Source organism: Euphorbia lathyris, chromosome 2 (genome assembly GCF_963576675.1).
Source record: "Euphorbia lathyris chromosome 2, ddEupLath1.1, whole genome shotgun sequence".
NCBI lineage: Eukaryota > Viridiplantae > Streptophyta > Magnoliopsida > Malpighiales > Euphorbiaceae > Euphorbia > Euphorbia lathyris.
The window spans coordinates 44,641,811-44,767,418 of NC_088911.1; the positions used below are offsets into that span (position 1 = coordinate 44,641,811).

At 37.2% G+C, this 125,608-nt stretch overlaps 2 protein-coding genes and 2 long non-coding RNA genes across 6 annotated transcripts; 2 read left to right on the forward strand and 2 right to left on the reverse strand.

The window, feature by feature from the left end:
- Positions 1-24,101: 24,101 nt before the first annotated feature.
- On the reverse strand, positions 24,102-25,449 carry LOC136220835 (uncharacterized). The gene is made up of 2 exons (XR_010684743.1): positions 24,967-25,449; positions 24,102-24,549 (listed from the first exon to the last, which is right to left on the reverse strand). It is a non-coding gene; the product is annotated as an uncharacterized lncRNA (long non-coding RNA).
- A 7,214-nt stretch (positions 25,450-32,663) lies between these two features.
- LOC136217992 (3-hydroxyisobutyryl-CoA hydrolase 1-like) lies at positions 32,664-73,508 on the forward strand. Of its 2 annotated transcripts, none has more exons than XM_066004711.1 (14): positions 32,664-32,818; positions 32,960-33,040; positions 37,354-37,422; positions 50,792-50,855; positions 62,193-62,272; positions 62,389-62,472; positions 63,130-63,214; positions 63,328-63,413; positions 64,603-64,724; positions 69,554-69,614; positions 72,220-72,318; positions 72,739-72,840; positions 72,937-72,978; positions 73,233-73,508. In XM_066004711.1, the coding sequence occupies exons 1-14, from the start codon at positions 32,780-32,782 to the stop codon at positions 73,374-73,376; spliced, it is 1,158 nt and encodes a 385-aa protein (XP_065860783.1). In that variant the 5' UTR covers positions 32,664-32,779; the 3' UTR covers positions 73,377-73,508. The 2 variants fall into 2 exon arrangements, with proteins under 2 accessions (XP_065860783.1, XP_065860782.1); XM_066004710.1 differs by having other exon boundaries at positions 32,674-32,818; positions 32,954-33,040.
- Positions 73,509-74,128: 620 nt separating this feature from the next.
- On the reverse strand, positions 74,129-77,444 carry LOC136217993 (uncharacterized). Its single transcript, XM_066004712.1, has 2 exons — positions 77,134-77,444; positions 74,129-75,301 (listed from the first exon to the last, which is right to left on the reverse strand). The coding sequence occupies exons 1-2, from the start codon at positions 77,296-77,298 to the stop codon at positions 74,738-74,740; spliced, it is 729 nt and encodes a 242-aa protein (XP_065860784.1). The 5' UTR covers positions 77,299-77,444; the 3' UTR covers positions 74,129-74,737.
- A 3,169-nt stretch (positions 77,445-80,613) lies between these two features.
- Positions 80,614-83,949, forward strand: LOC136217994 (uncharacterized). 2 transcript variants are annotated; one of them, XR_010683613.1, is made up of 2 exons: positions 80,614-83,318; positions 83,392-83,949. It is a non-coding gene; the product is annotated as an uncharacterized lncRNA (long non-coding RNA). The 2 variants fall into 2 exon arrangements; XR_010683614.1 differs by having other exon boundaries at positions 83,922-83,949.
- Positions 83,950-125,608: the final 41,659 nt, after the last annotated feature.

The window sequence follows — 125,608 nt, forward strand, 5'->3', positions numbered from 1 at the left end:
CCGGAGGGGGGTTGTAATGTGGGAGGCTTTTTGGTGGTTAGTTTTTGAGAAACTCAAGTTCCAAAAAAAAAACGACTTATGATCTCACCGTGTTTTGCTTCGGCCTTAGCTAATTTTTACAAGATGTACTTCAAAATTGCTCGGGTGGAGCTTGAGAATGCCTTTTTTACTTTTATCGTATCCTTTGTTTTGATAGAGGCACAAAAACAAAATTTTGAAAGCTTATGGTACTCATTTGCTAAGGTCGTGACTTATTTCGGATAATTCGGGTGCAAATTGATTTTGTCGGTATTTGGACAAGAGGAAAAAGGGTTGGATGTTGAAAGGGTATTAACAAAAAATGGGTTATTAGGCTCGAAGGGGTTTTCTAATGTTTAATGAAAACGAGAAAAATAAATTAAGAAAAATTAGCCTAAGTGGGTTCGGTTTTATCATCTATTGCCTTTTTACCAAAAAAATAAGTGTACTTAACCCGGTATTGGATGCACATTCTATGAGTCGAGTGAAGTCAAAGCTCTCGAAAAATTGTGAAAGAATTAGAGTTCTCGTACGAACTCTTTTAGGCTCAAACATACCTCACAAAGATTCGGGTTTAAATTGTGTACTATCGAGTTTTCGCTAAATTCTCAACTATCCCATTTTTATTGCCTTTTAAACTTTATTATGGAGATGACCCGTGGGTTAGGACTCAAATGCTTTTGATTAGTACAAACCTAGATTTTGCATAAATACCCTAACTTCGGAACTGAGGGCGAGCCTTGGCGCAACGGTAAAACGTTGTTGCCGTGTGACCAGAGGTCACGGGTTCGAGTCTTAGGAGTGGCCTCTTGCCAATTAAATTGGCAAGGGAAGGCTTGCCCCCAATACACCCTTGTGGTGGGACCCCTCCCCGGACCCTCGCTCAGCGGGGACGCGTAATGCGACCGGGCCGCCCTTTTTTTTTTACCCTAACTTCGGAACTAAGACCAAAATTCCTTAACGAAACCGATCCTTTGTTTCGATGTTTTTACTTTTAAAGCCAAATAACGGAACTTTAATTGATTTCCGAGGGAGGTGGTGTGTCGGAATTATTTATGAGCTAATAAATTTGTTTAATTATTTTGATGTTATTTGATTTTTGTTTTTGTTTAGTGTAAAACAAACTGAAAGTGCGGGGTTGCACGACCCTCCGCGTGTTTAAAGGTGACGTTAATTCCAAAAACGTCGCAAAAGAAAAGAAAGAAAACAAAAGCAAAAATGAAGATAAAGCTAAAAAGGAAGGGGGCCCAGATTGCTGGTCCCCACGCAGGGCGTGCCAGAAGAGGCGTCCTGCGCAAAAGGTGTTTTTTAAACACGTTGGGACCAGAGGTGGAAACACGCGGGGCGTACCGAATGGGACGCCCTACGTGTTTCTGCTCTTGGTCCGATTATTACGTAATTAACTGGGGCACGCGGGGCGTAGTTTGGTGGGCGCCCTGCGTGCCGGCTATTCCAAAACACATAAAAGCGGAAATAACAAAGCATACAATACGATTAACAAAATTAAAAGTACATAGGGGATAACGAAAGTAATGAAACACAAACGAAAACAAGAAAAAATAAAGAAAACACAAAGACTAAGGGACTAAGAAGAAGGCGGAGTTGGGTCGCGGATGTTGAAGTGGGCGAAGAAGGTGTTGGTAAAAGCGTCAAAGTTGGCCCGATCCTCTCTTCATTGCGCCTCAAGCGCGTCAAAACGGGTGGTGAAAGTTGAGTGATCCATGAGGCGGTGAGCTTCAAGGGTGTCGAAGCGAGGAATCGAAATGGGCCTCCACCGCACCCAACCGGGAATAAATGTCATTGAAGTCATGGTTGGGTGGTGGGCTGAAGTTAAGCCCCATGTCCAAGTCCGAACCACTATCCCCCTGATATTGGTTCTCCTCCGCATGGCGGGCCGCCCCCGAACTCTCCCCCGGACCGGAAGTAGGCTGCCCAAGGGATTTGAAAGCGTTCTTACTTAGCGGCCATGGTTCGTGGCTTGGGAGGCGATCCAAGGCAGTTGCGCCGAGGGCGGAGGTGGCAAAGATAGTGATGAGGTGGCCCAAACCGAGTTGAGCCCGCTTCCATCGTGGCATTGTGTGGAGGTGGACCGCCACGAGATAGGACCAGTCGTAAGCAAGCTCATTTTCGGCACAATAGAGGGCAAGTAGTTCGTGAATGTTCACCTTGACAGCCTCTGATTTCTCCGAGAAATAATAATTGATGAACCGGTGGAGAAATTGGAGGCCGGGGTCTCGGATGCATGATGGCCGGAGGTTGGAGACGTCAAATTTGTTGGACCCGATGATGGAGGTCCATAATTCCTTAGCGGAGACGCCATCCGGCCATGCAGCGATGCCCTCTTCAGTTTGTTTGGTGAAGTGAGTGCGGATCCATTGAGTGTCAATGGAGAAGGGGTTGTTGTGTAGACGGAAGGTGAAAAGGGCCGCACCCGGGACATTGTTGGAAGCCATGGTGGTGAAAAATTCCAATACCAAGGATGGATAAACATGATGACGAGCCCGGAAGTGGTCCTCCAAACCAAGAGTGCGGAGGCGTTCTACGAAAGCATCACGGATGTTGTCATGCTCGAGAGTGTCCAATGTGAAGTACGGGAGGACCAAGGGCTGATTGGTGGAGAGGGTGTGATAAGCCTCGGTCTCGGCCTCGGAGAGAAGGTGGAAGGGTGCCCGGTATTGTCGGGTGAGTGGTGGGGTTTCTTCCCGGTCGGGAGATGGTGGATTTTGGGTGGAACGAGCGGAGCGAGCACGAGTGGCACGTGGGGGGCGGTCACTCGCGGGTCGCTTGCTTCGGGTCATGGTTGTATGAGGGGGAAGCAAGAATGAAGAGATAGTGGGGAAGGTTGGAGTGATTTGTGAGGAAGAAAGGGGAAATGGAGGGTAAGTTTAAATAGAAAAAGAAGGGGGAATCCAAGAGTGTTCGGATTCCCAGGCGGGACACGCGGGGCGTGAAGGGGCCACGTCCTGCGTATCCCGCCTCCTGACTTTATTTTGGTAGGACACGCGGGGAGTACCGTATGATACGCCCTGCGTGTCAAGTCTCCTAGTTAGATTTTTTCTGGGTGAAGGCGGAGACGCGGGGCGTACACAGGGGTACGTCCCGCGTGCATGCACGTTTTTTTTTTGAATTTTGAAGAGGGTCTTTTCAAATTTTTATGGGTTTTAGTAGTGTGTTTAATGTTTTTATTATTCTTAATGAGTAATTAAGAAAGTGATTATGATGAATTTATTATGGATTTGAAAAGGTTGTGATGTGATTGGAGAGAAAGGGAGGTGGAGTGGAGAAGTGGGAAAGATTTTTGGGGAAGAGGTGATTGATAGGGGAGGAAAGAGGAAAGGTTGCCATGGGGAATCTACATTTCGCAGCTCCCCAGGATACGCGGGGCGTGCTTGAAGGGACGCCCTGCGTGCCCCTGACACGTGGCTTTTTATTCTTTGTAGAAAAGGGAACCACACAGGGCGTGGAGTAGGGACGCCCCGCGTCCTCTGTAATTTTTGCTATGAAAAAGAGCAGAGCCCAGAACACGCGAGGCGTATGGGTGTATACGCCCCGCGTATATTTGGATTTCTAAAGGGATTTGTTTTTCTTTTAATTTTTGAGAAAAGATAAAAATAAAAATAAAAATAAAAATAGTACCAATATAACAAGACACAGGAAAAATGTCATATGTAAAAATAAAGAAAGCGTGCAAATAAATAAAAAAAATGGTTTAGATATATGTAAACAAGTGGTTTGAGAAATTCAAACCGATGCTACGTTTAGAGTCGGAGTAGCCTGACTTCTTCCCATCCTAGGTGAATGCCTCTAATCGCGTAAGATATCCAAATTCTTGAATAAACAACCCGTGCCTACAAAACGGATTGTTAGCTCCAAAAGAATTTAACAAAAACCAAAAACTATATTTACAGAAATTATCGAAGAGTTTAGTTTGCTCCCTTTTTGACTCTTTTGGTAGTTCAAAAAGAGCGAAATGTTCCGACGTAGAAGGAACCTCCGACTCTTCTAACTTTGGATTTATTTCCATGGGTCCGCGCACAACCGACTCATCGATGTCCGTTTTCTCACAACTGAAACGACTTTTATTCCTTAGGGGATCCTTTTGAGAAAACTCAATTAACTCGAGCTTCCTATTTTGGCGAACCGAATTGGAATCTCGAATTGATTCGTCCGTGGCGGAATCAAGAGGAGACTTCAATCTGGCCCATAGATTTCCTATTTCCCTGAAATATGTCTCAGTGTTAGATAAACTTTCATGAATATCTTTAAGCAAAGAATTTATCACATCGAATTGCGAGGTTGAGTGTGGGCGTTCGTCATCCATGCGGTCGTCCCACCGATGACGACTATGAAGCATCATACCATGAAACAAATCATTAGTAACAACACGAAACAAAATAACTTATTCGCACAAAAAGAAAGTAATATTTACGAGTGCTTAAACTAACAATAAAACGTTTTTGTCTAATATTGCAAGAAATTATAAATCCCCGGCAACGGCGCCAAAAACTTGATGCTGCGTTTCGTCTAGCGGTGTATGTTTACGGATGTAGTGTGATATGGGACTATGGATGTGGTCTTTCTAATTGCTCTAAATTCACTAGACGTCACTACTTAGGGGCAAGTGTACCCCGTCGTATCAAGTAATAATCCGGTTAAGACCGGGTATCGAATCCACGGGATTTATAACTACAAGTATTAAACGACTCGGTTTTATACGTTATTTAAGCGGTGAATACTTTAAAGGGTTTTGGTGACAACCACCAACTATTCCTAAACTATTGGTAAGACAGATTTTATATAACAAATACTCTATGAAGTGCAACGGCGATGATAAGTTATAAATATGACAAACAAAGACTCCGAGTATATACGATTAATAATCGACTCTTGCAAAGACGACTACGTGTAGTTCGACCGACCCGTGAAGTACTTAGACTACGTGATTCCTAGTCAAGGCGTGTCTAATGCTGGGGATCAGAAACTAGGGCCCGTAAGTTCCGTGGCGTGTCAAGTCCTACGGTTTCTGGAGCGTCACTTTCGGTAAGGCAACACCTATATGAATCCCTAAAGATAGCCCGGATGGCATCGGAAATCGCGTTCCCCTACACAATAGTCAATTATGAGCATCAAAACAAGTAATAAACATCAGCACGTATATAGAAACGGAAATTGCAAACCATATATTATAAATGTGGAAAGCATAAATGATGAATACAACCAAGCCTAGTACATAGGAAGAGTGCAAGCTAATTGGCAAGCGAAGAGGGAAGAATTGGCCCGTGGAACTAGCCAACCGAACTCAAGGCCGTCGCTTAGGACTTGGAGGTGGAACTTTCGAGCTTGGTGAACGGAGAAGGAACGGAACTTTGACGGAATGCCGGGATCAACGAACAAGCCCGAAAGGGGATAAAATAAAGCTATACAAAATCTGAATGTCTAAACTCTATAGCCAAGTCTAGGTTACTAAACTCTATGGCTCAGTCTAGATTACTAAAATGAGTGCTAGTCACTCTTATTTATACATCAAGCTAGGGGTGGAGTGGTAATTTCACAAAGTACAATCATAGAGGTACATTATTGGGTGCAGAATTCTCAGGACACGCCCTGCGTATGGGAGGAGACGCCCTGCGTGTCTTGCTATACGCCCTGCGTGTTTGAGCTCCTGGCATTTTATTGCTCGAATTACCCCATGTACGCCCTGCGTATCCCAAAACACGCCCTGCGTATTGATAGTTGACTTAGGGGACAATGCAGTCTGACTTTCAGGATTGGGTTAATCATTTTCTGACAGATGTCATACGCCATGCGTCGTGGTTGACACGCCCTGCGTGTGCTGAGTAGATTCCATGTGGTGGTTCAGGATTGATCAATTATTTCTGACTCACTTGTCTGCACGCCCCGCGTGGATGGGAATACGCCCTGCATGTATTGTATTTTTGTACCTGCGAAATACACTTCTCACGAGCCGAGTTAGCTTGACATTTTATTCTCTAAATGCAACTAAAAATAAAGGAAATTAACCGAAAGCTCGGATTTTACTTTTATTTCATTATTTTATTAAAACGTATTATTTTTGTAATTAAACTTATTTATTTAGCTCGAAAATAAACCGTAAACCACGCTAAGAGATAGGGACGAAATGCCCCTATCAGAGTCCTGAGAGATGTTGGTGGTGTTTGGGTGTCCGGGTTCGCTCAGAACCTTGGGATGGGTTCCTCCTTTTCTGCTGAACTTTGGGGGATCTTCTCTGGCCTTAGACTTGCTAAGAGTCTGGGCTTGAAGAAGCTTCTGGTGGAATCTGATAACCTCGAAGCTATCAAAATGATATCAGAAGATAATGCCATTTGTTTGAATAACCAGAATTTGATAGAAGGCATCAAAAGGATTTGTTCTTCCTTTGAGACCATCAATTTCAGCCATATTTTCAGAGAACAGAACCGGGTGGCATCGGTTAGTTGCCGAGGGCCATGGGAAGATGTTGGGGGTTACTACTTCCTCCTCTCCTCCTGGTTTCCTTTCTCATATCCTTTTGGATGACGTGGTAGGGGTTAGCTTCCCTAGGCTAATTCCGGGTTATGCCTCTTTTTGGTTTTTGTTTTTTCCTTTCTTTTCCTACCAAAAAAAATAATTAAAATATGATTTAGTATTATTTTTTTATTTAGATAAATATCATTAAAAAATTATTTTATTTTCTTAATATTAACAAAGTTTATGAGCCCCTTCCTTTTCGTGATTGCAATGGAGAGGCTTGCCCACTTGATTCAGGATGCTATCGATGATGGGAGTTTCCACCCGGTGGCTATCAATAGATTCTGCCCCCAGGTGACCCACTTATTCTTTGCCGACGATGTCCTTATCTTTCTGGAGGGTAATGAGGAGAAGTTGAGCATTATTATGAATATTCTTGACTGTTTCTGCTCAGCCTCTGGGCAGAAACTTAACATCCAGAAGTCTAAGATGATGTGCTCTAAGAATATGAACCCTAGAGTCTGTAAAAGATTAAGCGATCTTTCGGGTATCCCTCTAACGGATTCTCTTGGGAAGTATCTGGGTATTCCCCTCCACAGTGAGAGAGTGTCTAAAGCTTCTTTTAAAGATACTTTGGATAAAGCGAATTTGAAGTGTGCTACGTGGAAAGCCAAGACTCTTTCTCTCGCTGGTCATCTCACGTTAGTTCAATCCGTTAATTGTGCTACTCCCAACCACATTATGCAGGCTTGTCAACTTCCGGATCCTGTGCTTAAGGATCTTGATAAGATTAACCGTAGGTTCCTGTGGGGGGAATCTGAGGAGGGTAGAAAGATCCATCTGGTACCCTAGAATGAGGTTTGTCTGCCTAAGGCTTCTGGAGGTCTTGGCATTAGGAAAGCGAAAGATAATAATAGAGTCTTATTAATGAAACTCCTCTGGCATATGTGGCAGTTTCCTTCTGCTCTGTGGGTCAGGCTCATTTGTGGGAAGTATCGAAAGGATAAGGTGTTTGGGGGGCCTAAGGAGAGGGTGAGTAATTGCTCCTTTCTTTGGAAAGGCATCAGTGCTGTGTTTGCTGAGTTTTGTACTGGGGTTGGGTGGAATGTGGGTAATGGCAAATCCATCAGTTTCTGGAAGGATAGGTGGGTTGGTAAGAGACCTTTACTAGAAGTGTGTACTTCCTTGCCTCCGTTAGATGTTCATGACTGGAAGATTGCTGATGTTGTGAATTCTGAAGGTGAGTGGATCTGGGATAAATTTGAATCTTACCTCAGCCTGGAGTCGCTCCTTTCTATTAGAAGTGTCCACATAAGTAATCAATTAGAGGATAAGGATAGTTTATGTTGGGCTCTAACAAATAATGGGGCTTATTCTTGTAAGTCCGCTTTTCAGGAGTTCCATCGGAACTTGGAGTCTGCTTCTCCAGGGGTTTGGAAGACAATTTGGGGTTTAAAAGTGCCTTACCGTATTAGGAGCTTCCTTTGGCTTGGAGCCAAGAATAGGTTGCTGACTAATTCAGATAGGAAAAGGAGGCACCTGGTGGATTCTGGAGCTTGCAGCAGATGCAGAGGGTTTGAGGAGACATTATGTCATGCCCTTAGAGACTGTGAGAAAAGTCTTGAGGTTTGGAGGAGAATCCTTCCTAGGGATGTGCTACCTTCTTTCTTATCTCACTCTGAAGATGATTGGTTTGTGGATGGGATTAAGGGGAATCTTCTGCCTGGGGATCAAGGTGTTCTCCTTTTTGTGGTTGTGTGCCATCAGATTTGGAAGTGGCAGAATGAGGAGATCTTTGGAGATGGAGTGGTTTATTTACCAAATATCCTTGAGTTCTTTTCTAAAAAGATCAGGGCCTTGGTTGATAGCTTTGGTGAAGATCCCTCGGCTAAGGTGGTGCAGAGGAAGGAGGTCATTCTTCTAGGCTGGTGTAGACCTAGTGAAGGGGTGATTAAGCTTAATACTGATGGTTCTTGTTTGAGGGACGGAAGGATCGCCGCAGGAGGGGTTCTTAGAGATGCTGGTGGCAGATGGGTGTCTGGCTTCTCTCAGAATTTGGGATCGGGCTCTTCCTTTTCTGCCGAGCTTTGGGGTATTCTTTCGGGCCTGAAGATGGCTAAGGATCTTGGTGTGAAGAAGCTTCTGGTTGAGTCTGATAACCAAGAAGCAGTTAAGATGATCTCTGAGGGCAAGTCTGTTTGTCGGAATAGCCTGAATATTATTAAAGGCATTAAGAGGATTTTTTTATATAAAGGTTGGGACTCGAAGGAGGCAGGACATCCCAACTAGGTTGGCACCCCCAGCACAACCAACATCCCGAATATTATTAAAAAAAATAAAAGACTACAGACGGGGAAGAGAAGAAAAAATAAGAAAGAAAAAAACGAAAATTACAGAAAACGAATATGGGCTACATTGCAAATGTCGTAAAACACAAAGGCCTGACAGAAGTGAGGAGCCGAGTGCCACCAGCAAATAGAAGAAGCCGATTGTCCGTGGCTTGCTAGTCTGTCTGCCGTTTGGTTTCCTTCCCTGAAAATATGTGTGGCTCTCCAACTCATAGACTCGAGGATGTTTAAGCATGCTTGCCATTTCCTTTTGATTCTCCAAGGGACTTCTCTGTTATTGCCGTTTAACAGATTTACCGCGTAGAGGGAGTCTGATTCAATCCAAAGATTTTACCAATTTCTTTCCCATGCAGCTTTAATTGCATAGGCGATCGCTTCTAGTTCTGCTATGTGAGCCGGGCTGTTTTGTATAGGAAAGGCGAAGCAACCAGTTACAAAACCACTGTTGTTGCGAAACACTCCTCCTGCCCCTGCATTGCCGGAACTACTAGAGGCTCCATCTGTATTAACTTTTACCCAATTAGCTGGCGGAGCAATCCAGCGAACCACCATGTAATTAGGATCAGGGGGTTGTCTGATACCAGCAGCGGATAAAGCACATCACTCATAGATAAGTAACAGCAGTTTGTATTTAAGATTTTGGATTGAAGGAAGCTCTCCGTCAAAGATTGCCCGATTACGAGTTCGCCAAATGAACCAAATACAAGTTGTGGCAGTGAATTTCCATTTCCTATTTCTGCTGCCTTTGAATCTTACATTATAGATCATAGATAGAAAGTCATCAAAATCATACCTGTAGTTGTAGGAGAGATTGAAAACTCTGAAAATAAGATCCCAAAGCTGCATCGCTGTATCGCAACTCATGAATAGATGCGCTGCATCCTCGTTGTTGGCTTTACATAGTTCACATCGTTGAGCCATTGAGATCCCGAGGGATTGTAGAAGTGATTGAAGGGCGAGCTTTCCATGAATAAGTTTCCAGCAGGTGGCAGCCCGGCACGGTGGAACAATAGTGTTCCAAATGAACTTACTCCATCCAACTGTATCCCCCTGAGTAAAATGTAAGTAAGTCGATCGTGCAGTGAGGCGACCAGAGTCTGACGGCCTCCAGATGCAGACGTCATTTCCATCCACTTGATCAACTTGTCTAATGCTTGCTAAAATATGGATAGGTATGTCCTGCAAATTTATCCAATCCCCGTTTGATCTGAAGGCATTAATTGGCTCATACGTCTTAGCCTGTACCTTTTTAGGAATTTCAAGTTGATCTGCTACAGTTGGCATGATCCACCTGTCCGTCCAGAAGTTCAGATTTGATCCCTCTCCAAACCACCAAACTGTGTCTTCCTTAATTGAATCAAAGTTTGCCCGTATCGAGGACCAAATTGAGGAAGTTGAGATGTATTTTTTGGGTATTCCGGAATCCTCAAGAAATCGGGTTCGCAGTAAATTGATGATGAATCCACTTCCCTGGATAAGTTCCCAACTGAGCTTAGCCAGGAGCGCAGAATTAAAAATTCTGAAGTCTTTGATTCCTAATCCCCCATTTTCAATTTGCTGACAGCAAATTTTCCAAGGAACAACAATGAGTTTTCTTTTATCCCTATCTCCAGTCCAAAGAAAATTTCGGATTGCCTTGTTTACCTTTGATATTAGAGAAACAGGCCAGCGATACATAAGGAAAGAGTGTACCAGAGCACCAGTTAGCGATGATTTGATCAGGGTTAGCCTGCCAGCAAAAGAAAGAGTCTGTCCCTTCCAAAGACTGAATTTGCTGAGGAATTTATCTATCAAAGGGTTCAGAAATCGGGCCTTAGGAGCTCCTTGGAACAAAGGAATTCCCAGATAGTTAATCGGAAGGTTTACTTGCATGATGCCCAGAATACCTGAAAGACTGTTTCTGCGTGCAGTGGTGACGAACTTGCCAAAAAGAGCCTGTGATTTGTTCCAATTGACAGCCTGACCAGAAAGATCTTCATACCTTCTAAAAATGTCTCTTATGCATTTCATATTTTTTGAGGTAGCTCTGGCAAAGACCATCATATCATCAGCATAAAAGAGATGAGAGGGGAAAGCAGCTGCATTGGTGTAACTTATAGGATCAATCTTGCCCTCCTCAATCATTTTTGATATCCACCTGCCAAGAAAATCTTCCGCAATCCCAAATAGAATAGAGGAGAGTGGATCCCCTTGTCTGACCCCGCAAGAGAATCCAAAATACCCTTTGATCCCTCCTCCAATGGCAATTGAAATTCTGGCAGACTTTAGAATTTCCGAAATCCAGTTTCTGAAATTTGAGGAGAACCCAAAAGAATCCATCACAGCCAACAGAAACTTCCAATCCAGTGTGTCAAAAGCCTTTCTGATATCAATCTTGAGGGCCATGTTTCCCCCAAAGCACTTCTTTTTAAGGAGATTTATCCCCTCAGAAGCTGCAACGATGCAATGGTGGATGCTTCTCCCTGCTATAAAACCAAACTGGTTGTCAGATATGATCATGGAGGCTATTGGGGCTAACCTGTCAGCTATAATTTTAGAAATTATTTTGTAACTGAAATTTCCCATTGCTATAGGACGGAATTGCTGAATTTCTTGAGCTCCCTCCACTTTGGGAATAAGAGCAATGATACTAGAGTTAAGCCCGAGCAGTATGTAGCCGGAATCAAAGAAGCTGAAAACCATCTGACAAACATCATAGCTAATAATATCCCAGTAATGCTGATAGAACAATCCTCCAAATCCATCGGGGCCAGGAGAACTATCTTTGCTCATACTAAACACGGCTTTGCGAATTTCATCGGCTGAAGGTCTCCCTGTAAGAATTTCATTATCCAGAGGGGTGACACTATGGGGGATAACCGAACTAATGACTTCTAGATTCACTTGTCTTGTCCTGCCAGTGAAAAGAGATTCATAGTAACTGATTGCATGCTGAGCAACAACAGATACATCATTAACCAGAACATTGTCAATCAGAAGGCTGTCAAGAGTGGACTGCACCTTTTTGATTTTAGCAGCACGGTGGAAGAAGGATGAATTTCTGTCCCCAGCAGCAAGCCATTTCTCCCTGCTTTTGTCCCTGAGGAAGAGCTCTTGCCTGTGAAGCTGCAGGTCAAGGTTCCTCTGTGCTGCCAGTTCTTGCTCAAAATTAGCTTGTGTGAGACCATCTCGAGAGATAATTCCTTGGATTTCCTCAAGTTTTAACAATGCATCGGAAATATTTCTGTCAACATAACCGAAAACTTCTTTATTCCACACTCTAATCTTCTGTCTGAGAGATTTTAGCTTATGACTGAGTAATTGAGCCGGTGGGAGAGAGAGATTGCAGGAGACCCAGTGGTCTGCTATAAGCTTTCTTAGAGAATCATGCGTGGTCCACATTGAAAGAAAGCGAAATCTGCTTCTCTTAATAATTCCATTGGCACAGGAAAGTAAGATGGGACAGTGATCATATTTGTTTCTGGGGAGAATGGAGCAATTAACTTTGTCCCAGCTGTCAATACAATTCTCAGAGATAAGGGCCCTGTCCAGTTTGCATTCAACGTGGTCAGTGCCCCTTCTTCCGTTCGACCAAGTGTAATAGAGCCCAGTGCTTTCGACCTCTGTCAACTCTCCGTTCCTGATAAAATCTCTAAAGTCCCGGCAACTACTCTCAAGAGGACATCTTCCTGTTTTCTCATGGGCTCCCGTCATTGCATTGAAGTCCCCCAGAACCAATTTCTTGTCACAGACCTGATCATTGAGGATTGAGCTCCAGAGAAGCTTTCTTCTGCTGGCATTGTTATCACCATATACAAAAGAGATATGATAATCAGTAAGGTTTATACTGTACCTGATAGTGATTTGTTGTTCATGAATGATCACCGTGGAGCATCTGCTAGCTAAACCATTTCTGCAAAAAACCCAGATAGAGTTGTTTTGATTGTATTCAATTCTCTGCATTCCAATCAAATTCCAGAAGCTGCTGCGAATTCTGTCAAAGTTCACCATTGGCTCAGCCAGACAAAAAAGATCAAGATGATTCGATTTGCAAAGCAATTTAAGAGCACACTGAGTGCCTTCATTCAGAATTCCTCTACAGTTCCAATATAGAATGTTCATATGGAATTTGTAGGAGGATGGATTTGCCCTGTCATTCGAGATTTGCTTCTTGATTTCTTGCGGGTTGTTATCCATTCACTTCCCTCTGCAGCAAACTCCTTCACCACGCATAATTCTCTGTTATTCGATCTTATCATATGTTGTGTCCACTCCTCAGATTCCGCTAGGTAGTTTATCTCTTTAGGCAACCCCTCAGGGAAATGAAACTCAGCACCATCTGTATATCTCTTATCCTCATCACTGTTATCCCCCCAGGCATCTGAGTTTTTTCCTCCTGCTTTGTAACTATGCTGTGATTTCTCAGGATTATGCACTACCAATTGCAGAGAGTTTTCTTTGTGAGTTTCGCAGATATCCTCCTTTTCAGTACTTTCCGGTTCTGTTTCTGTTGTTTTTTTACCCTCTATCTGAGTTCGACGCCAGACAGTGCTGATAGGCTTCTTGCTCGGCATGCTGTTCTTAGCTTGTGGAATATCATTTCTTCTACAGACATTAGATGAATGTCCTAGTGATGAGCAAGTGCCACAAATAGTCGGAAGGTTTTCATATTCTAAGAACACCCAAGTCTTATGACTATCAGTATCTATTCGAAGCCTATCCTGAATATCCGTTGATAGTTCAACATCTACCAGAACCCTAGCATAGTGTCCGAATTCGCCATTGACTGTGTTTTTATCAAATCGAATGGGAACCCCTACAGCTCTAGCAATGCTAGCAATAATTCTAGTGTCCCAGAATTCCCATGGTAAGTTGTAGAATCTTACCCAAACTTGCGCAGAGGTGGATTTGTGTGATTCTGGGTTGAAACCTGGACTCCAGGGCGAAAATCTGATAATTCCTGGCCTCAATGCAATTGCTCCTTGTCCCCATACATCCTGAATAGCCCTTTCATCCGGCATGACAATTTGGTAAAAACCCTTTCCCAGCGATATTAGCTTCCAGTCCATGCTGCGTTTCCACACTTTGTTTAGCTTCTGCTTGAGCTCTGCGTGTTTCCATGGTTTGTCCCCCTTGCTAAGAGTGATTCGACCAATAACTGAGTGTTGTACTGCCTTGATTCTTTCTTCATAAATCTGTTGGGGGATTTTGATAGCTTTGAAACCCCCCTCCTCGGTGACCAACGGCAGAGAGAGATTGGGAGAGATTTGCGGTTTCGAGGGAATGGCCGTGGCTGGGGATGAGTTTTTTACCACTTCTGCAAATGAAGCAGCATGAAATTTCTTTTCAGCGGTAGCTTTCGTGAAGGAAGAGTAAGCTTTTCTGTCGAAAAGATGTGCAATGGCAACTGATTCAGAGTCTCCAGCGATCGTCATCGAGGAAGAGGTCGGGGAGCTAGGTCATCGAGCCATCTTTATTTCTCAAAGGCATTAAGAGGATTGGTTCCTCCTTCGAGTCTATTATGTTCTCTCATATTTACAGGGAGCAGAACCGCGTCGCGGACCGTCTTGCGCTGGAAGGACACTCGAGTTTATTGGGCCTTTCTACCTTCTCCTCTCCCCCAGGCTTCATTTCGTCCTTGATTTTTGAGAATCTGGTGGGGGTCAGTTTTCCTAGGCTGATCCCAGGTTGAGCTGTTTGTTGTGTTTTTTCCTTTCCTCTTCTACCAAAAAAAAAAAACAAAGTTTAATTAATAATTTTTTTTGAAGAAGTTTAATTAGTATTAAATTTTAAATATATACAAATAAATTTTAAAAAGCTAATAAATTAAGATTGAAGTTGAGTTATAAAATACATATCATATTAGCATATTTACATGTTAGTTATTAATAAAAATAATCACTATTAATTTTAAAAGTATATTTTTTTAATTTTTATATTTATTTGTTATGATATTAAATAAATATTATTAGTATAACTTTTATGAATATAGTTAATATTATACTATGTTATAAGATTAAATACGAATAGAATTATAATTTTCATATGATTTTTGAATACCGGTTAAACCTCGATTGGACCCCGGTTAAACCTCAAACCCTTAACTCTTTATCTTTTTCGGTTCTTTGACCGGTCCGGTTTTGACAACCATACTAAAATCAATTGAGAGCAGATTGCATCAACAGAGAGATGTTTAGCATTTAATCTTTACTTTTTGCTAAGAAATAGTGTTTTTTTTTTTTTTTTGAGATGCCAAGAAATAGTGTTGAATGTTGAAACTAACGAGTTAGCAAAGTATTTGTCAAGTTATAATGCAACAAGATATTATTAAAGAAGAACTCAGTTTAATGTGTCGGAAGGATGGATTCCCCAAATTTCTTACTATCTCCCTGTGTAATAGACCTGTTCATAGACCCGCTAGCCCGTCCAACCCGTCCAAACTCGTCCATCATGGGTTGGGTTTGGACATATATATGCATCATTTGACCCGGTCCGGCCCGAACCCGTACAAGTCCGCACATAACATGGGGTGGGCTTGGGATTTATTTTAAAAACCCAAATTGGCCCAGCCCGGCCCGCTCCACCATTTTATATATATATATATATATATATATATATATATATTTGATTTTCTGTAAAGCATTATCAAACAATTGATAAAAATAAATCATCAATTACAATTGTGAAGTATATATATATATATATATATATATATATATATATATATATATATATATATATATATATGTTTAATACTTTACAACAACGTATATCACTGCTTGTTTGTTTTTAAGAAATTGTTTGTTAATTTTTTATAACAAAATTAAAAGTTACAAATATAAATATAAATTTACATTTTACCAGTACACATTATAATTTTATTTTTTAGAATTATAATTAATATTTGTTTTTAATTTTTTTAATATATATATTAGTTGGACGGGCCGGGCTGGGCTTGGGAATTCATTTTTTTTAACTCAACCCAGCCCGGCCCGAGCCCGATGTGAAAATAATACGGGCTGGACTGGGCTTGGACATATAAATATGTGGTAAACCCGACTAGGCCCAGTCCAAGTCCGACCCGGCCCAACCCATGAACAGGTCTACTGTGTAATAAGGATTCGCCAACCTTTACCCCTCATTTGGAAACTTTTACTTAAATATATTTGAAGAAAATTCCATGGTTTTTAAACCTGCACTATGAAAGAATTGAATTTTTTTTGAAGGGTTCAAGGGTTAGATTTGTTATTTCCGTTCAAATAAGTTTACTCTGCTATTATTTCGTGCTTTATTCCATGCCTAGACTAGATGTTGTCACTGTGAGATTTTTATGAGCCACAATCTAGTATTCTATTTTTAACAACGTGCTTTGCTTATTCAGATCCAACTCACTAACTTGAAGCTGCTAACCCTAATACTAACTTCTTTTATGTTTTATCGTGTCATGGTATCAATCGTTGTGTTTGGTCTCAAATAAAATTTTCAAGATTTGAGTATTATAATTATATTTAAGATTGTGTATATGGTAAAGTGTTTCCGATTCTTTATCTATTTGTCTATTTGTTGTAAGTTAATTCATTTTCTTCTATATTCAATTGATTTAGAGAGAGAAAAATTAAAAGAGAAGAGAGAGAAAGAAAATAAATAAGAAATTAAAGAGATGATGAAGACGGTATAATTGATTTTTATTTTTTATTTTGAGGTTTGTTTGTGATAATTAGATAATAAGGAGGTTAATTTTAAATAAATAAATATAAAGACAAAATTAACTCTTTTTCCTTTGACTTTTAACACCGTTAGTCAATTTGGTATTTGTTTGCTAACGGAATGAACCTCAATGTACCATTTTGCAAACTTTTAAACCACAAGGGTGCCGATCGAAAACAGGTGTAACCACAATGTTTATTTTTGTACTTTTTCCTAAATTTTAATTGGTATTTAAACTTTAAATATATAGAAATAGAATTTAAAAATCTTATAACTTTATAATTTAAGTTGAATTATAAATATATAACTTATTATTTTATTATATTTATATGATAAAATATTAATAAAATAATAACTATTTAGTTTAAAAAGTGATGGCTATTCTTTAACCTCTAAAGAACGGATAATGAACTTGGATCTATCAATTATATATATAACGAATATAGGCTAGCGCAGATCCATTGATTTCAGTAGAAGAAACAAACTGTGGCTCCGTATCACTAATCGAGATGAAGGAGGCTGCACTAAATGAGCAAGCATTATAGGTTCACGAACTAATAATGCACACTGAGACTTAAGAGGGATGGTAGTTTGTGAGATGGAGAGGAGAGAATTCATTGCGTTGCTTGATTGAAGAGTCTATGTTTTCAGTATACCTTTTGTTTAGATTCCTTTAGGTATCTATTTATAACTAGGCAAAACGCTAATCTCTAACCCATAAAGTTACGAACAGGCTTAATGGATCATATTTGGGCCAAGGCCCATTCAGTCTATTAATTCATACAACTCTCATTCACACGTAATGGAAATATACTCCATTACTCTGTGTCATTCATACTTGCAAATATTTCGTGCGACCGACATACTATCGAGAAATCAAATGATATATACTCATTGCAGATATAAACCCTGTCACATTACATGTGTAAATAAGAAAAGTGTATGCTTTATCCTAGACTTCATATCACATCCACTGTAACGATTATCATCGGAACATCTATCTATTTTCACAACTCTTAACAAATGCACAACTATCCGGATTCGCGAAACACAGAACCTCAAAACGAAGGCCTCCTGGACCGCCTAGGTGCTGAAAATTGAAAATTCATCTCGATTTTTTCCGATTAGTCTCTCTAGGCATTTTTGTAGTTCTCATGCGATTTTTAGCCACTTAGGTTGCCTCAATGCCGCCTAAGCAACGATCAACAAAAGTATTTTTTTTATCATGAATTTATTTTTGTCTTTATTATAATTTATTTTTGAGTTGTTTCAATGATATTGTTGTCGAAATGTTGATGTTTACTAATTTTTAAAGATATATTATAAATATAAGTGTTTTTCTATATTAAATAATTTTATGTTATTATTGTTAGATAGTATAATACATATTTCAATTGAATTTATATAAATTAATAAATAAAAAATAGAAAAATACAAATCTGATTAATCCCCGACTAATCCTCGAGGGTCCTGTCAGCTCGACTAGCGCCTATTTTTTACAACCTTGATCTTTATCCAACCTTATGCTAAATAATGATTATTTCTCAAAGCAACATTCACTAAGCATGTAATATTAATGGCCGATTAACACATAATTAATGCACAAGCTAAGAATACTATAAAGATAAATACCCAATTGAACATAAACCTTACCCAACTCTACCTTTGATGCATATTCCATATAGATGGACCTACTCACTCTTCATGATAATTAAACAATTAAGAACGAGCAGATCGCACAAGCTCATATGAGTAGAGTCATAAAGGGCTTAAAAGCTCCAATAAAGACGATAAAGGGCTTAAAAGCTCCAATAAAAACGATAATGGCGGAAAATAGAAAATATTATAAAAGGTAACTTAATCGTTCTGGATGGAGGTGGAGTAAAAACTAATGTGCCGTAAAGAATCTAAAATGGTTCTTTAAATTGCCAGCACCTTAAAATGAAAATACATTTGCTTTTAAGCAAAGGGAAAAATTGTACCAAAATATAACCAACATCATCGTGAATGTTTACTACTAAAATAGAATTTGTTAAATAGGTGGCAACCCTACAAGATGCCACCTCGCCTATTACACATTCATTATGCTCCCTTGTCTCCTTCTTTGTATAACTACCTTCGTATACCTTTCGTCCTCTCTAAAAGCATCTCCTTTTGTTCGACGTGCTTTTAATCGTCATTGGGCTTGTGCAAATAGAGTTAACACAATAAGCCCATTTATCTTGGCTCGATAGTTATGGATTATAAGATTGCACATCATATTTGAACATTATTTTTAACACATATTAACTCAGATTAAAATACCTCATACTTGAACAATGCTTACCCTCAAGTATTGAAGTTACTGTATCAAAATTATCCAAGGGGAAACATAATCATTAATTCACACAATGTTTTATATGCAATCTTTAAATAGTTAGAAATTTATGCCATGTTATTAAAATAAAGATTTTAATTTTTAGAAACTAGCAAGGATTATTAAAATGTCAAAGATTTCTTACTTCATTCCAGAGCTTTCGTATAAAATTGATTTATTGAAACAATCTCTCAAACAACCTACTCGCACATGTGTTCGTTCATTCACTCGAATGATTCAATTAGTGTTTTTGAGGTTAGTGTTTCATTACTCATCAACCATAACTAACCTGTCTATGTTATAAGCTTGCACAAGTGTCTAAAGTACACTGCTCATCCAAGTTTTCCAATTAATCAAAAAGGCCTTTCTTTATGGTTAAAACGAGGTTAGGTATAAGTATGGGATGGAGGATGTTTAGGGTTTATAAGCACTGCTGGAAGAATATTATTAATCTATTTAATAGACACTTTACACAATATAGCTATAGTAAAATTTGAAGGTGATGGGCATATGCTTTAGTGCATAATAACATTAATCAATAGACTTGGTTTCTCAGCACAGTGTATAGTCAGATAAGAGCAAAATTATTCTTGTGCTGAGGTAACACGACTTAAACTGGTGATTATTTTTTTCTAATTTTATATTGATATTTTTTTCTCTTTTCTTTAATAAACACTTTGGATTTGAAGACCCAATTAGGTATAACTGTGCTCGGATTCGAAGCACAGACTAGTTTACTTAATTAAAATAGAACTTTATACACAACAATGTTTATGGGGTGGTTTTTGGAAGTTCAAAGTGAACATTGGCTAAAGGTAGAACAATTTAATAACTATCTAGCTCGGCTGCAAAATGGCTCACTAAAGATAACTAAAAATTCTAATGGGTGGCTCATTTAAGCTCTGTGTTTACACCAAATGCCTTAATTATATTGATCATGAAACTTGCAAATAAAGTCTCAAGAAGGCACAGCCGCAAGTTCTAGACACACGGGGTTATCTCGGTCCTCCCAAAAACAATTTTCACAATCATTAGGCTCAAGACTCACTTATAGCGTTGTGTTTAGACTAACTAGGAGCTTGGGATAACAATCTCACAAAATAAGGAATCTAATCAATCAAAATACTCACCTTGCCAATTATTCATATTCATTAAGCATGTCTTATTTGTATCGCATGACCTAGAAGTTGACTATTCGTAAAGATTGTTTATTAACAAAGTGAAAGATTTAAGATTTGCACATCGTAAGATTCAACCAATTTAGTTCAACAAACTCATAGGCATGTAATTTCTAAAATAGCACCCAAGATTACACATCACAAACAACGTTCATCGTTTTAATCATGCTAAAAAATTAAAAAACAGGGTGTTGTTTTAGCTATTCATCCTATACTTAATTCATGCATTTCCCTCAATGGATTACTTAGAACATTAAAGTAAAACAAATAAGCAAAGAAACATTATAGCACAAGGCACTTACTGAACTCCAAGTATGGAGACAGTTGCATTAATCATCTCACTCGTAAGTAAGACTCGTGCGTCTCATATGATTCCAAATCAAGTTGAGTCGAGTACTCCATTTGCATGAGGTCTCAAAATATGTTTCTCATTTATGTGTCCTAGATGACATTATCATGCCAGAAATAGACCGTCCTAGTTTTCAACCTTGCATATAACCTATGCAATTGGAAACATATGATTACTTTCGTCACTTCTACAACACATAAAAACTTATCCTTTGCAAATTCCCTTTCAAAAAAACACCCATATCAACCAAGGATTAGTTTGCACCTAGCTTTCCACCCTTTCTTAAAAGCATCGAAGCAAGAAAAAAAATCTATAGAATGTGTGCATCTCCTAATTTTGCCAACATAGTTATTTAACCTAACATATTGTTTTGGGTAATCTTTAACTAGTTATCTTAGAATTCTTCTTTTTGCATTCGACATGTAGAGTGGGACATATGTAGTTTCAGTTTAGTGGTTACTAATCATTAGACACAATATATGAAACACTATAGGATGACCATTATACCTTTTAGAGAATGGGTGTGTGGACAATCATCTACTTAATCTAACTTAAAACATCTTAAACTTTAGTTTGATTGGTTTCTTTCATAATTCCTAAAATTCAATAACAATCTTAGATATATTTCTACAATGCTAACACAATTTACTATCTATAAAATGATAAGTAAATACAGAATTATGAACAAAATTTACAGCCCTTCAAACACAGTGGAGAATGATACATTTGGAACTAAATGGGGGAATTAACATGATGTTTCTATGTACAAACATGTCCTAATAGGTAAATTATAAGATCATAACATACATCTACTAAACCCCTAAAACAATAATAATTAGGGCTCCGGGAACATTGGGCTCGACTTTCATTGAGAGAAGATAAGATGCATGCTGGACCCATAATGTATATATGTGGATAACGAGTATTTTGTTGGTATAGTATAACTATATAAATACTTGAAGGGGTAGATAAAATTTATTGCTATTTTTTAAAATTCTATTATTTTTTCTTCAATTAAAAATATCTTGCCCAATTAATGAATTGCTTTACTTGAAAATATGTGGATAAGTGTGTTAAGCAAAAACTTATTTTTTATTGATTTACTTGGTTGTGAGTTTAAATTTCATGCAAATGTAAAAATATTAACGCGATAGAAAATAATTTACATAATATAAAATGCTGAAAGTAAATGAGTTAAGGGATAAGAAAAAATAGATTCAGATCTTTATTGAGAATCGATGACTTGTCCTATGTCCTCTCCTAAAATAACTTCTATTGAGATTTTTTTTTGCCCAATTTTTTTCTCAAACAAAAATCAAGCTAGTGTAGTTCGTACACCTTAAAAACTCTCGTGAATATTTTTTCAATACTCATTGCACTCATAGTTTGTAAGTACTTGTGAAACTTTCCACCCTGAATTTTTTACAAGATCAATTTGAAAAATCTTAAACAAGTAAATTTTTTTTTCATAAAAATAATCGACATATGATCCAATGTGGATGTCATGTGTCGTTTCGGTTAGAGATTTGAGTTGACTCAATATTGACGTGTCAGTCATAATATCATTTTTTTAATCACTAAAATCGCCGGAGTGACATAATTTAGATAAAACCTAAAGTTCATTGATTTTATTGAAACAAATTGAGTTACAATTTTGAGACAACCATGTAGATTCAGTGACTAATAATGTATTTAACCCCAACACAATGCCCCGAAATTGTTGCTTGAAAATGTATCTGTTGAAATAATACATGTACTTTACTTTATTTTCTTTAGTTTACATGTTAGATACAATGAAGAGTTTTTTTTATAAAATTCTATCTTATTTCTTTAGCTTTGCTTCAAAGCTATTCAAATATGAATTGTATTTGTTCTTTTGTAATCATGATATTTATAGATTAGCTGAAACGTGTTTGTTTACTTTATTTTTTATTCATATTTGTTTTTTCATTTTTATACGAAAATTTTAAATGTTTGATTGAGTAACTACTATTTATCTATATATAAAAGTTAATTTTTTCTAACAACGGTAAATCTCAGTTTTTCAACAACAGGTAAATCAAATAGCTTAAGTTAACTAAGATTTATGCATTACTTTTTGGGATAATTACTAATTTGACCCAATCAAGGACCCCAATTTACATATCTAACCCACCTTGCCTCAAAGTTACCAAATTAGACACTTTCACCCATTTTGGACAAAACTAACCTTACTTCTATTCGATGAATCAATCGTTCTTCTTCTTCTTCTTCTTCTTCTTCTTCTTCTTCCTCCTCCTCCTCATCCGCTTCATCTGCTTCATCTTCTTGTTCTTCTTCTTCTCCGTTTCAACTTCTTCTTCGGTTCATCTTCTTCAATTTCAGATACCAATCGTTTGAGATTTTTGACATATTATGTTCAATTTTCCGTACAAATGGTATATTTTTTGCTTATACGCTTACTTTTCTCGTTGGTTTTGCCTCTTTCATCATCTGTAATGGTATCGTTTCAATTTCCTCTATTTTCCATAATTTTTTTCCATTTTCCTCCATTGTTGTCGCATTTGTGATGAAATTGTCGCATTTCGTCACAAATGCGACAAGAACTGTCGCATTTCGTCGCAAATGCGACAAGAACTGTCGCATTTCGTCGCAAATGCGACAAGAGTTGTCGCATTGACAAATGAGACAGTTCTTGTCGCATTTCGTCGCAAATGCGACAAGAGTTGTCGCATTGACAAATGAGACAGTTCTTGTCGCATTTGCGACGAAATGCGAAAGTTCTTGTCGCATTTGTGACGAAATGCGATAATTTTGTCACAAATGCGACAATAATGGAGGAAAATGGAAAAAAATTATGGAAAATAGAGGAAATTGAATCGATACCATTAAAGATGAAGAAAGAGGCAAAACCAACGAGAAAAGCAAGCGTATAAGCAAAAAATATACCATTTGTACGGGAAATTGAACATAATATGTCAAAAATCTCAAAAATCGCTAACGATTAGTATAAGAAATTGAAGAAGATGAACCGAAGAAGAAGTTGAAACGGAGAAGAAGAACAAGAAGAAGAAGAAGAAGAATAAGCGGATGAAGAAGAAGAAGAAGAAGAAGATCGATCGATTCATCCAGAAGAAGAAGAAGAAGAAGAAGATCGATCGATTCATCCAATAGAACTAAGGTTAGTTTTGTCCAAAAAGGGTGAAAGTGTCTAATTTGGTAACTTTGAGGTAAGGTGGGTTAGATATGTAAATTGGGGTCCTTGATTGGGTCAGATTAGTAATTATCCCTTACTTTTTTTATTTAAGTAAACCAAATATTTATCTTAAGTTGCTAAATATATATGGGAAAATTATAAAACTGGGTCAAATGGGAGACCCATTTACATATTAAACCCATTTACTAATTCTACTACATATCTAGATTGATTTTGTGTGACTTTCCAAAAATACCCTCAATATTTACGCGGAGCTCGCCCCATCCCGTCTGACTTCGCATATTCACCCATATGCGAAGCCTGCGAAGTTAATGTTTTAATTTACTTAATGAATTTAGTTCGCATATGCGAAGCCTGCGAAGCTGAAGTTTGTTTTGCTTGATGAATTTAGTTCGCATATGCAAATGCTGGATATGATTTGAAGCTAATACGCGAAGTGGTATATAACAAAAATTGGCAAACAACAACAGATTCGAACATTAAAATCATAACATTATCAAAATTTACAACAAGATTGCTACAATAACAACATTCAAATCATAGCATTATCAAAATTCACAACAAGATTGCCACAATGAACTCTACTAACTAATTATTTCAAAGTGAAACTAACTAATCCGGTACCAATTTTGAAACGAATGAGTAATCTTGGTGTGCACCATGTGACACATCCATCCCAAAAGGTCTGGACGTGTCGCACGGTGCACACCAAGATTACGCATCCGCTTCAAAATTGGCACCGGATTAAGTTAGGTCCACTTTGAAGATTGGCACCATAGGATGGACGTGTCCCATGGTGCACCCCGAGATTGACACAACCTCTCCTAACGAATCATTTCAGGAGTGATGTGTCAATCTTGGGGAAGTTCATCCCTATACAGGAAGGAAAATCATCTCCCCTGCAGCCGAGTACGCCGCCTTCCAGAAAGGGATGTTACGTATTCAACCATCTACAGAAAAAATTAACCGTGTTAGTTAGGAAAAAAGACGATTTTGGCTTCGCGAAATGAAAATTAGCGAAGCATGCGAATGTAAATGTGCAGGGGAAGAGGTGATTTTACTTCGCATATCAATTTTTTCGCGAAGTCTGCGAGGTCTGAAATGTGACTATCTACGTCGCATCTCGCTCCTTTCGCGAAGTCTGCGAGGTCTGAAACGTGAGGATCTATTCGCAGACTTCGCGAACTAATCGATTCGCGAGGTAGATCCATACGTTTCAGACTCTTTCTCTTCGCAGAACTTCGCGAAATCATCAATTCACGAAGTAGATCATCTTTCCAGGCTCGTTCTCTTCGCAAAGCTTAGCGAAACCATCGATTGCGAAGTGAATTCATGAAAAAACGCAGAAAAAACAAACAGATACTTACATTTTTCGCCCCTTTCACCCCTAAAAGCGACAATAACAATATGATAACATGGGAAGAACGAAGGAAATAACGTAGAAAAACCATTTCTTTGATGGTAACAAGAAGAAAGAAACCAAGGAACGAACAGGAAGATGAAAAACCATTTACTCGTTTTCTAGGGTTGGGAAGTTGCAGAATCAAGAGATGAAGAGATGAAAAAGAGAAATTCATTATGATTTTGACTAAATGGTGCAGATTTCGTGCAATTTAAAGGAAGAAAGGAAGATCAAAAGTCTTGAAATCATTAATGCTGGAGCAACTTTTCGCATAACCAATGAGATAGATGGAGCGGCAATTCGCAAGTGGTGGAAGTGGGAAGGTCAGGGGTATTTTTGGAAAGTCACACAAAATCAGTCTAGATATGTAGTAGAATTAGTAAATGGGTTTAATATGTAAAATGGGCCTCCCATTTGACCCAGTTTTATAATTTTCCCAATATATATTTCATTTCTCCATTTAAACTATGCTTCTCTTATTTAGCATTTCATTTTCTTCCATACATAAGATGATCTGTTCCAAAATGGGACTTGCTTAGTTGGTTTGAACACTTTAAAAAAACATCAATGATTTTTCATCATTTCAAATCTTAGAAGCTTCGCATGGATTTCTTTTTTGATTTGCATGCTATATACATAGATATCAAATCTTAGTAATTGAACCTTTTATCTTTATATGATTTCTTTTTAGATAAGATAATACATTTACTTTAAATAAAAGATATAACATCCTTTTCAATTTATCAATCTACCTTAATTACATTATTATATATTATTGGGGGCTAATTTAATTTTTATATTTTTAGCATAGGTTATAATTTTACTCTATAGTTTTTTTATTTAATTAAATTCATTTTGCAACAAAATAAAAATATAATAAAAAATAGAAAATAATATCAAAAGATGATTATAAAAAAGAAAAGAAAAAGAAATAATAAAAATCAGGGGCAAATTTGCACCATTTTTTCAGTAACCCGTCCAACAAATTCGATGATGAAAACAGACCCCGAAACAGCAAGATATCAGACAGCTATTATTTTTTCAGAAAGCTCGGGATGATAGCTTTCTGGAATGTTAAAAAGGGAGCAAAACGGAGCTAAAACGAAGCCGGTAGAACTTTTCAAAAGAGAAGCAGTGCTGAAAAACGGGTTTGAATATGTCTACCTATTTGAGGAATGTATTTCACGGCATTACCTCCATTTTTCCAACTCCCAACTCAGTCATTTTCTTTCTTTAACTTATGGGAAGTAATGGGGTCATGTATGAGAAATTTAAGGGCCACTAACATGAGATTTGTTGTTCAAAATCCTATAAATAGAGCTCGACTCTTTCATTCCAAACTCCACTCAAAATCAATCAAATGCATAACAACTCAATTTGTCTCTCAAATCTCTTGTCAAAATCGGCCATTTTATCAATCCTTAGGTTCGTAGAAATCGTTCTTTAGCATCTAATTAGTTTAAACAAACTCTCAATTTCCAGAATTCGTTCTTCAATCTCTAGTTCCTCAGAAAAGCTTCCAATTTTCAGAAACTTCAAATCTGAAATTCTTTTAGTTTAATCAATCAATTCTCAAATCGTTTTTTGCAATCTCTTAGTTAAGTCAGTAAGATCATTACCCAATTCTCGATTTAAGCTCTCGTAGTCTAGAACAAATTTCACCATTGTCATATTTTTCAAAGCTTCAAACATTTTTCGTGAAATCGAGATCACCGAAACCCCGTTTTCGAGTCATTCTCAGTTTACACACCTATTCTAAATCATGTTTAGAAACTTTTTATTGATCTCAATCAATTAAAAAGACCCAGAAACAAGCTTTTTAGTTTTTCATTATTGAAAAATTCATCAAACAACTTTTCTGGTGAACGGTTTTCCAAATTTTATTTCGAGTTTGTTAGCTGGTCATTTTATCCCAAATTAATTTTAATCTCTTTATCGACATCAATTCTCAAATTCTCAATTTTTATTTCGTAAAAAACGATCCTTTATAGCCTTCTTAATCGTCCTTAAAACACCCTCCATGAAACAGAATTAAGTTTTTGGTTTTTCAACCATCAAACAATTATTCTGTCACCCCATTTTCAATGATTTATTCCGACTCATTTACTCGACCTTTTCCCGAAATTCCAGTTCTAAATCCTTCCCTTGCACACTAACTTTAAATACTAGCATTCTTTTTCTATAATCCGACCTCTACGGCTCCCGAAATTGAGCCAGAAAGTCCCAAGAAATCACTATTTTTGTTTCACAAAGTGCTGTTGATTTATTAGCTTGGTGGTAAATTTCCGCTTAAGTCCCTGAACTCTCCGAACTGCTTCAAAATTACCCGGACAACGCAACAGCCCCCGAACCGATTTTCCAGAGTTCCAATCCTCAATTTCACGCATCCCAACGACATCAAAGAGATTGGTTTAATTTTATTTCATCCCGTACATATTTGTTTTTATGGTTTATTTACATTTCTAGCTTTAAAGTTATTATTTCCTTTTAAGTTGTAATTTGCATGCTTTATTATTATTTGTAATACAAAAAACATTGAAAAATATTTACAAAATCAATAAAAATATAAAAGAAAATTAAAAATTTTATATCTTTGTGTTGTTTTATTGCCTTTATTTTTTGTACTTATCTTAAAAAATTGTTTTTCCGACCGACCTGCCAAGTAACGTCGGGGCCCAAGACCATTGTTTTTATTTTCAGTCCTTGTAACGGTCGTCAATCGCTTTTCGTTTAGAATTCAAGTAATTTAGGCGCATTTTATTTATTTACTTTATTCAATTACGAATTTACCCTTTGAGAACTAGCTTCTCTGGTACGCCCACGTTATTTTTACCATTTTTAATCTCCGCACTCGCGTATCAAGGTTGAAAATTGGGATATTTCGAAAATATCGCCAATATATATATATATATATATATATATATATATATATATATATATATATTTCTTTTTTTTATTTTAATTATGTACTCATAAAACCGATTTTAAATTATCAAAATAATTTTCATCATGTTGGACTCAGCTCGTAGTTAATATAACACGTAAATAAAAGAATGTCATATATCATTCTATTAAATTAAAAAATATAAATACAGCACGAAAATTGAGAGGAATAAAACCTCTCATCCATACAGGTTACAACCAGTACAAGATCCACAAAGGAAATAAAAAAGACTACAAAGAGCAATAAAAACAAAACACAACAAACATAAAAATCATATCCTTCTCGTAAGTCGAATCCCGTTGAAAACAGTTGTAGTCCATTCTTCATCATTTATGCCTTCAAACATCTGAATTTGAATCTTTTATTTTTTGCAACCACGCAAATCTATAGAGCTATGGACAAGATGAATATTTTCTGCTCTTGCTACAAAAAAAAAATGGAAGAAGAATAGCTAATAGGTGTAGATCTGACGGAAAACAAAGTTTGATAAAGTTTATAGCCTTCAAATCAACAAAAAAAAAAAATTTAAAGATAAAAACTAAATTTGAAATACAACAGGGGTGAGGGAAAAAGAAGACAAGTTTCCTTCTCAAAGTAAACCTAATTAGAAGACTAACTTCATTCTTCCCTCTCAAAATAAACCTGGTTAGAAAACTAGAGTAGAAAAAATAATGAAAAAGATGAAAAAAGAGTAGCAACGTGCGGCAGGAGCAGCAACAAAAAGCTGAGAAAAAAGCTCAGATGAAAAAAGTCGACTCTCCATATGGTCGATTATTAGTGGCTGTTGGAACATCTACAAATTACAAATTAGAAAATTTATCAACTTGACAATAAATCAAATCTAAGTATTAATAAATACACTAAAACAAATAAATGCAATAAAAAAATAAATTATCAAATCATAACAAAAAAAATAAATAAATAAAAGAATGAAATAAACATAAACCTTTTACAAATTGATTGTATATATATTAATTAAACTAATAGATAAATCTTTTAAAAAAAACTAATAGATAAATACATATAATATGTAATATAACAAAATAAGTATTTTTAGAAGGGTAGAAAATCAGATCAGGTGAATTACGGATTCAGGTTTTATCTAATTGAGTTATTAGATAATTAAAAATCTTTTTTTTGTTACAATGGAGGGACTAACCCCAAGAAAACACCAAAAACAGACCAACCCTTAAAGACAGATCATTCTAGGAAGCCTAGACCCACAAAAATCAGAAAAAAGAATGTCCTGGATGCCTGCAGGAGGCGCATCACACTCGTGAACACCTAAACTCAAACTCCTTGCGTAGTTTCCCATCCAATCAGCTGCCATGTTCCCTTCCCGTAGGATATGAACGAGCCGCACCTCCCAATCTCTGTCATATAGATCACGACACGCTATAATAAGCCAAGAAAAACAATGCCATTAAGCCACCCCATGACTAACAAGCTGAATTACTACCAAAGAGTCCATTTAGAATACTACCTTGCAGTAATGCCTAGCCCATGTGTACTTGAGGCCAAAATACAAACCTCATAGTTCTGTTAGTACTGCAGTGCAAAAACCAAGATTCACCGCCACACCTCCTAACCACTGACCGTGCTCATCACGTAGGATCCCTCCAGTCGAAGCGAGCCCCGGGTTCCCCTTGCTTGCATCATCACTATTAAATTTAACTCATCCTGCATCAGGGGGAACCCACCTAACCAACACCTCTCTAATAGGCCGATCACAGTACCTCTGTTCTATACGAAACACTTTGGTAATTTCTCTCGCCTTGGCCAAAATAAAATCCAGCCTATTGGGGATTATCGGAATGCTAGGCTTAAAGATCAATGAATAGCGCCAACACCAAATCTACCAAACTGTGGCAGCAAAAAGGACCGACCACTCAGTCCCGAGCCAAGTCCCCCCTCCTACTCAAACCATCACGAATCTAATCCACAAACTCCAAGCTATTAAAAACCAACCAATCTGTTGTTGGAATTAAATTTCGCCAAATATCAGTAGCTTTATTGCAGTCACGAAGAATATGGATAGCAGATTCCGGGTAGCCACAAACCATACAAGAGGCATTGTCGTTCAAGTGACGCACCACCCTTTTAACATTAGACAAAATACCATCATGGAATAACAACCAGATAAAATACTGAATACGTTCAGGAATATGTAAGCTCCAACCCGCCTTCCAAACTGTAGGAGGAAGAGTGCTAGTCGCCTCAACATGGGTAAGAGCATATGCAGTAGCAACACTAAAATTTCCTAAATTCGTCAGCCGCCAACGCCAAGAATCAGTATCATGTGCGAGTGGGAACATAGACGCAAGCTGGAGGATAGCCGAGTGCGGGAGAATACCACTCAATTCGTCACATTTCTATCCACCATTCAACAACCAGTATGAGCCCACCGTTCGAAGCCTGGCCGCAATCGGAATACTACCCACACTCAACTCCGCCAGCGGCGTCACCCCGACCCAACAATCCGATAAAAAAAGAGTAGACTCACCATCGCAAACGTGGCATTCCAAACCCTTGACTAATAAATCTTTACTTTTAATGATACACTTCCAGACGTGACTCTGATTATTCTTAGGACAAATCCGAGCAAGTTCTGAAGTCCTTACCATATATTTCTGATGCAGAACACGCCCCCAAAGAGTTGAATCCTCCAACAAAATCCCCCAACCCAACTTTGCAGCCATTGATATATTAAAATCCCGAGTTCTCCTAATTCCCAAAACACCAATAAGGCGTGGCCTGCAAACCAAATCCTACCTAACAAGGGATAAACGCTTTTTCCCAGGTGAGCCTCCCTAAAGAAACTGTATGTTCAGTGCATCGAGTTTCCAACATATGTTCATCGGGAACAATGATGTCTGCATATTGTACGAGGGGATAGCTGAAGTTACAGCCCGAATTAAGGTTGTTCGCCCTGCAAGAGACAAGCATTGTGCCTTCCATCCACTCAGTCTTGATTGGACTCGATCCACCATATGCTGGAATGAATGCTTAGAGACCTGTTGGTGGTGTAATTGAACCCTAAGGTATTTTCCCAAATTTGAGGTGGAGGCAATATTTAACTCATGGCCACTTTGATTTTTCAAGCACTCTGAGACATTAGAAGAGAAAAAAATATGAGATTTAGGGAGACTAACCCATTGACCAGACGATTGATAGAATGTATCAAGAACCTTCTTAATTATACAAGCCTGCTCAACGGACGCCTCAGCCATAAGAACGATATCATCTGTAAACATTATGTGTGATAGAGCCGGTCCCCGCCTTGAGATAGTGATAGGCTTCCAAGTCTTGTTACTAACAGCATCAGATATAAGGTGGCTGAACCGCTCAATGCATAAGACAAAAAGATAAGGCAAGAGCGGGTCACCTTGGCGAAGACCCCGGGATGGAGTAAACTTAGGTGAGGCCTCACCATTCCAAAGTATATAACTTAACAGCTAAGTCAGATTATAATGGTTCCTATAGAGGTTCATATGCAAGTAGCAGTTCATGTCTACATGTACTAAAAGTACTTCACGTTTGGATTATTTTATCCTAAAGATAATGATTTTCAATTGACTAGTTTTTGTGATTCTCACGGAGACATTGTAAAGTGATAAGAAAATCAATGACATGGTATTGCATTCTATTGGAGAAATCTTTAATTTCCTAGAAATCAATAAAGAAGCACACAATCGTGAGTTGTTCATCTACTGAATCTGGGTACCGGGCTATGGCGCCAACAAAATCTGTGAACCCAAATGGTTGAGTTACCTATTGAAGAAATCCCAAAGTTCCAGTGCCATTGCCTATAGAGACCATCAGTCAGCCATATACATAGTTGTCATTCTAGTTTTTCAGGAGCAAACTGAACATATTGACATTGATTATGTGGTTAGAGAGTAATATGTTTCTGGGTTCACAGATACACCTTATATTAGTACCAAGTTACAACTAGAAGATTTTCTCACTAAAACTCAACCTAGTTCAAATGTGACTTTTGTTACATCTTCTCAAGCTTAGGGGATGAGTGTTAGACATTATATTCAGAATATTAAGTTTCCAATATTGTAAGCTTAAGGGCTTTTTGAAGGCTATACTTATATCAGTTAGTTAAACAAACTATAAATACCTATATTGTAACCGTTTTAAGTAAGAAGATATTTTTGGATTTCTTCATTTCATGTTTCTTTTATTATACAAGAGATATTTTGTTTGCCGTTTAGACACACATTCCTTTCTTGTTAGAGTATTTTAGTCATGCAATCGTGATAATCTCCTAAATACATGAAGTTCTGCATCTTTTAGGATCAGTTTGTTATTATTCATAATATGACTCTTCAATTCTATATAAAGGATCTATTAAAATTGGAACTAACTTGAGCATTGAAGAGTTTTTTTGTCGGGATCCAATTAATCTGTCTTGAACGTTGAAATATGTTGCAGTGGATCTTCCAAAAAGACTACCAACTAATTGTGAAAGGATCCACCTAAAAGGTACAGACGAGTTTCGACAGAAAAATCCGTTACATATATTGAGCTTGATCCGGGGTCCATATAAAAGTTAAAATAATTAGTCATATGGTGGTGATTGATCATGTGGAATATGTACTTTATTTATTAATAATTTATTTTACTATCATTTTTTGTCATTGAATAACATGTGAAACGTTTGCTCAATTATTTAACCCATTACAAGTTTATATCAATAATATGACATTGATACTGTTCTATAAAACCGTGAATCAAACGATATTTTTAGTTTCATAATAAGCACAGTATATTTAAAACTGAAAACCATACAAAGCAAAACAACTTCTAGCTTATATATATCAGTATGGATTCTCATTGCAATTTCAATAAGCAGTTTAATCAGGTATATCTATATGAATATTATTTTTATTAATTTGTTTTGATATTTATAAAATATTTTGGAATTTTACATACATTGTTTTGATATTTATAAAATATTTTGGAATTTTACATACATTGTTTTGATATGGAATGGAAGCTGCAGGTTATAGTTGAAGGAGATTCATTTTACAAAAAGGTCATATTGAATAGACCCGACAAGTTAAATAGTCTCAGCTATGGGATGGTAAGATATGTTTTTAATTGTCCATTGTGAATTATAGATTTGGTTTTAAAGTATGAAATTGTCCAAATTTAATTCTAACGTTTCGAATTAAGGTTTATTTTAGCACTATATTACTAAAAATTTGAAAAGACTATTTTAGCTGTTAATTAACTATTACATCTGGTTTTCCAAATATTAGTTACGTTTAAGATATTTAATGTGTCGCTAACACTTTATCAAAAAAAAAAGTGTCGCTAACACAGTTACAAAATTTTTTTTGTTAAAATACTAACAACTAAATCTGTCACATACAAGTTAATTAAAAAAATTTTTGTCAATGTGTCTAAAATGTTTATTGTGTTACAAATAACCAACCAAAAATGTATGAAACTGTTTCAGTTTATCGATAAATTTGTTTGTAAGATTTGATGTGATAGTTAATTAACAGTCAAACCATTTTTTAAAAAAAAAAATTATAACGTATGACTAAAATTGATCTTGACTAAAAACGTTAAGGTTAAATTTACATAATATATACGTTAGGGATAAATATGTAATTTTTTTTAACATTAGGGTCAATTATATTTAATTCTCATTTTAATCTAAAATATAAATAGTTATTATTTATGATAAATTTAGAAGGGTCTTCATCATAAATAATACTAGTCGAAAACCCGTGCGATGTACGGGGTATGAAACTTTTATATAATTTAGATAAATAAATAAACTGACATATTTACTTTTAAATAATTTTATATCATGCTATGAAAAAAATTTATATTATGTATATTTGAAATTAATATATATTTTTAATGATAATTCAAATTAAATTAATTTTAAAAATAATTGACTACTTTTTTATAGAATTTTAACTAAAGATGAATGATTTATTTATTTTTACAAAATTCAATGATTTGTACTTTTTAGGAATTTTAATACATTTTCATATTTCAAATATTCTGTGAAACAATAATAATAAAATAGCAGATTAATTAAGAAATATATTAGAATATAATAAAAAAACTAAAAATTGAATTAAACTATAATTAAAATTAAATATTATATTTACGATACAAAAGAATTACAATATAGGTTAAACAAAAATTGAATTAAACTACAATTAAAATTAAATATTATATCTACGATACAAAAGAATTACAATCTATGTTAAAATGGAAGCAACATCAATATATTATTCTATAAACTATTATAATCAATACTTTTCTGCATATGAAGAAACTTTATCAATTCAATATGTTACATATAAAAAAATAAAATTCGTAAGAATTAGTCACAAATTCATCTTGATGATAATTATTTTGGTTGATGGAATTTCATGATCACCAAGTATTCGAATTCAATTATTCATTCTGCTACAATAACCCAATATATCTAATTGAATCAGTTTAAGATGATGATTTCTCCTATTTTCATCTCGTAATATCTCATCAAGACATTCGATTAATTTGTTCTTCATTCTTTCACTGTATAGAATATCAGTCATACTCGCATATATCACTTATTTGACTTCATTAATATTTTCTAATAATTATATATTCTTGAATTTTGTAAGTAAGAAAAACAAACAAAAGAATTGAAAAAAAATGAAGGGACGAAAAAAATAATTAGGAGAGAACCATCTTCCTCTCGGGGGTTTTTTTTTTTTTTGAAAATAAGAGAGAATGTCGAGACATAAGCGTATAAAGAGGAGAGTGAAAATATTTTTTGCCCATTAATTAAACATTTTATTTTTTCTTAATGAAGTATTAAGTCCATAAATTAATTTTAGTTAAATAGAATTAAATCGCAATTGTAACCACTCAGTACAAAAAAAAACGTTTTATAATTAATATGTGAAATTAATTATATTAATTAGAATCATTATGCTCAACATTTGAGAATTTGAAGAGATTCAAATAATAATATTTTCTTAATTAATATTTTTCAATAATTTGATTTTGAGCATCAAAATTTATTTTTATTTACCTTGATTTTGAATTCGTATCTAACATAATCCACATTCTTCAAGAATAAACATCTTATCAAGCGTATTAGACGCTTACAATCTCCTTGTCTAGAAAATTGGAAAAAAAATAACTTTTTGATAATAATAATAATAATAATAATAATAATAATAATAATAATAACAATATAACATAATTTATATTGAAATAAACTTCATTGTAAGTATAATATTCCAATATCTCTTTAATATTTTATTTAGGATAAATAACTATAAGGTCCCTGTGTTTTTACTTAATACACTACTTAGTCCTTGTGTTTTTAGAAATAATTATATAGTCCCTCAGTTTTTGTTTTTGTCAACTCCTTAGTCCTTATGCTATGGTCAATGGTCAAACTATACTAAATAAATTTTGAAATACCAAAATTACCCTTTACTTTATGTTTTAATAATAAAATATCTATTTTCCCACTTTATATTTTTTTCTTTTTTTTTCCTACATAATCACAATTTCTCCAATATAAACTACAATATAAAGTAATTGATTTATTAATTTTTATACAATTATAGAACTTTAATTTAATAACGTAAAATTTATTAACTAAAAAAATGAATGAAAAATATTTCAAAAATTATTAAAACAGGAGTAAGACTATTATTGTAAAAAGTTTTTACAGTTCTAATAAATTTTATGAATGAAGAAAAGAAAATATATGATTTTTAAAAAATTATAAAAAAAATTATAATAATATTTAATGTTAGTTTAAAGATATTATATTAAGAAATAAAGAAAAAAATAATTACAATTTAAGAAAATTAATAACATATTTTTTCAAATATATTAATTTCGGTGGATATGTAGTTCAAAAACTTCATTAAAACTAAATTAAATTAAATTTGAAACTAAAAAATAATTTTTTTAATTGTATAACTAGGGGCAATTTTGGACTTTCATTTACAAAAACAAATGGAATGACTAAAGAATTGATTAAGATAAAACTAAAAGACCTTATAATAATATGATGGACTTACTAGCATGTTAAGCAAAAACATAAGGACCTTATAATTATTTACCCTTTTATTTAATATGTCTCAAACTTCAATTGAACAACTATCGTGTGAAACTTTATATCTATTTGTACCAAAATGCATAAAAATAAAAAATACAATCCATATCAATTGGCTAAACTCAAACTAAAAAAATGAGTGGATTTCAACATGTTCCGAATTAGAAAAATTAATCTAACTTCAATTAAAACTAAAAATTGAGTTCATAAATTGAGTTCATATAAAGCCGAAAATCTAAATTTTAGTTAAGAGTTAGCAATCAAAACGATAACACCTAGGAACATATACTAAAAAAGAATGCAAATTTGCAAAATCTTTATTTTAGTCATTTAAAAAAAAAGACAAATAAAAAAGAAAACATGGATAAGGTAGCGAGAGGTATGGAACCTGGGTAACGACAGAAATAGAATTTCATATCTGAAAAATGAAACTATAACAACTATTGTTTAATAAAAAGAAAACAACAACACAATTGAGAACAAAAATAACTACAACATATGAAAAAAAATCGAATAATTACCTTGAGAAACATAAGAATTTCTTGTGATTTTTGACACTTTTGTGTTTTCCGGTTTTAGTTATTCATGCATCTTCTATTTCTGTCGGATTTCTTCAATTAAAGCTATCAGTTTGAAAAAAAAAGACAAATAAAAAAGAAAACATGGATAAGATAGCGAGAGGTATAGAACCTGGGTAACAACAGAAATGAATCTGAAAGATAAAACTATAACAACTATTGTTTAATAAAAATAAAACAATAACATAATTGAGAACAAAATAACTACAACATATGAAAAAAATCGAATATTTACCTTCAGAAATATAATACTATCTATCGTGACCAATGAATATAATGGTGGAATACTATCTATAATGCTTTATATAGAAGTTTATTTGTGACTTTTGGATTTCATCTGCTTTGTGTTTTTTCATCTTCCCGTAACGCTTGCTTTCTTTTATTATTTTAATTAATAGGCTAGTAATTATTTAATATATTATAAATATAAATTTGTTATTTTTAATTAATTAAATATTTATTTTTAATTAATTAAATATTTTTAATCTGATTTTTTACTACATTGACAACTCATCAAAAAGACCTCTAAAACACTTCTTCTCATTTCTTTCTTCTGTTATTTTTAATTAATTAAATATTTTTAATCTGATTTTTTACTACGTTGACAACTCATCAAAAAGACCTCTAAAACACTTCTTCTCATTTCTTTCTGCTTCCGTAATTATATATAGTATAGATTCCTTCACTCGTTTTCGTTTACTTATCTAGTATTTGTTTTGCATGCAGATTTCCGAATTATCGAAACATTTTAGAGCTATTGAGATGGATCCTACAGTTAAAATTGTCATTCTTAAGGTAAAAAATTTTGTTAAATTTTACCTTTACTACTATCATTATAATTTCTGAGAGCTTGTTGAGATTTTAGATAAATTACTATGCAGTTGCAAAATTACTTTCAATTTAACAATGAATAACTAATTGTTTAGTCTATTAATTATTGTAAAATAGCTTAACTTTTTTTTTCTAAAAAAAAAAAGCTTAACTTATTGTTCAAAATACATGATGATGACATCTTTAATTTAAATTTTATTTTCATCAACTGTATAATATCTCCGTTTATTTTTTGAGGTTATTTTATCAATAAGTGAAAAGAAAATTACCTTGATACTCTTTATTTATCCCTTATTTTAACTAACGGTCTAAATTTTTTTTTTTAAAAAGAAAAGACCATGAATCAAATAAAATCATAATACAAGATTTGAGGATGACTAGTATGCCACTTCATCAGTCTGTCATAAAATAGGATGCCCTTACAAGTTCATGAGCAACACTATTCGCAGAACGGCTAGCAAAAATAATACTATCATTATTAAACGAATGAATCAACCTATTACAATCATCAAGAACAATATTGTAATTAGACCTGAAGGTAGGTTGATTGAGATCTAAAACCACCACCTCTGCATCGGTTTCAACAAAACAGTCGTTCATACAGCACCAAGGGAGGTCAAAAGATGAAGACAACCTCCTTAGAAGATTTCAAGAATCAACCCGCTTTGATCACATATCACTTATATCACTCATATCACCTTCTTCCAAGTTTGTTTAGGCATTCCCCTACCCCTCACCATTACATCCCTTTGTCACTCTTTAATCCTTATAACTGGTGCATCAAGCGCTCCTTGTCTTACATGGTCAAACCACCATAATCGGTTTTTCCTCATTTTATTCTCAATTGATGTAACCCCTACTTTTATCCTAATTGTTTTATTACTTACCCGATCCTTTCTCGTATAACCACACATCCATCACAACATACGCATCTCCGCCGCTGACATCTTATGAATGTGACAGTGTTTCACTGCCCAACACTCTGTACCATATAACAATGTAGTTCTAATTGTCGTGCGGTAGAATTTTCCCTTCAACCTATTAAGCATGTCGAGGTTGCAAAAGAAACCAATAGCACTCTTCCACTTCGACCAACCAGATCTAATCTTATGAGCAACATCTCATCCACTTCTCCATTTGTTTGAATAATAGACCCTAAATAATGGAAGCAATCTGAGCCCTAGACAACCCTCCCATCCAGGGTGATTGTCCCTACCTCCCTACTTATGTTGTTGCTAAACTTACACTCCAAATATTATGTCTTACTTCGGATCAACTTAAAGCCTCTAGATTCCAATGTTTGTCTCTATACTTCCAACTTCCTCTCCGCGCCTTCTTTCATCTCATCAACCAACTCAATATCATCTGCAAACAACATGCACCATGGTATACCGACTTGAAGTGAACTCGTTAATTTATCTATAACGACGACAAAAAGAAATGAGCTAAGTGCGGAACCTTGATGCACTCCAATCGTAATAGAGAACTCTTCAGTCTGTCCAACACTGGTACGTACACTCGTTTACGCTTCCTCATACATGTCCTTTATGATGTCAATATATTTTCGCGAAATGTCTTTCCTTATTAAGGCCCACCAAAGTACTTCCCTTAGTACCTTATCATATACATTCTCCATGTCATGAAAACCATATACAAATTTTTCTTCTTATTTCGATAGTGCTCCTTTAATTGTCTCATTAGATAAATGACCTCCATAGTTGATCTTCCTGGCATAAAGCCAAATTGGTTTTCCAAGTTCTTCACGCTCCTCCTTAACTTTTGTTCGATCACTCCCTCCCAAAGTTTTATAGTGTGACTCATTAGTTTGATTCCTCGATAGTTTACACAATCTTAGGCATCGCCTTTGTTCTTATACAAATGAATTAGGATACTTTTCCTCCATTCCGATGGCATCGTATTGCTTCTCCAATTCTTGTTAAAGAAAAAAAAAGTCAGATTTAATATATGAGGTATTTATACTTGCTCTAAATAACTCATTTTAAGTAAATAATCATAACAACAATTTTTATCTTTTTAAAAAGAAAAATCATAACAACAATTTTTTACTTGCAAACAACAAAAACTATAGATCTGCATTTGCAAACTTATCTTCTTATTTAGAAAAAAGTAACTACATTTATAGAAAAAAAATACATCTCACATAAAGTAATTAAAAATTTATAATCCAAAATTCATATGTATGAGTTAATAGAGATGAGATCAGGTGTGACACATTTCTTATGGTGTGACAAGCCTTCTTGTGTGACAAATACCAATTTTGTAATTAACCAAAAGGAGGTTGCAGATTTGTAAATAAAAGGAAATAGAAAATTGTTTTATTTTTTTTCTTTAAAATGCATTTTCCCAACTTTTCCAACCTTGTTTTTCAAAAAATTTTATACCGTTAGACTCGTCTTAATTAGACGGTCATTTTAAGATCCCAGAAGCTCGGGTAAAAAACATTTCCGGTGAATAGAATCTGGCGATCTGTTTTTCTGTGAGAAACAAATGTCCAGAAAATTCTCAAAAAATTCCAAAAAATGTAAAACATTATTATGAGAAACTTTAATTCTTGACTCAAAATGAGATTCCTTATGGTTTAGTCCCAAATCAACAGAATCCGGCGGTTAAATGGGCGTTTTCCGATAAAAAAAAACCCGAAAGTACCCAGAAAATTCTCAAACAATTCCAGAAAATGTAAAACATTATATGGAGAAACTTTAATTCTTGAGTCGAAGTAGAATTTCTTACGGTTTAGTCCCAATAAAACATTTTCCTTAATTTTATCCATTTTACATCCTTCAATAATTTATTGGGTCAAAACCGTAAGAAATCCCACTTCGGCCCAAGAATTAAAGTTTTTTAGAATAATGTTTTACATTTTCTGGAATATTTTGAGAATTTTCTGGACACTTATTGTTTCGCCGGAAAACGCCCACCAGGATTCCGTTCACCGGATTTTTTTTACTTGAGCTTCAGAGATCTTAAAATGACCGTCTAATTTAGACGAGTCTAATAGTATAAAAATTTTCAAAAAACGAGGTTAGAAATATCGGGAAAATGTATTTTAAAGAAAAGAAATAAAACATTTTTCTGTTGGAACAATATAAGTATTATGTTGGAACAAATGGTACACTGATTTGGAACAAATGGTACAATGATTTGGAACAATGTAAGTAGGACAAAAAACGTACCCAGAAAATTATCAAAAAATTGCAAAACATGTAAAACATAATTTTAAGAAACTTTAATTCTTGGTTCAAAGCGAGATTCCTTATAGTTTTGACCCAATCAATTGTTGAAGCATGTAAAATGGATAAAATTAAGGAACAAGTTTTATTGGGATTAAACCGTAAGAAATCTCGCTTCGACCCAAGAATTAAACTTTCTTAGAATAATGTTTTACATTTTCTGGAATTGTTTGAGAATTTTCTGGGCACTTTTTTTCTTGCCAGAAAACGCCCACCCGGATTCCGTTCACCGGAATATTTTTTACTTAAACTTCAGGGATCTTAAAATGACCGTCTAATTTAGACGAGTCTAATAGTATAAAAATTTTCGAAAAACGAGGTTAGAAATGTCGGGAAAATGTATTTTAAAGAAAAGAAATAAAACATTTTTCTGTTGGAACAATATAACTATTCTGTTGGAACAAATGATACACTGATTTGGAACAAATGGTACACTGATTTGGAACAATGTAAGTAGGATAAAAAACGTGTCCAGAAAATTATCAAAAAATTCCAAAACATGTAAAACATAATTTTAAGAAACTTTAATTCTTGGCTCAAAGCGAGATTCCTTATAGTTTTGACCCAATAAATTGTTGAAGCATGTAAAATGGATAAAATTAAGGAACAAGTTTTATTGGGATTAAACCGTAAGAAATCTCGCTTCGACCAAGAATTAAAATTTCTTAGAATAATGTTTTACATTTTCTGGAATTTTTTGAGAATTTTCTAGGCACTTTATTTCTTGCCAGAAAACGCACACCCGGATTCCGTTCTCCGGAATTTTTTTTACTTAAACTTCAGGGATCTTAAAATGACCGTCTAATTTAGACGAGTCTAATAGTATAAAAATTTTCGAAAAACGAGGTTAGAAATGTCGGGAAAATGTATTTTAAAGAAAAGAAATAAAACATTTTTCTGTTGGAACAATATAAGTATTATGTTGGAAAAATGGTACACTGATTTGGAACAATGTAAGTAGGATAAAAAATTTGCCCAGAAAATTATGAAAAAATTCCAAAACATGTAAAACATAATTTTAAGAAACTTTAATTCTTGGCTCAAAGTGAGATTCCTTATAGTTTTGACCCAATCAATTGTTGAAGCATGTAAAATGGATAAAATTAAGGAACAAGTTTTATTGGGATTAAACCGTAAGAAATCTCGCTTCGACCCAAGAATTAAAATTTTTTAGAATAATGTTTTACATTTTCTGGAATGTTTTGAGAATTTTCTGGGCACTTTTTTCTCGCCAGAAAACGTCCACCCGGATTCCGTTGCCGGAATTTTGTTAACTTGAACTTCAGGGATCTTAAAATGACCGTCTAATTTAGACGAGTCTAATAGTATATAATTTTTCAAAAAACGAGGTTAGAAATGTCGGGAAAATGTATTTTAAAGAAAAGAAATAAAACATTTTTCTGTTGGAACAATATAACTATTCTGTTGGAACAAATGGTACACTGATTTGGAACAATGTAAGTAGGATAAAAAACGTGTCCAGAAAATTATCAAAAAATTCTAAAACATGTAAAACATAATTTTAAGAAACTTTAATTCTTGGCTCAAAGCGAGATTCCTTATAGTTTTGACCCAATAAATTGTTGTAGCATGTAAAATGGATAAAATTAAGGAACAAGTTTTATTGGGATTAAATTGTTGAAGCATGTAAAATGAATCTATCCATTTTATGAAAAGACAGAATAGGAGAAGTGTTGGGAATGTTGCCCTAAAAATTGACATCAGTAAGGCCTATGATAGGGTGGATTGGAACTTTTTGAAGGCGGTAATGGAACGCCTAGGATTTAATGAGACTTGGATTAGGTGGATAATGCTATGTGTCACTACTGTGAGTTATAAGGTGGTTGTGAATGGGGACCTGACAGAGTAGATTTTACCTAGTAGGGGGGTTAAGGCAAAGGGATCCGTTATCACTGTACCTATTTATTATGTGTGCATAAATGTTATCTAAGTTAATAAAGAGGGCAAAATATCAGAATCTCATATCTGGTTGGAGAATCAGCAAAAGGGCACCGACCGTTACACACCTTTTCTTTGCAGATGATAGTTTCCTCTTCTTTGGAGCTTCGGTAAGGAAGACTCGGGAAATTATCAAAATCCTGACCGAATATGAACTCACCTCGGGACAAACGGTGAGTTTGAACAAGTCAGGCTTATTCTTTAGCTCGAATGTCATGGCGGAATTGAAGGATGAGATAAAATGGATTCTGAGGGTTAACACGCCTTTAGATAATGGGCGGTACCTTGGGCTACAGTCTCTGATTAGTCGGTCTAAACAATGTAATTTTTTGTTTCTTATTAACAGATTTTGTAGGAAATTCCGTAACTGGGGCTTTCAATTCCTATCTCAAGCAGGCAAGAAAATTCTTCTAAAAGCAGTCGTTCAGGCTCTCCCTACATTTTGTATGAGTACGTTTATTTTTACCATGTTCTGTCTATGATGAGTTATAAAAATTAATGAATTCCTTTTGGTGGGGCTTGAAACCGAAAGGGAAAAGCGGCATCCATTGGTTTGATTGGTCCAATTTATGCCGAGCAAAAGACCTTGGGGGTATGGGGTTCAAAGACCTACATGTATTTAATCTGGCGTTATTGGGTAAACAGGGGCGGAAGCTGATTAGTTCTCCAAATACTTTAGTGGGTAAAATCTTGAAAGTGATATATTTTCCAAATGAGGACTTACTTTTCTCCAAAATAGGCAATAATCCTAGTATGGTTTGGAGAAGTATTTGGAGTAGCCTGGATATACTTCAGCTGAGAGTTAGATGGAAGGTGGGTGATGGTAAGTCGATTAGGGTATGGGAAGACCCGCGGTTGCCTACCTTAGAAGGTTTTTGCATAAATTCTTTTTTAGTCCCTGGGATGGGTAATTTAGAGGTTCCTGATTTGTTGCTTGAAGACAGGAGGGGTTGGGACATGGACAAGCTCCATGGTAGTTTTAGTGAATCAGAAGTATCAGCAATTTATGACATTATCTTGTCGTTTAGATCCTGTGCTAATATCACATGGGAATGGGATTCGGGGCAGCCAAATTGGGTAACGATGGTTGGAGGAAACTATGGAGTTTGGTGATTCCACCTAAATTGAAGTTATTCATTTGGCGAGTTTGCTCGGGGTGCTTACCTACTCGTTCTCGACTGGTTTATAGGAGGGTTCTTATTACTCTTGATTGCCTAGTGTGCGTGGATGGGGATGAAACAGAGTCACATTTATTCATTGACTGTTGTTTTGTAGATGATCTTTGGCGTGAGGTGGGGATAGCCATCTCGTAACCTAGAGCGCTGCCATTCGGTCAATGGACGCTGCAAGAATTGGCGTATGTAGATCTGGAGAGGATAATTCGACGTTGTTGTAGCTTGCATATGATTTGGGAGCACCGAAACCGTGTCTTGTGGCAAGCATAATGGTGGCCGATGGAGCTGAGTTGACGGAAGGTGTTTGACGAGTATCACGATTGGCGAGCCTTTCAACGGCCTCTGGCCATAGCTCTTATGACGCGAGCATCGGCTCTTCAATGGATTCTGCCTCGACAAGGCGCCATTAAATGTAACTCGGATGCAGGCATCTTCACGGACGAGGGACAATGCGGGCTAGGGGCGGTGGTTCGAGACGAAATGGGATTCTTTTTATTCTGTAGTAGCAGCTTGATTCCTAGGATTAAGGAGCCAAAAGTCCTTGAAGTCTTAGCGGTACATACTTGTATACTTTGGTTAGCAAGTCATATGGAATTTGAGACGAATGCTAGGGTAGTTATACAGGATTGTGGGGGTAATTCTTAGCTCTAATCCTCATTTTAAAGTTTCATTTATCTCTCGTTTATGGAATGGGGCTACTCATTTAGTTGCAAGGCATGCCCATTTCAATAATAACAATTTTGTTTCTTTAGATCTGCGAAGTTGGCTCATGAGTGTTCTTTTTTAGGATGCAAATTCTATTGATTAATAGTATGTTGGATTTGAATTAAAAAAGAAATAGTACCTACAATTTTTTATTTGAAAAATGATTTATAATTAAGTTGGTGGTGATACAATATAGTAATTATTATTATTATTTACAATACTTTTATAATTATTTATTTTTTTGGTAACAGAGGAAGGGAATTAAACCCCAGAAACACAAAAAACAAAACAGAAACACAAGAAACAAACTTAGTCTATGTTATCTCCATAAGAGCTAAACCATTCTAGTCTTCTAGGATGATGTCACGGAGGCCTGCAGGCTGCCTATCACACTCGTGATGACCTAAAGGGAGAGTTCCTGCGAAATTCGTCATCCAATCCGCGGCTCTGTTACCTTCTCGGAAGGTATGAACCACTTTGACGTCCCAGCTCTGATTCAGAAGGGTTTTGCACTTCTCTATCAGCCAATAGTACCTATGATTAGAGCCTTCACTACTTTGTACCAATTTCACCACATTTAGCGAGTCCAGTTCAAAAATGACCCGCCGATACCCTTTGCTCCAGGCCAGCTCCATGCCATAGTATAAACCCCAGAATTCTGCAAGTTCCGCCGTACAGATTCCAAGGTTGCAATTAAAACCTCCTTTCCAATCTCCATTCTCGTTTCTAATTAAACCGCCTGCAGCTGCTGGCCCCGGGTCTCCTTTACTCGCCCCATTGCAGTTTACTTTTACCCAATTCCCACACGGCGGATGCCAAACTGCTTCTCTCCTGTTCGTCCTTGCCCTTCTCAGCTCATTCACCATTCTACTGTCCGAGTAAGCCTTGGCCTGGCTTACAATAACCTCGTGTTTTCACCGAGGATCCAACTTGTTGGAGTTGAATACTACTTCGTTTCTCCACTGCCAAATCCACCAACACGCAAACGAGAAAACCGACATCCACTCAATACCATTCCAGCGAGTACTGATCCTTAAGTTCCTGTCCATCCATTCATGGAGATTACCCGTGCTAAATTGCTGAAACCAGCTCGCAGGAACGAACATCCTCCAAATCACCTTCGCTTTAGGGAAATCACGCAGCAGGTGGATGATCGTTTCATCCTCCGGACAGCTCGGGCATCTCGCATCTGAAGTCAGTTGCCGCCGGACTCTGTTGGAGTTCGTTAGGATCGACTGCCTCTGAACCAACCAAATAAAACACCGAATTCGCTCGGTAACTTCCAGACTCCAAATTGCTTTCCAATTCTGGGTTTCTACCCTATCAGTACGGCTAGGCAGTTCCTTATGGATCGTCTGATACATGGTTCTGACAGAGAAACTCCCGGAATTCATTTTACGCCAAAACCAGCCATCACTTTCAGCACAGTCCTCGAACAGAACGTAAGACGCCAGTTGCATTAGAATACCAATAGGTAATAAGAATTCCAGTCGAGACCAGTTCCACCCTCCTGTATCCACCCAATAATCCCTCACTGTGCAGTTAGCCTCATCTTCTGGGATCGGGGCTATTACTACTTCCCTCAGAGCCAACTCCCCCATCCAAATATCTGTCCAGAACCGGATCTCCTTTCCTGTTCGAAGAAGTCTTCCCAACCCTCGAGGGAAAACCTTAGCACTCTCCACTAAACCCTTCCAAACACGGCTACTACCTCTAATTCTTCTGAACATATCCAGCCCCCTCCTTCTTTTAGCATACTTCTCTTTGATAACACGAGCCCAAAAGGTTGTAGGTTCCGTAAGCATTTTCCAATTCAATTTCGCTAACAGGGCTATATTGTATTTTCTTGTTTGACGAATTCCTAATCCCCCATTGTCCCGCTTCTGACAGACTCGATCCCAGTTTACCAGGCTAATTTTCTTACTTCCGTCTTTGCTGCCCCACAAGAATTTCTTGTTGATTGCATCCAAGGTATTACAAGTTTTAACCAGGAGGAGGTTTGTTTGCATCGTGTAAGTCAGTATAGCATTTAGGACTGATTTGACAAGGGTTATTCTACCCGCTAGCGAGAGGGTTTTTTCTCTCCATCCCGACAATCTCTCTTTAACTCTCTCTACCACATATTTAAAGCTATCTGCATTTACCTTTTCATGGATAACCGACACTCCAAGGTACTTGCCCAGAGAACTTGTCTTCTTGATTCCCAATTCCTCAACAACATCCAACTGATCCTGCTCTCTGGTGTTCTCAGAGAAGTAAACACTCGATTTACTCAAGCTAACCCTTTGCCCCGAGCAGTCACAAAAATAGCTCAAAATTGATTTCACCACTTGGGATTGTTCTCGGCTTGCTTCTGCCATCAGGACTATGTCATCGGCAAAAAAGCAATGGGAAATTGGAAGGCCATCCTTAGATAAAGCTATTGGCTTCCAATTCTTATCAGCTACTGCATCGAGGATTAGATGGCTCAGACACTCAAGACAAAGCACGAAGAAATAGGGTGATAACGGATCGCCTTGTCTGATGCCCCTTGAGGGTTTAAATCCCTCACCCGGCTCACCATGCCACATAACATTCATACTGGTAGAAGACACACATTTCATGATGATTTCAACCATATCTGTCGGTAAGCACAGGCTTCTCAGAGTTTCTTCAATAAAGCCCCAACTAAGCCGGTCATACGCTTTCTCTAGATCCAATTTGATGACCATCGCCCCCTCCTTCCCTTCTTATGTTTCAGGGAGTGAACCGTCTCCTGAATAAGGATGATGTTATCCGAGATTTGTCTGCCAGGAATGAAGCTGCTTTGCATCCGACTTACCACGCTGGATAACATCGGTTTCAATCTGTTAACAATACACTTAGTGATTAGTTTGTATGAGACGTTACATAAGCTGATAGGTCTGAACTGAGAGAAATCCTCAGGGGCACTTATCTTCGGGATCAGCGTGATATTAGTATGGTTGGACTTTTCCTCTAGCACCCTTTCATTAAGCGCTTTGAGAATGTGATTGCTCGTGTCCATACCAACGATTCTCCAGAACTTCTGATAGAAACCGGCTTGGAGCCCGTCCAGTCCAGGGGCCTTCTAAGGGGCCATGGCACTTAGCGCCTCGTAGACCTCCTCCCTGCTGAAGGGCTTGGTGAGATAAGCTTGATCCTGGTCAGAAATCGGAGGAAACACATGTCTAGTGCTAAGGAGAGCTCTTGCCGGACAGTCTTCCGTATACAGCTTGCAAAAAAACTCCCTTGCCATATTTTTCAGAATCTCGCTATCCCAAACCCAGTTTCCTTCAGAATTTCGAAGACCGCTGATCTTGTTCCGTCTTCTCCGAATAATGGTTGTTGTATGGAAGAAAGAGGTATTTCTGTCCCCTTCCCGAAGCCAAAGGATCCTAGATTTCTGAGCCCAATAACATTCCTCAAGTCTTAGGATCTCATTTAGTTCATCCAGCAACCTCCTTTCAAGTCTGATCAAACCCTGAGTACACCTTCCGGACAGAGCTCTCTGAACCCCTGCGAGCCTAACATACACCTGGTTTCTCCGTCTGAAGATATTGCCAAAAGAGTGGTTGTTCCAATTGCTGATCTTATCCGTCAGATTCTGAATTTGGTTACTGAAATTTTCCTCCCGCTTCCACCAACTGGTTATTTGATCATTGAATCCCGACGCTTCCAGCCAGGCGTTCAGGAAACGAAACGGGGCCTGAGGTCTCTTGCTAGTCTAGCTCAGCTCTATGAGTATAGGAACATGGTCAGACTGGTTCCTTTGGAGATGCCTGACGGTGGCTTCCGGGAATCTGTGTCTCCAATCAATAGAGCATAGGCCCCTATCGAGGCAGCACGCAATGCGAGTTCTAGGGGTAACTCCTCGGAACCATGTAAAGGGAGGGCCTACAAAACCAAGATCCACAAGCCCTAGATCCGCAAACCAGTTCATAAACGGAACACTTCTGTCAATAACCCCAGCTGACCCACCTTGCTTCTCCAACTAAGAGCTAATGCAGTTAAAATCACTGCACAATAGCCACGGATGATCAACCGTCCACTTCATATCTCTCATACTATCAAAGAAAAGTTTTTTGTATCTCATCTGTGGGCGCACATAGATGGCGGTGAGTAGAAAATGATAGTTCTGAAATAAGCCTTGTTTCATGGTAACTAGGCAGTGAATGAATTGTATGTCTTTGCACTTAACCTCAATCTCCAGCTCACTCTCGTCCCAGAATAACCAAATTCCCCCACTGAAGCCGTCTGCGTCTACAATCGTGTAGTTAGGAAGGTGCACTTGTCTACTGATGTCTTTGGCACGAGCACTGGGAACTTTGGTTTCAACTAAACACAAAATGGATGGCTTATGGATTTTCACAAGGTGACAGAGGGCTCTTTGAAAGGCGGTGCCGCCAGCACCAAAGCAATTCTAAGATAACAACTTCATAATAGAGGGAGAAGAAATAACACCAGTACCTCACAGAAACCCAAGCTTAGGAAGGCTTCTGGGCACTTCCTCCACCCATATCCCCTCCTTTTTGTCTAGCACGGTCACGCAACAATTGACTTAACTTGTCATCTCTCCCCTGCCCCATGTCGAACCTTGGTTTGTTCATATCAATTGGTTGGAGAGCAAGTCGTGTTTCTGGCTCAATTCTAACACGTTTACCTCGATTACTGCTCAGGCTGATATCCTCCTGCCGGTTCTGCTCAATTCCAGGCTCATCCTCCATGATCATCACTTGGTTCCCTGTATCCAAGTTGGCAAACAGATTGGGATCACAGATTTCCCTCCGACCCGGGATCATGCTTGTGGAACCACCTGACTTTTCAATACTTTTCCCAGCAGTTTTCCTTGGTTTTGCAGTTCTGTTACTGGTTCCCTGTTCGTTCTGACAGCTGAACCCCTCAAAGTTATTGGTCGAAAGGGGCAATGTCTTACCTGACGACACAAACGGATTCGGGGTTTGTTGATTATCCATCCTCTCCACTCCCCTGTTGCTTCCTCTGTTATCCTGTCCCCTTGGCGTAAATTTCCGCCTTGGAACTATCATCCAGGGCCCATAATTGCAGACACTGCCTCCTTCAGGGTTCTTCAGCGCTTCTTGATTAGTATTAGTATTCCCATCTGTTCCGGCATTATCCTCCTGTTCAACAACCATATCATTCGTCCCTGACTGTTCCTTCGGTGGTATCGCACTCGGCCAACTACAACCCGTCTTCAGGTGTCCATATCTTCCGCAATTAGTGCAGGCTATGTGCAGACCCTCATATTCCACCCTCTGAACATCCCCTTCCAATTCAAACTGCGCAACAAGAGGTTGTTGCAAGTTTACTTCAACACAGACACGAGCAAATCTTCCCCTGGTCTTTTGAGCTGTGTTTTCGTCAACCCTGATAGGCTTCCCAATGACATCTGCTAATCCAAGAAGGACATCAACATCATAATAGAGGAGAGGAAGTTGGGGAAACCTTACCCATACTAGAGATTTTTCCACACAGGCTGCAGCTGGATTGAAATCAGCATCCCAAGTTCTGACGGTTAGATAATGTCCCTGAATAAGCCAAGGCCCGTCGTTGATTACATGGTCCCGATCCATGTCGTTATCGAATTGGACGATGTGAAAACCCTCCCCTAGGTCCATCATACTAAAATCCGCAATCGGGTTCCAAAGTTCTGATGTCCTTTTCTGGAGTGCTACATACCCCAAATTCCTTCCCAGTATTTTGATCACTAGCGCCTTCTCCCAGGGAACACTTAGTCTCTTCTTCAGCTCAGGGTCAATAGTAACTCGTGGGCAGAGCGGATTGTATTTCGGGGTATCGATGGTGAGGAGTCCAGCTGAGCGGAGATTCGTGCGAGTTCGAGTGGGAGCAGTGGCGTTTTTTGCTTCCGCAATATCTTTCCAAGATCGGCGCGGGGCGTCAGCCTCACCAGAAGCACGGTTGCCACTTAAATCCGGCGGAACAGGAAACGGCGGCCTGAGGGGGTTGGGGAAGGGCGTCGCCATCAGAGCCCTAGCGAGAGAGAAAAAATCCGAATTTTTCTATATATAATTATTTATAATTGTAAATTATTATTATTTACAAATTTTTTTTGCTAACAATATAGTTATTATATAGTAAATAAATAAAATTATGTAAATATAAATCTCATCTAATTATAAATTTGAATATGTAAATTTTGGTATTCATGTATTTCATATATATACATAAATAACTGACAAGTGATTCACTAATTTTGAATTATAGGGGAATGGAAAAGCCTTTTGTGCCGGCGGTGATGTTGTTTCAGTTGTTGGTTCTATGTTCTCAGGTCAGCTTTATTCTACCTTTTACTCCATTTGTTAATTAGTTTCGATTAATTATAGATAAAAATAATAATATTAGTTAAATAATATTATTAAATAGGGATAAAGTAATAAAATAGGTCTAAGGTTTGTAGAGAAGTATCAATTTAGGCTCCACGTATAAAATAGTACCAATATAGATTTAACGTTTAAAAAATTTAGGTCTCGGTAAGGAAAACGTCAGACATCATTCATATTACTCTAATAAGTTATGTTAATTGTACGTAGAGAGAGAAATCAGAACTTAACGGAGTAATGTAAATTATGTGTCACATTTTATTATCGAGGCCTAAATTGATACTTTTTTTTAAACGTTAAGCCTACATTGGTATTATTTTATACGTGGAGCTTAAATTGATATTTCTCCAAAAACCTTAAGCATATTTTGATACCTTATCCCCTAAATAACATCATCTACTTCAATTTTACTATACATAAAATCCATCTTAAGGTCTATCAAAAAAAAAAAAAGAGTTGGTAGAACTCACAACCCTAAAAATCAAATTTGACCCTAACGTTTTGAAAAGGTGTAAATTTAATCTTAACATATGAAATTGTACAAATTTAACTCTAATGGTTGCTATTAAAATCAATTTTAGCCCTATATTACCGAAAATTTTAAAAAAATTGGTTTTAATTTTTGTTATTTCCTTATATCATCTATGAACCTCAATCGACTTTTGTTTTGGGTCAGTCTTTGATTGATACCGCTCAAATAGCATTTGAGTCCATCCATTACATGAAAAGGAAGAATCGAGATGTTCAATGAGAGATAGCCCTAAAGCTTGATATATATTAATAAGGCGTGTGATCGTGTTGATTGGAGTTTTTTATGAGCTGTTTTGATCCGGATTGATTTTCATGATAGATGGATTGATTGGATTATGTTGTATGTTACGACTATTTCCTATACGGTTTTTAGTAGCAACATGTTCATTGGTCCCTTTTCTCAACATACAAGCCTTCACTAAGGCAATCCACTATCACCGTACTTATTCATTCTCTCTTTGGAAGTTCTCTCGAGATTGATTTTGAAGGTTGAGAAGGATTTTTTACATGGGTGTCGCATCAGTCGGGGAGCCCTAGTGTTTCTTATTTATTTTTGCTGATGGCAGTTTCATCTTTTTTAAAGCTGGCATAGAGGTCAGTCAGGTAATTGTTGATATTCTTTCTGAGTATAAGGTTACTTCGGACCAGTCCATCAATCATGCCAAGTCTGGCATTTTCTTTAGCTCGAATGTGAAGCAGGTTACCAAAAGTGTTGTTTGCTCTCTTTTACGCGTGCATTCTCCTCTAGAAACAAGTCACTATTCGGTCATTTCCTCTGTTATTAAAAGATCTAAAATCCATCTTTGGTTTTCCTAAGGAAAAATTATGTTGAAGGTTTGGTTCTTGGATTTTTTGCTTTCTCTTTATGGCATGTAAAGATATGTTGCTTAGTCGATAGCTCAAGCTATTCCTACTTTATGCATGAGCACTTTTCTTATCCTTTTATGTATTTGTGATGAGCTCCAAAAGATGATGATCTTCTTATGGCGAGGTACGAAAGACAACGGTAAACAGAATACACACTAGCTTAACTAGAAGAAGCTCTATGATAGGATGGATAAGGGTGACCTTGAGTATAGAGATTTGCTTGATTATAATCTCTCTGTAATTGGGAAGTAAGGTTGGAAGCTTATTAGAGCATCCCTAGTGGGAGCTTTTTAGTTGTAACCTTGGAGCAATTGGTGGTAACTAACCACTATTTCACTTGTTATCTATTTTAGTAAGTAACCAAAGTTGATAACAAACAAACTTGCCACTATATATGTGATTGTCAGATTTTATTATATTTAATAGTCTTTTTTTTTATCTTTTCCCACTATTTTTTATCCGTTGTGTAGGTGCAGTGTATAGTAAAAGAAATCAGTTTTATATTTGACAATATTTCAAACGGTATTATTACCGTTTGATACAAAAATATTTTTAAAAAAACTCCAGTAATTTTTTAAATTTTACAATGAACAGCTCAACTTTTAAATTTATCAAATTATTCTATAAAAGCCACTTAATTCTTCATTTATCCTTACAAAAAATTTCTATTCTCCCTAATATTTCATTCTTTTATCTTAGTTTCCAATGGAAAACAATCAAGATTATTTTAGCCAGTATTATTCTCAGGTTCCAAACACCCAAAATCCCGATTCGCAAAATTCTCAATCACCGAATCCAAATACGTCAACCGAAAGGTCTCCTATTAGACCAACTCCACGACCATTTTATGATCCGTACATGCATTATCTCCTGAACCCCCAAAACTTATTCAGTCCTGAATTCCCTCATCCGTATATGAATATACTGGGAAATTATCAAGGGAGGCCGATGTATTACCCTCGTGGGCCTTTTGCTAATGATCCGTATACAGGTCAAGATTATACAGTCGGTAAAAATTATGATTCTCGTAAAAATTATGTTATTTTATCGTATGTAACCCGTATATTAATTAATTAAAATAAGATTTATTCCAAGAGTGTTTTTTTATTTAATAAATAATTAGTCACACAATAGTTCTAATTTATTTCATAATAATTAATTAATTAATTTTATTAAAATAATAATGTATATTGATTTAATTATTATCTTAGATTAATATTTTTTGTATTAATAATTAGTATTGAATTAATTATTTATTGGGTAAAAATTAGGGTAAATTCCAAAAAAAAACCCTGTGGTTTCACCGATTTCCAAATAAACCCTTGTGGTTTGTTTTTACTAAAAAAAAGGAACGTGGTTTACGCCGTTATCCGAAAAACGGAAAATGGGTTAACAGTGTTAAAAATGAGGGGTAAAATTAGAAATTCCGAATTTTTTTAATTTTTTTAATTTTCTCTTTTTTCTTTTCTTCTTCCCTTCTTCTTTTTCTTCTTCTTCTTTCTTTCTTTTCTTCTTCTTCCTTCCTTCCTTCCTTCCTTTCTTCTTCTTCTTCTTCTTCTTCTTCTTCTTCTTTTTTTGAATCGGAAATCTGAAATTTCTAGATTTCTTCCAGGAATCTTGAAATTTCCAGATTTCCGATTTTGGAAATCTGAAATCGAAACAAAAAAATAAAAAAAAAAAGAAGAAGGGAAGAGAGAGAGGAAGAAAAAGAGAAGAGTGAGAGAGAGTGGAAGAAGAAGAAGAAGAAGAAGAAGAAGAAGAAGAAGAAGAAGAAGAAGAAGAAGAAGAAGAAGAAGAAGAAGAAGAAGGAAAAAAGAAAAAAGAAAAAGAAAAAAATAAAAAAAATCGTTTTTCCAACTTTACCCTTTGCCACGTCAGCATTTTTAACACTGTTAACCCATTTTCCGTTTTTCGGGTAACGACGTAAACCACGCTCCTTTTTTTTGGTAAAAACAAACCACATGGGTTTATTTGGAAATCGGTGAAACCACAGGGGTCTTTTTTGGAATTTACCCTAAAAATTATTAATTGTATGTTAATTGAGTAAATATAAAGTGGTTTATGACAAATGGGGTCTACTAATATTTGAAGTAATAAGGTGTTTTAGTGGTATGTAATTTTAGGGTGTTGTTTTTTATAAGGTGGAGGTCCAAAGTAACAAAGTTTGTTACTTTGAACTAAGGATGCTCTTAGTAACCCACATAGTTTGGTTAGCGAGATATTCAAAGCTATATATTTTTTTAATGGTGCTTTCCTTTCCTTCGAATCAGACTCAACCATGGTTATATTTGTAGGAGTTTGTGGTGTGCTAGGAATCTTTTATCCTCGGGCTTGAATTTGCTTATTGGTAATGGTGAGATGGTTGAGGTGTGGAAGGATCCTTGGCTAATTAGAGGAGACAGTTTTAGGGTGAAATCGGTTTATAGCCTCGCTTTGGAAGATACAAAGGCGACAGGCTTATTCGTCTCAAGTTTTGGAGTTTAGGATAGAGGAAATCTTAACTTGTTGTTTAATCCTCTCGAGGCTGCTTTGATTAGTAATATGGTTTTCCCCCTTAGAAATTGTGATGCCAAACTAATATGAACTACATTAAGGATGAGTTCTACTCGTCTAAATCTGGTTATAAGCTTTTTGTTAGTTCTTTCACCTCAAATGTCATAACTAATGGCTGGGAGTCTAGCTTTTCCTCCTAAGGTCAAATTTGTTCTACGGAAGTTTTGCCTACAAGGATGAGGTTGAGTGGAAGATATATTTCTATCCCGATTGCGTGCATGATGTGCCCTACTAATGTCAAACATAATAATATTTGTTTCCTAGGTTGTTCTCACACTAAGGATTGCTGGAACACAGTGGGTCATATGGTTTTAAACTACGACTTTGAGGAAGTTGGGAACTAGTCCTTACATTATTTTGAGACAGAGAGTGCATAACTGATTGAAGGTTTTGTGATAGTGTTATGGTGCATTTAGTAGTAGAGGAATTCATTTCTCTGGGACAGGCATGATAGTTAGTTATCTATTAAAAGGCATTTTTATCTTTTATCAGATAACTAATAAGATAGAAGAAACCATTAGTTTATATTCGTAGTATAAAGTGTTCATATAAGATGAAGTGAGACTTTTGATGGATTTTCTCAAGTGTTTTAAAAGCGGAAAACTAAATTAAAACATATAAATATCTGATTCCAACAGAACACACATCTAGAATAGGGTTAAAAAATTAATCACCTTACACCGTGGAATGAGAGATGTTCTTGTTGCTTGAGCTTCCTCTTGACTCGAGATTAGGAGTTGAAAAGCGAACTCTCTCCACGTTCACACTTCTAGAACATGAACAAGGGCCGATGTTAATTTTCTATCGGATTCAGCGTGAAGTGCATTGCACTAATTGTATATGGCTAGTTGCGGTAAGAACATGATGGGTCACACACTAAGAATTGAGAACAATAGGAAAATTGGTAATTTTGGAACGGTTCCAATTGGAGAGAGAGAGTACCGAATATTATAGATAGATTTTATTGATTAATTGATTTCAAAGTAATTGTAATTTAATTATAATTATCAACAAACTGATTAAACAAACTAAATGTAATTGTAACTTTATTATAATTTGATTTTAGAGTAATCGTAATTTGATTATAACTATTTATATTAATTATATATATATATATATATATATATATATATATATATATATATATATATATATATATATAGAATCCTATTTTGATTCCTATTTAGTTTGACTTTTTGTAATGAGATTAGTAGAATGACTTAGCAAATAAAAACAAAAGCCTATATATACCTTATATAACCTAATTTTCGACCAACGCATAGGAAAACCCCAGCCTCTCTCTTTCTCATGTTGAATGTATAGTTTGATATACAGGAATAATATGGAGATAGAGAGAGATAAGTAATAGGCACAATAATGTTTTGAATCACCTTAATGATTATGGCTCTGAGGCTTTGTATTTATAGTGAGACAATTGTAGTTTGTATAGGAATATAATATATAAGTATAAGAGTATTGAAACTCTACCTAGTTACTGATATAGACAAATTGAGACTCTAACTAGATAGGAATCTATTTACAGGATAATATGAACATTATCTCTAACACCCCCCCCCCCCCCCCAAGCCGATGGCGGGCACGAACAAAAAGTCGAGAGTGGAGCATCGTGAAGCGAGCAGGAGCTAGCAGCTTGGTGAGTATGTCTGCAACTTGATCATCAGTTGGAATGAATCGGACGCTGAGAAATCCATTTTATACTTATTCTCGAACAAAATGATAATCAAGCTCAATGTGCTTCATACGAGCATGGAATACTGGATTTGAAGTGAGATAAATTGCTCCAACATTTTCACACCATAATTGAACCGGGGTGGGTAAAGGGAAGCCTAGATCCGAGAGAAGTGATTTGAACCATAGGAGCTCTACCGTGGCATTTGCCACTGCCTTGTATCCACTCTCAGTGGAGGAGCTGGCTATTGTTGGTTGCTTGCGAGTCTGCCATGATACAATGTTAGATCCAATATAGACACAGAAAGCACCCGTAGATCTTCTATCATCGGGACACCCTCCCCAATCGCTATTTGAGTAACAATGAATGTGGTCTAGTGGTTTGATAGACATGACTATCCCAAATTCGGATGTGCCTTAAATGTTGCGAAGGACCCTTTTGACTCCTTTCCAGTGTTCATCAGTTGGACAGTGCAGGAACTGGCATAGGTTGTTAACTGCAAATGCAATGTCAGGACGAGTGAATGTTAAATATTGAAGTGCTCCCACAATGCTTCAGTATTCATCTCTAGAGGGTAAACTGATGTCGAGCTCTTTGGAAAGCGTTGGTGTGGTGGCCATGGGAGTCAATGTAGGTTTGGATTCAATCATCTTCACTCTGTCTAGGATGTCAGCCACATACTTGGCCTGACACAAGTGAATGTCATCTTTCTCATATCTTATCTTAATTCCCAGAAAGTATTCTTCCTTGCCAAGGTTACGAATGGGAAACTCGTGTTCAATGGCTGCAATTGTGTTAGTGATGTGTGCAGGGTGGTTACCTGTTATGAGGATATCATTAATATAGCACAAAATGTAGGTCTTTTCAGTGTCGGTGCATCTGATGAACAGAGAGTTGTCAGCCTATGACATTTTGTACCAAAGTGAGAGGAGGAATGTTTGAAGCCATGTGAACCATTCTCGCGGTGCTTGCTTTAACCCATAAAGACTCTTTTTGAGAAGACAGACATGATCCGTTCGGTCACTGTCCCGGAACCCCTGTGGTTGTTCCATATAGATTGTCTCAGATAAGTTTCCATTCAGAAACGCATTAGAGACATCCAGTAGATTGCTGAACCAGTTGTTTGCTGCTGCAATGGCAAAGACAGATCGAATGGTTGTAGCCTTGATTACTGGGCTGAATGTATCTTTGTTGTCAATCCCAGCTTTCTGAGTGAATCCCCGTGCTACTAGACGAGCTTTGTATCGATCAATGGTTCCATCTGACTTCTTCTTTGTGCGAAAGAGCCACCTAGAGGTGATGACGTGCTGATCATGTGGTCTTGGCATAAGTTGTCAGGTGCCATTGTCAAGAAGGGCTTGAATCTCGTCAGACATTATCGTGCGCCATTTGGGTTATTTGTTGGCTTTGCTGAAGCACGTGGGGTCCACTGTGCCATTTGGATACGTAGCTAGAAGTCCCTCAAAACGTCCCCTCGAGTGAAGAGACGACTGTCGAAGTTGCATATAATGTTGACGTGGACCAATCATGGGTGCAGTGCGAGATCGGGGTCTTGCAGTAGGAACAGGAGCAGGTGGTGCAGCTTCATGAGGAGGAGACTGTGTTTGTGGCATGGTGTGCTCTTTATGAGGTACTGCATTTGGCATGTCAGGTGTGTCGATGTCCACAGAGTCAACAGGTGTAGTGGAATTGTTCTGAGGAACTGGTGTTGATGCAGCTGTGATGACTGGTGACAAACATTGGCGTGGAGCTAGTGGAGCAGTGTCTGTTGCTTCAGATTCAGGGGGAGTAATTGGGGTACCAGGATTGGGCCTAGAGTGGATAGGTGTGGTTGGTTGGGAACAAGGAACCAGATGTGAATGAGATAATATAGGATTGGGATTAGAGAAATTACCTGGATACGGGCCGAGTAGAGATGGTAGTTGGCATGATGTGCTTACCCCCAAGTTGTTAGATGAAGGTGGTGATGCAGTGGCTGTTGAGGCAGGAAACACATCTTCATTGTGCTACACAAATTTACAGATGTATATACGTCTGGTGGCATACTCAAGCCATATATCTCCAGAATGATTTTCCGATGGACCAATGTAGACACATAACTTAGAACGAAAATCAAATTTGTGCTGGTTGTAAGGACGAATGAGAGGATAGATACCACTTCCAAAAACGCACAATGCCTTATAGGCGGGCTGTTTTTTGTAAAACAGGAAATAGGGTGATTTGTTATTCAGAATTTTGGTGGGTAGGTAGTTGATTAACCTAATGTTGTGGATCATGGCATAGTTCTAGAATTTGAGGGCCAGAGATGCATTGGCTAACAGAGTAAGGCAAGTGTCAACAACATGTCTAATTTTTCTCTCAGCCATACCATTATGTGCATGAGTGTGGGGGCACGCAATTTTGTGTATAATGCCATGTCGTTTGAAAAAAGGTTGTTGTTTTTTAAATTCTCCCCCAATATATGAATAAATATTCTTAACCCTTGCACTATACTGATTAGAGATCATGGCATAAAAGTCACAAAAGGTTGAAAAGACATCACTTTTTTTCTTTAAACAAAAAACTCATCCAAATCTAATGAATTCATCAATGATAATTAAAAAATAGCGGTGACCAAGACAAGAAACAACTGGAGCTGGTCCTCAAACATCCAGATGTAAGTTTTCAAAAATAAATGTGCTAGAGCGACTAATAGAGGGTAAAGAGCTTCTAGCAAGTTTGCCTAATGGACAAAAAGAACAATTTCTGACTGACTTTGAAGAGGATAGATTGTTTCCTTTGAGAATTGTACTGATTGTCTGATTCTGACAATGTCCAAGCCGTGCATGCCACCTTTCAAAAGACACTTTCTCTCCTATAAGCGCCTCATTCAGGATGGGTGTAAGCACATATAGCCCATCTTTACTCGGGCCTCGTAATAGGATTTCCCTAGTTGTTTGGTCCTTCACAAGAAAATGGTTAGGCCAAAATTCAAAGAAACATGAATTGTCACGGGAAAATTTTTGAACAAATAGTAAGGATTTAGTGAGCTTAGGAACAAGTAAGGCATCATTAATTTTCAGATTATTTATATTTGAGTTTCCAAAGCAAGAAATTTGCAGACCTTGACCATCGCCAGTGTCATATCCTGGATATGGCTGCATCTGTTGAAGTTGAGCTGGATTTGCTGTCATGTGATTTGTTGCTCCAGTGTCAGGATGCCACGGCTGATGAGGACCCATGAATGGATTTGGTGGTTGTTGCCACGCCATGTGTGCTTGTGGTCCAGAATTATAGTTTGAATGTGAAGTGTTCTTCGGTCTTTTGCACTTATCAGCCTAGTGACTCGGATCGCCACAGTTGTAGCACTTGCCACTTCTTCTCTTCTTTGGATTCTGCTTCTTTGATTGTGTTGGTTCCATGCTGGAGACATTGGCTTCTCGGTGTGTAGGTATACCATCAGAGTGAAGCAGAGTTGTCTTTCTTGTTGATTGAATCATGCCTTCAACGGTCTTTAAACTGTTTAGAAGGTCCTGATAATTGATGGTTGTGCCGTGTTGAGTGAGAAGATTCTGAACTGTGGAGCAATACTCTTCTCCCAAACCCTTGTAGAGCACTGACGGTAGTAGATGTCGAGGATAAAGGTTCCCTGAAGCAGCCAGATCATGAAGGATAGACTTCACTTTTTGCATGTAAGCAGTAACTGACATCCCCCCTTGTTCAAGCTCATGTAGTTCAACACCTAGTTGAACATGTTTGGTTCCTGTGATAAGCCCATAGGCATCTTCCAAAGCTAGCCAAATGTCATGTGAATATTTGAGATATGCTATATCAGGAAAAACTTCTTCAGTGATGAAATTTAGGAGCAAAGTCCTAACCATATTCTCTAGATCATCCCATTGGGAAAAAGATGGATTTATGATTAAATCCGCAGCAGATGTCATAAAACCTGTTCTAGAAATAAATTGAGGTGGAGGAGGTGTTGAACTGATAATATGAGAAAAAAGATAATAGATTTTGAGGGTAGATTCCATAGACATTCTCCAGGCTTTGTAGTTGTGAGGGGTTAATTTGATGTTAATGGTGATATTTGTGGGAGGTTGTCTTGGTTGGGTGACAGAGGCAGGAACAGGTTCTGTATAGACATGTTTGGTTGAAGGAGGAGGATTTGAGGGAGCAATAAAATTAGGTCGAAAATTATTTGAAGGTGCATCTAAAGTATTGTGAAAAGAATTTGAGAAAAAAAGATGGAGAGGGATCACGGGCTGATTGAGAATTGTAAACAAACGATGAAGTATTGGATTCAGAAATAACCTGATGTTTATTACTGGCTTCAGCTGCTTGATAGACGGCTAGGGCAGCAAGAACGGATGGAGAAAATAGGGTTTGAGTGGCTGTGGTGACATATGGTTGTTGAGATTGAATTAATGGCTGCTGAACCGGGATCTGTTGATGGTGCAGTTGCGGTAGCGCTGTTGCCTGATACGCTGCAAGAGCAACTAACACCGCAACATCGGCGGTTGAATTATTTGGAGTCGGCGGAACTGTTTGCGGGTTGCGCTGAGCGGCGGTAGCGGACGGCGCCGTGTTCTGGTGCGATGGGGCATGTTGAGGCGGAACTTGGAGGCTGGCCGCCTGGTACGCGGCTAGGGCGTCGCGGACCGCCTGTGGGAGGGAGTCGGCCACCGTCGGCTGGGGATGCAGAATGGCCGCAGTATTTGGCGCTGTCGTCGTAGCGAGGAACGAAGAATCGCCGGTGACGAAAGGCGAGGTGAAACGCCAGCCGGAGGTTGCGATTGAAGTGCCGGAGGCGTCCTGCATATTCTGATCAAACGCGGCAGACGGTGCTGCGACAGTGACGGCGGTGGCGGCGGCGACTTGGTATGCGGTGTAGGAGGTGGATTGCGGATTATCAAAGGATTCGGAAGAGGCGAAAGTTGAGACTACTGATACCATGTTGAATGTATAGTTTGATATATAGGAATAATATGGAGATAGAGATAGATAAGTAATAGGCACAATAATGTTTTGAATCACCTTAATGATTATGGCTCTGATGCCTTGTATTTATAGTGAGACAATTGTAGTTTGTATAGGAATACAATATATAAGTATATGAGTATTGAAACTCTACCTAGCTAGTGATATAGACAAATTGAAACTCTAACTAGATAGGAATCTATTTACAGGATAATAGGAACATTATTTCTAACATCTCATACCTAGGCTGAATCATTATGTGGTGTTTTCGGGTTGCTCTTCGGTTCGAAATTCATGTGGATCACTCTTAGAGACGCTATATATTGGATTGCTTACGAGTTGATAATATATGATAGATTGTTAACCTTCTATTAAAAATTTAAACAAAACTAATTCATATCATTAACTTCTTTTTTATGGGTTTTTTTTTTTTTTTTTTTTTTTTTGCAAGAAGATAGATTCGAACTCATAACTTCCTAATTTTAGGAGTGTACCAACTCAACTATGTTATTAACTTTTATTACATGTATAAATAAGAATAGTATGTATTTGGCAAAACTAGAGCATTGAGATAAATGAAACTAATAATCGTTTAGTATATACTACAGTTCATGTGATGGATGACAATTGACAAATAACTTATTAAATTTAGTTATTTCAAGATTTTGTTAATTCATTTATTCAGGACACTGGAGTTTTGGAGCAAGCTTTTATAAAAAGCAGCTTCAGTTGGATTATTTACTTGCCACGTATAAAAAACCTCTGGTAATTTCAATATTTATTTTGAATTATATATATTTTTTAAAGATTTTGAATTAAATATTAGTATAAACGAAACCTTGGCTTTTCTTATTTATTTATAATTAATTATAACAATGAAGCTTTCATTTATTGACGGCATGGTGATGGGTGGTGGTGCTGGCCTATCTTTGCATGGAAGGTTTAAAATAGTCACTGAAAATACTGTAAGTTACAGTTATTTTTATTTATTTTAATATATAAAGAAATATATACAAGTGTAAAATATTAAATAAAATTATAATATCGATCAAGGTTTTGGTCAAAGGTTCCAAATCATTTAAATTAGATCTTGAATTCGAGTTATAATATAACCAGAAAGCTTTAATTGAGAGCATCCACTTAAAGATACCTAAGAGAAATTATAATAATTTTATATTCAAATTAAAAAAAATACAAAAATAATGTTTATGATTTGTCCAATTTGTAAATAGATGTATGTGGTTTAAAAGTTTGCAACTAAAAATCTATAGTATGATTTAATTTACAAAACAAATTATTTCAGATTACACTGTTAAATTCTGTTTACAACCAATATCATTTTTATCTTGAAAAAAATTTTATGGTAGAAATTTTACGTTTTTTACTAATTTCACAGTTTATGAACTAAAATTGTTATTGAATTTCAGTTAACATAACTGCAGTTTAATTTATAGCTATGTGTTTTATCAATATATAAATATAATTTAAAAAATAAAATAAAAATGCTCTTTAATTACATCGGAACATAACAATTTAATTTGAAATGCTTTGATTTGTAAAGTAAACTTTTTTACTTTGTCCTAAAAAATATATTATAATAATTTTACAAATGTAAACAACAGGTATTTGCGTCGCCAGAAGTGGCTATCGGACTATTCCCGGATTGCGGGGCTTCATATTTTCTTTCTAGGCTCCCTGGATATTTTGGTATTTTTATTCTCTCTATTTAATTAATTCTAATTTTATTTGATTTTTTTTAGAAGAAAGTAATTCAATGATCTCTCTGTTAACATATTTCATATTAAATTACCGTATTATAGGAGAATTTTTGGGACTCACTGGAGCTCGACTAGATGGAGCGGAAATGCTTAATTGCGGCTTGGCTACCCATTTTGTTTTCTCAAAAGTAATTATCTTATCTTAAATTAATATAATTTCTCATAATTCATTTATGGCTAAAGGCTATGGTTACTTTGTTTTTAACAAAGTAACTCTTACTTTGTGTGTTTTCACCATTAGATTAATTTTATATCGCATCATCTAATGGTGAAAACACATCAAGTAATGGTATTTTGTTAAAAACAAAGTAACCATAAAAGTCACCTTCATTTATGTGATACAGTATAATATTAAAAGACATGTATTTCTTCAAAAATATATATACATACATATATATTAAAGACATTTAATTTTTTAAGGAGAAAATCATATTATAAATTATAAGCAAAAAAAACATCATTACAAATAATAATATATATTTAGTCCAAATCCAACACCTTTGCCTTATGTATTTAAAACTTGTCTACATGTATTGATAATAAGTCTCAGATATTCTCTCTCCATTTCCGATGTGGGATTTAGTTCATTATTCTTTCCCATTTAGTTCATTATTCTTTCCCCATCACCATCATTTAAGGCCGCTCATTGCTCAAGCCTTCTATCGGCGCCACCGACTCCGGACTGGGTCGTTATATGCCTATCAGCTTCTGCCTAGTTCTTCCTTGAACCAGACATCGTACGTGATGAGTTGGTTCCAATACCAATTGTAATAACCTATCCAAATACCATGTACATATTGTCCGATCTGTATCAAATCCAACACTTGGGGTCTCGCAGCTTTAAAACACGTCTACATGTATTGTATTATTTGTCCGCTCTAAAGCAAATCCAACACCTTAGGTCTCACGGCTTTAAAACGCGTCTATATCTACTGAATACACATTTTACTAATGAGTTTTAGTCACACTTTCTTCGTTTTTTATATGGGATTCAATTCATTCGTGTTCCCATCATTTTTCTTCATTCAAATCTCTATCAAGAAAAACAAGACCGACAAATCTTTTCTCCTAATATTTTTAACGGTTCAGAACATTCACGGGGTTATCCATCTCTTAGACGCTCCAACTTTTGTGTTTTCATTGGATATGGTGGGCGATCATCAGTCTCCACCCTTGATCAATGAACATAATCAGCTTCTTCCTACTCCATATCTATTAATTTTTTAAGGACATATATAATATTATTTAAAAATTTAATTATAGTAACTTTTTAATGTAATGTGTATACAATGGTTTTTTTTTTTTTTGGTACATTAGGATTTGGCTTTGCTTGAGAAGGCATTGGAAACCCAAACGTCACCAGATATGACATCAATTAATCAAATTCTTAGCAATTTTGCACAAAAGCCTATCATAAAAGAAAGCAGCACTTTTAAAAGGTAACTTATTTCACTTATTTTTCAATTTATTGTCATTTTTTTAATTTATTAATTAGATATTTATTTTATTTCTCTTTTTCTATTAAACATCTCAGTTAGAGCATCCAATCCAAGAGTCTTTTAATCTCATCTCTAAGAATAATATGACTCTTTGCCACATTTTTTTTTAAAAGAATGAAAGAATCTTATAAATCAGAAATAAGAGCCGTACAGATACAGGGGGGCGGTTCTGTTAACCAGACCATCCTATCAGTGCCAAATGTAACTGCACGAGCTAAAGAATGAGCAGCCGAATTAGCTCTTTTACGAATAAAAGACAAGGACACATTTTCGATATCCTTTGATAGGAATTTGCAGTCCTCGATAATCAGATCAATAGCCGAATTACCGCTAGTTTCTCGCTGAATAGCATACACTAGCAATTGGGAATCGGATTCTATCAGCACATTCCGTCTACTTGAGTCTTTTAACCAACTCAGCGCCTCGCGACAAGACATTGCTTCCACTAGAAAAGGGTCAAGCCAACAGTACAGGGTGCTGTTTCCGGCAGCTATAAACTCACCCGCGCTCTCCCTTAAAACGAACCCATAGCCTGCACAGCCCCTGTCAGCAAATACCGCACCATCAACGTTCATCTTTAACTTCCCGTGCGGAGGTCTGTGCCATTTCTGCTGAGCCGACGTCTTTCTACCTTCAGAACCGAGTCGATGTTGTTGAATAGCTCGCCACCCCGAGAGGTACTGAACCGCAGATGAGAGAAGAACAGTAGGAGTCGAGTGTTTTAGAGACCATACCTGATTATTGCGATTAATCCATAAAAACCAGCAAATCATCGCAGTTGTGTCCGCTTCTCCCGACTGAAATAACATAATATTTATCCAAAAATCCGAGAAGGAAGAACAGCCATCAATCAGACCAGAAAATCCCGTCAGACACCATACAAGTCGAGCATCTCGGCATTTAATTAGCGCGTGAAGATCATCTTCCTCCTCTAAATAACACATCGGGCAAAGGCTACTAACCTGAACCCTGCGAGTACGTAACGCTTTTAACGACGGGAGGCAACCAGATAAAGTTCTCCATAACAAATTCTTCACCTTAGGAGGAACCTTTAAAGACCATATAGAGTCCCATTTTGCTTCATCAGCTGCTGAACTCGGTTGTACCTCATTCTGGACTTTCCAAAGTTGTCGATATGCACTTTTTACCGAGAACTTCCCTCTTGCATCCTAATACCATTCCCACGAATCACTGGTAGCCCGCAAACTAAGAGGGATTCTCCGAATGAGTTCAATATCTCTTTCGACAAATATTTCCCTTATAAGTTGTAGGTCCCAGCCACCTGTTTCAGTTCGAAGGCTCTCAACTATATCACTACCCAACCCGGATAAAGGGCTACTTTCCACAAAAGGGTTTAAAGGATTTGGAAGCCACGGATCATCCCAAATTTTTATTGTCTCCCCTGACCCAACGACTCTCCTTGCTCCAGATACTACTAGTGATTGAGCTGTATGAATCCTTCTCTAGATAAAGTTGGGCTTGTTACCTAACTCAGCTTTCAGAAAAGAAGAAGAGGGGTAATACCTTGCCTTGTACACTCGAGCCAGCAGAGAATCCGGGTTTGTAAGTAGACGCCACCCTTGTTTTGCCAAGAGAGCTACATTAAAGAGGTGTAATTTGTGGAAACCCATACCTCCTTCACATTTTGGAACACACAGCTTCTCCCACGACTTCCAATGGATACCTCTCCCTTTCGAGTCAGACGAGCCCCACCAGAAGGAATTCATCATCCCCTCCAAATCCGGACAGAGTAATTGAGGCAATAAGAATAAGCTCATGGCATACGAGGGAAGAGCCAAAATGATGGATTTGAGCAAAACTTCTTTACCGGCTCGAGATAAGAGTTTAGATTTCCAGCTTGTCACTCTAGCCCTGACCCTGTCAGCAATGTATTGAAAGACATGAGATTTATATCTCCTAACCAGCGCCGGCAGACCCAAATACGTAGCAGTAACCGTCCCAAGTGGAATCCCAAAAATAGAGCTCAAACCAGATCGTAATTTTGCGCTGCAATTCTTGCTGAATGAAATATAAGATTTGGAGAAATTCACTTTTTGCCCCGAAGCAGCTTCATACTGATGTAAGCAATTATGAACCTCTATACACTCCTCTCTAGTTGCTTTAAAAAAACAGATAGTTGTCATCAGCAAAAAAAAGAGATGGGATATAGATGGGGCTCACCTGGCAATACGACACCCGTGAGTCGAGCCTTGTGCTTCAAGCGCCTGTAGAGAAACTGACAATCCATCAGCACAGATCAAAAAGAGGTACGGAGAGATGGGATCCCCTTATTTGAGCCCTCGTTGTGGCAATATATGACCAATGGTCTGATTGTTGTGGATTATATTATATTTGACCTTAGTAACACATTGCATGACCAAAGAGATCCACCTGTCATCGAACCCAAGCTTCTGCATCATTTGTCTTAGGAATTTCCATTCAACTCGGTCATAAGCTTTGGCCATATCAAGTTTGAGAGATACAAATCCTTGTCGCCCCTTGGTTTTATGCTCTAGAAAATGATTTACTTCAAAAGTCAGCATAACATTGTCCGTGATAAGACGCCCTGGGATAAACACACTCTGAGTTGGTGAAATGAGAATATTCAGAACCCTCTCCAGCCTGTTTGCAATCACCTTTGCCAATATTTTATAAATTACATTACACAATGCAATTGGTCTGAGATCAAAGACTCTTTCAGGAACCGACTTCTTCGGTATCAGAACAATGTTGGTTTCGTGAATGCATTCAGGAAAAACCCCTTTATTCAACCACTGTATACAAGATTGCACAACATCAGGTCCAACCAAACCCCAATAGTGCTGATAAAAGCACAGATTAAACCCATCAGGACCAGGGCTTTTATCCGGGTGCATGGAGAAGACCGCCTTTTTAACTTCATCCTCAGTATATGGTTGTAGAAGATCAGCATTTAGCTCAACAGAGATTCTAGTATGAACATTATTTAACACAGGGGCAGCCACACAACCAGAAGAAGAAAAAATATCATTGAAATAATTTGAGATAAGGGAGGACAAACACGAATTCCAATCAACCCATGTGCCTAATTCGTCTTTCAATTTTCTGATCTCGTTCTTCTTGCGTCTGACACTGGCTGCTGAATGAAAGAATTTGGAGTTGAGATCCCCAGACTTAAGCCAAAGAGCCTTGCTTCTCTGTTTCCAGTACGTCTCTTGTTGAAGAAGTAGTTCATCAAGGCGATTTCGGGCTTGTACGAAGGACTCTTTGCCACTTAATAGCACATCCAACGTCCTTTTAATTTGACTCTTAAGTTAAAATTTAAGGAGGAATAGTTAAAAATCAGCTCCAACATCCTCTTAGTGGCTCCTCAAATCACTAAGAGCATCTACATCCTTTCTGTTAGAGCATCTCTAATAGAAAATGCCTAAAAGTGGGTCAAAACTTAACACATAATCCCAAAATATTATATTTTATTGTCTCTTTCATCCACATCACTTTTGGCAACTTTTACTTAAAAAATGCTCCAATAGGGGTTGTTTGAAAAGTTGCCATTATAATCCTATAAATTATTATTTTATTATAAATATCAAAAATAAAACGCTCCAAATTTTATTATTTCTAAGAGAGGGACCACAAATTTTATAATAAAAAAATAATTAAACAAGGTTGCCAAAAATTAACAACTTTCCTTGGCACCCACAATCACTCCAATAATTGGCCCTTTTAAAAGTTGTCAAACCTGATGACACATCAGCTGACACTCTTTTGGGCACCCTCTATTGGAGATGCTCTTAATAGAGAACATATCTCCACCTCTTAGTGACTCCTTAATTCATTTTTTATTAATAATTTACTATTGAGCACTCACTCTCTCTCTCTCTCTCTTTCACTATTGGTAGATAGAACAATAACTAATGATTTTAATGATAAAATAATAAATAAGAAGTGAATATAGGAATATTGGTGGAGATGATATGTATTAGTCACTCTTAAATCACTAAGAGTCAATTATTTATATTATTTTTAGAGAATGCACTAAGAGTCTCTTGGAGATACTCTAATAAAACATTAAAATACTTGTAGTCTCTAATATATTTTTCATACTTAGTTTTTATTTATTTTTTATTACTAAAATTATTATATATTATTATATTTATTAATACAAGGAGAAGAGAGATTCCATAATAATAAATTATTAATAAAATAAAATAAAATACGAAGAAAAGAGAGACTACTTAATAACATGAGAGAAATAGAAACTCTTCATATTTGCTTCTCGTTTTATTTTTTATTATTTATTCTATATTATTGTATTTCTCACTATGTCAATAGTGAGAAGAGAAAGACTTTTCAATGATAAATTATTGATAAAAAAAAATGAAATAAGAAGTGAATAAAGATTTCTAAATAATGAGAATGAAATTAAGACTCCGAGCAACTAAAAAGCTCTTTGAATTAAAATTTAACTTAACATGCTCTATCAGATAAATCTTTGAAGATGCTTTTAGGAGGCTATATCACTTTTTTTATATACAGAAAAATATCTATAAATTAATAATGTTGGGACCATGAAATTTTATTAATTTATAGAGGTTATTAATTTATCGAATATAAAATTAGTGATCTGACCCAAGTCGGGATCAGAAAAAATTATTATTTTAAAGAAATTATTAATTTATCGAGTATTAATTTATAAAGGTTTTACTGTATTGTTTAGTTACAATTTGGAATGAGTTGGGTTTTATTTACATTTTCCAATAAATAAGAACTTTTTTTTTCTTAATTAGATCGGAGATAATAAACAAATGTTTCTCCAAAGATACTGTTGAAGAAATCTTACTAGCGCTTGTAAGTATGCAAAATAACTCTTATTTTACTCAACTATTTGTGTACATCTATTTTTTTAGTTGTTTCTAATTATTTTATTCGTTCTTTTTTATTTGTTACTTTAATGTTTCCCTAAGTATTAAAAAACAATTAATTAGCTTTAAGTTTCAGGTATGGGTCATATAAGATATATAAAAACAAATACACGTCAAAAAAAAATAAACATGTAATAAAATAAATATATTTATAACAGTAAAACACTCATATTTTAATTTATAACACATATCATGTTTATTCATATAAACGAATAACTATAAATAGATTTTTTTTTATAAAGTCAATTTGCTTGAATTAACGGTATATCAACTGAGCAAGAATGCAGTGGATGCAGTTGCAGTCCTGTAAAACCCACTATCAAATGAACAACAATTATGATTTTTATTGGGAGAAATATCAAATCCGTGAATAAAAAAAAAAAAAATTTTCTTTTTTTTCAAAAATTTGCGCACAATGCGCTTACATTAAAGAAGAAAGAAAAATCTCCACCAGACCCGGATATGATTCGAACCCATGACCTCCCAAGGCATATGTAAGCTCTCAACCACTAGGCTAAGAGCTTCACCACGTGAATAAAAAAATTAAAACGAATGATTATAATTTGATTTTAGAAATAGTATGAGACTGCATATGGTATATCTATGTATCACACACATAGCAATATCAACCTACATAAAAGTTATATCAAGAGACAATAAATGAAAGGATATGACGATCCAATTAAATAATTTTCATTTGAAATAAATAAAAATTACAATTAATAAATTTTAAGAATTGAAAATATAAGTGAATATATGAAGATGTTAAAATTTAATTTATATTACTCACTTCATTCATTATATAAGTCATTCTAGGATATTTCACGCAAATTAAGAAATATATTGGTTAACTAAAAAAAATCTCTCTCATGTAACTATTGGGAAATAAACATTGGAATATTAAAAAAACACATTTACGTACCAATTCAAAAAAAAAATATTTGAACCAAAAAAAACTAAATTAAAAGTTCTTGGAATCCTAGAATGACTTATATTTAGGGAAAAAACTAATTTGCTAGAATGACCTATATAATGAAATGGAGGGAGTATCATTTATGATATATATATATAAACAATTATAAAAACATAATTATTAAACCACTAATTTACTAACGTAGGAAAGTCTTTTTGTTCTCCTTCAAAAAATATCAACTTGGTACATTGGTTCATCAAAGAAATTTTTTTATATAAAGATGACTAATAAAAGCTCTTGAAATACTAACAATTTTGTACAAACTAAAATATAATGATTAATAACTAAAAAATCATTGTTACAAAAACAATTGTCTCAATATCTCATAATTAATGTACAATTTAAGATTTTGAGCATGAAAAATTATTCTTATTTACCTTAATTTTGAGTTCATATCTAGCATAATACAAATTACTTCAAAAATAAACATTTTATCAAGTGTATTGAACGCTTACAATCTCTCTGTCTAAAGAATTGAGCAAAAAAAAACTTAACTTCTTGATGATGATGATAATAATAATAATAATAATGTAGAATCCATGACTAAAAATGAGAAGGAAACTTTTAATGATAATCATGACAAAACATGATTTATAATTGAAATAAATTTCATTGTAAGTATAATGTTTCAATATCTCTTTAATTATTTTTGGGTTAAGGTGCAAAAATACCTCTAACGTTTTTTGTTAGGAGCAATTTTACCCCTATCGTTAGAAGCCAATAGCAATTTTACCCCTAACGTTGATAAATTGGGTCAATTTCAAAAATAATTTATCAAACTATCTTCTCGGTAATGAATTTTGGCATCTACACTTCACACGTGCGTCATTTTATCAGTAACAAATCACAAACATATGTTGGAATATGAAAAAATAAAAAAATAAAAAAAATATACTGTGTCTTTGTACGAATTAGACAAAAAAAAATTCAAAAAATTCACCGAATTTATAAATATTAATCTCCAATTCTATTTTTAAATTATAAAAAACATGAAATCATTTTTTTAGAATAAATTATTATGCAATTGGTGCCGAATAAGGAATAAAAATATATGTGTTTTATAATAGTGTCTGAAATTGATCCAATTTATCAACGCTAGGGGTAAAATTGCTATTGGCTTCCAACGTTAGGGGTAAAATTGCACCATTTTAGACGTTAGGGGTAAAATTGCTCTTGATCCAAAACGTTAAGGGTATTTTTGTACCTTAACCCATTATTATTTCAACATGTATCCAACTTCAATGAATAACTATTATGTAAAACTTTAATTTTCAATGAGTTTTAAAATTTTCAATGAATTTTAAAAATTTACTCCTCCCGTTTTTTTCATATGTCAATTTTTAGTTTAAAACCTCAATTACATTTATCTGTCGGCTTTTTACATTTTCAATGAATTTTTTTCTTTTAAGTTCACTCTTGAATTGGGATTTAGAAAAGTACCAATTAAGTAAATTTTTACAATTTCTTAGCATTCCCATTCCCTTTTTCTTTTTCAAATAAAATAAGTTTCTTCAATATTTTTAGGAATATTATGTGTATATCTCTTCAATTATTACAGGAGCAAGAGGCAAGAATTAAATCAGAAACTTGGATTATTATGGCTATCAAATCCATCAAATCAGGAAGCCCAATAAGTCTCAAAATTACTCTTAGATCGGTAACTGCTTTAACATTGCTCAATTAAGGCCCTGCTTTTTCTTTTCTTAAAAGGATCAAACCTTAGATTATTTATTTTCATTTTTACAGTCAACACTTGATCATTCAGCTCGTTATTGATTTTAATACTTTTGTCTGTGCACTTACTGGCGATTTGGTAGGATGATCTGGATTTTTTTATCCACATAGATAAAAAAGAATTCATGTCATCGTACCAAATCGTCATTAACAACTTTTATGCTAAATACTAAATGGATGTATTACAAAACGATCAAATGACAAATTTAATGATAAAATATTTAATATGAAAAAATAAATGATTAGAGATCTGATCATTAAAACAGAAAAAAAATCAGTAACTTAATTATGAGTTTTGTATGTATTCATAATAATAAATTATGGGATTTGTATTAATTTATAGATTAGAGAAGGACGAACACAAAATTTGAGTGAATGTCTCATTCGTGAATATACAATTTGTTGTAACATCGCACGAGCAACTGCTAGTACCGATCTTTATGAGGTAACTTATTAATTATACAGAATTTTTAACATCTAATAATAATACCTTACTAATTTATTGTAAGAGTTTTGCTATTAAATACTGGAAATTTTCCAGGGTAGAAGAGCAATACTAGTTGATAAAGATAAAAAACCAAAGGTATGATACACAAGTCTACTCTAAATGCATATCCATTTCCACTATTCTAACTAAAGCATGGTAAATTCTACTGTGGATCGGAACTAGTACTGGTCCTTCTATTCTAATAATGGCACATCATTCACATCATCTGAGTGGATGGAACCAGTTCTAGTCCCGGTCCATTGTCACATAATGCATATGACAAGCTATTAGAGAATAATTACATATAGTATATTGTTGTGGATTGATTTTAATTTGTTAATTGTATTCAGTGGGAACCTTCAAAATTGGAATTAGTGAGCTTTGATATGGTGCAAAGTTGTTTCTCTGGTATTGATGAAGATGATTGGAAATATCTACAGCTTCCTGTTAGAAACCATACAATGCATAATGCATTTTCCAGCTCCAACCTTTGATTTCTAATATTTCATTAAATGATTTCAATTATGTATGACGTTTGTTAATTAAAGATTTGTTTGATACATCGTAATGTAATTTAATCAATATTGTAACATATGTGTAATGGAATGGAATAATGATTATTACCATGTTTGATTGGTAAATTTTAATAAAATAGATAAAACTAAATTATTATTACAATAAATACATTTATATTCTTAATGTTGCCATTAGATATTCTGTCAAGCTATGAGTGCATTATGGTCCTTTCCCCCATACTAGAAATAATAGGGAAAAATAGGTGCAATTACATCTCATTACTCAAGAAGCAGTTGAGTCCAATGAAGAATTGCCAACTGTCTTTGTAACTGTATTTCCTCAGCCTCAGCTGACATCAATCAATGAAGAATATTATCTATTTCTTTCTATCTCTTCTCTAATTTCTGACTCAATCCTTTCTAGAAATTTTCCTCTAATTCTCTTCTAGAATTTCTGACACAATCCTTTTTAGAAATTTTCCACTATAATGTTAATTCAAACTTACATCTGACACTATACAACAACAACAACTAACAGAAAAATTAACATTCTACTTGTTAATTCTTTCTATTAATGATTCTCTAAAATTTGATTAATGCATTAGTTGATTGTATTCGATCAAACAGCAAGTCATAATTTGTGAAGTAATTATTTAAAATGGGTTGATCAAATAACTAATGGTATTATTTGATGAATTTGTTAAATCAAAATCCACATGATGGATGTCTATTCCTGATGATGTTAACAACAAGGTAAAACCAAACCCTTCTTATACAAATATAAATTATTTTGATTTTGAAGATCTAGAGAAGAGGCCAAAAGCAGGATTAATGCTAGATTATGGCCACTCAAATACTTGGATTCATCACTTGCTAAATAGATTGCAGCTTCAGCCATATTTTCTTGTGTTATTTTCACCCCTTGAAGATTTGAATATCAGCTATAATCACTTTAGCACCATTTGCACAAGCTTCTTGCTATGCACTCAGCTAGCTCCTATTTTAGGACTGCATCAAAATATTTGACACAACCTTGCCGCATTTGTCACTCTCCATTATATTATTGGTCAAATATGCACTTCTCCGAACACATTTGGGTCATATTTGTCCTTTATCCCAGAAAAATGCCTACTCTTAGGCGATTAAGTGTAACCACAAACCTTTGCAGTATTTAGATGAAATCTCTCAAAAGATAATGCATTGTAAGGATTATATATGTAAAATTTAACATAAATTTTTCTAACATTGGATTCTAATAAAAAGGATCTCACTAATACACAAAAATCATAAGCTTGTTTGTTTGATTTGAGCATTTACAATGTACATTCTAATGGCATTTACTATGCTTGAGGTGAATCCACCACATCATTCACAGACGGCATTTGGTCTCTGAATGAGTGAGCATGAAGCTGCTGCATAAAACTAGTAGTTGTGTCCAAGAAATACAGAACAAATGACATAATGCAGCAGCACACAAACATCGGTATTGGCCCAAAGATCCACAGAAACAATGGGAACGAAACATAGAAAGCTCGCAATCCAAGCGACCAAAAAATACTTCCTCTATTCAAGTTTCTGGTAACATACTCAATGCAATCCTTTTTCCCTTTTGATGTTGGGACAGTAACTAAGAAACTCACATGGGCATAGTATCTAATTGATTGCACATTGCAAAGAAAGGCAACAAGGAAGCATAACAAGATAGTAAAATACTTAACTGAAGACAGGAGAGGGCTCTTGTTTCCATATACCAGTTTTGAAGCTATGTTGCCAGAGTTGGATGTGCTGCTCACAAATACACTGATCAATGAACTTAGAGTTATAGCTGTGGTTGCTAAAAGTGTAGACGCCATTATGTTGTTGCGTATTGTTTGAACTGCCAATACACCATTCGATAGGGGATTCTGCAAATTCTCGACTCATTGTCAAAATCAATTTTGAATTTTCTGAAATTAATGCACTATTCTATTCACACAGCCAAGTATCAAACTTTTTGGAAGAATTACTAACTCCCAAGTTTTTCTCAGTCAGATTCGAAGGCAGCGGATAAGGGGCCATTGACAGGCCAACTATCCCACCGCCCAGTTAGTAGGAAGAAAAAGAAAAGGACTTTTTACAAAGATGTATATAAATACTCGCTCTTGTAATCATATCCATTAGAGAAATATAGCATACTACTTCTATCTTTACCAATTCTATCACAGTTCTAACATACTCACCAACTATTAAACAGCGAATCTTAATGGATTGTACACTACTGTAGCAAGATGCAAGCAGCTGCTCATGATCAAAAGAAAAAGGAAACAGAGCTTCATCAATCGAACCAACACTCCAAGAGAAAGAAAATGAGATTTATACTTCTAATGTTATAACCATAGTTGTTAAACATGTAAGGCGCACTAAGGCACCAAGAAGTGAGGACGCCTAGGCTTAAGGCGCGCCTTAGGAACACGAGGCACAGAAAATAAAAATAAAATATACTTTTTTACTAGTTAAAGCATAAACCAAAAAAAACACACTTATGATCATACAAACAAAACAAAATCACATAACACTAAATTATAAATGTCAAAAACACAAGTTAAGTTCATACTTCATAGAGATATTAACATATACTTAACATGTACCTAACTAATGCTACTAAATTAATAATTATTCATTGTCACTTGATATTCTTTTGTGTGTCTGTCGTAGTTTCTGTATGAGTTGAGTGGAGGAGACTCTTCTTTACGTAACTGCTCTTAATCCCTCTCTAGTCTTTAGTTTTGTGTCTTAATTATTCTTATTTAGATCAAGGGTTAAGATTAATCTTGTTTAAATTAGATTAGTGGTTGAGATCGGTCAAACATCTATTTTACACAAAACAGTAAAAAAAAAAACCCTAATGAAAATACAGAGGCGCAGGCACAGGCGAGAGCCTTTTAAACATGGCCTCCCGTTTTTGCAATCAAGGATCACTACCTTGACCCTTGAGTGAGGCAGACCTTTAATAAATTATGGTTTTAACTTTTAAATTTAAGCCTCAGTCATGATACCTGTAGTTTAGACCAAAAAAAAAGTTTTAAGTTTAACCAAACCTGACACTGAAAATCGGCTATCGGCTATGGCCTAAGGTGCAAGGAAAAAAAATGAAATCCCAAAATTCATTATCATAATAGGTTAAAGGCCAATTTTACTGACACTAATTTTATCACTTACAATGTTTTAGTAAGTAGCATAACAAGAATCCAAAAACTATTCAGCCTAGTTAGAAAATGAATACAGGAATTTTAGTAAAATTTCAAGGAAACTTAAACCAGGGTACAAATCCTACAATCTGCTATGAATGATGATCATGCATAGCCTGGAAAACTAAAGGACATCAAGTCTCCAAAAGAGGCTTATTCTTATCCCCCCACCCCACCAACAGAACTTACCTATTTGATCTTCAATAATTAAAACCCAATTACTTGAGAACATCTGCAAGACTTATAAATTAAAGTTGGTTATCAAATACTAAAACAACCAACAAGACTTTATCATTTCTACATATTGAAGATCTGAGAAACACCAGAACCATTTCAATTATAAAAATTACCAAATTAAGAATGATAATAGAAACTGGTAAATGAAATGAATCAGCTTCTGCTAAGTCTATATTATACAAGCATGCGTAGAAAGGAATGGCATACGGAGGAGGGTTTTAAGTGGGATTTCATAAAATTATAAGAATCTAGTGAGAAAGGGGGGAACTTACAGCCATGATAGCTTGGACCCATTGACGGCGGGACTCAGCATTGATACCAATTACAGTACGGCGTGGATGTCGGCGTATGGTGAAAAGAAGCCAGGAATGGTATAAACTCATCACCAACAACCCCATCGGAACCAACACATAATCCAAAATTTCCTCTTCCTCCATCTTATTTTTCTTCTTCTTCGTGTTTTCCTATCCTTTATCCGTGTGTTTCAGTGATGAACAGCTACAATACAAACTGACCAATTAGAATTCGCCAATTTGGTGTTTTGTGGAGTGTCATCAACGCAAAGGTTCAGGCTTTCAAAATTTTGACCAATAACGTACAACTATTTACATCTATTTAAAAAGGAAGAGATCAAACAGTAAAATTCGCAACTTTTGCCAAAAATTTCCAATCAAACCCTTTCTTTCTCTTATTTCTTTTCGATTCCTATTGTCCTATAATGTCTTTTCACCATGCTTTTGAGGGTCATTGACGTAATTCACTATTCTCTTTGAATCCACTGAAGTTGCTTACACCTAGCCCCAAAACGGTGTCGCATTAGTAAGGACATTTTAGAAATTTTGTTTGGATTCTATTCGCCCATTACTCTCTTCATTACTCATTCGATAGATTCCTACCATCTCTCTCTCCTTGCTCTTCTTCGTCATCGCCTCCCTCAAATTTCTCTCATTTTCTTTCCTATTTCTACATCATACCACGCTTCTCCACCTCTTTTTTTCCGTTTCTTCTTTGTGAATCATGATTAACAACAAAGTTCCCCTTAAAAATCAAAAGGAGATGAAGCACTTAAGGTTTTCTGTTTATATAAAAATCGGTAGCTGCTATATTGGTGGATCCACAGTTCGCATGTCCGTAAAAAAACTGGTATTTTTCTGATTTCTGCTTTTTACCCCTTATTATATCCTTATTTAGCTTTCGATTCTTTTTCCCTAATTTTGCAGATTTTTTTCCGTGAATCCGTCTTCCGATCGGCCATTGGTATACTCACTCGAGTTTTAGATCCCTTTTTTATTGGGTTTTTTATGTTGTTTACACAGATCTGTTTTTTTTTACCTGTGCTGCAGTATACCTTTAATCCGGTATGATTCCAATCTGTGATTTTTTTTTTTTATCAGTAAATCAAATTTGTATATCAGCAAACAGCAACAAACTTTACAGACCACCATGTCTAAACAAATCAGACAACATCCCACAACAACTAAAAAAAAAAGAATAACACCCACAACCCCTCAATTAATCCCAAATAGCCCAATCAAAATTACAAGGAGGATGAATACTCCCTAATTTGAGTTTCACAAAGAAGCAAATAGACCGGATGATAGCCTCTCCATCAAAAACCATCCCCTGAAAGCAGAGTCTATTTCTTGCAATCCAGATTTGATAAATCGTAATAGCAAAGGCAATTCTACGAGAACAAGCAAGGAAAGACTTCCCTTGAGCTCTCCTACACAACCAACTAATAATACGCCTCCAACCCATATTTACCGTTGCCATCATGCATCGGGTAGCAATGGATCGCCAAATACTAGAAGTGACAGGACACTGGAAGAAAAGATGTTCAATGCTCTCATTACTGTTATTACACATCAAACAAATTGCAGTAGGAATGATACCCATTTTAGCTAACCGCACCTTGACACCAAGCCTCCTATGCAGAGCAAGCCAAAGTATAAAACTACAACGAGGGATAGACCCCCTACCCCAAACTAGTTTGTACCAGGAAACAACCTCCTTCTTAACTCTAAGCAAATTCCAGGCAGATGCAATAGAATAACACCCAGATTTAGTATGAGGCCAAGTAACCTTATCATGAACATCAGTAAGAATCGGAATGCTGCAAATTTTAGCCCAAGCTCTTTCAGTAGAACTATTTGCTGGATCCTGTAAATGCCATATCCCATTCCTACATACATCAGAAACTTTGCAATTCTTAGGAATATCAGTATTAATAAAAGTCAAATCAGGGAAAGTGTCAATAACCGATTTCCCATCAAGCCAGGGATCAAACCAAAAAGAGAATAACTGCCCATTCCCTAGCTTATACTGGAACATCTCCTTATAAACTTCTTTTAGTTGAATAAGTTTCCTCCAACTCCAACTTGCATCAGCAGGTTTTGACACACCCCAAAAACTTGAATTCCTTAATTTATTACGCTTGATCCATTGTGCCCAAAGGGACTGTTTGTTAGACACAATATTCCAGATGGATTTACCAACAGCAGCTACATTCCACGACTCCAAATCAATAATACCCAGGCCTCCTTCTTTTTTTGGTAAACAAACCTGTTTCCAAGCAACCATAGCACTTTTACCAGAACTACTGCCCTTCCAGAGGTAGCATCTGCACCTTTGATCCACCGCTTTGATAACAGTTTTCGGTAATATGAACATTGAAGCCCAATAGACATGCATACTGCGGAGAACAGAGACAATTAGCTGTAACCGCCCAGCATAAGATAAATGTTTCGCCCCCCATGACTCAATCCGCTTAGTGATTCTATCCACCAGACAGAAACAATCCGCTTTAGTCAATTTAGTGGAAATCAATGGAACACCCAAATAGCGTATAGGAAATGCTCCTTCCTGGAATCCAGAAATATTCAAAATAGCAGTTCTACTGTCCCTAGAGACACTTTTACTGAGAAACACATTGCTTTTATTACAATTAACTTGCAAACCAGAAACACAAGCAAAATGGCGCAGACCATTCATCAGTTCCTGAACAGAATCAGGTTCCCCTTTGCAAAATAAGAATAAATCATCAGCAAAACAAAAGGTGGTTGAGTCTCATACTTTTGCACCCTTTATGATACTGAAAAGATGGTGACAAATTAAAAATCAACACCCGAGACAAATACTCCATACACAATACGAAAAGAATAGGAGACATGGGGTCTCCTTGTCTAAGGCCTCTAGCTCCAGGAAAGAAACCCTCCAAGCTGCCATTGATAACCAAGGAAAAGGAATGACTCCTAATGCAAATCATGACCCAATGAATAAATTGCAAGGGAAAATTCAGGCCAATGAGAACTTCTTCTATAAAATCCCAATCAATTGAGTCATATGCCTTCCTTAGTGTTGGGGTTTAGTGTCCTATAGACAATTATTCTAGGATACAAACTTAATGTAAATGAATTGTTCTTTATATCATTTGTTTAATGAGATATATGGTTTATAACTATATAAAGGCAATCCCTTTTAAGCACTAAATAAAGTCTAATAAAAGGAAATCCGTAAGTTTATTTAAAGTGATTATAAAGTGTTCATACAAGCATGAAGTGAGACAAAACTTTATAGTAAACTGATAAACTTAAAACCACCCCAAGTCAAGTGATATGTTTGGGATTGACATATCACTGTTGAGACTTGTATGTAACAATGTCTTCTGTCCGATAGAAAGCTGATCTCACAAGCTTCATATATACAGATATCTGGACAGTTACATAGATCCGATGAAACGTTGTTCATTAGGATTGGGGATCCGATTTGAGATAACAGGATGGGTAGATTCATCCTTGTCACCTGTTCATCTCATTGGTATTAATAGGTATAACTAATCCTCAGACTCAAAGGAATATTAATTGGTATTCTGGATTACGGAATGTGATGCTTTGACTCTGGTGTAACACGATCCTTAACAGAGATGACTCTAGGGTGTGAACAGTAGACGTTGGGTATCACAGGAAGTAATTGCGGAGTCGTTATATATTGGATTGAGCATTTATCACTCCCGATAAATGGGAGATACATCCATATGCTAAAGCAAATCAAGACTAAGTTAGATTATGAGACCTAAAATAAAATCCCTCATTAAAAAGTTAAGTAAATAAACAAGTTATTAAAATCGGTTGCCCCTCCCTAATATTATAATTCAGCCGGCAGTGCTGAGGGCCTTTGGGTTATTGAGTAAACTCAAGCTCGGGGTCCTTTCGGTAACACCTGAATTATCGAAAATCATTTTTTCATGAATATGGGGTAATACTTAAATTAGATTATGATAATTGGATGAGTAAACTCATGTTGTCATAAACTAATGGGCAAGACGCACTAGTACAAAAATGGCCTATAGCTACGCCTTATTAGCCACGGTTATTTAAAAAACCATGGCTAAAGATTTTTAGAGTCGGTCGTTCGAAAGAACCGTCCCTAAAAATACCTTATTAGCCACGGTTTATAATAAAAACCGACTTTAAATATCCTAATTTAAAAATGCGCATGTTTCTAAGGGTTTTTAGCATCGGTTTTTCAAAAAACCGATGCCAGTAACCCATTTATTAGCGTCGGTTACGCTTGTAACCGACGTTAGTGACCCCTTTAGAGTCGGTTTTTTCAATAACCGACTCTAAAGACCTGATATTTATTGACGTCGGTTACGCTTGTAACCGACTCGGTTATTTTCCACTCTTGATCTCGTCTTTCTTATCTCTGATTCTGCGAAGAACCCTAAAGACCTTAGATAAAAAATGATCTTCTTGTCTTTCTTTTCTGTTTGCGCAAAGAATCGATTTCCCTAATCTTTTTTTTCTTTCTTCTTGCTTTTCTGCGAACCCTAAACCATTTCTTCCTTCTGCGATTAAACCCATTTCATTGCGCGAAGAACCCCAGACCTATTTCCTTCGAGTTTTAGTTTGCTTGAGTTCCTCCGCCTGCTTAAGTTCGTTCGAGTTCGAGTTGGCTTGAGTTCCTCTGTCGGCTTGAGTTCGTTAGAGTTCGAGTTGGCTTGAGCTCCTCCGTCTACTTGAGTTCGTTCGAGTTGGTTTGAGTTCCTCCGTCCGCTTGAGTTCATTCAATATGGAGTTGGACAGATGTTTATCTTTGAAATCATACAGGGCAATCGTACCCATGGTTTGGAGCTGTGTTCAGGTTTCACAATTTTTACTTGTTAATTTGTACATATAGTTTTCCTTTGTTCTATAATTGTGTTTGTTTGGTTGTTCATCTGACCTTACCTCAATAAAGCTTTAGGTAATCTTTAGGTGATCTTTTCATTTTGTTTATATAAATAACAGTTTGATCCATCTGTTTCTATGCTTCTTGTGGTTGTTTGGATTCGGCACGCTATGTGTTTGATAAAATGCCTGAGAGAAGTGTTGTTTCCTGGAATGCTATTATTGACGCTCTTGTCCAATTTGCTGAGTTTGAATCTGCATTGAAATTGTTTGTTCAATTACAGGAATTGTTTGAGCCTGATGGGTAGAGCATTTTAAATGCTTGTGCTGGTTTATGTGCTTTGTCTTTGGGGATGTGGGCTCATGCTTATTTGTTGAGAAAGTTTAATGTTGAAGTAGCTATGGATATTTTGGTGTGTGTATTATTTAGTGGATATTTATTGTAAATGTGGATCATGAAATATTTGAACTAAGCATGCCTATGAAACCTGATGTTGTTATTTGGAGGAGTCTTCTTGATTCTTACTGTAAGAAAAATGTAAGTGTTGACCTTATAAAGTTTGGATTTCCAATGGCTTTTACTACAACAATGTTGTCTTGGGAAATTCTTGAATATAGAGAACAAATGGAAGCAGTGAAGCAATTAGAATATGCTCAAACATCCCTCAGATGGATTGCTGATTATCTAGTTAATGCTCATTCAACATCTTCTCCAAATAGGTTATATATTCAGGTGGGTGATCCTGAATTGGATCATAAATGTTGGTTAAGACCAGAAGTAATGACAGAGAAAAGACCAGTTTTGCAAGTGAATACATCTCCCAGGGACAGACATTGCAGCAAAAACTGCAGCTGCAATGGCATCATCATCTCTTGTTTTTAGGAAATTAATTCCTCTTATTCAGATTTGCTCCTCATCAATGTTCAGCAACTCTTTACTTTTGCTGATACATATAGAGGTTGTTGTAATGTAAGCATTCCACAAGTGCATGAATACTATAATTCCACAGGATATGGAGATGAACTTTTGTGGGCAGCAGTCTGACTTTACCATGCAACTTCAGATGAATCATACCTTAATTATGCTACTGAGATCAATGGGGCCGAATTTTCTAATTGGGGAAATCCAACTTGGTTTACATGGGATGACAAGCATGCTGGTGCTCAGGTTTTGCTTTCCAGGATAAACATGTTGGGTGCATCCAAAGGCAATTCAATGAAGGAGAATTTTGAGCTTCAAATGTATGCTTCTTCCAGATTCACCCACAGCCTCATCTAGCAGAACACAAGTATGTAATTAATTTTCTCTTTCTAATGCAAATCAAAATTAAAATCTGATACGTTTCAATTCAATTCATATAGGTGGTCTGATATGGGTTACAATCATGTGTCTTAAATAAGCTTATGGTTCTTAATCAATGTGACATGTAAGTAATATTAGATTTTAGTGGAATACAAAATTGAAAAATCCACTCGGCTGCAATTGGTGAAAACTCAGAGAGAGTAAAAAAGGAAAATAAAAAAGCTAAGAAAAATAAAAGAGGAAAGCATCCACTCGGCTGGTGCAGGTCTCTCTTCTTTGCTTCATTTTCTTATCTTCACTGATCGTCACCTCCTTTTTTAACCTCTTCCCAATTGCTCTGATTCCCCATTTTTTGACCTATCTTCTTAGCTGCAATTGCAAATGATTTCAACTCAACTCAATCCAATTTCTTATCCTATGATTTCCTTGCAGTTCTCTGTACCTCAATTCATTTAATTTTCTGTTTTTCAGTTGGGTGTGCTAATATGTATTTGCCAAATGAATTATATGTATCCTTTATTATGGGCCATAATGTTTGTGGCTTTGATGATTGGAATTCGTTTAACTTTGTGTCATGATGTTCTTAAAGGTTTGACTGGTTCAATTATTTTGAGAAATGGACGGTTGTCTGAACTCGTTGCTCAGGTTTTATTCTTCTTTCTTTGCCTTTCTCTTCTTCTTGAATTTGGTAGTCGCATTGATTGAATTTTCCTTTATGATGAGAAACAGAAGATTACTTATTCAATTAAAATAGTTTCCTTCCTGAGGAAATTGGAATGCAAAGGGAATTCTATCTCTTTTTTGTACATTAGGAGAAACTTTGTTGACATACAACCTAATCTATGCTTCATTGTCACGTTTAGAGTTTTTAATTTAACATATGAAAGCTGGTATATTGCTATTTTTTACTGACAAAGTTTTAATATAATACTAGGGATCTTGTATGTTTCACAGCTAATTGCTTATGATGATAAACTTAGCATGGGCAGTAGTGGCATCATAAAATTTGAAGAATGAGTAGTTAGACTTTTTATTTTTGATTGAAAATGTTGAACAGTGAAGTTCATTGGAAATATGACAGCCATGAATATTATTATAAAAATTTGTTGGAAGATAATACTTGAAGTGTTGGTGCTTTATTTTTTAATGGATTTTAAAATTTGAAATTTTTACTTCTAAATGAAGAGACCATTTTATTGTAAATGTCATCCATCAAAATTAAGTTCCATCTTGTATTGTAAAAAAAAAACTTCCATCTTATATGTATAATTATTTCTTAATTATTATATTGTATTACATATATATGTATATGGCCCAATAAAAGGAAATCAACTTTTAGTCTGGAAAACAATCTAGTACGAGTGCCTGTTGTGTGTGAAATTCTCTTTTTCTTGTGAGATTTTCTGACATTGATATAACAGGCAATCCAAAATCTTCCATCTTGTAATAATATTCATGCTTGGTTATATTTCAAGATTAGAGCTCCATTCAATCCAAAATATTTTATTTTATTTTTTTAATTAAAAACATATCATTGGCCACGGTTGTTAGAACAACCGACTCTAATGATCAGAGCATTAGACACGGTTGTTACAAACAACCGTGGCTAAAGACCCTTTTAACCACGGTTGTTTGCAACAATCGTGGCAAAAACGTAAGGCATTAGAGTCGGTTATTTGTAAAAATCGACTCTAATGCCCTTTTGGCCACGGTTGAACAACCGTGGCTAAAGACGCCAAGCATTTGCCACGCCTCTTTTGGCCACGGTCGTATAACCGTGGCTAATGATGGTAAACGACCGTGGCCATAGGCCATTTCTGTACTAGTGACGGTTGGGATTAATATGAATAGCATATTAGTTACTAATGTGGTTAGTAACCCAATAACCTAGGAATCACATTAAAGATGTGATTGATTACATGAATCTACCTAATGAATGAGACTAGCTTGTTGAGTAAACTCAAGGTGAAATCTCAGGAGTTAGGATCCTAGCTCACTAAAGGATTTGTGAAATTCTTCGAATTAATATGGAGGGCTATTAATTTGGCAAAATAGTGGGAGCAATCTAAAATAAACTAAAAGGCCTATAATTTTAGATTGATATACTTTAAGCAAATGAATAACATACGTTTATTCTTTCTCACATCTCAAGTTTTAAAGTAAAACACTCTTAAAATCATGACTAACACCAATTTGCAAAACATTCTTACCAATAACAAATTGAATGGTTCAAACTTCACCGACTGGTTTCGTAACCTCAAAATCGTTTTGAAGTTCGATAAAATAGGGTATGTACTTGATACATGGATACCCCCTGTCCCTGCTGATGATGCTCCCATTGAGGAAATTGATGCTTACCAGAAGCACAAGGCTGATGATGATCATGCCGAATGCATCATACTTGCATCGATGACACCGGAATTACAAAGGCAACATGAGGAAATGGATGCCTATTCCATCATCATGCACCTAAAGGAATTGTTTGGGAAACAAACCAGGTGCGAACGCTACGAGATATCCAAGTTGCTATATCGTTGCAGGATGCAAGTGGGAACATCTGTCATGACACATTGTGTCAAGATGATTGGCTACATTACCAAACTTTCTAGTATTGGATTTGTGATGGATAATGAATTAAGCGTAGACTTAATTCTTCAATCCCTCCCAGAGAGTTATTCACAGTTCATTATGAACTATCAGATGAATGACTTGCAAACCTCTCTTGAAGAGCTTGCAAATATGCTCAAGTCAGTTGAGCCCAATATGAGAAAGGACAAGGCAATACCAGCTCTTGTCATTGAGGGATCAAAGAAGAGGAAAGGGAATTATCCCAATCCTAAATATCCCAAGAAAGGTAAGAAAGCCGTGCCCAACAAAGCTAAGGGAAAGGAAGTGAAGAAGCCCAAAGGAGAGTGCCACTTCTGTGGTGAAGACGGGCATTAGAAAAGAAACTGTTGGTGTACCTAGCCTTCCTCAAAAGGGGAAGAAGCTGGGACTTCAACATCTGGTATGTTTTATATTGAAATTTCACAGTCTGAATCTTTTGGTACTTGATACCGGATGCAGCCTGAGGATATTCCAGGAATATCTAGAAATATTATTTCTATTAGCCGCCTTGTTGACGACGGCTTTTCATATTTCAATAAAAGACAAGAGTTGCAATTTTTATAAAGATTCGATCTTTTATTTTTCAGGAATTTCACAAAATGGGATTTATGTGTTAGATAACAAAATTCCTGCTTTTGCAATTGATACCAAAAGACATAAGCTAGATAATTCAACTTACTTGTGACATTGTCGTTTAGGCCATATAAACAAGAGACGCATGCTAAAGCTACATTTAGATGGGCTTATAGATCCAATCGATCCCGAATCATTGGAAACATGTGAATCATGTTTAAAAGGTAAAATGACAAAGACACCCTTTAGCAATAAAGGTGAGCGTGTATCAGACACTCTAGGACTCATTCATTCAGATGTATGTGGTCCTATGTCAGTCCAAGCAAGAGGAGGATTCAGATTCTTCATAAGCTTCATAGATGACCATACCCGATATGGTTACATCTACTTGATGAAGCACAAGTCAAAAGCTTTTGAGAAATTCAAATGCTTCAAGAATGAAGTAGAAAATCAATTAGGAAAGAAAATAAAGACGCTTCGATCTGATCGAGGTGGCGAATATCTTTCAGATGATTTTCTGAATTATCTAACTGAATGTGGGATATGCTCACAATGGACACCTCCCTATACACCACAACACAATGGTGTGTCCGAGAGGAGAAACCGTACCCTATTAGATATGGTATGATCCATGATGAGCATGGCCTTACTTCCAAAGACGTTCTGGGGCTATGCCTTAGAAACTGCCCTCTTCACCCTAAATCGAGTACCAACTAAATCCGCTAGTTCCACACCATATGAATTGTTCGTTGGTAGGAAACCCGTATTTTCATTTATGAGAATATGGGGTTGTTCAGCCTTTGTCAAACGCATTGCGTCCGACAAACTAGATTCGAAATCTGATAAATGTTTCTTCATTGGATACCCTAAGGAAACTATGGGATATTACTTCTATCATCCAGATGATCAGAAAGTAATCGTATCCAAGCACGCAACCTTCTTAGAGAAAGAGTTTCTCGAAGAAACACAAAAGGGAAGCATGATTGAACTTGACGAAGTTCAAGAAGAAGAAACACTGACTGAAACAACAGAGGCGGTTGAGGTACCCGAAGGAGTCCCATTAGATGAGACTCCAGTGCCACCTATTCGTAGATCACAAAGAGTTCGTGAACTCCCAGTTAGATATGGTTTTCTAGTGGGAGATGATAATGAGGTTCCCGTGTTAGACGACGAACCCGAAAACTACGAAGAGGCTCTTACTAGTCCAGATTCTAAAGCATGGCTTGAGGCCATGGATTCTGAAATGGATTCCATGTATACTAACCAAGTGTGGACTTTGGTTGATCCACCCGAAGGGATAATACCCATTGGGTGTAGGTGGATCTTCAAAAAGAAGACAGACATGGATGGAAAGGTTAACACCTACAAAGCTAGGTTAGTAGCGAAAGGATATCGTTAGATGCAAGGAATTGATTATGACGAAACTTTCTCTCCTGTGGCTATGTCCAAATCAATCAGAATCATGCTTGCAATTGCCGCTCACTACGATTATGAGATTTGGCAAATGGATGTGAAAACAGCTTTCCTAAACGGAAACCTGCTTGAGGATGTATATATGATGCAGCGTGAAGGTTTCATATCGAAGGATGCAAATAAAGTTTGCAAACTTCAGAGATCCATTTATGGACTCAAGCAAGCATCTAGAAGCTGGAATAAGCGTTTTGACGAAACCATAAAACAATTTGGTTTTGAACAAAATTGCGAAGAAGCTTGCATTTACAAGAAAGCAAGTGGGAGTTCTATAGCATTTCTCATACTATATGTGGACGATATATTATTAATGGGAAATGACGTTGCTCTCTTACAGTCAGTGAAAGTATGGTTATCTGGTAACTTCTCAATGAAAGACCTTGGTGAAGCAGCTTATATACTTGGTATAAAGATCTATAGAGATAGATCGAGAAGACTGCTTGGTCTTTCACAGGCTACATACATTGAAAAGGTGTTAAATCGGTTTAGCATGCTTGAATCGAAACGAGGTAACTTACCCATGTTACATGGAGTAAAGTTAAACAATCATCAATGTCCTAAAACCGATGATGATAAACGACGCATGGCTGTGGTCCCGTACGCCAGCACAATCGGTTCGATTATGTATGCTATGCTATGCACTAGACCTGACGTAGCGTTCGCGTTATCTGTAACGAGTCGTTACCAAGGGAATCCGGGAGACGAGCATTGGATTGCCGTCAAGAACATTCTTAAGTACTTGAGAAGAACTAAAGATATGTTCCAAGTGTACGGAGAAGGTGATCTGAAAATAGAAGGATTTTCAGACGCAAGTCATCTCACAGATGAGAATGATTATAAATCCCAATCAGGATACCTGTTTATCTTGAATGGGGGCGCGGTCAGTTGGAAGAGTTCCAAGCAGGGAAGCGTAGCTTTCTCTACGACCGAGTCAGAGTATATCACAGCTGCGGAAGCAGCAAAGGAAGCGGTTTGGATTAGAAAGTTCATTACAGAACTAGGTGTGGTGCCTGACATTGTCAATCCCATTACACTGTACTGTGATAACAATGGAGCCATTGCGCAAGCAAAGGAACCACGGTCTCATAATGCATCCAAGCATTACCTTAAGCGATACCACATCATTAGAGAGATTGTGGCTAGAGGAGATGTGAGAATAGAAAGAGTACCTACAGAGGACAACGTTGCAGATCCGTTGACAAAGCCTTTAACCCAGAGAATACATGATCGTCATTTAACTTCTACTGGGATAATTTTTAGAAACAATTGGCTTTAGTCCAAGTGGGAGTATGTTGGGGTTTAGTGTCCTATAGACAATTGTTCTAGGATACAAACTTAATGTAAATGAATTGTTCTTTATATCATTTGTTTAATGAGATATATGTTTTATAACTATATAAAGGCAATCCCTTTTAAGCACTAAATAAAGTCTAATAAAAGGAAATCCGTAAGTTTATTTAAAGTGATTATAAAGTGTTCATACAAGCATGAAGTGAGACAAAACTTTATAGTAAACTGATAAACTTAAAACCACCCCAAGTCAAGTGATATGTTTGGGATTGACATATCACTGTTGAGACTTGTATGTAACAATGTCTTCTGTCCGACAGAAAGCTGATCTCACAAGCTTCATATATACAGATATCTGGACAGTTACATAGATCCGATGAAACGTTGTTCATTAGGATTGGGGATCCGATTTGAGATAACAGGATGGGTAGATTCATCCTTGTCACCTGTTCATCTCATTGGTATTAATAGGTATAACTAATCCTCAGACTCAAAGGAATATTAATTGGTATTCTGGATTACGGAATGTGATGCTTTGACTCTGGTGTAACACGATCCTTAACAGAGATGACTCTGGGGTGTGAACAGTAGACGTTGGGTATCACAGGAAGTAATTGCGGAGTCGTTATATATTGGATTGAGCATTTATCACTCCCGATAAATGGGAGATACATCCATGGATCGCTTGTGGAAGACTCGACTCTAAATCCTTGCAAGGTGATAGCTTAAGAGTAAGAAATACAGATTTCACGTAACCTATCTTTTTGAGTTGACTCGGCCTGTACAAGTAAAATGAACGTCTCGCTATATGTGACTTGACATCACCCATAGTCATAAGATTCAGTTCAAGGATGTAGTTGATAAAGGATCGAATTATACTGTAACTAATACGGAAAGGTTAACGACAGAATCAACATGTCTTCTTATAGCTCTGGGGGAATGATTACGGACTTGCTAATCACATACTCTGTACATCATTCCGTTATGCAAAGATTAAATATAATTCTTTGAAAATTAATTTAATAACGTTGCATACGGCTAGAAGCAATAAGAACCTAATGAGTCACACATAAGACTTGGAACCTAAAAGAGAGATAGATGTTAATTAATTGATGGAAGCCCAAATGAGCCCAATAAGGCCCATGGACCAAGGGGGGTCGAAATTCATGTAATAGAATACATGAATAATTAATTTGATTTTGTTATTCCTAATTAGATTAGGATTATGAATTAAATTAATTAAGAGATAAATAAGTTAGGAGTTTTAATTAGATTAAAATACTCATATTATTATCCAATAAGGTTATTATTATTATCCTTAATATATTAGATATATAATGAGATAATAATTAGGAATTCTATTCCGAATTGAATTCCTATTCAGTAACCTAATTCTATCTAACTAGGGATTAGATACAAAAGATTATAAATACCCCCCTAGGATTTTCGAAATCCCCTAAGTGCAAACCCTAGAGAGATTTTCGAAATCCCTATAGTGAGAGAGAGAGAAAATTCGACACCCCTAGTTCGAGGACGAGATTTCTCTACGGCTTCCTTCCGATCAATTGATTTCATCTATTTCTTTTATCCTTGATCTTGTGTTGATTAATTAGAGGCAATCTACTTTGGTTGCTATTCAACGATTGATTCTAAATTAATCTTCCCGTGTTTTATTTCGTGTTTGGGAACTCGAAGAAGAAAAACAAACAAAATGGAGAAATTCGTTTTACTACTCCTACATCAGGTCAGTTCACGATTTCGCGTATTCCCGGAGATTGAACCGTCGGATCGTCGCGATTTTTGGACAGGAGGTTCTAGACATATTCTTCCACGTTTCCACCGAAGGGGTTGTCGTTCGGAGGTCTGGAAGGTCTGTTTCGGATAGGGGCAGATTGGTAGACAGTTTCTATCACTTTTGAAGTTGTGGGCACTTCGTTTGCAACGGTAGATAGAACTTCTAAAAGGTATTTCTTCTTATCCTTCTTTATATGAAATAACGGTTAACGGATCTTGTGGTTTATGGAAATAGGTTAAAATTTTTATATTTCCGCTGCTATACCTTAGCCTAATTTCCAACACTTAGATCAATCTTCATGGCACAATTCAAACTTTTGTTGTCCCTGTGATAATTCCTGACAAGTTCATAAGCCAATAAAACATTATCGGCAATCCTACGGCCAGGCACAAATGCTGACTGATGAGGGCTAATTAGTTTGTCGATGACCAGATTAAAACGCTAGGATAAGATCTTAGTTATGACTTTATAAATCACAGAACAACAAGCGATGGGCCTGAAATCACCAAGCCCTTGAGGATTACTGATTTTAGGGATTACAACTAAGGCGGTAGCATTAATCTGTTTCAATAATTTCCCACTGATGAAAAACTCCTTAACCGCTTGACAGAACTTGGGGCCAACAATAGACCAGCAATTCCTGTAAAAAAAACTATTATATCCATCTACACCAGGAGCCTTTGAAGTATTGATGCTCCATAAGGCAGCTTTAACCTCACAATCAGTAACGGGACTGCACAGAATGGATGCATCAGAGTCTTGTAGAATAATTCCCTTCACCAACACACTCGAGTCAATGTGATCTCTAGTATCTCTAGCAGTACCAATAAGATCAATGTAAAATTGAACCATAGCTTTAGTTATATCCGCTTGACTATTAATCACAGAACCATTAGCTAGAGTTAATTGGGAAATCTTATTAAATGCCCTCCTAGCTTTAAATTGCTTATGGAAATATGACGTATTACTGTCCCCAAGACAGATCCAGGTGATTCGAGACTTCTGCTTATAAAAGCTTTCCTCCATACGCAATAAGTGAAACAAATGATTACTCATGGCTCTCTCCTCCTCCTGTAAGAATTCATTAGAATGATCAAGTTGAAGATTAATTTGCAATTGTTCAACCATCTCCCTTTGTAATTGGACCTTGTCTGATATATCACAGAATTCCACTCTATTAAGGTGCTTAAGTTCAAACTTAAGCAATTGCAACTTCTTCCAAACTCTGTACATACAGCAGCCATTAACAGGTATCTTCCAGACCTTTTGCACCAACTCATTAAACTGAGGATGAGAAACCCACATGTTAAAGAAGCGAAACATAGATTTTCCTCTACCAGCATCAAACATCAAATTAACAATTATAGGAGAATGATCAGAGACTCCACAAGGAAGGATAGAAGTAGTACAATGAAGAAAAGTATCCAACCATTCCTCATTAACAAAAACCCTATCCAATTTACTCCAAATTCTATCCACCCCCAACTGGTTATTAGTCCATGTATATGGACCACCAATACAATTAACCTGAACCAGATTCGTAGCCTCAACCATAGCAGCAAAATCTGAAAAGGTCAAATCAAAAGGAGCACCTCCAATCTTATCCTCTTGACATAGTAGGTCATTAAAGTCCCCTTGAACAATCCAGGGCTTAGAAATATGCAAACTCTCCAAAGTAGCCCACAAAAATTTTCTTTCATCTCTACTATTCTTTCCATAAACAATCGACCACTCCCAAGAATACCGTTCAGAAATGACTTCACAGTGAACCACTTGATCAGTTTCAAATAACACTCTCACAGTAACAACATCAGGGTTATACAAAACCCAAATCCTGCTAGTAGGATCACAAGAGTTACAAAACCAGTTCCAATTAGGTAACCTAAATCCTGCCCAAACCTTAGCCTTATTGCAATCCCAAACCCTAGCTTCGAGAATACCCAACGCACACAACTTATGTTTGGCAACAAGAAGAGAAGCTTCATGTTGCTTAAGAGGGTCATTAAGACCCCTTACATTCCAACAACCAAACATTTATCAGGGGGGTCAACTCGTTGTTTCCCAACACTAGACTCCCCAATTAACCCAAAGCTACCTGGAGAAATCTGATAAATCTGCTCCAACTTCTTATCCTTCCTTCCAGAAGCCATCTTCATCCCTTGTTGTACAGTAATCCACTCATTAAGCTTCTCCTTCCCAACAAATTCCTTCTTACTAACAGGCTCGGTAATGACAGGAACATGTTCACTAGCAATTTGGATGGAATCCGTTTTAGGTTTTTTCTTCACTATTTTTTACTAAATCCGATTTTGGTTATTTTTCACTAATTTTCCAGCCTTTTTCAGTGAATCCGACCTCGGATTGTCGGATGGGTTTCGATTCTCTACTTTACGCTTGGTTCTCAGCGTTATCTTTTCATTCTTCTCGGTTTCGATTCTCTTCTATACTCAGTTGTGGATCCATTTTTTTGGGTTTTATGCTATTTACACATATCTTTTTTTCACCTGTGCTGCGGTATAAGTTTAATCCGGTATGATTCTAATCTGTGTTTCTTTTTCTTCTTTTATATCATTTTTTACATCATTATTTAGTTTTTCTCCACTATTTTTTACTAAATCTGATTTCCGTTCTTTTTCACTAATTTTCCACTCTTTTTCAGTGAATCCAACCTCGGATTGCCTATTGGGTTTCAATTCTCTGCTTTACTCAGATCCATTTTCAGTTTGGGTTTTATGCTGGATCCATTTTGTTTTTTTATCTGGTATACCTTTAATTTGGTTTTTACATATTCTTTTCATTAATTTTTTTCTGTTTTTTATTTATCTAAAAAAATGTTAGTGCAGGTGCCCCCGAGCTACACATGGTTCACGAGAGTAAATATGGGAAGTATGTTGCTGTCCGGATTATGTATCAAATTGGAAAATTACTTCCTTATTATTTGTAAGCGTTATGTTCCTTCATATGATATTTAATTGTTCAAAATTTAAATTAATGATCATCAACTCACAGAGAAATTAGATGGTATAGTTAATCCAAATAATATTAAGATTTCACGATTTTGATTTTTAAATGTTTTGTGTTGGCAGCTTTGTTCGGATACAAACAAACAAGGACTTTTCGAAGTGTGAAAGCAGTTTAAATGATGTGTTCCTTACCATGGCTGGTTTGTGAAGCAGTTTAAAATTCAAGAGGAAGATTGAAGGATTGATCTTTGAGTAGCATTGATCTCCCCTGGGCTTCGGTTAGTGTATATCTCTCATTCTCGCTGACTCCACCTCTTATGTTTCCTTTTTCCAATTCTGCCAGCTATTTTCTTCATCTGTTTATATGTTAATTAATTTCTGCAGTGCTTCTTTTGTAAGAAGATTATGATCAGGTGGGATGATTTGTTAAGTTGGTTTGTTTGTGAAGTTGGTTTTTCTTCTTCCTCGACTATGTTTCTGTTATGACAGGTATTGTTTAATTTTTTTTATTTCCCCCTATTTTCAATTGAAAGATTGTTGTTGAGATATGGTGTGTTGTTAATTAGTCATTAGTAGGAACGAATTTTGGTTAGAAACAAAAAGTTTTTGGCCTAATCGTTTTTTACCATATATATTTGTTCATTTTAGATTATCTTTTGCTTTTTTCCTTTTCAATTCAAAGATTGGTATTGAGTTATGCTATGTTAATTGTTGTTTGATCGGAAGTATTAGTAAGGTATTGTTTCCCTTCTATTTAGTTTCCTGTTCTTTTGAGAACGCTTGAGCTATATTTATTGTTAATTTTTAGGAACTTTTTGGTAAGTGAGCTGTTTTTAAATTTTTGTTTGTGAATAACTAACAAAAATGATCTCTGGATTGCTTTGTTTCTCCATTTTTTTAATTGCGATATGAGTTGAGAAGTTATTTTGGCCTTTTGAACTCTTATTAACGAACTGCAAGCTATTAATTATTTTCTGATCTTTTCACGATTGAACCAGCATCTTATGGATGGTTGAACTTTGATATTTTTTGTTATTTTGGGATAGTTTCTGATATTTTTACCTTTCGAACTCTTAATAACGAACTATCCGATCATTTTTTTATGCTATTTGATTTGTCTTCCTGGAATGCTTTTGTTTTTAGATAAGTCCTGAATAATTATGTTTTTACAAAAATGGCGTTCTGATGTTATTCGGACTTTATTTGTTAGTCTTATGCTTTGTTTTAATTATCATAATTTACATGATCGTGATCCCCAAACGAACCCTGTGCCGAAATTGGGATTGCAAGCTGATGGGAGAAAAATAGAAACAAAGTAAACCCGCAATCTATAAGAAGTAACCTTAGATTTGGAGAAGGGAGAGGTAAAAAATGAGAAAACAGAGAAAGAGACTCAATTAAGTCTTAAAAGAACATTACAAGAGGAATAGAAGTTCAGTTTTAAAGAGTAGCAGAGTTCGGAAGCAGGTACTATAGATGCTTTATGTTGAAAATTTTGATAGTTTGGAAAAAAATCTCTCAATGGTGGTGTATTTTCTCTATTTTTTTTATATTCTTATCTTTCATGGCTTAATCCTCTGTTTCTTTATTTTAGTTCTAACAGAATGGTCTTCATTCATGATTTGTAGGTATATTTGAAGGTCGTCCAAGTAATTATTGGTTTATTTTTTATGATGCGAGATAAAAAAAAATGGAGTTGTTATCCTAAGAAACAGAGATGAATGGTACAGTGTCTTCATTTTGATGAAGAAGTGAGTGGTGTTGTAGTTAACATATATGGTGTTTATATGTATCAATGAAAATAATTGTCATGCTTGACAAATCGGGATCGTAATATTCTTCAAGAGGCAACTTCTAATGATCTTCATCCGCGATCTTCATGATTAACGGTATTTTTCTATGTTTTTCTTTTGATCTAAGGAGAGTATTATAATTTTTGTTCCTCGTCTCTCTTACTTTGCTCTTTGTGATTTTTCTTTTATTTTCTATATTTAATTGATTTTTTTCTTTCATTCTTCCTGTGGGCTCTTGCGAGTTTAGATCTGCTATTTTTATCATTTCGATTTCAAGCCATGTTACCGTTTTTTAGTAATTATTTAAAAAAAATGGTGCTTGCTCTTTTGTTGAGGGTGTTTTGCATCTACTTTGGTTTTGTTTTTCCGTTCTTAATTTGTGGTTCACTATTTTATGCTATGGAAGAGTCTCTTTCGGTTCACTTAATTGAAGAATAGTTATGCTTTACAACTTTTTTCCTTCTTGAATGCAATTTGTTTTCTATTTATTAGAGACAGAAAAGTGTGATACAAATGGAATAAAAGGAAAATAGGAGGAAAATAATTCAAAGAGACGAAACAAATGAAAAAGGACTAAAGAAGAATAGTAAAACATATTGAGTTTTGGATTTGGTTTGTATTCCAATTTTGAAATAGTTTTTTCTTTGGTTTTAGTTGCTATGATTTACATGTTTTTATTATTATCATCGATTGCTCATTAACCTTTTTAAAAACCTCTACATCAGTACTCTTTCTGATTCTTCATTTATTTTTCCAGAATCGATAAACCCTCCTGTTTAGGCAGTTGCTATGATTTACATGTATTTATTATTGTCTTCGATTGCTCATTAACCTTTTAAAAAACCTCTAGACCAGTATTCTTTCTGATTATTCATTTATTTTTCAAGGATTTTAATAAGAACAAGGTGTAGAAATTCTACATTCAGGTGCCCTCGAGCTACACAGGGTTCATGAGAGTAAAGATGGGAAGTATGTCGTGGTTGGGACTATGTATCTATTTGGAAAACCGAACTCTTCCTTATCATCTGTAAGTATTTTGTTCCGTTATATGATATTTAATTATTCAAATTTTAAATTAATCATCATCAGTTGACAGAGAAATTATAATTGGTGGTTGGTGCAAAAGATAAAGAGACAGTCGTTAGTGTAGTTAATCCAAAGAACATTAAGATTCACAATTTTCATTTGTAAATATTTGCTGCTGGCAGTTTTGTTTGGATATTTTGGTGAATTTAATTCTTATTTTGAGTAGTTTTCTTTGTAAATTCTCATTGATTTATTTCAATTTTTTTGGTTTACATTTGTTTTGCTTTGAAAAACTTATCTTAAATAGAATCTAGCTTCCACTAATTACTCATCTCATTAGTTTCTTTATTAAACAAAATTCGGCTTTGTCTAAAATAACTTTCAGCAAACAAAATTTGCTCCTGCTAACAATAAATGAAATTTTGAATTGCATTTTAATGAAATAGGCTATATCTTAAGATGGATTTATGTCTTAAGCTATCTAATTATTATAAGAGTTAATTTTGTTTTGTGAAACAAGCCTTTTTTCTTGCTATTTAAGAATTGTGAGCTTTGCATTCATATACTTGAATATTTTTTTGCCTAAAAGTCAAGTCTATTCATATAAAGTATGTTTGCATGTTTCAGTACAATAAACTTCATTATAATTTTATTTCTTAAATTTAATTGTGAATATTCAAATTTTTTGAATCCTTATACATAGATCGATACCCTTTATTTTCTTTTAATCTGCTTTTTAATGAACCAATTGTTTTTTTTTAAATAATTCTACCGTTTTTCCTAGCGGTCCGGTTCACATCTCATAAGTTCAGAATCAAAACCATGGACATGTTGAAGAATGATAAATTGTAGCATCAAGTAAGTTCTATTTTGTGCCAATTTTGATTCCTAATTTTGTTCTAATCCTAATTTTAATTCCTTGATATTATTGACAAATATGTCTTATTTGTAACTATTTTTGTTCTGCTATAACTATTATAATTTGTACCATTTGTTTTTCCGTGCAGATCTGTCTTTGCATATCATATTCTGTTCCCACTCGATCTAGGTGTTGAAAATAGGTCATCTCCAGTTTCTGTATTTCTAGATGGATTGATAATTTCTTCCATGTGAAGAACTCAATTGTAGATGATGGTATGAATGGTTAGAATTTTGTCTTCTTCCTAAAAGCTGCAACATATTTGTAATTAATTTATGTTCTTCCGTGTTTTGTAGGCCACGAATTGGGAATTCTATCACAGTGATGATGATCTTCATTGTTTTCTTTTGTTTGGGAGTTTGATGTCGCCATTTGTGACTTTTGTCCAATAGTTTCAAGAAGAGGCATGAAATACCTAATAGTTTTTCAAGAAGAGGCATACCTCAAAGCTATGACAGATTTATTATTAATTTTATTTATGAATTAGTAACTCAAAAAAAAATATTTGTTTTCGAATTTTTTCTCAAATTATAAAATTATGTGGTAATCAACTTTTTTGTTTCATCTGTTGTGTGATTGTGCCATGAGTTTTGTTTTACCAGATATATTATATTGTCAGATCATAAAATGTAAGTTTTTGTGTACAACTTGCTACAATTCAAAGACAATTTCATAAACTCAACAACTTAACTACAATTCAAAACAATTTTGTAAACTCAAAAAAATCGTATATAATTTAGTGCAAATTCTAAAAACTCAAATTGAAATGAAAGTTGAAGCAATATGCATATTGAAGAGTGGATCAACCTAACTCTGTATTAAAAAAAAAAAAAAAGCTCTTTTACAGTTTAAGATTAACCATGTTTTCTTTAAACAAAAGAGACCATGTTATAATTATTATATCAATGAGTGGTATTACATGAAAAATATTATTTAGCATCAATATAATTCTTTAAACTCTTAATCTTTTTTTTTTTGTATTTTTTAATGAATATAAGCAGTATTTATTTCTCTTTCCATATCATTATTTATTAGTTTATGAATAAATATTATTTCAATTCTATAATTATTTTTTTCGTTCCCGAAGCAACGCGAGGGTATCTCCTAGTTTGAGTGAAATTTGGCCTCATTTATTTCAATTTTAGATTTCCCCTTATTAAATCTAAATCCACCCTTAATAATAAATTTAAGGGTGAATGCTAAACTACTACATATCAAGGATGCCTGCAAGGGCACCTCACACTCGTGAAGACTCAGAGGTAAACTTCCTGCGTAATTCGCCATCTAGTCCGCGGTATGGTTACCTTCCCGGAGAACATGAATCAACCTAACCTCTTCTCAATCCTGTCTATTATTCTAATTGATTTTTATAAACTCACGTTTTATAGCAAGAAAAGAGATGACTTAACGTATACTGATCATATAAAATAACATAATATGAAACAAAAAAATCTCTAAAAAGACATGTAATATGAAACGGAGATAGTACTTTTAAGCCTTTTTATTAACAAAAACACGCACCGTTTTTTTTTTATTAATAGCCCTTATAAATTATTTTACTGTATTTAATCTCACCACATAATAATATGAAAGGCAAAGCAACTCGAATTCCTCACCAAATAATCACACAAATAACCTAGAACCCACTACATTTGTTGCTTTCAATCAAAACCATACCCAGACACAAACAAAAAGGCACAACAATAACTGATACAGATCGGTTTTATCTGAAAGTTTTAATCGTAAACTTACAAAGATATTTCTTCTCTAGCTAAACTAGAAGGAGTGAATCCCGGGTTTTACGGACTAAATCCGTGGGAAATCAAAGATCCGCCATTGTTGAAGGTAGAACCTTAACAAAACTTCACAAAGAAGTTGATAATTTGATTGATAAAAAGTTAAGTTTACAATAGAAAGAGATGAATTTATATCATCTAAAACCCTAAGCAAAATTACAATAAAGGCTAACTTACATAATTAATTAAAGAGTAAGGTTATGGGGTAAAATGGGGCAATAATAAGGAGGTGGCATGAGTGTAAATATAGGAGTGGTAGGGTTTTAATTAGGGAGTGGCAAAGGTGTAAATAAGGAGTGGTAGGATTGTAAATAAGGAGGAAGCTGGAGTAAGGAGCAAGTTCCTTAAAGTGGAGGTACGCGGAGCGTGCCTAATTCTACGCGGAGCGTAGATTGGCTGTTGAGCTCTTCTCCGAATCAGTAGCCATTTTACGCGGAGCGTACCTAATTATACGCGGAGCGTAGATTGGCTGTTGAGCTCTTCTTTGGATCAGTAGCCATTTTACGCGGAGCGTACCCAAATCTACGTGGGGCGTAGTTTGGCTGATGAACTCTTCTCCGGGTCACCTTCCTTCACGCGGAGCGTACTTTAACCCACGCGAAGCGTGTCTGAGCTGCTGGTGTGTTGTGTGGCACTGTTTTGGCCTCCTTACTTGCTTGTTGCTCGTGCTTGGTTCTTCCTCCGACTTCCCTCGTCCGGACCCGATCCTAAGGAGAGATGCCCCGCATCATACACTCTCTCTTAAAGAGAACTTGACCCCAAGTTGCTTGCCACATATTGATGAGACGTGTTCGTTGTGAACGGACCCAAGCCCTCAAATCGAACCAAGGTGTTGGTCGAGATGAATTCAAGGAGTCCACTCCAAGTATTGCCGGACTCATCTTCTCCTCATGAGCTTTTCCCCATATCTCCACAAGTGCCTCACCCCGGACTTCATCTTCCGTGGTACTCATCTCCCCATCTCCACCAATATCGGATGCTCTACCAACATCGAATGGTATGTCTTGGCGAAGCTTGTCAAACCACTTCCCAATAAATGCTTGGATGATCTTCCAACGCCCCTTATTTGGTTGCACGGACCATCCATGGATCCTCTTGATCTCCCCATCACGAACTTGAAGAATCAACACAATCTTCTTCCGCTCTTGGCCTACCTCGAATTGAATGTCCCGACGACACGTATCAACCTAATTTCAATCAATCTCACAAATATTCTTCAAAACCCCAACATGATCTTGAGTCGAATACGCCCGGACCTTAATGTACCTCACGCCATCAACCCGGATGCTAGGCTCAATCTCCACTCGCTCATAGCCAAACTCAAATGACATGTCCCGGTGCCATATATCAACCCAAATTGGAGCGATCCTTTGAGTACTCTTCACAACCCAAACATGATTTTGACTTGAATATGCCCGGACTTTGCTATCACTCATTCCACTAACCCAGAGACAATGCTCAATCTCTCCTTGCCCATGGGCCACATCAAACGGAATATCCCGGCGACATTTGTCAACCCACATCATAGTGAACCCAAGCACACACATAGTAGCTCCTCCCTCACCTTGGGTTAACAATCCCGGAACTTCAATCTAAAATTCCAGGGACTCATATACGCGAGGCGTCCGCTAGGCCACGCGAGACGTAAAAGACTCATTTCAAGCCATTAAATCTCAGGAGCTCAACCACGCGGGGCGTACCCCAGTCTACGCAGGGCGTGGTTGAGACAACAAGATCTGAATTTGGTCCACATGCAGGAGATTTCTGACGGAATGGGTCAATACGTGGGGCGTCCTCTACCATACGCGGGGCGTATCATGGGAATTCTGCAGAAATAATGTATCTCCATACTTGTATCTTGTGAATTTACAATTCTACCCCTAGCTTGATGTGTATAAATAAGAGTGACTAGCACTCATATAATCAATCAAGAGGAATCCATATATAGAATTTTATGTATTGAGCTCTTGCTACATAGTTTTAGATTTTATTTTACATAGCAAAACTCCCTCACCTTGAGAGCTTGTTCGTTGATTCCGGCATTCCGTCAAAGTTCCGTTCCATCTCCGTTCACTAAGCTTGAGAGTTCCACCTCCAAGTCCTAAGAGACGGCCTTGATTCCGGTTAGCCAGTTCCGAGGGTGGATTCTTCCCTTTTCACTTGCTAATTAGCTTGTACTCTTCCTATGTACTAGGCTTGGTTGTATTCCATATTTACATTTTCCATGTTTATAATTTATGATTCATAATCTCTTTTTCTATATATGTGTTGATGTTTATTGCTTGTTTTGATATTCGTAATTGATTATTGTGTAGGGGAACGCGATTTCCGACGCCATTCGGGCTATCTTTAGGGATTCATATAGGTGTTGCCTTACCGGAAGTGACGCTCCGGAAACCGTAGGAATTGACAATCCACGAAACTTACGGGCCCTAATTTCTAATCCCAAGCATTAGACACGCCTTGACTAGGAACCACGTAGTCTAAGTACTTCACGAGTCGGTCACACTACACGTAGTCGTCATTGCAAGAGTAAATCATTAACCGTATATATTGGGAGTCATTGTTTATCGTATTTATAACTTATCACCATCCATGCCACTTCGTAGAGTTTTTGTTACGTAAATTTGTCTCACCCGTAGTTAGGAGTAGTTTGTAGTTGTCCCCCGAATCAACTCAAAGTATTCACCGCTTAGATAACGTATAAAACCGAGTCGTTTAATACTTGTAGTTATAAATCCCGTGGATTCGATACCCGATCTTAACCGGATTATTACTTGATACGACGGGGTACACTTGCCCCTAAGTAGTAGCGTCTAGTAGAGATAGAGCATTTAGGAAGATCACACCCATAGTCATAACGAACTTATCATAATATATATTTCATAAGCTCTACCTAGGCGCCACGCGCATCAAGTTTTTGGCGTCGTTGCCGGGGATTTATATTTTCATGCAATATTAGACAAAAACGTTTTATTGTTAGTCTAAGCATTTGTAAATATTATTTTCTCTTTGTGAATAGTTTGTTTTCTTTCTTGTTGTTACTAATGATTTTTTCCATGGTATGATGCCTCATATTCGTCATATGTGGGATGACCACATGGATGACGAATGTTCGCACCAACACTCAACCTCGCAATTCGATGTGGTAATCTCTATGCTTAAAGATATTCATGTAAGATTATCTAACACTGATAACTTGCCGGATTTGATTTGATGATCCTCATCGTAGTTACCTGCAAAACAAAACCGAAGACAGGATCTCCGGGAAAACTCTCTGACGATCAAGTCAGTTTTATGTGGAATTCTAGTAGATTGATAATCGTATTGAGGAAAAATGTGAACTTACCACTCTTTTGGCTTTCTTATCTCTTTTATAAGCCTTTCTAGGTAACCGCCGAGGGCGGTTACTCTTTCTGTGCCACGTCCTCTACGTGGCCACAAACGTGGTCTCGTTTGTTTGAGTGGGTGGTTTAGTGCCTTGTTAGGATTTCGGGGCGGTTAGCCTCCTCCTTTATTAGGAGCCCATTTAATCTTGAACCGTGGGCTTAAGTTTAGGTTGGGCCCGTGTTTATGATTCGGCCCGGTTGGCTTCGCGGATCATCACATGCCTCCCCCCTAGTTTGACAAGAGCCCTTTAGGGTCTTTTCATATGTTTTAGGCAACTCTTCATCTTTGTCTGGGTATTCAAAATTCGAAAGTGGTCTTTTCGTTTTCTGTCATTTCCTCTCCGGCATCAACCCTTTTGCGTTCGTTTTTCTCTGCATTCTTTCTCACATGTAAGTTTCCCTTTCTGTAACTTGTAACTCGTTCAACTATTTTCTTTCTGTTCGTTCCTCTTACCGATATGTCGAACCCTGAGCTTGATTTCACCCCCTTCGACGAAAATTACAATCGCGAGGTGTCTCATGAGGTTGATGAGATGATTGATGAAGTTTCAACTAGCTCTCCCAGGTCTGATTTTCATCCCGTCGAGTTTCTCCATCTGGCGAATACGACTGATGAGGGCCTAGGTTTCGACCCTAGGAAGTTGATTCCACCACCTATCCCAACTCTCCGCTTATTACCGAAGAAGGATAGGTCGGGAAGCTTAGTTTGCCGCGAGATGATTGACGACTTGCGGGAGCAGTATCCCTGGCTTCAAGGCCTGGAAACAAGCATTCCCGGGGAAAATAGAGGTCCCGGCGACTTCCCAAAGGGGTATTTTACCATTTTTGTCACCCAAATTATCTGCGGTTTCACGTATCCGCTGGCGGATGAGATTGCTTCTATCCTTGGTGGTTATGGAATCGCACCTGGACAACTACACCCCAATGGATGGGCCGACTTGACCCTGGATAAATTTTTGGCAGATTGTCTAGAGGTCCCCTTCTCGCTCAAGATCTTCTCCAAGCTTCACCACTTCAAAAGTTCGGGCGAGTATTTTACCTTCATCCGACAGAGCGGTTACTACGGCTTTGACGAGAAGTCGAACAAAATCCGCGAGTGGGATAAGTCTTATTTCTTCATCAAGTTTAATGAAGAGAATCCAAATTTTCTTCGCCGCTGGGGTCGACCTAATATAAAGAGTTTGAACTTTGGTTATCCGAGCAAGGAAGAATCCGCCATTATAAAATTCTTGAAGAACACTCCCCCTTTCATATGGACGTATGATCAGGCATTCCATATGTTAAGGAGCCGAGTGGCGATTGCCTATCGCGAGGGAGATCATGTTGTCTATATCCCTTATCGCGTTTTCGTACAAGGTATTGTTAGTTTATTTCCCTTTTGATGAATTCTTTTAACCCTTTGCAGGGGTGACCCTTTATCCCAACTCGCTGCAGATCGAGAGGCGAAAGCTTTGGCGAGGAGGAAGAGACGGCTGGCGGAAGCGACCTCTTCCGCAGGGGCGAATCCATCTGTGGGGGCATCTCCTTCTGTCGAGGCGACTTATACTGCCCTTGTTTCCGTGCCACCGGACCCCGTTTCTGAGGACCTTACATTAAATCGGAAACGGAAGAACAATGCGGATGTAGAGTCTTCCCGCCCTAAGAAGAAAAACACTTCAGTGATCTTGCCTGTTGGAGGTACGCCCGTATCCTCCCCATCAAAGGAAAAGTACTGCACTCCCATCCACGAGGTATTATAGTTTTGCCTTCTTTGTTTTCCCGTTTCTCGGTTTCTTTACTTTTCGCCTCATCGTATTCTCCTGACCCTTTTCCTTACGCATTCGCAGCCGATCCCCGATATGAGCGGATGGTGGACTAGAACCTTTGGTAAGGCTGTGAGCTTTTCTTGTAAGGACATTGTTTCTTCTATAGGCAATGTCCTTGGACGACTCCCATCTGCCTCTCGCATCCACGAAAAGGTGCCGCTTCCAACTGCCATGGAGGGAATTGAGAAGCGTGCCATAGAGGTATACTGTTTTTCACTCATGTTCTATCTTTCAAATATACGCCTCTTTTTGCTCTTTCATTCATGTATCGCCTAATGTGCAGATTATCAATTTCGCTGAGGGTGCCCTCTTTAGGGATGCTGAAAGGGCGAGAGAGCTGGAACACCTTGGTACCGAATTGGCGACTCAGAAGTCGCTTCTCGATGACGCTCAAAACCAAGTGAAGACTCTCGAGGGTGCCTGTCAAAAGGCCGTCGGCGAGAGGGAGGAAGCTCTTAAATTACTTCAGGTGAAATCCAATGAGCTTCAGAAAGTAATTGATGACCTGAATTCGTCCAAGGAAGCCTTGGAGATGCAAAAGAAGAAGACGGAGGAGACCATATCTGAAGATAGCTCCCGTATCTACTGGTATGGAGAGCGAATCCATGCAGCTTATGAACATGGGAATCCAGAGCTAGTACTCAACCGCCCCAAAGTTTCCATCCCTGAAAAGGATTTAGCTGAAAAATAGGACAAGTTGGAGGCGGAGGATGCTGACATGGATGAGGTACTTCTCCTTGACTGGCAGAGTCCCAATGACTCTCCAACCAGCCGCGAGATCCCAAATCAGAACGTAGAAGAAGGGGCACCACAAGATGTTTCTCACGTTGAACAAGAGGTACCTCGCTCTGATGCGGTTACTGATCTGATTGTTGGGGATTCGCTTGAAGCAGATCACCCCACTGGAGAAGATGAAGGAGCCACTGAAGGCGAAGGGCACCCCACTGGAGAAGATGAAGGAGCCGCTGAAGGCGAAGGGGGCAATAGAGGCGAAGGAGAAGGAACTGTAGTATAATTTTATTTATATCTGAACTGTTGTATGTAACAAACTGCCAGTATATATATCAATCGAGCGACTTTGCTTTCTTCACCTGCCGCTTTTCATATATGTGCAATTGCTGTTTTATTCTTCGTTGCCTTAATGCCGGTTATTTTCGTATGCGACCCTTGCCTTTTGCCGACTTCGTACTTGTAATTTTTCGTAGTTAGTTTTGTTTTTATTAGGGTGGCCAGACCCTTTTTGCAATTTTTGAGTACTCGTTTATTCTCTTAATTTTATGCCTTATAATTTTTCTTTCAAATAATCATAAGATTAACCATAAGGTTTTGCGAATGATGTGTAATCATGCATCCGTCTTTCTTTTGTAGGCAACACATTTATGTGTTCAAGATTAACCATAGGGTTTTGCGAATGATGCATAATGCATCCGCCTTTCTGTTGTAGACAACACATTTATGTGTTTAAGTTTATCAGTTTCAAAAGGATCTGCATTCAATTGTAACATATTGAATAATTGTAACCGTTGTAATGTCTTTATTTTGCTATTGAAGAAAAAAGACTTTTCATTACATGGATACATAAACTGTGTGGGATCCAAGCCTCATTAAAACCTTTTATCAGAAAACCCAGTGGGAAAAAACTCATAAAAGGAAAAAGAGTACTCGTCATTTCCCTGAACTACTTGGCCTGTTTATATAGGCGTAGATTCTCTAGATTCCAGGTGCGCGGGAGCTTTTTGCCGCTCATTTCTTCTATTTCAAAAGTTGATGGTCCCAACTTCTTGGATACCCTGTAAGGTCCGATCCAGTTGACGCCTAATTTGCCTTTGCCTTCTCTGGACTGTATTTTATCTGCTTTTTTCAAGACCAAGTCGCTCTCATTGATTATCACCTTTCGCACCCTTCTGTCATGATACTTCTTGATTTTATTGCGATATACTGCCATTCGCATGTAAGCTTTTTCTCTTCGTTCTTCAACAGAATCCAATGCATCTCTAATGTTGATAGGATTTTGGGTGTCGCAGTAATAAATTACCTGATCCGTAGGCGAATTGATTTCAACAGGTAGGACTGCTTCGGCTCCATAAACCAGCGAGAAAGGTGTTTCGCCTGTTGCTGCCTTTACAGAAGTTCTGTATGCCCATAACATATGAGGTATCTCATCCGCCCAACCTGTTTTCTTATCCCCTAGTCGCTTCTTGATTCCCTGAATCATGGCCCTGTTGGTAACCTCTGTCATACCATTCGATTGGGGATGATTTACGGAGGAAAAATGATTCTTGATCCTCATGCTTTCGCAATATGCTTTGAATTTGACACAGTTGAACTGGGTACCATTGTCGGTTATAAGCGTTTGTGGGATTCCAAACCGCATGATAATGTTCTCTCGTAAGAACTCGATCATTCGCTCAGGTGTTTGAGTGGTTACTGCCTCTGCTTCTACCCATTTGCTGAAGTGGTCAACTGCGACTACCAAGTACTTCCTCTTCCTTGTTGCTTCTGGGAATGGCCCCACTATATCAATCCCCCATGTTGCGAATGGCCACGCCGTCATTATAGTTACTTGTTCGGCTCCTGGGACATGCTTTTCATTAGTATGGATTTGACAGTTGTGACATTCCGCTACCATTTTCTGGGAATCTTCTACCACCTTTGGCCAATAATATCCCATCAACTTGACTTTTCTCGCCAACGCCGCGGATGCTTCATGCGCACCACAAATTCCTTCATGGAGTTCTCTCAGCACGTAATCTCCTTCATTGCGGCTAATACATTTCAACCATGGACATGTATATGACTTCCTGTATAAAGTCCCATCCCGAATTGAGTATCTTGATGACTGCCCAATTAGCTTTCTGGCCACACTTTTATCAACCGGCAAATCCCCATATTCCAGATATTGACGAATGGGTTTCCGCCAATCTTCATCATCTTCTAGCTCATCAACGACCATAATATGATCGGCTTCAAATGCTGGTGACGACCTTATTTCCAAATTACACGCTTTCTGATTCCATGGGTCCCTACTGGCTGCCGCTTTCGCCAACTCATCAGCCTTTGTGTTCCGGCCCCTTGGAACATGCACCATCTCCCAGACGATTCCTTTATGTGTTAACTCCTGCGTCAATCTACCGACAACCTGATGGTATTTAACCAGATCTTCCTGTTTCACCAGATAATTTTTTGTGATCTGATTTATCATGAGTTTAGAGTCGCTGTAGATTACCACTCTTTCTGGCATAAGTTCATTAAGCAACTTCAATCCACATATCATTGCTTCATACTCTGCAGCATTGTTAGTAGTTTTGAATGTTAACTTTGCTGCATAGTATAGGCGAATAACGTCCGGACCCTTGATGATGACTCCCAGTCCAGCTCCATCGGTGGATAACGCCCCATCTGTGAACATACTCCACTCTTCTTTTTGTGCTTTTGGACATTCGTCTTCATCCCACGTGAACTCATTCATGAAATCGGCAAGTACTTGACTTTTCAAAGCTGGTCTTCCTTCATAACGAATGTCGAACTCTCCCAAGCGAATTGACCATTCCATTAATCGCCCGGATGCGTCAGGTTTCTGCAATACCTTTCGCATTGGGATTCCAGTTCTCACAATGATAGTATGTTCCTGGAAGTATGGCTTCAACCTAGCCGCCGTGGTTATCATCGCGAGGGCCATTTTATCTAACCTCGAATATCGAAGCTCTGCATCCTTTAAGACTTTACTCACGTAGTACACCGGATATTGTTGCCCTTCTTCTTCCTGCACCATTACAGTGCATATCGCCGTGCCGGTGACGGATACATAAAGAAATAAATCTTCTCCATCCTCTGGCCTGCTCATTAAGGGCGGATAACATAGTAATCGCTTTATTCCCTCGAATGCCTCTTGACATTCCGGCGTCCACTCAAAGGACTTAGATTTTTTGATGGCATTGTAGAAAGGTATACATCTTCTAGCCGAGCATGATATGAACCGCCCTAATGCCACCAACCGCCCATTGAGTTGCTGTACTTCTCTTATGTTCCTTGGAGTCTTCATCTCCATCACTGCCTTAACCTTCTCAGGATTCGCCTCAACTCCTTTGCCACTAACAATGAAACCCAGGAACTTCCCTGCTCTCGCTCCAAACGTGCATTTCTCCGGGTTCAATTTGAGGCCATATTTGATCAGCACTTCCAGGATTTCTTTAATATCCTGCGGGTGGTCTTGCATCTTCTTGCTTTTAATGATCATGTCATCTACATAGATCGAGAAGTTCTCGCCTGATTTGTCTGAAAATATTTTGTTCATCATCCGTTGATAGGTTGCTCCCGCATTTTTCAGTCCAAAGGGCATCACCTTGAAGCAATAAGTTGCCTGATGAGTTATGAATGACGTCTTGATCTCATCCGCCTTCTCCATTGGTATTTGGTGGTAACTGGATTTCACATCGGTGAATGATAAAGCTTCAAATCCCGCAGTCCCATCTACCAATATATCAATGTTAGGTAGCGGATACATATCCTTCGGACAAGCTTTATTCAAATCTTTGAAGTCTACGCACATTCTGTACGTTCCATTCGGCTTTTTGACTAGCACCACATTGGCTAGCCATTCCGGATAAGTGACCTCTCGAATTGCATCTGATTTTAGCAAATCCGCCACTGCTTTTTCAATCGCCTTCTGCCGCTCTGGACCATGTCCTCTCTTTTTCTGTCGCACTGGGGTTGCACTTTTGTCCACATTCAAACGATGTGTTGCTATTTCTGGACTTATCCCCTTCAGCACTTCATCTGGAGCGGCGAATGCCGACTCGCATTGGATCAACACCTCGGTAATGGCTTTCTTCGTTTCCTCTGGAAGTCCTGCCGCTATCCTTACTTTCTTGTCATTTGAAATGGCGAATAGTTCTGTTTCTCCTAACGCTTCAGCCGGCAACTTCTCATCAACTTTATCTTCTTCATCTGGCTTTGTTTTAAGTGACAATGTATAAGCTTGTTGAGATATAAGTTGATCACCCTCAACAATGACTCGCCCTTGGTGTGTTGGAAAATGCAATGTCAAATGCTTCATTGAAATGAGCGACTCCGTTTCCGACAGGAACGGACGCCCCAGAATTATATTATAGGCCAATGGGAGATCACCTCTCCATTTTAGATTCTTATCGCCTATTTCTGTCTCCAACACCACCTGTCCACTTGTTTGAGATGATTGACCTCCAAAACCAGTTACATCCATGAACGTATGTTCTACTCGCTCGTCGTTAATTCCCAACTGGTTGAATGCAGTTCGAGTAATAACATTGCAAGAACTGCCTGTATCAATAAGGACCCGCTTGACGTCCCATCCTTCAATGGCCACCGTAATCACCAACGCATCCGTATGCGGCTCCGTGATTCGCGTAAATGAATAATTGAGGGCATCCCCCCTACTCGTGTTGCTTTTTCGCTGTTCACGGCGAGCCCTTTTCGTTGGAGGCTCATAGATCCCGCCTGCTATTACGTTAATCACTCCTTTTTTCTGCTTCTTTTCTGGTCTTGCTTCTATCTCACGTGGGAGTGTTGCTTTTTCATCAATCGTTTCTTTTCTAACGAATTGACTCAGTTTTCCTCTCTCAATCAGCTTTTCAATCTCCCTCTTCAATTCGTAGCAATCATTCGTGTCATGGCCGTTCAATCTGTGGAACCTGCAGTATTTGTTAGGATATCTCCCCAAACTGGTTCGACCTTTCGCCTCAGGAAACTGCACATCCTTTTTTAGGGGGTTTTTTTCAATCCAAAGTAACACCTCATGGCGAGTCGTGTTCAATGGTGTTTGATATCCCCCCCTTGAAAGGAGCGATCGCCTTTCCGAACAAAATTACTCTTAGATTGGGTTTGATTTTGATGGCGCCGATTGTCCGAAGTGGATCTAGCCGCATCTCTTTCTCGCCGGGTCTGAGCTCTATGTTCCCTGTTAACATCATCCACTTCCATGAATTCCTTTGCTATCTTCATGAGTTCGGCCACTGTGCGTGGCTTGTTGCGGATGATTTCCTCCCGCATGCTCCAATCTGTGGTTCCATCCGCCATTATGTTGCGAATGCTCACGATATCTGGGTCCTGCAACCGCACCAGAATATCATTGAATGCTACAACAAATTCCCTTAGGGAATTATAATTTCTCTGTTTGATCTCTTTCAGCTGCCTATCCGTCACATCTGCCGCTTTACAGCCCACGAACTTTGCATAGAAATCATGACTGTACTGAGTCCAGTTGTGAATGGATTCGGTTGGTAGAGATCGGAACCAATCGGATGCTGCTCCACCCAAAGTGGTCGAGAACAATCGACAAATTATGCTTTCGCTTGCTCCTGCAACATCCATTAACTCTCTATAGTTCCTGACATGCGCCTCAGGGTCAGAATTTGGATCCCCATAGTATTTAGGTATCGCCGGTGCTTTTATTCTGTGATCTGGAATAAATTCCCGCAACGATGGGGCAAAAGGCGAATCACTCTGCACCACTGCTCTCGCCCTAGGGGCGTACCCCATTCGCTCTATCATGCTTCGCAGTTGATCTTCCAATTCAGTATTGGGTTCCCGCCGAACTTCTTCCATCCACTGCTGGTGAATTCTGGGTGATATCCACCTGCCATACTGTGTCGACATTTGTTCTCGCTGTGGGTCTAACCGCTGTCCAGTTATAGGATCAAAATTCCAAGTGTGCTCTCGCCCAGACACATTCGCTCCAGTTGTCATCAACTCTGAATGTCTGTGGACAAAGGGCTCCATTTGTTGTAGCGGAAAAATTCCTTGCATTCCTGACATCGGTTGGGATGTTTGCCAGGTCGGATGGACCGTCATATTAGGATCTTGGTGCGAGTAGTTGTCTGGATGGCTATGTGGTGTCATGCGACTACTCTGACACACCCGATTCGTCTCTCGAGATGACTGCGGAAGCGTAGATACGGCAGGAATAGTCGATGGTTGTGTCGAAGTGACAACGGGTTCTTGTGGGGCAGCCGCTACAGCGGTATTGTGATCTGCGATTGCAGTTAATAAACTAATCATTCGATCTCCAGCCGCTTGGCTCATATTCGTAGCCAAGACCTGTCCTGCCATTTGCACAAACTCACTATTCGACATCTCCATCTCAGTTTGCACTTGGACCTCCAATAATGGACTCAACTGTCCTGAAGGATTCGTCGAGCTGGGTATCACAGGCTGTGTACTCGCAGGCTGCGAACTCACAGTCCGTGGACCCCTTGAGTTCATACTAGTTGATCTGGTTGTAACTCCGGTTGTTCGTGATGGCTCTGACATGTTCTTGGTGTACCTTTAACCAGATGTTGGTAAAAAAGGTCCACGATCACCGCACCAATGATAACTTGCCGGATTTGATTTGATGATCCTCGTCGTAGTTACCTGCAAAACAAAACCGGAGACAGGATCTCCGGGAAAACTCTCCGCCGATCAAGTCAGTTTTATGTGGAATTCTAGTAAATTGATAATCGTATTGAGGAAAAATGTGAACTTACCACTCTTTTGGCTTTCTTATCTCTTTTATAAGCCTTTCTAGGTAACCGCCGAGGGCGGTTACTCTTTCTGTGCCACGTCCTCTACGTGGCCACAAACGTGGTCTCGTTTGTTTGAGTGGGTGGTTTAGTGCCTTGTTAGGATTTCGGGGTGGTTAGCCTCCTCCTTTATTAGGAGCCCATTTAATCTTGAACCGTGGGCTTAAGTTTAGGTTGGGCCCATGTTTATGATTCGGCCCGGTTGGCTTCGCGGATCATCAAACACTGAGGCATATTGTAGGGATTTGGGAAATCAAATTGCCAGATTGAAGTCTCCTCTTGATTCAACTGCGGACGAATCAATTAGAGATACCAATCCAGTTGGTCAAAATGGGAAGCTTGAGTTAATTGAGCTTTCTCAAAAGGATTCTCCAAATAATGAAGGATGTCTCAATTGCGAGGAAACGGAAATTCTAATCGATGAGCCGGTTGAGTGTTAACCCATGGAAGAGAATCCAAAACTAGAAGAGTTTGAGGTTCCTTCTAGCTCAGAATATTTCACTCTTTTTGAACTACCAAAAGAGTCAAAAAGGGAGCAAACTAAACTCTTCAATAATTTCTTTAAATATAGCTTTTGGTTTTCGTTAAATTTCTTTGAAACTAACAACCCGTTTTGTAGGTACGGATTGTTTATTCAAGAATTTGCATTTCTAACGTGAATGGAAGCATACACCTAGGGGGCAATTCTGAGTCAAGCTCACCGACTATAAAGTAGCGCTTCTTGGGAGGCAACCCAAGCTCGAATAAGGGAGTTTTCTTCCCCAATTTTCATTTCCCGCATTTTCTTTTCCAGTTTCGTTTCTTTTAAATAAAAATCAAAAGAAAAACAAATCCCATTTTTAATCCAAAAATAAGCCACGCGGAGCGTACACACCAGCACGCCCTGCGCAGCTGCGTGTCTGTCCCATTTCTGAAATAAAAGACGCGTTATACGGGGCGCCCCTCCTACCGCGTCCCGCGTAACCTTCGGCAGTTAGCTCTCTCCCAAATAAACGCCACGTGTTGGGACACGCGGGGCGCCCCATAGGGCACGCCCCGCGTATCCTAGGGGAGTTGCGAATTGCAACTCCCCATGGCAGCTTTTCCTCTTCCACCTCTCCCATCACTCTTCCCTCTTCCCCAAAAGTCTTTCCCATTTCTCCACTCCACCTCTTCTACCCTCCAATCACATCCCATCTTTTCAAATTCAAAACTTCTTCAACCTCCCTCCATCATCAATTTTGATTTAACCACCTCTTAATTACTCTTTAAAAAACATAAAAACATTAAATATTAATTAAAAACCATAAAAATTACGAATATCCCTGGAAAAAAAAACCGAATTTTTTTTTCCACACGGGACGTATCCCCATGTACGCCCGCATTCTCACCTTTCTTCCACCTATTTTTGGCCAGGAGACACGTTACGCGAGGCGTGCTCCAAGGCACGCCCCGCGTTCGGTGGCATTTTTGCGTTAAATAAACTCAGGAGGTGGGATACGCGTGGCGTGGCCCCATCACGCCCCGCGTACCCCTCCTGGAATTCCGAGAATCCCTTGGAATTCCACCCCTCTCCTATAAATTCTCATCCTTTTTCCCCAACTTCTTCCCTCACACTCACTCTAACCCCCCACACTCATTCACAACTCTTCCTTCCTCCTTCACCGCCCAACCATGACTTCAACTCCATATATGCCCGGTTGGACGCCTTAGAAGGCCACCAACGTGCCGATCGCGCCCACTTTGACTCTCGATTCGCCAGCCTCAACACCCGTTTTGACACCTTTGAGGCTAATCGCCTCATGGACCATTCCACCTTCATCACCCGCTTCAACTCCATTGAGGCCCAACGGCGTGAGGATCAGGCCCATCTCGATGCTCGCTTCGACGCCCTCACCAACACCTTCTCCTCGCATTTCAATATCCATGGGCATCCTCCTCCGCCTCCATCCTAGTTTCCCTATGTTCTTCTTTATTCTATGTTTTTCCCTTTCATGTTTTATGTTTTTAGTTCGTTTTGTGTTTTTCTTGTACTTTCTTTTTATCTTTTGTGTTCTTCTTGTACTTTCTTTTTGTTTTAATATATCTATGCTTTCCCTTTGTGTTTAGTTTCGTTTCTTTCTTCTTCCCATATTCAATATTTTTCTGTTTATGCTTAAGTTAATCATGTGCATGCGGGACGTGCCCCATTCCACGCCTCGCGTGCCCCGCCTTCTGCCTGATAAATTGGCCTAGGACACGGAACACGCGGAGCGCACCCCTTAGTGTGCCCCGCGTATCCGTGTCTCTGGCCTCCAAATTGGCTCAAAACGCATCTCCTACGCGGGGCGTCCCCCTAGGTACGCCACGCGTAGGACCTGACCTTCAGGGCCTTTTCATCATTTAAATTCCATCTTTTTTTTTATTTTTGTTTTTCTTTTCTTTTGCGACGTCCTTGGAATAGATGTCATTTTAATAACGCGGAGGGCCGTGCAACCCCGCACTTACCGTTTGTTTTGCACTAACAAAAACAAAAATAAAAAATCAAATAAACAACAAAATAATTAAACTAATTTATTGATGCTTAAATTTTTCCGATACACTACCTCCCTCGGAAATTAATTAAAAGTTCTGTTATTTGTTCTTAACTGAAAAGACGTTAACACAAAAGGATCGGTTTGATTAAGAAATTTTTAGTGTTGATTCGGAAGTTATAGAATTTATGCAAAGCCTAGGTTCGTACTAAACAAAAACATTGAGTCCTAACCCACAAGTCATCTCTATAATGAAATTTTAAAAGGCAATAAAAACGGGATAGTTGAAAATTTGACGAGAGCTTGAACGTACATAATTTAACCCGAAATTTTTATGAGGTACTTTTGAGCCTAAAAGAGTTCATACGAGAACTATATTTCTTTCACAATTTTTCGAGAGCTTTGACTTCACTCGATTCATAGAGTTTGCACCTAATACCGGGTTAATTAAGTACACTTATTTTGGTAAAAATGGCAATAGATGATAAAACGAACCCACTTAGGCTAATTCTTTTCTTAACTTATTTTTCTCGTTTTCATTAACCTCTAGGAAACCCCCTCGAGCCTATTAACCGACTTTTTTGTTACGTAAATTTGTCTCACCCGTAGTTAGGAGTAGTTTGTAGTTGTCCCCCGAATCAACTCAAAGTATTCACCACTTAGATAACGTATAAAACCGAGTCGTTTAATACTTGTAGTTATAAATCCCGTGGATTCGATACCCGGTCTTAACCGGATTATTACTTGATACGATAGGGTACACTTGCCCCTAAGTAGTAGCGTCTAGTAGAGATAGAGCATTTAGGAAGATCACATCCATAGTCATAACGAACTTATCATAATATATATTTCATAACCTCTACCTAGGCGCCACGCCCATCACTAGGCATCTCGGTGCTATCAATAGGCTTCATAGAGCAACCTCCATCCTCCTCTCTAGAACTCAACTCATCATATGTAGAGTTAGGTGCACTATCTCCCGGATCCCATGCTATGTATCGTGGTAGCTTCCTCTTAGGGCCGGCTCCGGACTGTTTGAGGCCCTAGGCGAGATAAGAAATATAAGCCTTTTATACAAAAGTAAAATTATATATATATATGCAATATCCTTTCTTTTGACATAAAAAATACTTTAGAATTGAAAAAAGATGAAAATATATATATATATATATTCATGTAATATAAAATTTAATATTTATCGAAAAATTATTCTAGCCTTTTGAGATGCAAAATCACTAATTAAAATTTTAAATTCAATGTCTTTTAATGTCTCTTTTTCAATAGATAATAAAGTTAAACCACGTGCTTTAATAGTATATATAGCTATTTTTTTATCTCATTTAAAGTTAAAAAAAAAGAGACGATGTAAGATTTTGAAAAACGGTAAAATACGGATTTGACAGACAAATATATAAAATATAGACTCGATAGACCGGTGTATATATAAAATATGGATTTGATTGACAGATATATATTAGATTTGGATAGAAGAATAAGTAAATTCCATGATGGTCCTAACATATTAAACTAAAGATACATATGAGGCCCTACTTTTTTTGGGGCCCTAGACGGGGGCCTTGGCTGCCTTAAAGGCAAGCCGGCCCTGCTTCCTCAAAGGTGGAAGCCCTGTAGGAAGCCCTTTAGGTGGCTCATTGAAAGACACGTGTTTGTCACCCTTGAACATCGGCTCTACTTCCTCACTTCCAACTTTGCTACCCCCATTCTCAACCTCATTCTCGTATTTGGATTTGACGTCACTAAGAGAGTGGCTAGCTAACTCATCCATGGAACCCAAGTCAAGATGATTCAATGTCTCACACGTTCCACCAATGCACCCATTCACACTTAACTCCCGAGTTGGACAATCTTCCAAAGTGGCCTCCGTTCTCGTACTAGGAGAACTCTTCAAAGGTGTAAGGACATATCGGATTCCACCTTTGCGTATGGTGTAGGTGTTGCTTCTTCCCACATGTGAGGAATCACAATCAAATTGCCATGGCCTACCAAGTAGCACATCACAAGCACCCATCTCCATAACATCACACATAGCTTCATCCCCATAAGCTCCAATAGTGAAAGGAACTTTACACCAATGAGTAACGTGAAGCTTCTCCACCTCGTTGACCCAACCAATGCGGTAAGGTCTAGGATGTGGCTCGGGAACCGACCCAAACTTACTCATGGCGGACCGACTAATGATATTCACTTGGCTTCCTCCGTCGATCACCATCTCACACTTCTTCCCAAGAACTAAGCATCAAGTTCTAAATAATCGATGACGTTGGCTAGGCTCCTCTTCACTAGGCATTGGCACCCTAGTCACCAAATACACATTGTGCTCATTGCCATCATCATCAACTTCATAGGTGTCTTCATCTTGGCTCCACTCAACACTTCCCGACTCATTCTCATCTTGGAACCGATTCTCTTCATCATCATAAGCATCTTCATTTTGGTTCCACCCAACATTTCCCAACTCATAGTCATCTCAAAACCGACCATCATCATGCTCATAAGTATCTTCATTTTGGTTCCACCTAATATTTCCCGACCCATAGTCGTCTCGGAACCGATCTTCATCATCATAAGCTTCTTCACTTCGGTTCCACTCTACATTTCCCAACTCATCTTCATGACGAACCGTCCTCTATCATACTCATAGACATCTTCATTGTAGTTTCGTTCAACATCCTCCAACTCATCATCACAATAGAATCTACCTTCATTATCTTTATAAGGAGCCACGTGTCGATCCCACTCAACACACCGATGCCCATTCTCATCATAGTAGACCCCATCTTCGTCTTCCTCATGAGTGTCCCTATATTGGTTCCACTCAATGCTTCGACGTTCATCCTCCCTATGGTAAACTCTACCATCTTCATCATAATCAAACTCATATGCACTATGACAAAGTTCACCATCCTCACATATCTTATCTTCGGAAGCGTGCTCTCTCTCGTCAACCTCATCCTCGAATTCGCCTTCATAATAATCACACTCCTCATGTCTTACTAGCTCATTCTCGGATTGGTTCTCTTCTTCATCAATCTCCTCTTCTAACTCCTCTTCATGGTTGTATTCAAATTCATTTCCATCTTCATCCATGATCCGTCTTTTCCCACGACCTCTCGTTTCCTTCCACTTCTCTCTATAGTTCAAGTCGGCTAACCCATTTGAATAGCTACCCGACCCAAACGGCATGTTACACCCAACTATAGTTGAACCACCAACATCTCTCCCATCCCCATAGCCATCAATCTCCACACATAGACTAACTTCGTCATTCTCCTCAAAGAGATTAATAAGCCCAAAGTCACTCTCCCCTTCCTCAAGAATAATGCCTTCAATTTCCTCAAACTTACAAACAAGGTTATGCTTAAGAGGCATTTCATCAAACACTTGGGGAGCATCACTTGCTACATGGGCTTTGCCAACATTCTCACCTACCAACTCTCCTTCCTCCTCATCCATACATGAACTCACATTCTCATTCATAACATTATTATCAACAAATCCACAATGAGAATCTAAATCCACTTCAACATCATAAACAACACCACAAACATCCAACTTCTCCCTAGCAATGGGACTATCCATAACTTCCACATTAGAATTTGAGAGTTGAGGATTTACCTTTACAAGGTGTGATGGAGAAAAGGTTGGTGATGAATCTTTAGGATGAACTTCCATGGTTGGTTGAGAGCTACTTCGCCATTCTTGCTTGAGACTCTCTACGGATGTCGTAAGCTCCCTTGTTAGCTCGTTTATCACCCGAAAACCCTCCTTACAACTCATGTGTTGCCTTCTCACGATGGCTTCGAGATTCTCCAACGCCTTGTAGAAGGTATCTTCAGATCTATGAGAGGAACTTGGTTGAACCATAGTCGAAAGAAGTCTTCGTTCAAGGAAAACGATCGGCTCTGATACCAAATGATACAGATCGGTTTTATCTGAAAGTTTTAATCATAAACTTACAAAGATATTTCTTCTCTAGCTAAACTAGAAGGAGTGAATCCCAGGTTTTACGGACTAAATCCGTAGGAAATCAAAGATCCCCCATTGTTGAAGGTAGAACCTTAACAAAGCTTCACAAAGAAGTTGATAATTTGATTGATAAAAAGTTAAGTTTACAATAGAAAGAGATGAATTTATATCATCTAAAACCCTAAGCAAAATTACAATAAAGGCTAACTTACATAATTAATTAAAGAGTAAGGTTAGGAGGTAAAATGGGGCAATAATAAGGAGGTGGCATGGGTGTAAATATAGGAGTGGTAGGGTTTTAATTAGGGAGTGGCAAACGTGTAAATAAGGAGTCGCAGGATTGTAAATAAGGAGGAAGCTGGAGTAAGGAGCAAGTTCCTTAAAGTGGAGGTACGCGGAGCGTGCCTAATTCTACGCGGAGCGTAGATTGGCTGTTGAGCACTTCTCCGGATCAGTAGCCATTTTACGCGGAGCGTAGATTGGCTGTTGAGCTCTTCTTTGGATCGGTAGCCATTTTATGCGGAGCGTACCCAAATCTATGTGGGGCGTAGTTTGGCTGATGAACTCTTCTCCGGGTCACCTTCCTTCACGCGGAGCGTACTTTAACCCACGCGGAGCGTGTCTGAGCTGCTGGTGTGTTGTGTGGCACTGTTTTGGCCTCCTTACTTACTTGTTGCTCGTGCTTGGTTCTTCTTTCGACTTCCCTTGTCCGGACCCGATCCTAGGGAGAGATGCCCCGCATCATAACCAAACATATAATCCAAACAACATGAGAATAGGAAACAAACAAGCCACCAAGTGCACATATTGTGATAATGATGGTCTCACAAAATTTTTTGTTATCACAAACATGGTTTTCCACAACAAGAACAATCAGCAAAGGTACTCAAAAGCAAATCAAATCAGCACTATGTAGTCAAGCAATCAATAGATAACACACAAAATTGAAGAGGATGACACCTTCAATAATCGGAGCGATGCTCTTTTCACTCTCACAAGGGCAAAATACAATGAGATTCTCAATCTTATTCCACAGACACAAAGTGTAGAGTCCTTAACAGGAAAGCATGTAGCATGAGCTAACAGCCACCATAAGGTTGACAACACATAATCTTGTATAAACTCTTTTCCCTGTAAATCTCACACCACACAGAGTAGTTGGATAATTGACACAGGGGCAACTGATCACATTATTTGTGATTTAAGTTATTTCAAAGAATACAGCAAATGCTATTTCAATATAATTACCAACAAACTAAATTGTGCTTGTCACCCACATAGGCGCAGTGCAACTCATTGCTAAGCTCATTTTACATAATGCATTATTTGTACCGCAATTCAATTATAACCTAATTTCTAATAGTAAACTCACTGTAAACTCAAAAGTATATACCGGGAATCGGTAGATGATACCGGGAACCTAGAAGAGGGGTGGATACAGTTCTGGTCGCTACCATCCTGCCATGGTGGAAGTCGTTTTATGGAAACTGTGCACTTCTTGTCTTCCTTTGCATGCACAACTTCTCATAAGACATATTGAAGTTCCCGAGGTTTGTGTGTTATGTGAATCATAAGTTGAAAATGGTTGGCACCTTCATACAAAAGGGTCGGGTGGTATTGGGTCAGTGGTGAGCAGTTCAAACATTGGCTTTATATGTTGCAGCAGCAGCAGAAATGTTGTTGGGATCCTCGAGCCCAAAACTCTTGAGGCTTTAGCACTACAACAACATATGTTATGGTTGATCGATAGACGGATGAAGTGTTAGATATTAGTCTTTAATATTGGTGTTGTGGAAATTCCACATGGAAAGAATAAGAAGGAAATCTGTATTTTATATTGTCTAAGAGACATCTGTATTGTCTAGAGACATCTGTATGTCTAGAGACATCTGTATGTCTGGAGACATCTATATTTTGGATAAAGATAAAACAGTTTTATAACTGTTTTGACAACTAGCTTTTTGGCTATAAATATCCTCAATCCTTCATACCTTTTCACTGACTGTTTTAATTATTCAATTACGTTCATAGGAAAATTAATGAGATTGCTATCATTAATTTTATGTTAGGGAAATCCTAGAGGAAACTTAGTCAGAAACCCAATAGCAATTGTAGTGGGGGCTAATATTTCCTTAAGGACAGTGATTAATCACGTTCCTATTTTATGTTTGTGATCCCAAATTTCTAACATGAAGTTCATGGAATTCGAAACTGATGTGAAGTGTGTGGCAGACAGCGTCAATTCTGATCGGGGGGATTGGTCCGACTTTGGATCTATAATTCAAGACTGCCGTTATCTCCTTACTGTAAATCCGGGATTTTCTATCTCCTTTATTCCTAGATTAATGAATGAAGCTATTTATTTAGTTGCTTGGCAAGCTTTTATTTTAGATTATTTACAGGCATGGCTTGTTGATGTAACCAATTAGCTCCTTCCATTTATTCAATTCAAGTTGGACTTAAAAAAAAACTTATTTTCAATAAAATGAGCTTAATATTATAAAGTTTTCACCAAAGTAAGAATTATTTTTTTATATATAGGTTGGGCTATGATAGGTTTAGACCTATTGATGAACCAGGCTCGGCCCGGTTTCAGTAGACTTTTATTTAAAAATGCTCAGTCCAAGCCCAACTCAGTTTAGCCCGCTGCTAATTTAGGTAAGCTCAAACCGGACTGGGCTCGGGTTCAAAATTCAAATTTCAAGCCCAGTCCATATAAGCCCACCTAAATATTATATATATATATATATATATATATATATATATATATATATATATATATATAATTTAAATAATAAAAAATTAAATTTATACTTAAAAATAAATACTCTCTTGTATCTAAACCCTAGTTAGATAGAATTAGGTTACTGAATAAGAATTTAATTCGGAATAAAATTCTTATTAGTTATTATCTATAATTATATCTAAATATAAAGATAATAACAATAACTTGACAGAATAATAATAGAAGCAATTTAATCTCATTAAACCTCCTAACTTATTTATCCTTTAATTAATTTAATTCACAATCATAATCTAATTAGAATTGTTAAAAATCAAATTAATTATTTATGTATTTTATATATATAAAATCCCCCCCCCCCCCTTATGTACTGGGCCTTAGTGGACTCAGTTGGGCTTCCATCAATTAATTAACATCTGTTTCTCTTTTAGGCTCCAAGTCTTATGTGTGACCCATTAGGTTCTTATTGCTTCTAGCCGTATGCAACTATTAAATTAATTTTCTCAGAATTATATTTAATCTTTGCATAACGGAATGAGTACGCGAAATGTGATTGGCAGATCCGAAACATTCCCCTAGAGCTATAAGAAGACAGGTTGATTCTGTCGTTGACCTTTTCGTATTAGTTACAGTATAATTCGATCCTTCATCAATTATATCCTTGAACTGAATCTTATGACTATGGATAATGTCAAGTCACATATAGCGAGACGTTCATTTTACTTGTACAGGCCGAGTTAACTCCAATTAGATAGGTTAAGTGAAATCTGCATTTCAAGTCTTAAGCTATCACCTTGCAAGGATTTAGAGTCAAGTCTTCCACAAGCGATCCTTGGACGTATCTCCCATTTATCGGGAGTGACAAATGCTCAATCCAATGTATAACTATCCTGCAATTACTTCCTGTGATACCCAACGTCTGTCGTTCACACCCCAGAGTCATCTCTGTTATGGATCGTGTTACAACAGGATCAAAGCATCACATTCCATAATCCAGAATCACTAATTAACATTCCTTTGAGTCTTAGGATTACTTATACCTATTAATACCAATGAGATGAACAGGTGACAAGGATAAATCTACCCATCCTGTTATCTCAAGTCGGGTCCCCAATCCTAATGAACTCCCTTTCATCGGATCCATGCAACTGTCCAGATATCTGCATATCTGAAGCTTGTGAGATCAACTCTCTGTCTCGACAGAAGACATTGTTACATGCAAGTCTCAGCAGTGATATGTCAATCCTATTTCTAAACATATTACTTGACTTGGGGTGGTTTTAAGTTTATTAGTTTATTATAAAGTTTCGTCTCACTTCATGCTTGTATGAACACTTTATAATCACTTTAAACAAACTTAGGGATTTCCTTTTATTAGACTTATTTAGTTCTTTAAAAAGGTTGCCTTTATATAGTTATGAAACCATATCTTATTAAAACAAATGATATAAAGAACACTTCATTTACATTTAGTTCATATCCTAGAACAATTGTCTATAGGACACTAAACCCCAACAGAAACCGCTGGCGGTGGGAGGGGAGTGAAGATGAGAGAGTGCGCATGACCAGGCCGGAAGTTCAGGTGAGCAGGCCGGCAGTCCAAGAGCGTGAGCCGGCAGTCTAGGGGATTGCGGTTCACGCCGATCCCATGTCCATTTTGAATTTGGCTCCTAGGACTTTTATTGATGCTTTAAATAAAAAATCTAACGAGCAAGGCTTGGGGAAAAACTCCTGGAGAGATACAGTGATGGGGGTGGTAGAGGAAGAACCCGTGTTAGATGAGGAAATTGTAGAGGACGATTCTAAGGAGGTCTATTCTGACTCTGATGTTGAGGATGGAGAACAGGATGACCCGTTATGTCCTGTGATTCGGCTATCCTCGGCGGATAAACGCGCCCTCAGGTCTAAATGGAAGTTAGCTTTAATAGTTACTGTGTTTGGTAAAAGGATTAGTTTTAATTATTTCGCCCAGAGAATCCAGGCGCAGTGGGCTAAAAAAGGGAAAGTCACCATTACTGACTTAGAAAATGACTATTATGTCATCAAATTCACCAGGGCGGAGGACTTTAATGCTGTTATCAATGGTGGCCCTTATATTATCTCTAATCACGTTCTGGCATTAAGGCCATGGGTACCTAATTTTAATCCTCATGACTGTTCAGCTAATAGGATTCTAACTTGGGTAAGATTCCCGGGTTTACCTATTGAATACTATAACGAAAGCTTTCTTAATAAAGTTAGTGGTCTTGTGGGGAAAGTTCACCATATGGATAAAACCACCATTGGGGCAGTGAGAGGTAAGTTTTCCAGTGTCTGTATTGATATCGATCTAGCTAAGCCTCTTTTGTCTAAATTCTGTGTTCAGAATTCGGTTTACTATATTGAATATGAAGGCATTCATAATATTTGCTATGAGTGTGGTATGTTTGGCCATACTTATGAAGGGTGTCTTAAGAGAGAGAAGCTGGTCGAAGAGGTTATGGTGGCTGATAAAGAGAGAGAAAAGGAGATTCGAGGTGAAGGGAGGAACTTTGGCCCCTAGATGCTGGCTAAGAGGTTGGGCAGGCGAAGGACTCGGGCATCTATTGTTCAGAATCGTCCTCCTGACATTGGTAAGGAGATGAATACTCTCCAGATTGCCCCTAAGATCAAGAAGAGGCCCCCCAATATGAAAGTTGGTTCTGGTGATGAATCAACCCTCGGTTCTGGATCTAGATTTGGGGTCCTGTCTATTGAGGATGCTCATGGTTCTGACCACTCAAACGAGCATATGGAGCTAAGCATGCCAGGGTTAGAATCCGTTGAACTGTAGGCCAATAAAGTAGAGACTGTTAACCCTTTGTTTGAGTCCAAAGTTGTTGCCTTGGAGAGCTCCCAGAATCATGCCCCATTTGGGAAAAAGAAGCACAATGAGGTTAGTATCCCGAAAATCTATGTTGATAATTCAAATGCAAAGGCTATGGGGGTCAATAAAATGAATATGAAAAAACCTAAAGGTAGTCAGAAAAATAACCATAGCTCTTTGGATGTTTGGGACAAAAGGGGGCCTGCTGGTACCTCTTTAAGGCTCTCAGGAGCCCCGAATAAGTACCTGGTTTAGGTTGTTGGGCATGTGGTCAGTAGTCTGCCTTTTTGATGGATTTTTTTGTATGGAATGTTAGAGGTGCGGCTAGTAAGGCTACCCGTATCCATGTTAAAGATTTAATTAAACAATTTAACCCTTCTTGTTTTGCTTTGCTGGAAACCAAGATCAGTGGTAGTAAAGCAGATGAGGTGGTTAGAAAGTTTAGAAATTGGAATTGTGTCAGATCGGAGGCTACTGGCCGGGCTGGGGGGATTTGGCTTTTCTGGAAGCCAGATCGTGTTCAGATTGACATTGTCAGTATGGATAAACAATTTATTCACAGTAAGGTTAGTTATCCTGGTAATAAACCCTTCTTTATCACTTTTGTTTATGCTGATCCTATCATGGCCAATCGTAAAAGGTTGTGGGAGGTCATGTATAATATGAGTACGAGTATTTTGGATGCTTGGTTTGTGGCTGAGGATTTTAATGATATTGCCCTTATGAGTGATCAAAAAGGGGGTGGGAACCACTATGTCAACCGGTGTCTCAACCATAAGCAAAATATGGATTTGTGTGGGCTTTCTGATCTGGGAGCTGTTGGTCATATATTTACTTGGAAACGTAATAGTGTTTTTGTTCGTTTGGACAAAGTTTATGCGAATATTGCGGCTATCTATAGATTTCCCGAAGTGAATGTGTTGAATCTCCCTTTCCGTCATTCTGATCACTGCCCTATTTTAGTTAAGTTGGTTAAAAGCCATCGGCCTAAAGGGGACAGGCCGTTTAGGTACCAGGTGGCCTGGGATTCGCACCTTGAGTTTAAAAACTTTGTTCAGGACAATTGGCAGCCCCACTCCAATGTTCTCCTTGCTGCTGAGGGGTTTAGAAGGAATGTGGTGGGATGGAATAAAAACATCTTTGGCCACATTATCAGAAGAAATAATAAACTTTTAAGCAGAATTGAAGGCATCCAACGGAATTTGGAGATTAGATTTGATCATAGTCTGAATGGTCTTCTTAGAT

What these genes read in the sequence shown, in the direction of transcription:
- LOC136217993 (XM_066004712.1), bottom strand. Translation starts at nt 77,298, where the DNA reads ATGGAGGAAGAGGAAATTTTGGATTATGTGTTGGTTCCGATGGGGTTG. An exon ending in GGGTCCAAGCTATCATGGCT is followed by an intron (nt 75,302 to 77,133) that starts GTAAGTTCCCCC and finishes GAGAATTTGCAG; the next exon opens with AATCCCCTATCGAATGGTGT.
- LOC136217992 (XM_066004710.1), top strand. Translation starts at nt 32,780, where the DNA reads ATGGATTCTCATTGCAATTTCAATAAGCAGTTTAATCAG. An exon ending in AAATAGTCACTGAAAATACT is followed by an intron (nt 62,473 to 63,129) that starts GTAAGTTACAGT and finishes TGTAAACAACAG; the next exon opens with GTATTTGCGTCGCCAGAAGT. An exon ending in ATAAAGATAAAAAACCAAAG is followed by an intron (nt 72,979 to 73,232) that starts GTATGATACACA and finishes AATTGTATTCAG; the next exon opens with TGGGAACCTTCAAAATTGGA.